At 36.2% G+C, this 144,179-nt stretch overlaps 5 protein-coding genes and 1 long non-coding RNA gene across 8 annotated transcripts in view; 2 read left to right on the top strand and 4 right to left on the bottom strand.

Moving 5' to 3' along the window:
• Nucleotides 1-2,937: 2,937 nt before the first annotated feature.
• LOC144967831 (uncharacterized) lies at nt 2,938-6,989 on the bottom strand. Its single transcript, XR_013644468.1, has 3 exons — nt 6,862-6,989; nt 5,879-5,983; nt 2,938-3,070 (listed from the first exon to the last, which is right to left on the bottom strand). It is a non-coding gene; the product is annotated as an uncharacterized LOC144967831 (long non-coding RNA).
• Nucleotides 6,990-22,243: 15,254 nt separating this feature from the next.
• Nucleotides 22,244-23,326, bottom strand: LOC144969251 (uncharacterized). The gene has a single exon (XM_078908363.1). It carries the CDS (start codon nt 23,324-23,326, stop codon nt 22,244-22,246), a length of 1,083 nt encoding a protein of 360 aa, XP_078764489.1.
• Nucleotides 23,327-42,247: 18,921 nt separating this feature from the next.
• Nucleotides 42,248-66,565, bottom strand: LOC144967825 (uncharacterized). 2 transcript variants are annotated; one of them, XM_078905499.1, is made up of 3 exons: nt 66,468-66,565; nt 52,075-52,163; nt 42,248-45,463 (listed from the first exon to the last, which is right to left on the bottom strand). In XM_078905499.1, exon 3 carries the CDS (start codon nt 45,451-45,453, stop codon nt 43,183-43,185), a length of 2,271 nt encoding a protein of 756 aa, XP_078761625.1. In that variant the 5' UTR covers nt 45,454-45,463; nt 52,075-52,163; nt 66,468-66,565; the 3' UTR covers nt 42,248-43,182. The 2 variants fall into 2 exon arrangements, with proteins under 2 accessions (XP_078761625.1, XP_078761626.1); XM_078905500.1 differs by lacking the exons at nt 52,075-52,163; nt 66,468-66,565 and adding an exon at nt 46,117-46,239 and having other exon boundaries at nt 43,060-45,463.
• Nucleotides 66,566-75,049: 8,484 nt separating this feature from the next.
• Nucleotides 75,050-119,693, top strand: LOC144967820 (tricarboxylate transport protein, mitochondrial-like). The gene is made up of 7 exons (XM_078905483.1): nt 75,050-75,287; nt 101,313-101,523; nt 102,742-102,827; nt 104,398-104,535; nt 108,323-108,543; nt 108,940-109,013; nt 113,320-119,693. The coding sequence occupies exons 1-7, from the start codon at nt 75,161-75,163 to the stop codon at nt 113,429-113,431; spliced, it is 969 nt and encodes a 322-aa protein (XP_078761609.1). The 5' UTR covers nt 75,050-75,160; the 3' UTR covers nt 113,432-119,693.
• A 10,696-nt stretch (nt 119,694-130,389) lies between these two features.
• Nucleotides 130,390-137,772, top strand: LOC144967819 (uncharacterized). Its single transcript, XM_078905482.1, has 2 exons — nt 130,390-130,844; nt 137,333-137,772. The coding sequence occupies exons 1-2, from the start codon at nt 130,405-130,407 to the stop codon at nt 137,469-137,471; spliced, it is 579 nt and encodes a 192-aa protein (XP_078761608.1). The 5' UTR covers nt 130,390-130,404; the 3' UTR covers nt 137,472-137,772.
• Nucleotides 137,773-142,185: 4,413 nt separating this feature from the next.
• The window catches only part of LOC144967818 (methylcrotonoyl-CoA carboxylase subunit alpha, mitochondrial-like), a 29,795-nt gene continuing 27,801 nt past the window's right edge, over nt 142,186-144,179 (bottom strand). For both annotated transcript variants that reach the window (XM_078905480.1, XM_078905481.1), the window contains exon 17: nt 142,186-144,179. This exon is cut by the window's right edge and continues 8 nt beyond it. In XM_078905480.1, coding sequence (XP_078761606.1) covers nt 144,080-144,179 — 100 coding nt within the window. In that variant the 3' untranslated portion in view covers nt 142,186-144,079.

The following is a 144,179-nucleotide window of genomic DNA, read 5'->3' as shown; positions in this document are numbered from 1 at the left end:
GGTATAGATTTATAGTGCGCCAAACATCCCTTCATCAGGAGGGCTCTGGGCGCAAAACATAGATTAACTTAATCATGAAGCCCTAACACAGTACACGAACAACGCTAATTATACATATAATCAAAAGAAAGCCTGTCGGAATAAGAATGTCTTCAATCGACGCTTGAATTCCTCTAGTGAAGAAGTGTTGGCTATAAACCCCTTGCAAAGCGCTTTGAACAAATTTTCATTTCATGGAAATTGCACTATATAATTGTTCTACCCTTGTTCTAATTTGACAAAGCTTGATGTAAATTTAACGGAAAGCTTAAGGATTGTAAAAAAAAATAATTTAAAAATTGAGCTTTATATTATAGCGCAATATCCACTAAATGTGCTCAAAGCGCTTTACAAGGGGTCCCTGGTCAACAGCAACATTTAACATGTAGAACGGGACATGACGCCTTTTAGGCGACACTACAATTTTTCGGACAAAGAAAACGCTGTAAACGCCCAGGTATTCATTTTACACCCAAGTACGGTGAGAGAATGTGAATAAAGAGCCTTTTCCAAGGACTCAACTATGCGTCGAGCGCGAGGCTCGAACCCATGACCTTCCGATCCAAAATCGAGTGTCATACCACTAGACCACATAGCCACACAAGGACCAGGACCAGATTGTAATAGGCAAGAAATGACGTAATATATTTCAACAATCAATTTTTTTGCCTTTACAGGAAGGCCAGCATCACTGCTTGATGAAACTGATCCTGATTGGGTTCCAACGTTAAAGCTTGGACATGGGGCAGAGAAAAAAACAGACCATTACTCATGTCTTAAAGATAGGAACAAACGCAATGACTGCAGGCAGCAACGGCTCTAGTTGAACAATCAACAATTGGAGAAACTAGCTCAATCATTGACCATGTAAATGTAAGTGTATTGATTGTATCTGTTTAAAACAATATTTATGTAGGCATGATATCTCTTCCTACATGTTAATGTTAATGTTTCCGTTGGCTTGGGACATCTTGTAGAGTGCTTTGGGTGGATATTGCATGCGCTATATAAAAATAAAAGCAGATCTCACTCTCAGGAAATTTAATAGGTCCAAATCAAGCAATTTTTTGGGGTAAAAAGTGAGATTAGCAACGTTTGTGCCGTTCATTACACTTTAAGGTCATTGCATTGCCAGTTGAAAGGAAGTTGAATAGAGAGTGAAAAGATTGTAGATCTATGCACATAACAATAGACAAAGGGCACAAAATCATATTTCATATTGCAAAGTTAAGACACAAATCTATGACTATGAGGAATGTAATAAGACAAAGGGGAATAGAGCACATATCAAGTGACTTCATTTGCTCATAAGGTATTTAAGGAATGCCTGTCTGGTGAGCCAGTAATGAAGTCAAAAGTTTGTCCAAATTGTTGGTGCAAGAACTGATATCAAGAGAAGTTTTTTTTCAAATAACCAGACTGTACAAAAGCTTACATGGTTGAGTTTTAAGACTTTTAACTTCAGAGATAATAAATAACTGAACAAAAACCATCACTTCATTTGAATCAAAAGCTTTGTCTTTATTATGTTGATTAATTTTGTTTTATTGAATGAATGGGCAATGACAATTAATAAAAGAGGAAGATCCATTAAATTTGAGGGAAATGAAATGAATACTATTGTGAGCATGTCCTTCTATGCTATGGATAGGTTGCCTTTTAGGATAGTTCATACAAAATTAGAAAATCCTGAAGGTTTTTGTCTTTGACTATAGCGTAACAAATTTTAAAAATATAGATTCTCTTTATTCACCTCTAGGGAAAATTTGTCTTTGGAGTCTATTCTAAAGGGAGACTGAAATAACCCAGCCATTGCCGCAACACAGCACCACAAACTGAGCTAGGGCTGAGGTGACTTGCTCAAGGCCACACAACGTAGTGACAAAGTGTTCTTATGATGAGATAGATAGAATTAAATGAGTTCACCCATATTGATTTATTCCTCAATTATTAAGATCTGGGAGGAAATGTTTTATTAACCTTAGCTAAATGAATATATTAATATTATAGTCTACATGTTATTTTTACAAGCCAATTGTCATTTCATTGTGGTAAAAGGCAATCTGCACAAATCAGCAGAATGACCAATCAAACGTTTTTTTACAGAAGCATGTACCTATTCCCTATGTATGTACAAAATACACACGCTGGCAACAAATTAAATAAAAAAATTAATAAATTATATGGCATAAAAGAAAAAACAAACATTCCCAGAAATGTAAAATATTATGGGCTAAGTTTGTCCATTTTTATTGGTTATAGCTAGCGGTATCTACAAGAAGTTGATGGTTAGGTGCAGCGCTTGTAGCACTCAATGGAATTTCCCGTGTAGAGAAAACATATATGTGTGTTTTTTGTATACTGGTGTAGGAAATACAGTTCTTATTTTTTTTCTTTTTTTGGCGAAGGCCAATAATTGCCCGAACATTACAGTACAGCAGATTTTCTGAGCATACATAGTTTGATTCCACAGGTGATAGAATTACATTTAGTTTTTAAAATATTTGCGTGTTACTTGTAGAGTTTGTAAATAAATAGTTTTAGAATTTTTAGGTTTGCCAGTAATTTTGTGCTCGATGATAAATATTTAACATTTGCTGTACGGAGCAATGGTGATCCACAACTCTATTTTTTTAAAAGAATAGATTTCCACATAAATATGCCAAACCATTTTGGAATTCATCATAAGGTTCAGGCACTATTGGCATTTGAAGTTGAAGTCAAAGAAAAACTTTTAAAAAAATTATTTTGACCTGTAAAATGAATGACTTGCGTATTTGAGGAAATGGGGCTTAAGTTTTCTTTGTTTTCAAACATATTAAAATATTAAAATTAAAATTCCCAGTGACACGATAGACGCCAGAGGTGGTAGGTCAATAATGTACTATTTGCTCTATATATTAACTTAATCTTGGTATTTCTTTTACAGGATTGTGAAGACAGACATTTCAGGTTCCCATCTTGATGCTGAGCAGAAAGCACTTGTCGACACACGGAGTCCACTATAACCCAATTTTTGGGAATGGCGAACCTGAAACGAAAAGAAAGCAGTCAGACTTTTTATTCATTCTTTTCCAATAATGCTTGATTTTATATACCTTTGTAATCCTTTTCATTCTTTTCATTAGACTAATACATGTGTTAAACATTTTTACTTTTGCCCGAAATGTTTGTGAAAAAATTGTACTAGTTGTAGTATTACTACTAGTAGTAGTAGTATTACTTCTGTTACCATTATTATATAGCAATGACTATGAAAAATGTTTTTTTTTATCTTTTTGAAGAAAATTTTTGTCTAAAATCCAAGCCCTATCTCCACTGAGTAAAAATGTTTTTGAATTTTGAAAATCCATTCATAAATAAACAAGTTATACAGTTTTAAAGGTGTCATTTATTTGGATGACCCGCAAAGAGGAAAAAAACGCGAAAATATGGGACGCTTTTTCGGCATTTTTTTTTTTTTCGACCTTTGGTTGTATCTTACGTAATAAGTGGATTAAAAGATTGAAACTTGAAGAGCAAATTAGGATGGTGTTTTGTAAAATTGGGAAAAGTACTCGTCATATTCATATGAAATTTTACAACCAAAAAGAAGAAAAGTTCATGTATTACCTTGTCAGCAACAAAACCTCCACGCCCGGTAGTTTTAGAAATATTTTACTCCAAAGAGTAAAAATCTATTTTTAACGGTCTTCTGGTAATCGCACGAGTTTTTCGCTTGACATAATCTAAAATGACCTTTTTTCTAACAGTGTGCCAACTTTCAGTCATATTCATAGATAAACAGCGTCGAAATTAATTTTTTAAAATAGCATATATGAAAACGGCTTCGTCCCATATTTTGACGCGAATTGGGCACTTCGTGAGCGAAAAAGAGGCCCAAAGATTTGTGTGGGATAGTCATTGCTATATTATATGTTCTGCAATAATATTCAAAACCTAATAATATTTTTGAATTGGCAAATAAATAGAAATCCATTGTATATTTAAACATGAAGTTGGAGCACAGTAAAGAAAATAAAGTACTGTAATGACTTTTTAAAAAATTTGTTTTATCCGTTGCTTTTGTAATTTGATGGTGAATGCTTGACTGAGTTCTCATTTTTCTACCCTGGGTGTGGGGTCATTGACCTTCCATTGTGGGCAAGGTCATTATTGCTTTCTTCACCCCCCTATGTCGTCTGTATTCCTTTTTCAGGTAGCTTTCTATCTTTGTTTTGGAATAAGATTACATGCTTTTTTTCCCTGTCCTTAGATGAGAGAGTGACAAATGGATGTAAATTTATTTTGTAAATTTATAATCAACATTTTATAAATAATAGACTGGGTGGGGTCTTTGACTTCCCATGGTGGCAAGAGGTCATGCTGTGTCCTCTATCCCTTATATTGTTTTCCAAGTTTCTTTATGTCCTTGTCTTGGAATGAGATTACTTGGTTTTGTCCTTTCCCATTGGCTGAGAGAGAAACAGTCAAATGAATATTGTTGGTTTTGGGGAAAAAAAAATGTTTGTCTTGTAAATCAGTTCGCGTAAAATTTTTTTATTATATTATATATATATGTGTATATATAATATGGGGGGCGAAGTGGCCGAGTGGTTAAGGCAGTGCACTGTGATCCGGATGACCCAGGTTCGAGCCCCGCTTCAGGCACTTTCGTTTTTTTTTCCTTGAGCAAGATTATTAACCCCCAATTTGCTCAGTTGGACAACATGGGTGATTCCTGTTGACATCAGACATCTTGTTTGATGAGTTATCTATATTCCTTCGTGGAATGCCTAGGCGACGATATCTTATGATATCGCTGCGCAAAAGGCATAACGTAACTTAATATAATATAATAAAAAAATAATACGTGAACGTTTGAGTGTATTCCTCTTAGGGGGACCTGTGCTTGTGTCAGGATGAGACTTTTGGGTGTTATCAGACTTAGTACACTGATAGCATTCTCTTGGAATCTACATTTGTTCCTCTTTGTCTTACTTTTCTTGTGTGCTTTTAATTGTAAATCTGGAAATTTTTACAATCCCATTTTATTCCTTTTTACTGGTGCTGAAATGTGTCGCAAGTGCAGTAAAACCCTTAAATCAAACATAAACATTTGAGTGTATTCCGTCTCTGGATGGAACTGTTAGGCGATCTCAAAACTAAGCACATTAATAACTTTGATCTACTTCTGCTCTGTATTTGATCCAAGCCCATTTTTCTTACTGCGTATTTCGCAACAGCTTTTAATTGTGCTGAAAATGACCTAATAGTGTCGCAAGCACCAAAAGTAGTCCATCAGAACCATTAGGTCTATAGAGCCAGATTTCATCCCAGTTTCTATAGTGTGAAAATAATAACTTGTTACCCTTCGAATAGGGCGCTTTTCTATTGCCAAATTACTGCTGGGTGTACAAAAATAAAAGAAAGGGGAGGGGGTGGGGTCTTAACTTCATCTAGGATATATCTCGGTCTCTTTGATTGTGAAATGGGTGCTCTACCAACTGAGTTAACGGGACTGCCATGAGTCGCAACACCATTTAAACGTTTATGTCCGAACACACTGACTGAGCAAATGTGAGTAAAGGGGCTTTTCCAAGGACTCGACTGAGTCTCCCATAGTAGAACTTGAACCTATTAAAGAGGTTTCTTATTTCTTTTTTTTTTTTAAAGTTATTCATATTCTAGTTCAAGAAAATTCATTGTAATGAATATAGCCATGTGTTAAAAACCTCTATATCGTATTATCAATCCTGCATGGAGTAATATAAATAAATGTAGAAATCAAAATAATAATATGTAATAACAGTAATAATAATCATAGAAGTGAGATGAAAACGGGGGGGGGGGGGGTTACCTTAGCAGCTAGTACCACTTTCCCACAGCTAGGAGGCTTAAACCATTTTACATCCGTCACCCATACATTGTAGGCCTGATTATAAGTAGTCAGTCCCCTGTAAGCCTGAAAAAAAAATTGTGGCAATGGTGGTAATATTATTAATTGAAACGAGAGGATAAAAACTGTTGTTATCACACTTAGTTAACAACAGTGAATTAAATTTGCTGTGAAATGTGGAGTACTCATCTGAAAGGTTATTAGAATTATTCAGAGAGACACAATTCCATAACTCAACATCAGCCGTGGGGCTAAAAATTATATAGTTGGGGGATTGAGTAAAATATCGAATAAAAAAGTAGTCATTCAATGGAGCCGAAGTTTAACCTGGTTTGAAAAGCGCGAAACGGACCATAGCAATTGCTACCCTTTAGATAGGACTCTAGTCTATGTCAAAGTACTTTCCGCTAGATCTAACAGACTCAGCTACCCAATCACTGCTGGATTGACAAGGGGAGTGGGATTAGAAAAAAAATAATCACTCGGGATCAAGCTCAGTCCCTTGGAATGGGGTGGGGCTTTTAAAACAGTCTTATGGGCATGATGTTTTGTTACTGTATTAATCAGTTTGATTTGGACTCGGGACCACATTGATTTCATAGTCATTGCCTGCCCTGGTGTTTTTAATTTAAATTATTATTTATAATCTTTGGTGAATTCGGAGGAATTCATCACCTTAAAGGCAAAATAGTTGAAATTTGATTGTAACCACAAAGACTCATTGATCCACTACTTAGACTGACTTAACTTAGACTAAACTTACTAAGACTAAGACTAAGATGATCACGACTCGTGAAGCAGGTCATATCATATTAATATTCCCGTGTCAGGTTCGACATATCTGTCTTCTGTGATTTTTTGAGAATAAATCTTACAATTAGCCGTGAATCGTGTAACATAGTATAGGTATAGCATAGGGAAACGATTAAATAATACAGACTTACCGTGAAATGTGTAGACCGTGGAGACAGAAACTTGTGGTCGTGACGAGGTAGTTCGCTACATCAAACGATGAGACTGGCTGTAGTTCCTAAAGATTATGGCACCAGTCGTGTTCACAAATGGCATAGGGGTCTACATCATTAACGGGAATTTTTAAAAAAATATATTTATGTCTAGAACCAGAAAAATATGGAAGATTATCGACAGAAACTAATATTTTACTATTCTACGCCATTGTCTTCCATTGCTTTCTGCCAGCCGGAAGTAAACTTCCACTCCGATCAGCTGTTTAACCGCATACTATCTATATCTAAATGGATAGCTCATAGTTCGTGGATAGCTCACACGGTAGAGCCACGCTCTCACCTGCCAGGCGGAGTTGTCGTACCAATAAGGTCGCAGGTTCAAACCCCACCACCGCCGCGAAAAAAAATTTTATTCTCTATCGTCTTCTGGCACTTTTCTACTCACTTCATATCTTGTTGTTACCAACATAAGTGCCTGCTCCACTCACTTTTCTGAATTAAAAATTCACCCCATACACCGGAGCATACTCCATGTCTCAATCGTTTCTATGTTATATGTTTGTGATGAGAATATTGGCTATTAAGCTTAACTGCTGGTCAAAATTATTTCGCGATGGTGGTGAACGAATCGGCGATCTCAAGAAGTGGGTGAGAGAGGGATCTAGTAATGACTTTGGGTTTGAAACGAATATTTTTGTGTTCGTGGATAGCTCACACGGTAGAGCCACGCTCTCACCTGCCAGGCGGAGTTGTTGTACCAATAAGGTCGCAGGTTCAAACCCCACCACCGCCGCGAAAAAATTTTTTATTCTCTATCGTCTTCTGGCACTTTTCTACTCACTTCATATCTTGTTGTTACCAACATAAGTGCCTGCTCCACTCACTTTTCTGAATTAAAAATTCACCCCATACACCGGAGCATACTCCATGTCTCAATCGTTTCTATGTTATATGTTTGTGATGAGAATATTGGCTATTAAGCTTAACTGCTGGTCAAAATTATTTCGCGATGGTGGTGAACGAATCGGCGATCTCAAGAAGTGGGTGAGAGAGGGATCTAGTAATGACTTTGGGTTTGAAACGAATATTTTTGTGTTCGTGGATAGCTCACACGTTAGAGCCACGCTCTCACCTGCCAGGCGGAGTTGTCGTACCAATAAGGTCGCAGGTTCAAACCCCACCACCGCCGCGAAAAAAATTTTTATTCTCCATCGTCTTCTGGCACTTTTCTACTCACTTCATATCTTGTTGTTACCAACATAAGTGCCTGCTCCACTCACTTTTCTGAATTAAAAATTCACCCCATACACCGGAGCATACTCCATGTCTCAATCGTTTCTATGTTATATGTTTGTGATGAGAATATTGGCTATTAAGCTTAACTGCTGGTCAAAATTATTTCGCGATGGTGGTGAACGAATCGGCGATCTCAAGAAGTGGGTGAGAGAGGGATCTAGTAATGACTTTGGGTTTGAAACGAATATTTTGTGTTCGTTGATAGCTCACACGGTAGAGCCACGCTCTCACCTGCCAGGCGGAGTTGTCGTACCAATAAGGTCGCAGGTTCAAACCCCACCACCGCCGCGAAAAAAATTTTTATTCTCTATCGTCTTCTGGCACTTTTCTACTCACTTCATATCTTGTTGAATGGATAAACAAAGGACCTTACATATCTCTCTCTCTCTCTCTCTCTCTCTCTCTCTCTTGGATTGTTTTTGTCCCTTTTTCCTTTTTTTTTTTTTTTTTGTTCTGTTTTGTTTTATCTTTTTTTTTTTATTTTTTTTTTGTTTTGGGTTGGTTTTTTTTTTTTTTTTTTTTGTTTTTTTTTTTGTTGTTTCGTTGGGGTTTTTTGGGGGGGTTCTTTTTGGCCTTGTTCTGTTGGGTATTCATATTTTGTTTTGTTTTTTGTTTGTTAGTTTGTTTTTGTTTTTGTTTTGTTTTGCTTTTTGTTTTTTTGTTTTTGTTTGTTTTTGTTTTTTTGGTGTTGTTGATTTGTTGGGCGGGAGAGGGGGGGGGGGGGGGGGGAAGGGGGTTGTTATTGTTTTGTAGGGTTTTTTCTTTTGTTGTTTCTTTTTGTTGTTGTTTTTTTTTTTTTTTTTTTTTTTTTTTTGTTTTGTTTTGTTTTTCTATTCTTGTTATTTTGCTGCTGTTTTCTTTATTATTTGTTTGTTTGTTTGTTTTGTTTTGTTTTGTATTTGTTTTGTTTTGGGGGGGGGGGGTGGGGGGTTCTTGTTTGTTTTGGGGGGTTTTTTTTGTCTTGTTTATGTTTTTGGTTTTTTTTTTTTTTTTTGTTTTTCTTTTTGTTTGTTTTTGTTTTGTTAGTTTTTTGTTTGTTTGTTTTTTGTTTGTTGTTGTTGCTTTTTTTTTTCTTGTTGTTGTTGTTTATTTTTGGTCTATTTTTTGTTTTGTTTTTGTTTTTCAACACATGTGTGTATCCGTAGATCATACCTATTCCTCTCGAGTAATGACAGCCACTAAATATCAAATGTAAAAGTGCCGCTCGTCGTAGTGTCGCTCCATCATGTAAAGTAAAATAAAACGGGCTTCACTTAGGTGTTTCATGTAAATATTTTTATGAGTTTTTGTCCATTTTTTTAAAAGAAGCAAATTAAAATTTTTTTAACTTTCCTGATAGAATTGGGACTGCTACTATAGACCAAGATCCTTTTGCTTTATGCTCAAATTTATAATCGGGAAGAATGTGAGCCACGAACAATGGTCTGAACAAGATTTGTTGAATGTATAATATTATGTTATAACCATCATTCACTGCGAAGTATTACAGCTTACAATAACCACGAGAAAGATGATAGTGGGACATCATCCATGTGGACATGTAACGTACCTACCATTTCCGGTTTTTGAAGGAATAAATAACATTCAATCATTCTACTGAATTAATATTTCAAAACACTAAAGACAAATGTTATCTAAGCCCTTATGATTTCGGCCGAGCTTCTGATACCATTTCTCCTCAGCGTCAGGATGGAATTCCACGAAAAACGTGTGAAACGGACAGTAACTTGCTGCTCTGTGAATAGGATGACGCATCGCATTCAATTTTGATGGTCGACATTATGTTTAGTACTGCCGTTGAGAGAGAGAGAGAGAGAGAGAGAGAGAGAGAGAGAGAGAGAGAGAGAGAGAGAGAGAGAGAGAGAGAGAACACTGTTTAAAAAATTGACCAGAAAGCATTTATTTCACACCTTGGTAGATTTAGATGACCCCAAATTGACAAAAAGTTCTAAACCCAAGACGTCTTTGAAGTTCGGGGCACGTGACCAAAAAAAATAATCGCATTTCCTGAACGTTTTCTAGTCTCTAGTGTCGAGCGGAAGTCTCGATGATACCTCAAGTCATCGGCCACCAACACTCAAAACTTCCCGAACTCGATGACCAAGGAAAAGTCGGGAATTCCCGAGAAGTAGCACTTCAACTGAGCTTTGGATGGCTTTTTTTGTATTAAAACTTAAAATACATTAAATAAATTCACTTTGTATAATAATAAAACATCCTATAACCATTTTGATCTATTTACGACGTTTGTGTTTTGTTAGCTGTTTAAAATATGATATAACGTCAATACCCAATACCAATGACTAGGTATTGAATGAAAGCACCGATGACTAGAGCGATGCTCGAGACTTTTTTGAGTCTCGAGACGCAAAAAAGTCTCGAGCTTCGCTGGAATCATCGCCAACGAGAGAGGGGTGAACAATGCAGATAGTACACATTGTTAGTAACGCGTGCGTCGCTCGCGCAGTATAGTCTCGAGACTCGGGACTCAATACGAGAAGCATCGACGACCAAGATTCTCGAGACGAGAAAAGCATCGAGAACTAAGTGGAGGTCGGGAAGTTCTCGGTACTCGATGACCTGACTTCTCAAAACCTAAAGCATCGATGACCTTTTGGTGACCCGGATGCCCTCCCCTACTAGTCTCTTGCCTAGAAGTGGGCGTTGATAGGGCGGTGACTAATAGAGCAGTAAAGTTAGGTGCCCCAAACGTAAACAAAGGTCGAGAAGCACGTGGCAAACCACATGTTCCTGTCTTGACAGCTCACGTTCCAATGTAAATAATAGAAAAAAAATAACCTTTAAATTTTGGCTGTTAGGTGGCAAAAGAAACACATATTCATAAATACTCGATCATGCATCAAATAATGTCTAGATATGGATATTTTATGGAACAAAAGGTAAAATTTTCTAAAATTTATCAAAAGTTACAGTCTATCTATTTTTAGACCAGAGCAAATTATTGCGCTGGTGTGAACAAAACGAGAATTATTCGGAGCCTAATTTTCAGAATAATTTAGCCTTATATTATTATTTCTGCAACTGTAAGATTTTATGTAAACATATTTTCAATACTGAAAGTGTATTGCCTACAACTCAAACTACAAAATTGGGAGACCTATATTGTGCGTAAATTATTCCGGTCCCTAACGGAAATCACTAGCAACTTGTTATTGTTTACGTTTGGGGCACCTCACTTTACTGCTCTATTCGGCTATTTTGTGCTGGTAACATCACGCTCTCAAGTACACGATGGCATGTAAGATACCAGCCTTCATACTTTCAACGCAAAAGATTTCCAAAGAGGAAATTAGCCACACATCCGGTATAATATTTCGGTCCGTTTCACATTTGAACTTACATTTGCCATGATGAATAAAATCACGCAATATTGACTGTAATACGCTTCAACAATCGTAACATCACTTCCCTCGTAATGACGCATGGTAACTTAGTAACTGGCTCTAAACTCTGAACGATCGGAACAATGGCGGACGCCCTAATGAAATAGTTCTCCGACGAGCATAAAAGCGTATCCAGAGGGAAAAAGAAAATTATAAATCTGATCATGATTTGACTTTTACACATGCTGATCACAAGACGTATGAAAAGTTCTAACCAGCATGAAGAATAAAAGTACCGATTTTCTTTGTTTAGAACCACGATGGCCGCCGTTGCTGGCGACGTGACATCAGACTATTGAATCCAATTATGTCCATGGTCGACTGTCAATTCTATATTTAGGCCAATAAAAGTTTCATTGAAACTCAAACAAATTGAACCAAAACGAACGAACAAACAAAACAAAGTGTGTTCTGAAGAATAACATTATTTCAGTCAGTTACAAAGCCAGCAGATTAACTTTTGTCTCCACTATACTATACTGTCTAATCGTTTGTTTTGTTGTTTTTTTTTAAATGCTAATAATAATAATAATAATAATAATAATAATAATAATAATAATAATAATAATAATAATAATAATAATAATAATAATAATAAATAATAATAATAATAACAATAATAATAATAATAATAATAATAATAATAATAATAATAAAAATAATAATATAATAATAATAATAATAATAATAATAATAATAATAATAATAATAATAATAATAATAATAATAATAATAATAATAATAATAATAATAATAATAATAATAATAATAGTTGCATAACTTCATATGCATTTCTCTTCTTCTTTTTTTTTCTTTTTTTTTTTGTTTTTTTTTTTTTATTCAGATGTCGATTGCCTCCCGTTTTAGTGGTTTTCAATGTTTTGATTTGAGACCTAAGTTGTAGTCTTTTTTTTCCTCACCTTCTTCTTCTTGCTTTTAAATGTGTATATTGTTTGCTTGTATATATATACAAGTTGCATCAGCAGAACAACAAATTTCCGCATCATTTTGACCTCATAATTTGTCATGTCTGGCATAATTTGCGGCATAATTTCACTTTCTTGGCATTTTTGTGGGGCATATTTGGGGGAGAAAATTGCATTGTCCTGGAAGGACAGCTCAATTTTTGTGCGTATTGTTCTTCTTCTTCTTCTTCTTCTTCGCCTTGTGGAAACCTCCAATATTGTCGAGGATCACTCCACAGTTTGTAGTGTTTTACATTTTAAACTTGCTAAAACTCTGCACATAATACTAAAACCACATAGATTAAAAAGTCACGTTGTGAACTCCAGCAATCGAGTGAAGGCATGTTGGCAACCGTTTTCAGCCACTTCAGCTGGGAGGCTATTCCATAGTCGGGCAGTGGAAGGAAAAAAACGAATACATGTGGGCGTCTGTTTTTGATGTTGGGATGGTTATTCTTGCTGTGTGACCCCTCGTATTTCTTGTGCCGATATCTTTGATGTCGTTTGGAAGTTTAAGGCACGAATTTTTGTAGTAGATCTTGTGGAACAATTTAAGTTTATCTATCTTTCTTCTCTTTTCCAGAGGTTCAAGGCCAATCCGTTATGATATTTCAGACGCACTTGAGAAAGGATCGAATGTGTTTGTGATGCGTCTTGCTGTTTTTCTTTGGATGTTTTCTAAGGTGTCGATGTTTTTCTTTGTATATGGGTCCCAAATTGAGCTGCCATACTCCAAAATTGGTCTAACAATAGTTTTAAAAGCAAGGGTTTGAGTTGTGATTGGGCATCTTTTTAAATTGCGGGTGATGTAAGCGCTTGTTTGATTTGCCTTTGAAGCCAGGTGACATATGTAGTCATTCCATTTGAGGTTTTTAGCAAACTCAATGCCAAGGTATTTTGCTGTCTTTACATGTTCCAGGTTTTGACCATGAAGTTGGTATTCAAATGTTATAGGTGCTTTCTTATTTGTGATGGTTAGAACATTGCACTTTGATACGTTAAATTCCATTTGATTTATTGTTTCCCATTCTTGTAATTTAGCTAGATCGTCATTTAGTGTTTTGCAGTCGTCTGTTGTTTTTATCTGATTATATAATGATGTGTCGTCAGCAAAGAGGCGCACTTTTGACCTTATACCTCGTGGAAGATCATTTATGTACACTAAAAATAGGACGGGCCCAAGGACTGAGCCCTGAGGTACGCCGCCCGATGTCACCATCCCGATAGTGGAAGTCTCGCCGTCGACAAGAACTTGTTGGGTGCGATTGTCCAGAAAAGTTGCAATCCATTGTAAGGTTTTGTTCCTGATACCAACGTCATACAATTTCTGGATTAACCGATGGTGAGGGACCTTGTCGAAGGCCTTGGCGAAGTCCAGTAGTACTAGATCAATTTGACCACCTTTATCAATAGCAGCTGACAGATCATGTGTTAATGATAGAAGTTGAGTTTGACATGAGTGGTGCTTCCTAAATCCGTGCTGTTCATCACAAAAAATACTGTTAGTTTCGAGATATTCAGTTATTGAGGATCTCACTATATGCTCCAACAGTTTGCAGCAAATGCAGGTTAATGAAATTGGACGGTAGTTTTGAGCCCTGCTTCTATCACCTTTCTTGTAGATGGGTTGGACAAGAGCGTGCTTCCAAACAATTGGTATGTCTCCCGTTTCAAGAGAGAGTTTGAACAAATGTGTGAGGGCAGGTGCAAATTCGTTACTCAATATCTTTAAGAGACGGGATGGTATTTTGTCTGGGCCACATGCTTTCTTTGGATCTAGAGTGGCGAGGAGTTTGGAAACGCCCTCTACTGTCACATTGATTTCGGCCATGGTGTTGGAATCGTTTTCTTCGCCTTGTAGTTGTTGAGTGGTAATTTTGGTATGAGCTTTTGAAGCAAAAACAGAGCAGAATTGGTTATTAAGTATGTCTGCTTTTTCCTTTGCATCAGAGTATAATACACGATCATGCTCAAGGGGCGCTATACGAACCGAATCGCACCTCCTACTTTTTATAAATTTCCAGAGCTTTTTGTTTGAGTCTTCACTAACAAGTTCCTTAACATGATTATGATAGGCCTTTCTACTCTCTTTTTGTGTTTCTTTTTCAGTCGGGCATAATTGTACCAGTCTTTCTTACTGTTGGACTTTCTCGATCTGCTCCATGCCTTTTGTTTCCGTCTAGATAATCGTTTGACGGTGGTGTTTATCCATGGTTGGTGAAATTTCCTTGAGCTTTTCTTCGTTGGTACATGTTTGGTCATCATTTTGTTTAGGTGGTCGTTGATGGCAGTCCAAACATCCTCAGTGCTTTCTAGATGTTGATTAATTATGTTTTCACTAAAAAGACGTGTTTCTGTCCGTATTTCGGCCATATTTGCCTTTTTCCAAATAGTAATAGGGTGTGATTTTTTTGTGATTTTGTTTGCTTTGATAGTGCTTTCCGTGATGAGAATGTCATGGTCACTAATGCCTGGAATGGTTGTACACTTGACAATTAAATTTGGTCGATTTGTGATAAATAAGTCGAGGATATTTGTACCCCTTGTTGGATTTTTGTTTATTTGACTCAGGCCAAAATCTTGCAATTTGTAAATAAATGCTTGGTTTATAAATGAAGGATATTGGTAACTGATTATTTTTTCTTGTTCCCAATTGATATCAGGTCTCCGCTTAACCAGAGTACATTTTTCGGGTCTAGGCTATCAATACAGCGTGTTATCTCAGTCATTTGTTCCATAGTTGAGTTTGAAGGTGTTCTATACATAGCGCCCACAGTGAGTAGGCCTTGTTCTGTTTTGATATTTACGATCACCGATTCTGATTTTGTTTGAATGTCAAGCTTTATTACTGAGAGGTTCGTTGTTGTTGCAACCAGCACCCCACCATACCTATCTTCTCGGTCGTTCCTGAACACGTTGAAATATGTCTCTGGTGGAAATATTTCACTGTCCTTTATTTCGGAATGTAGCCATGTTTCAGTACCTATGATTATGTCTGGTTTTATGTCTGATATCAATTTCCAAAATTCCGGTAGTTTTGGAATTATACTTTGAAAGTTTATGGTCATAGTTCTCAACATGTTTCTCGGTTCACCATTACGGTCACTGTTAGTTTGCCTGTTTGCTATTTTAAGCGTGTTATGATTTGAGTTGATTTGGTGATTGATTCTTTTTATTTCATTTGGCCTCATATTGACCCTTCTTCCCCCCTTTGTTGTTATTGTCTTATTTTCACAAGCCACGTTCTCATTATGTTTACTTAAGTCCTGCATCCCATCAAAATGATCAGGTGTTGTCATTATGTTTTGTTGATATGTTGATGTGTCGTTTACTATTGGCATGTTGTTGTGAGTGTCGTTGAGTGGTATGTTGATCAGAGACCTTGGGCACCGTTGTGTGTTATGTACTTTGAGTGCTCTATGAGTATGAAAGGGCGGTGGTCTGTGACCTATTTGAATATTTATTTTTCTTCGTTTCCGCACACCACCACGACTTGGATATTACTGCTATTATTGTTACCGTTATACCAAGACGATTCTGTGTCATTCCAATAAATGTTGTCGTAATAAGGATAAAAATAGATATGGCACATCGTGACTAAAAATCTTAACGTAAGTGTAAACAATAAATGGCTAGTACAATACTTCAAACAATGGGATCTACACCACTAAAATGTTAATTTATCTAAAAATCCTCTTATGAATTTCCGATAAATATATATCACAATGTAGAATAAAACTTTATTAAAACGACTGTATAAAAATATTCCAGACTTTTGTTTTAGAAATCAATAAAAATCACACAATTCGGGAGAAAAATAACAACACGGCTGCCGGTTAGGCGAACTACACACTCTCCCTGAGTTTTGTACTGACGTCGGTGCGTATTGTATTTAGGACGACGATTTTTTTTTACAGAGAGTGTCGACAGTTCATTCAGTGAAAACCGGTCAAAAAGAATGATAATCCGAAAAGAATTCGATAAGGTGTCTTTTATTTTCTCTTTGTCCTCGAAAACAAGTTCACAACCATCAATAAATGCAGTAATCCACATATCGCTGGGGGGAAAAAAGGCTCATATTTTTGACGCCATAAATAGTAGGGGGAATTAGGCTAAAACCGTGCAAATTCGGGTTGAAAGCATGAAAATTTGCATACAGTTTGCTAAGACCCATAGAAAAAACATCTGATATAGAACCACTCTGGCAATCAATCATAACGTATCGGTTTAAGGCCTTAGATTATACCTATTACAGCTATATTAAACAAGGGAAATAACTGCGTAAAAAATATATATTTTCTTCATATTCATTGTATTAGGGAAAATTAGGCTAAAACCGTGCACATTGGTGTTGAAATCCTGAAAATTGGCATATAGGTAGCTATGACCCGTATAAATAACACCTGATATAGAACCACTCTGGCAATTTCTCAGAACAGTGCGTTTTTAGCACTTTTATTTTTTCCTATATAGCATTACTTATCCGAGGAAATAACCACAATACAATGTGCGTTCTAAAACTTTAAATACACTGGTAACCATTTACGGTAGCTAACTGATGGTTATTTTGTGTTGTAACTAGTGGATAAAAGCGGGAGAGGGAGAGAGAGAGAGCGAGAGAGAGAGAGAGAGAGAGAATTTTACTCATTACTGTACTAACCTAACTAGTAGATAAAATAGGGAGAGGAGGGAGAGGAGGGAGAGAAAGTGAGCGGGAGAGACGGAGAGAGAGAGGAAGAGAAAGACAGAGAGAGAGAGAGAGAGAGAGAGAGAGAGAGAGAGAGAGAGATACTTTTACTCATTATTGTACTGACCTAACACCCCCCCCCAACTCCCCCCACCCCCACCCCATACACACACACACCCTTCACCTACACAAGTCCGTGCAAAGCAAAACGGGACCTTAAACACTTGCATCGGGTGCCGATACATTCTCTCTTACATGAACATTTGATGAGTTTTTGGGACATTTTTGACAATTCTGGAAATAAGCTCCACAGTGGTTCATGTCGATCGTCACATTTGTTGCAGGGTTCTCTTCTATAAAATATATAATGTTAGCAAACGCTCGACTTCTTTCAAGAACTGTGACATCATGATTATCATCAGCAGTGACATCTTTTAAAGCTTGATTTTTTTAAGTATCGTGCATGACAAATTTTATGGTATAGGGCGGTAGTGTGCCTCCTGAGCGACTAAATCTCCTCCGGCAATAAATGACAACATATCAGAATCTTTTATAGATAACGCTATTTCACGAATATTTTCTTCCATATCTGTTGTCATTACAGAATTGAGTACTCCCGATGCTATGTTTTTACAAAAAAGCACTTTTGTTTATTATAGCCAATCTCTAATTTGAACGTTGTCTCATTATTCTCGTGGGTTGCGAAATATATTCATTCGGTGACTCCTCCAAGTCAAATGACGAAGTTTGGAATTCGTGTATGGCAATTCTTTTAGATTTCTTTAATTCTAATCGCCTAATTTTGTTGGCATTAAATTTTACACGACAATACTTATGCCACTTAGCATCATTTTGTTTTAAGCTTTCAATAATCTCATTTCTTTCTCATGAATTAAAAACATAGATACATCCAACTTGTTTTCATCACAAACCAAAGAATTGAATTGTGTTAAATCTTCAAAAAGAGTTTCATAGCCTTGCCCTTTGTCATACCTCCTCGACTTAGAGGGACATTATAAACGGTAAATAACGTAAAGTAAATAACTTGCCACAATACAGCATCATAGTGGTTAATGATGAAGATAATGATTATAATTATAGCTATGAAAGTGGTATGCTTACTCTTTACTGTCATCAAGTTTGACCGAAATAGGTTTTAACTCACGTAAAATGATTATAGCAGTATTTTTGGAGAGAAAAGAAAACAGGAGGAGGGGAGAAGGAGCACTGTCCTTTGTCAACACCGGTTATCGGCATTTATTGAGCTGTGTTCTGCTAGTCTGTTTTGCTCATCTTCCCGTCTGCCCGTCCGTTTTAGAGCAATTGATTATACTTATTAAATCAGATGCAGAAAAAATCTCATATTATAGAATATTGCTCGCTAGACGTCCTTTAAAACAAGTGAAATTGAATAGTATTTACGATTAAATAATTTGTATGGTTCGTGAATCGAAAGTAAAGGGAAAGGAAAACATCCGCTTCGACGCTAAAAATAGTCACCAATGGGAATCCAAAGGATGACGTAAAACAACCTTTGGTCGGCTTGCCTCGAATGTTTACACAATAAAAATAAAAGAAATTATTGTCGTCCATTTCAAAATTTTCTAATCTTAAAAACGTTGTATCTCAACTAATACTGATCTTTCAGAGTGGTTCTATATCATAAATTATAGAGTTTTTGATATTTTACAACATATGTAATTTTCATGCTTTCAACCCTGTTTGCACAATTCAAGGGTTTTTTGGACCTAATTCCCCCTACTAAAACAAAAACAAGACTGATTGAAGCACTACTTTACAGTATCTACCCGCGATCATTATTATGTATTCCTTTTTTTTTTTTTTTTTTTTTTTTTTTTTTGTTGCACAGTATCTAACCTTTCTTCGAGTTTCTTCGTGACCAAGCACTGGAATATCTTCGGGAAATCATCTACTATTAGCAATCCAAGAGATCATTGCGATCATCATCCGACAACTTCAAACAAGATTGCCCACAGACACGTTTGAAAGCAGGAGAAGCAAGTCTTCTTCCGCTAAGACTCATACGTCTGGAATGAACCTCCACTTTTATCTCCGAAAATCGTCATCTTTCGAGTCCTTCAAAAAGAACTTCGTTATTAAAATTATATTTCATGAATGTCGAGATGTTTGGTTGGGTCCAACTTACTTCTTTTTCATTTTTCCTCTCTTGAATTGTGCCCAAAACCGTCTTGTTTGAGGGGATAAGTCCTTCCGCATTATAAATAAATTATAATCATTACATATTTAGTTACTCTTTTGCCTTATGGTTTATGACACAAGCCTATAATTTAAGAAATAAAAGACAAATACGGTATGGACGAGGAACATTACTTGATTTATTTTCTTATAAGTGTTATTCACTTGGTATACTTAAACCAACATAGATATGTCTAAACCGACGTGTACAAAAACCGAAATAGACGACCTTGAATTTTGGCTAAATCGGTTACATGTTGTTATGTATTATAAATGTGATAAAGGAGAGTAGGAATTTTGACAAGGGGAGTTGCTCTTTTTTAAGTTGTCATATTTGGAGTGTTTGTTTATTTCTCATGAGAAATCGGTTATAACAATGATCGGTTGCAGCATTCCCAGCGATCATGATGATTTATCCGGTCTCGACTGATCAAAACTCTGACTGGCCATAATGATGTGCAACATTTGTTCCCTTGAATGGGTGAATAAATGAATGAAAGTTAGGCCCGGCATTTTGTACGGATGAATAAATGAATTCAAGAACGATATGTGAGTAAATTTCTAAACTGCATCCCAAAAGTTTTCGCCTTATTGCCTATTAAGCCCCATGAAGCTATGACAAATCCTAAATTTTTGTGCCATGTCTCACACTCAGTCGATGTCTGTCACGATTTGAATACGTATTACCCATTCATTCCTAAGTCGGAAGAGTTATTGTTTCCCTTGCGAAACATAACATTCAGACATTGCGTTCATTGAGAAACACAATATATTTGCTAATCCAGTTAATATAAGAGGGTTGTCAAATAGGGGCATGATGTATTAATATAATTTAAAATTATAATTATATATCATAAGATAACGACAGACTCCACGCCGTGTTTTACTATTACCTCCCCTGGTTACCCATAATTCCAACTGTCTGTGACTGTGACTGTGAGACCACCACCACGAATGGAGCTACCGAGACTGCAATCAATGAGGCAGGTAGATAACTTCACTCATGGATGGACTGTAACGACCTGCACCTAGTGTATGATCCTACGAGGGTACCTTCAGGGGCACCAGCCATAAGAAGGATCTCACCCTCGTGACGAAGGGAGCGAAAGGGGAATCGCTGCAGGTTAAGAGGAGTGTCCTTGGCGACTTTCCGCATAGCCAGCACAGGCCGCTACTTGTCACAACTCGGGTGACAATCCCGAGGGTACAGTCTCTCCCACTCTGCAGATTGAACTTCAGGAAGGCTAACTGGGAGGAATTCATTTCATATATCTAGCATGATGATGATGATGGTCGTGGTGGCGGTCGTGGTGGTCACGACGATGGTGATAATATACACGGATATAAATATAGATTCTTGAAGTTAATCTTAACGATAAAATTCCTTGGGGCGGGGCGGAGACACCATGTTCATGCCGACATGATACCAGTTTGAGACGATAGTCACATATTTATACGATTTTTGTTGTTCTGGGAATCAAAAAGGGAAAGGAAAAACAACAATTTGAACTTAAAAATTGGCTCTTAAAAACAGAAAGTATAAGTGATACTAACCTGCTAGAAGCTGTGGATTGTAAACAGTAGTGAACACACACACACACACACACACACACACACACACACACACACACACGAATAAATAGATAAATAAAATGTCAGCAACAACAGCTTTGAAAAATGGGCAAAATACCAAACGCGGTTAAAACATATTATGGATGATGATGATGATGATGATGATGATGATGATGAGGATGATGATGGCCACCGTGTTTGATATTAATTTTGTTCTTTTTCCTGTTCATTTTTGTTCATCACTCTTGAAATGAGAGCAGCTGGGACACACACATTCTTTACTATACGTGAATTGTCGTATTCCGACAACAAACATGCATTCCTTATGATGAAAAGAGAGTTAAATTAACTTTGTTGTAACTTTTATTAAATGTGATGAGAGTAATCAAGAATGGGAAAAAGAAGGGATTTTTTTTTGTTAGCAAAGATTACAGACGTATGTCAAAACTTTCATTCTTGTCAAAAGTCATGGAAAGTATCGTCTTGAGAAGACTTATAAAACATAAATATTAATTATCTTATTGGACATCCCCAGTCTGCATCTTATTCTCAGATGGAAGTCGTTTCAAACTTTCATTCGCCGATGGAAAAAAAAAACGCATATGGGCTAACCCACTCATGGGTAGAGAAAGTTAATAGTGATAAACTCGCGTATCGACATCTGTCCAGAAATACACTCAGTCACTCAGGCTGGGAATTTAATACTGTTGTCTCTGTCTTTTCACTAGTTAACGTCCGTATTCTGGAAAGGCATGCACTATTTAAAGAGGTGGCAAGATAACTCGTTTTGCAAATATCCATCGATTTAAAAGACTCTCATCTTGGCATAAACTCTCAAACCCGGGACCTATAGATAGAATGAAGTTGGCGTCACTCTTTGTTATTGTTTTTGCCATCCACGTTAATGAGTAATTCTCACTAAACTGAATTAACCAGACTATAAACCTTTAAGGTTACACATAGTTTTGTGTGTTGGTCCGTCATATTTCCGGATGGCAATGTTGTGAGCTTCTTAGCCAAGCACATACTATCTATATAATGGACTTTTATATAGAACATTCAAATGGGGACACGCAGAGCAAAAGCTATACCTCCGTCGCATATAGGAAACATATGGATAAAGTATTTCAGCGCAATATAAATATCTTTTTGAACGCTACATCCCTAATGATGTATAGTTCTTCTTCATGATTATAGAGAAAGTATTTTCATAAGTTTCATAGCAACTGTTTTTCTCCTCCTGAACATATCGGAAAAACAAAATTAAACGCTTCCTTGTAGCGACTAGACACCCGAAGGTAGAAAAAGAAGTTGATAGAGGCGTTGACAAGACTGAAGCCGAATCGAATCGTATAGGACAATATCAGGAGATTCCTGTTGATTCCCGTAACCCTCATCCCTGGTAACACGAGTATTGCTGTAGCCGGAATATGGCTCATCGACAGACATACCAGAAATATAGTCGTCACTGTTGTAACCGATTTCACCAAGTCTATATCTTTTGATGACATCGACTTGCCTTTTTTTGTTGGATCGCTTTCCTTTACATCTGGGCCATCGGTGAAGGCCTTCGTGTTTTTATTTCTCCATTTCTTAAATTGGTTTAGCTTTAAAACCATGATCGTTGTGTTGATAGCAACTATGAAGAGAGCTAAAGAATTAAGAAATGTGTTTAGCAAGGCGTTGTAGTAATAAAAATATTTCGTCGAAAATGCGGATTCGACAAAATAGGGGAGAGTGTAATTTAAAATTGGGCTAAATCTCCACACGATTGAGGTAGCTGTAGAGTATCCCAAAGGAATTGAGCTGAAAAGGATGAAGATAATCGTAATTATTATGATGGTTATTTTTGGACGTAAAAACAATTTGACTTTCAAAGGGAATACGACACAAAGAGATCTTTCTAAAGATATATAAACAGTTGTCCAGTTGCTACAGTAGCTGAAAATTATAGCGACGAAGGTTGCATAATTTGCATATGTTTGGCATACACGATATTCCAATATATTGTCCGTATATGTAAACAGATGACATGAGAAAGGAGCAATCAATAGGAGACAGCTTAGAAAGTCAAATATGGACAAGGCAAGAAGACCAATGTTGGTGTTACTGTTCATGACGCCTTGCTGAATGAAAACCCGGATGTTGATAACGTTTGTGGTTACTCCCGTGAGGGCAAGTAATAAGTTAATAAGCTGAGTTATCTTCGCCAAATACAAAAACGCTTCATCGCTTACAACTTTCATCCCTGGGTTTACAATTTTGGACAGGGGATCCTCGTATTCGGTACTAAAATTCATATCTCATAAATTTAACTGGCGTCAAGCTATGAGCAGAAATAATTTTGTTGTGAAATATTTATGTTAACTTCCGACTTTTGCTTTAAATGAGTCGAAGCGCTTGCAGATTCCTGGTGTAGTAGTATGTAGATACTTCTGTCTGTATTTATATCGTTTATCAATAAATTATGAGCGTTTACTGTCAACATGTCATAGTTTATTATTTCAAAGAACACACGGTTGGCTCCTCTACTTGAAAGATTGCATCTTTTTTTAAAAATAACGGATTTAAACTTTAAAACGTTTTGTTAAATTTATTTCTTTTTAGGCATATTTTTTAATGACTTGATTATTTTCATCCAAAAGAACCTGAGTAAACAGCGATAGAACCTGGCTTCAATGAAGCCTGATATAGTCGAACCGCTATTACTGCTAACTTAAAAATGGTAAGATATGATGTCAGGTTCGAGTGAAATCATACACCGCTTGCTAGGGGTTAAAACTAAATATCGTATTAAACGATAATCAATAAGGACTAGAAGGCATTAACATATATTTAACTGTAACCGTATTACCTGAGATGAGATTATAATATGTAGTTCAATGATAGAACGTAAATTTTACAACAATCTGTATCTCTTTATTTTGAAATTATTGGGATATTCAAGAGAAATAAGCTAAGTGAAAAATTGAACATTTGAGTAAAAAGTATATCATGATACGATTGGGGTAATCGGGGGGAGGGGGGGGGGGAGGAGGGGGATAAGGAAAAGAGTACACTTCATTGAAGATGTCAGATAATGATAATAATAATTGTTTGCAGCATTGATCGGGTATCCCGATTACCTCGTCAAAGAGAATTGTGTTTGTATCTGCGTGTTTTTGCGTGTTTTTCTGTAAAGAGAGGATCCCTTGCCCTGTGTCTAATAAATTTTATTTGCATTATAATACGATATCGATCAGGTTTTCAACAGAAAATAATGGAAAAGTACTTAATTTCATTTTCCAAATTTATTGCAATTTTCTTCGTATTGATTAGAATTTGGATATTGACGATCGTTCTTCTTCTGCTTCAGCCAAGCAGAGATAAGAAGCATAATACTCATAGCTTTTTGTTCCTGCAATATAGAAATCTTAGTCATGGCATTTAGATTACTTCGGCTAAAATTGTACACATTTAAATTTAATTTAAAAAATTATCATACCATCTAGATTATTGTTCAGGTTTTGTCCAGTAGATTTGGGGTTTTACCTGGGAGAAATTGGATTCAGTAGTCTGATGTCACGCGCCCGGCAACGGCGGCCATCTTGGTTCTAAACAAAGAAAATCATTACTTTTTATTCTTCATGCTAGCTAGAACTTTTCATTCCCTTTTCATATGCCTTGTGATCAGAATGTGTAAAAGTCAAAACATGATCAAATTAATGGGGTTTTTTTTCCTCTGGATACCGTTTAAGCTCGCCGGAGAAATATTTCATACGGCGTCCGCCATTGTTCCGATAGTTTAGAGCCAGTGTTACTAAGTTACCATATGTCATTAGGAAGGAAGTGACGTTACGACTGTTGAAGACTATTGGTACCAAGCTAATTTTTTACTCTGATTAAACAGGACCACGTTCTGAGCCTCTCATGAAAAATACACCAAAATCTGTCCATGGGGAAAAAATGACATCCTTTTCCTTTTGTTGTTAAAGAAAAATAATTAAGAAAAAATCATTAATTTTCTTTAACAAATACAAAGAGGGGTAAAATTGATCTCGAAAAGCCTTTGAATTCATTTCTTTTTTAATTTTATTCATCTTTATTTTACAGAAAATGTGTAATACTGTTCAATGCTTTAGCATTTTTTGGTTGAAATTCCACTAAAAAAGTGGGGAAAAGTTCTACAATCCAAAGTAGGGGTATGAGCTGAGTCAGTGTGATATGGGGGGAAAAAAAATCTTCTGAACTCTTTTTCTACTTCTTTATCAGTTCCACGCACGCACATTGAAGTTTGAGTCCGAATAGTCACGAGAGACAATTCAGACTGGTGTCCGAATTGCCACTTCATTCTTTCTGTCTTCCCCTAAATAATTTTTCTCTTCCTTGCGACTGTTTCTTTGTTTTGTTTGTTTGTTTTTGTTTTTAAGGATTTTACGGCGCTTGCAACACATTTAGGTTATATCAGCGCCAGTAAAAAGGAAGAAAATGGGATAGTGAAAAGTTCTAGAATTACAATTAAAGCATCCAAGAAAAAGTAAGACAAAGGGGAACTGAGAACAAATAGGGATCAGATGCAGATTCCAAGAGCAACCCATCAATGTACTTAGTTTGAGATCACCTATAAGTCTCATCCGGACACAAGCACAAAATCCAACAAAGAGGAATACACTCAAATGCTAACATTATACATTAAAAATAACAAACATAATAATACATAACAGAGAGATGATTTATAAGGAAAAAAATATCATCTCCCAAAACAATAACTATGCATTTGACTGTTTCCCTCCCAGCCAGGACTCCGACCAGGGCCAGGACAAAACCAAATAATCTCATTCCAAGACAAAGACAGAAAGCATGTTGGAAAACAGATATAAGGAGATAGAAGATACAGTATGTACCCCCCTGCCCACTATGGGAGGTCAGGAACCCCACGCAGTTTCTTTGTTTTGAAATGGTGCCATTTTGGTTTCGTCTGGACCAAGTCTGGAGTTGTTTTTGGATTATTTTTTTTGTATGTGTGTGTGAGTGTGTGTTTGTTTGGTTTTTTTTTAGTTTTGTTTTGGGGGGGGGGGGGGTGGCAGAGAGGGAAATAGATGAATACTAATAAGCTTTTTGATATCAAATGAAATGTTTATTTTGTTATCTCATTGTATTCCTTTTCTGTATTCCCGGTGTCAGTGTGGAACTTTTTTGGTGGTTTCAGACTAGCTAAAAAATATATTGAACCACTCTTGGGTTTACTTTGGATTTCTGATGAACTTGTCCATTTTGTATTCCGTTTTCCTTTGGTAGTGCTTGCTTGCTTGATCTAAACCTTTTGACTATTCTATTATTTTCCTTTTAACTGGCGATCAAATGTCTTAAAAGTGTCTCAAGTCCCTTAAAACCTCTTCAAACACCGTTATAAGAAAATCAGTGATTGAATTTGAGATAACAAATATATTGAGGTTTTGATTGTTTGTTTTGTTTTGGAAAGGTTTTACGGCGCTTTAGGTCATTTCAGCTCCAGTAAAAAGGAAGGAAATCGGCTTGTCAAAGATTCTAGATTTACAATTTCAAAGCACACAAGAAAAAGTAAGACAAAGGGGATGGGTTGCAATAGGGAACAGATGTAGATTCCAAGACCACAAAATCAGTGTGCTTAGCTTGAGATCACCTAAAAGTCTCATCCAGACACAAACACAGGTCCCCACTAGGACGAATACACTCAAATGTTTACAAACCGATCCTATATATATTTATGACAAAATAATGAATGCAGTATGTACATAAGAGAGAGAGATGATTTACAATGAAAAAAATATCACCTCACAAAACTAAAACTATACATTTGACTGTTTCCCTCTCAGACAAGGACTCCGGCCAGGGCTAGGACAAAACTAAGTAATATCATTCCAGGACAAAGACAGAAAGCAACTCAGAAAACAGATACAAGGGGATATAGGACAAAGCGCGAACTCCTGCCCACCATGGGAGGTCAAAGACCCCACACAAGAGGTTTTATTGATGAAAATCTAGGTATCTAAGTACCCAGCTCGAATACCCCGAGTCACTTCTCCTTTCCTTATGTGCCTACTCCCGGGCCATAAACGAAACTTGGGGTCTAGCCGGTTTAAAATTCCAACGGTGTATTTAGTGTTTCTTGTTGATTTTAATCATTCTGTGCTTGGATTTGATAAAATTCGTTTCTTTGTGATGGAATATTGTATAAGTGTGATGTTGCAATTTTGTTGGATATGCAAGCAATCATTTAAACTTTTCATAACCACGAATCACAAAGGATCAGCTGTGAAAATTGAAAAAATGTGCTGTTTACAACCATGAAAGTTTTGTTTTGTTTGTTTTTAAGGGTTTTACGGTGCTTGCAACACATTAAGGTTATATCAGCGTCAGTAAAAAGGATGAAAATTGGATAGTAAAAAGTTCTAGAATTACAATTAAGCACCCAAGAAAAGGAATGACAACGGGGAATTGGTTCAGATAGGAAACAGATGTAGATTCCAAGACCACACTATCAAAGTACAGTACTTAGTTTGAAATCACCTAAAAGTCTTATCATCTCCCAAAACTAACTATACATTTGACTGTTTCCCTCTCAGTCAGGGTATCTGGCCAGGGCCAAGACAAAACCAAGTAATCTCATTCCAAGACAAAGACAGAAAGCAAGCTGGAAAACAGATATAGGGGGATAATATCATGATCATCAGCATAAAAACGTTCAACGAAATGTGTATGTTAAATTAAGCTTGGTACCAATTTCTTCGCAGTTAGCCTATTTTTTAAACCTTAAATATACGTATTGGATTATGAAGCAGGGATGCCACCTGGCAAATTTTAAAAAGCCTGAAAACTTGCGCGGACGAGATACAAATCAACGCCAAGGGCTTTGTAGGGATTTTAAAAATATCAAATTTGGAATATTGTTTCAGTACTTATTATTGCAATTGAGAGCAAATAACACACAAAAGAAAGGAGAGTTAACAGTTTTCAAATTGATAAAATAAGGTGCTGAAAACAAAATATAGACAAATTAATATCAATAGCTATCAGGGTCACATAAAAGGAGAAAATTTTTCATTGTGAAGATCATGACCCACCCATGCAACTATAACCTATAAATTTGAACTTCACTCAAATGCACTGAGATCCGATCCAAAATTTGTCTCGCAGCAATTTCTGACACGACTCGGAGAATTTCAAAAGTTGAAAGTGTAATTACATTTGGTGGTTGTAGTAGGGATGATGATGTGGTGGTTGTAGTAGTAGTGCTGGTAGGGATGATGTGGTAGTGATTATAGTAGTACTGGTCGTATGGGTGATTGTGTGGTGGTGGTTGTAGTAGCTGTGGTAGGAATGATGATGTAGTGGTAGTTGTAGTAGTAGTGGTCTTAGGGATGATGTGGTGTTATTTGTAGTAGTAGTGGTGCTAGGGATGATGGTGTGGTGGTGGTTGTAGTAGGAGTGGTGGAAGAGATGATGTGGTAGTGGTGGTAGGGATGATGTGGTGTTATTTGTAGTAGTAGTGTTGGTAGGGATGATGATGTGGTGGTGGTTGTATTAGTAGTGGTGGTAGAGATGATGTAGTGGTTTTGGTGAGTGTTTTTTATTCAGTGTCAATTTGTCAAAAAGGAGGAAAATGTCTCCGCCTATCGGTCAAACGCAAGCAAAGTGTAAAAATAACAGGAACATAGTTTTGTATTGGTATTATGTAATATATTACTATTACTAGTATAAATCCATTCTTATCATTAAACATAAATTTACTTTTTGTAAACATTTAATGAATTGTCCTTTTCACATGTTAAAGGCCTACAATGTTATTCAAATAAAAGGCCAGAAAGTGTTGTTTTGTTTTGATTTTTACTTTATAAAGCAGGCTACAATATCTTTTATTTTTTTACCGAAACCTAATGGTTATTCAGCTTATAAATACAACCCAAGAATCTCACAAATTTAAAGCCATAGTCAAAAGGTAAAAAGAAAGAAGAATAAACTAAGGCAATCACCATTGCTTTATTCTAGGCTAATGTATTATCTCTGTTGTATAACCAGATGATTTAATGGATGGTTGCGAAAGAAATAAAGAGAGAGAGAGAGAGAGAGAGAGAGAGAGAGAGAGAGAGAGAGAGAGAGAGAGAGAGAGAGAGAGAGAGGAGATATGTCTCTACCAGAATAATTTACGAATTGATCTTACCCTCCTTCCGCACTAGGACAAAACTGTCCCGGGACAAATTTGTCCTGTCCCACTGGAGAAAACTTCTATTCAAAAGGGGTTCCGCACTAGGACAGGACTGTCCCAGGACACACCTGCGCGAATGCATTTTTTTTTTTTTTTACAAGATTCAAAAGTTTTTTTGTAGGCAATTGCAACTCTAATAATTCACATTTTATGAATCAACATAAGATACGACATGACGATAATGATTTTTTACACTGTACAATGGGATTTGTTTCATAAGATTTATATAATCATGAAATATTCTTATAGCAAGAGTAATATTATTGCTACTGCTACTACTACCACTACCACTACCACGACTACGACTACGACTACGACTACTACTACTACTACTACTAGTAATGGATGAAATAGAGGTTGCATATTTCTGTGCTTTACCACGTGGAAAAAAATAGACAAATTGAAAGAGAAAACAATATTGGGTGCATCCTTTAATGACCCAAAGATTGCTCAAGGGTCAATTCCGTAGACTCTATGGTGATCTCCGATCTTATCTTAAAATGACTTTCTTGGAATCACCCCATTTTACCCAGGTGCAAATGAGTACCAGTTCGCTGATGAAAGTAATCTTTGACGGACTCGCATCATTCAAGAGGATACTAGAAAGTCAGCATGCTTCGTACCCGAAAGGCATCAGTTGAGTAAGTCACCTCGCCTAGCTCAATTTGCGGCGCTGTACTGCGGCTGACGCCTGGTTATACCTTGTCCTAGCTAAATTTGCGGCACTGCATTGCGGCTGACGCCTGGGTTATTCCAGTCTTACCTTGGAAAAGACCCTCGAGAAAAATTTCCCCTATGGGATGAAAAAATAAATTTTATTATTTTAAATTTTAAACTGTTATCTGTCTGCTCAACGCCACAGAAACATGGATAAGTTCCGGATTTATAAGCTTAGGAGGCAAGATGGCCTATGGTTAGCGCGTTGTACTCTGGACTCAGAGGTTCTGTGTTCGATTCCGACCGAAGCCAACTTGTACTTTCTAGACCAAGAAAATTTACTCCAATCACTCACTCCATTCAGGTGTAAAAGGGTACCTGTCAAGCTGGGATAGTAATCTGCGATAGACTACAGACTAGCGTCCCGTTCAAAGGTTTTCAAACAAATACGTTAATTGTCCGCTTCACGCTATTGAAACCGGAATAACTCCTTCACCATTGGCTACAAGGCTCTAAAGGACTTAATTTGTTTTACAATGAGTCCAAGTGGCTCAGAATTCCCGAAATAAATAACGATAAAGATAATTGATCCCACAAGTTACCGAATAGATGTGCGACCGGTTTTAGACACGTTACTGCTGTGTCACAAAGTGTGACACTTCTTAAATTATATTTATAAACATACGTTTTTAAATTGCCGAAAATATTTATGTTGCTATGGCTTCTGTACGTGGTTTCATCACATAGAATTATTTTTTGAATTGTTCTTGCTTTTTTATATTCAGAATTGAAATAAATGAATAAATCATAACTGTGAAATTGAATGTAAGCTTCAGTTTAATATACGAAAACAGATAAAATGGACGTTTCGGGTTTCCCCTTCATCAACAACACATGATGAATTAAAAACTACAGAAGAATGAGATAATGTGGTAGTGGCGTTGTTAAGATGCATAAACAAAAACATTGATGGGCAGGAAATTGTTTGCTACTTTGTGAGGAAGCGCGAATTAAAACAGAGCAATAGAAATTTATAAAAGGTGCGTACATAATTATGTCAAAAGAGGGGAGGCGGGAAGGAACTGTGTAATGCAGTATAGAAAGTGAACTAAAATAAAGTGTGGACTATTGTTGGAAAATAAATACAATGGAATTGGAAATAAATACAAAATATAAGGGATGTAGTTATTAATATATTAGTGGCATTAGCAGCAGCAGAAGCAACAGTATAGTAGTAGTAGTAGTAGTAGTAGTAGTAGTAGTAGTAGTAGTAGTAGTAGTAGTAGTAGTAGTAGTGGTAGTAGTAGTAGTAGTAGTACGGATGCAGAAAATAAAGACAGGCATTTCAATTTTGACACGGCGCCGCCAAGTCTGGGACTTTTTTGTCCTAGTGCGGAAGTCTGCTATATTTTTCTACTATCACAAACGATATGAACACGGGACTGGGACAGTCCTGTCCCGCTGATTTTGTAGCATTTTACAACGGCTTGGGACACAACGGGACTGTTTTGTCCCGTCCCAATAGGTGCGGAAGATCTCTCTAAATTCTATATGTTACAGATTTGGGACAGGACTGTCCCGGGACAGTCCTGTCCTAGTGCGGAAGAGGGTTTAGGAATTCTAAATCAAAAAAAAAAAAAAAGAAGAAAAGAGAAATGGAAAGAAAGGCAAAGGGAAAGAGAGAGAGAGAGAGAGAGAGAGAGAGAGAGAGAGAGAGAGAGAGATAGATAGATAGATAGATAGATAGAGAGAGAGAGAGAGAGAGAGAGAGAGAGAGAGAGAGAGAGAGAGAGAGAGAGAGAGAGAGAGAGAGATTTGTCCCTCCCCTTCCCCTTCAACCATCAACTAGCTAATCAAAGAACAGCACTGGTCGTCTGTGTCAATTGTGACATCTGGTGCCATTCAGTCTGGCCCGACGTCATAAAAACGGGACCGTCACTAAATTTCACGAGACTATTGCACAGGTGTCAAAATATGACATAAGACATAATGGTGATTTTGTGGTTTTGAGGGAAATGTTTGACATGGCAAATTTCTGAGAAATTCTCAATTTCACTGTTTATTTATCCAAAAAAAAAATTAATTTAAAAGGAGGAATTGTGATGGGGATGGGCGGAGATAAACTACCATTTAGGTGCCCAACTATGCGACCGGCGATGACAGCCCAAATTATTCACCCGGCGAAAAAGTTCCGGCTCAAATCTCGATAGCAATTCTTTTCTTCTTCTTTAAACCCTTTTTTTTTTTTTTTTTTTTTTTTTGAATAGTGACGACGGACAAAAACCGGAGGTTCCGGATTAAAACCGGCTGGTGGTAAAAAAAAACCCCCGGAAAAGTGGCATCCCCGATGAAGGAGAGGAAGACGCCCACCATCAGCATACTCCAGACCAGCCCAGCGTATGTAACGGCAAGAGAGGACTTTTGGCTTGGTATTACATCTCTGCAGACTAAACTGTATAGGCCCCTGGCAGACACGACGAAGACTATTTCATTTGTTTTTTGTTTTGTTGGTCTTTAAGGGGTTTACGGAGCTTGTGGCACATTTGGGTAATTTCAGAGCCAGCTAACAGGAAGAAAATGGGATATTCAACAGATTCAAGACTTACAATTAAATGTGTTGGTTTTTTTTTTTTTTTTTTTTTTTTTTTTTTTGGTTTTTTTTTGTTGTTGTTGTTTTGTATTTTAATGATTTTACGATGCTTGCGACATATTTAGGTCATTTCAGCGTCACTAAAAAGGAGGAAATGTACAGTCAAAATAAATCTGGATTCATAATTAAAAGCACACGAGAATAAGTAAGACAAAGGGGAATTGTAAAAATAGGATACAGATGTAGATTCCAAGAGTAAACCATCAATGTATTCAGTTTGAGATCACCTTTAAGTCTCATCAATTGTTTGTTTGTTTTTTAAGGGTTTTACCGCACTTGCAACACATTAAGGTCATATCAGCGCCAGTAAAAAGGAAGAAAATGGGATAGTAAAAAGTGCTAGAATTACAATTAAAGCATCCAAGGAAAAAAAAATATCATCTCCCAAAACAAAAACTAAGCATTTGTTTCACTCCCAGCCAAGCACTACGGCCAGGGCAAAACCAAGTAATCTCATTCCAAGACAAAGACAGAAAGCAAATTGGAAAACAGATTTAGGGGGATAGAAGACACAGTAAGTGCCACCCTGCCCACTATGGGAGGTCGGGAACCCCATCCAGAAGACACAGTAAGTGCCTCCCTGTCCACTATGGGAGGTCGGGAACCCCATCCAGAAGACACAGTAAGTGCCTCCCTGTCCACTATGAGAGGATAACAGACCTCACCCAGCAAGGGGCTGAAACTAACGCAATCGCAATCCCACAATAGATAATTCTTTTAAAAATCAAATTATAACCATACCCTATAAACGTTACAATTTATTTGAAGTAATGCACAACAGTATTAGTAAAATGGAAAGGTCATTAAATTCAATCACACCAATTATAAACAAAAAGATGTTTGAGTTCAAACTTACAATACATGCTTTTGTTTTTAAGGGTTTTACGGCGCTTGCAATACATTCAGGTTAATCAGCGCCAGTAAAAAGGAAGAAAATGGGACAGTAAAAAGTTCTAGAATTACAATTAAAGCACCCATGAGAAAGTAAAACAAAGGGGAACTGGGAACAAATAGGGATAAGATGCAGATTCCAAGAGCACACTACACCACCAATATACTTAGTTTGAGATCACCTATAAGTCTCATCCGGACACAAGCACAGGTCCCAACTAAGAGGAATACACTCAAATGTTTACCAATCATATAATATAATATGTAAACTCAACATAATACAATGCATAACAGAGAGATGATTTACAAGGAAAAAAATATCATCTCCCAAAACTATAACTATACATTCGACTGTTTCCCTCCCAGCCAAAGAGCTCCGGCAAGGATCAGGACAAAACTAAGTAATCTCATTCCAAGACAATGACAAGAAACAATTGGAAAACGGGTATGGGGGGATAGAAGACACAGCATGTACCTCCCCGCCCACTATGGGAGGTCAGGATCCCCACCCAGTATGTATGTATGTATGTATGTATGTATGTATGTATGTATGTATGTATGTATGTATGTATGTATGTATGTATGTATGTATGTATGTATGTATGTATGTATGTATGTATGTATGTATGTATGTATGTATGTATGTATGTATGTATGTATGTATGTATGTATGTATGTATGTAATGTATGTATGTATGTATGTATGTATGTATGTATGTATGTATGTATGTATGTATGTATGTATGTATGTATGTATGTATGTATGTATGTATGTATGTATGTATGTATGTATGTATGTATGTATGTATGTATGTATGTATGTATGTATGTATGTATGTATGTATGTATGTATGTATGTATGTATGTATGTAAGAAGCTCGGAAAACATATAAGGGGATAGAAAGCACACAGCAAGTGACCTCCTGCCCACCGTGGGAGGTTTAAAAGACCCCACCCACATATACAATTTGAAACTATGGATATTCACTGAATAAAAGTTCATAAATTTATTTATTGTAGGTAATCACTGACATGAACATAATATGTGCACAAATGCATAAATGACAGTTAAATCAAAGGACTACTATCCGTATCAGATTTCTTTATTGGATGGTGAGGTGAAGTGTCTCGTTGAACATTTTTCTGATGATTGTTTTCACAAATTCTCAATACAGTGGACTCCGGATAAGACGATGCCCAGGGGAACCGAGAAAAAAATCGACTTATCCGAAAATCAACTTAACCGGAGTGTAACCAAATGAGCAAAAACGCATTTGAACAAAGCAACCCAATCTAGAATAAGTACGTCCCTTCATATCGCGCGGTCTCTGTAGTGGTCATCAGGGGCTCCTACCCCCAACAGCCCCAAAGAGGAATCAGAATACATAAAAATCGGAATTTGAGATTAAAAAAGCGGAATCAACTTAGTGTTATTGACTATGACATGCTTTGCAACAGAAAATGTAATAGACAATCCAAAAGTACTCAAGATTAAAAATATAAAATGTGTAAAAATGTACAGATTGTGTTTTGTTTTTTGTTTTTTGGTTTTTAAGGGTTTTACGGCGCTTGCAACACATTTAGGTTATATCAGCGCCAGTAAAAAGGAAGAAAATGGGATAGTAAAAAGTTCTAGAATTACAATTAAAGCACCCAAGAGAGAGTAAGACAAAGGGAATTGGGAACAAATAGGGATCGGATGTAGATTCCAAGAGCATACCATCAATGTACTTAGCTTGAGATCACCTATAAGTCTCATCCGGACACAAGCACAAAATCCAACAAGGAGGAACACACTCAGATGCTTACATCATACATTAAAAATAAATATAATAATACATAACAGAGAGATGATTTACAAGGAAAAAAATATCATCTCTCAAAACAATAACTATGCATTCGACTGTTTCCCTCCCAGCCAGGACTCGGGCCAGGGCCAGGACAAAACCAAGTAATCTCATTCCAAGACAAAGACAGAAAGCTTGTTGGATAAGATATAGGGGGATAGAAGACACAGTATGTACCTCCCTGCCCGCTATGGGAGGTCAGGATCCCCACCCAGACAGATTGTGTAAAGACTAAGAATGGGGTCAAATAATAATAGAGAACACACAGGACCTGGCCGTCTGAGAACAAAGTATTGAATGGATGGATTTAACCTTGTCAGGACCCTCCTCTCCCCCCCCCCCCTCCCCCCACACACACACACACGCACACACCTAATCAAACAAACGCGCGTGCCGGTACACACACACACACACACACACACACACACACACGTACACAGGGCTGAAAATTAAATTGGGAAAGAAGCTGACTGTACTCAATAATATTATTACCGATTGAAGCCAACATATAATATTACCAAGGTCATTGACCTCACGAATTGGAGTCACAATAATAATAATAATTCGGTCAACCCCCCTCCCAAACATATAATATTATCCGACATCAGCAGCACACACTTTGAAGGGACTGATCATACACAAAATGTGTGTTGATTGACCATAGGAGATGCTGACGAAATAAGCCATAGCTCACTTTTTTTTCACTAGAGATTTTTTTTTTAAATTTTCCTCGATGGGAAAGGTGGAAAGCGGAATTTTTGCTTTGAATGTGGAATGTATACCAATTAAGTGAAATTATTCCGCGAAAAGCGGAAGGGTAGGAGCCTCTAGGTCAAGGTCATGCTTCTTGTAAATTGTCGAGACAGAAATAGCTGGTATACCAATTTCCTATGCGATGATTTTCTGTCGCACGCCAAACTTTCCAAATGCATCGAATCTTCCTTTACCGCGATAGGTTTGCCATTGTAGTTGTAAACTTGACTTGAATTCTTCTTGATAACATTGATACTAATTAAGAGGGCCATTACATAGGATGGCCTGGGATTAGAACCAAAAAAAATCTTGAACTTGAAGTTGCGACAATGTAAAATTTGAGATGGAAAAATTAAAGTTATTCAATACTGCTTATGTACATTGAACACGGACGTCAGGCAAAGCACCTACATCACATCGATGTGCGCCAATCGTTCGCGGATATTCTTAACCGCTTAAAATTCTTACTGGTAGCTTTTTTAACCAATGGAAATACTTGTGTTTATTTGTGATTTTATTGTAGTCATGAGTGATGAGAACATCGACGTAAGCGACATCGACTTATGTGGAGTTTTTTTTTTTTTTTTACTAATGTTATATAGGAAGAAGGGGTAAATTTTTAATTCAGAAAAGTGAGTGGAGCAGGCACTTATGTTGGTAACAACAAGATATGAAGTGAGTAGAAAAGTGCCAGAAGACAATAGAGAATAAAATTTTTTTTTTTTTTCGCGGCGGTGGTGGGGTTTGAACCTGCGACCTTATTGGTACGACAACTCCGCCTGGCAGGTGAGAGCGTGGCTCTACCGTGTGAGCTATCCACGAACACAAAAATATTCGTTTCAAACCCAGTCATTTCTAGATCCCTCTCTCACCCACTTCTTGAGATCGCCGATTCGTTCACCACCATCGCGAAGTAATTTTGACCAGCAGTTAAGCTTAAAAGCCAATATTCTCATCACAAACATATAACATAGAAACGATTGAGACATTGAGTATGCTCCGGTGTATGGGGTGAATTTTTAATTCAGAAAAGTGAGTGGAGCAGGCACTTATGTTGGTAACAACAAGATATGAAGTGAGTAGAAAAGTGCCAGAAGACAATAGAGAATAAAAAATTTTTTCGCGGCGGTGGTGGGGTTTGAACCTGCGACCTTATTGGTACGACAACTCCGCCTGGCAGGTGAGAGCGTGGCTCTACCGTGTGAGCTATCCACGAACACATAAAATATTCGTTTCAAACCCAAAGTCATTTCTAGATACCTCTCTCACCCACTTCTTGAGATCGCCGATTCGTTCACCACCATCGCGAAGTCCCAACTAAGAAGAGGGATACACTCAAATGTTTAAAAATCATATATATTATTTAAACAAAACAATACAGTGCATAACAGGGAGATGATTTACAAGGAAAAAAATATCATCTCCCAAAACTCTAACTATTCATTTGACTGTTTCCCTCCCAGCTAGGGTATCCAGCCAGGGCCAGGACAAAACCAAGTAATCTCATTCCAAGACAAAGACAGAAAGCATGTTGGAAAACAGACATAGGGGGATAGAAGACACAGTATGTACCTCCAGTGGCGGTTCTAGCCTATTTATAGTGGTCGGGCAAAGATGAGTCGGTCATATATATATATATATATATATATATATATATATATATATATATATATATATATATATATATATATATATATATATATATATATATATTTTTTTTTTTTTTTTTTTTTTTTTTTTTTTGTTTTGTCTTGTTTGTTTGTTTGTTTGTTTTGTTCGCCTTAAAAAAAAAATTATTTCAACCACAAATAATCACATTCACAATGCAATGACAATACCAGTAGATTTTAATTATTCCAAACGTAATCAAAAATGAATCACGAAAGAGAATACAACAAAAAATTAAAGCGAAGAGACATAATGCGACAACACCTTCACAATACAAGTCCATCTCGTTCACTCGAAAAATTAAAGAGATGCTTTAATCCCTCAACTGCGAGATTAATATTTCTGTTACATTACTGGTTTTCAGTAGTACGTAGTAACTGTAAAGTTTTTATCGAGAAACAACAACAGCGATATGACTCGAGTTTCATTCAGAGCTCAAATTGCATAATTTTACTGCTCTCTTGGTGGTTAGAATGATTGTGCCGGTGGTGGTAGTGGTTGGAATAGTGGTAGCGGTGGTGGTGGTGGAGGAGGAGGAGGAGGAGGAGGAAGAGGAGACGGTGAGGGAGGATGTAATTATGGTAGTGGTTTTGATGGTGCTGTTGGTTAGAATGATAGTTGTGGAGACGATGACGGAAATTATATGATGATGTTGATATTGTTTTTATTTCTATTGTAGTACTTGATGTTAATGTTGTTGTTGTTGTTGTTGTTAATGATGATGATGATTATGATGACAACGACGATGTCGTCGACAATGATGATTACAATACGATATTACAAAGTTTATTCAATCTTAGGCTTTCGCCAATAAATCATAAAATTTGATGACAACATACATGAAAGTGGAAAAAAAATGATAAATGGAACCAAACAATAAACTGATACCATTAATAACCACACACAAAAAAACAAAAAAAACAAAAAAAAAATCGTAATACCACCAATACGTACAATAATAATAATAATAATAATAATAATAATAATAATAATAATAATAATAATAATAATAATAATAATAATAATAATAATAATAACAAATGATAATAATAACAATAATAATACGAGTATTACCATCATCATTACTACCACCACCAACATAATTACGTTTCCAATCAGTTTTTCTCGTTTTTTTAAATTTGATACCTATAATAGACGAAAATTCCGGTGATTTTGTTAAAGGGTAGTTAAAATATCTACGATTTTATTAACCCTGAAAACTACGATTTTTATTTTCCTATTTCAAGTAGGCAGGTCTGCTATTAAGTATCAGTTCCATAGTCAAAAAAAAAAAAAGACAAACAAAAACAAAGTTTATTTAATCTTAGGCTTTCGCCAATAATTCATACAATACAATTAAGACAAAATATTGCTACTAATCTCTCCTCATGCATTCGTTAGACGATAACAATAACGACCGTGTTATCTTTACTCCTTACCCAACCAACCCCTAGCTTCCCGCCTCTTCATCACGAACTATCTTATGTATGTATTAGCCTTAGGACGGGCAAGTACGGAATCTGCCCACCCTTCCTTTAAACGTATCTATTTCCTCTTAGAATTCAACTATCTCTTTTCTCAGAAGAGTATTTCTCGTATACTAATTCAATTGTTGAGAAAACCAAAATGGTGGTTGTATTTTATATATTTATTTAGTCGTGACCTTTGAATAAAAGTGTTTTGTTTTATTAGAGGAAATGCAATAGAAAATTACATTGTTTTGCAAAAATATTTAGTATGGCAATAAAAATACAGCGGTAATTACTTGAAGAATTTGAAGAAAAAAAAAAGAACAAATTAATTTGTTAAAAAAAAAAAAAAAAAAAAAAATCAAATAAGAAAACAATTTAAATAAATGAGTTTTGAGAAGCACTAAAGAAAACGAGAAAAAAATAAATTTAAATGGTTAAACAAATATATAAAAACAACACAAGTTAATACTAAATTGATATATTAGTAAATTAAAAATTAAATTCAATACTGGAATCTTCCCAATATCATTACATCAATGGTACCAGCACAAGTAAGGCAATAAATTAGAAAAAGTACGTTTGCCAAAATCTGCATTTAGTTTATAAGGTGGGCTCATTTGAATTAGCCCGACCTAGTACTAGAGAGGCCAGACAGCAAACTCGGAGTTCAGCGTCAGGCGACGTGACGATGGGATGACGATGTGGGCGGAGTGGAGTGGTTGGGGAGAGGGGGGGGGGGGGGGGGGGGGTGTATAAAAAAAAAGAACAGGAGCGTATCCTGGTTTATGTATTACGGGGTGCATGGTGATTCTCAATATATCAAAAATACACACAAATTGATTTCAGTACGAAGTATCAAGTTTAAGTAGTAACTTTTGAAATTATCTAATTTAAATTAGATTATTTCGGACCTGGTAATACAGCATATAACTTGAAAAAACAGGCTGGTATTTGCCCACCCTGCCCATTATTACCAGCCGTCCCTGTGTACCTCCCTGCCCACTATGGGAGGTCAGGAACCCCACCCAGTCAGTGGCTTTGAATACACTCCACAGAGACCCCTGTTTTAATAACTCAATTTTTAAGACAATGTCATGAAATTTGATATTCGTAATTGTTCCCTAGTTTGAATTTCTTTGTTTGTTTTGTTTTTAAGGGTTTTACAGCGCCTGCAACACATTGAGGTTATATCAGCGCCAGTAAAAAGGAAGAAAATGGGATAGTAAAAAGTTCTAGAATTATAATTAAAGCACACAAGAAAAAGTAAGACATAGGGGAACTGGGAACAAATAGGGATCAGATGTAGATTCCAAGAGCATAACAATGTACTTAGTTTGAGATCCCCTACTAGTTTCATCCGGACACAAGCACAAAATCAACAAAGAGGAATACACTCAAATGCTTACATTATACATTTAAAATAACAAATATAATAATACATAACAGAGAGCTAATTTACAAGGAAAAAAATATCATCTCCCAACACAATAACTATGCATTTGACTGTTTCCCTCCCAGCTAGGACTCCGGCCAGGGCCAGGACAAAACCAATTAATCTCATTCCCAGACAAAGACGGAAAGCCTGCTGGAAAACAGTTATAAGGGGATAGAAGACACAGTCCACTATGGGAGGTACTGAGTTTGAGATTACCTACTAAAACTCTCATTGAGACATAAGCACAGGACCCCCACTTAGACTAAGTGGCATACACTCAAATGTTTACAAACCATTAATATATTCAAAACAAAAATCATAGCAATACATAACAGAGATGATCTATATACTACACATTTGACTGTTTCCCTCTCAAGCAAGGAGTCCATCATCTCTCAAAACTAATACTATAGATTTGACTGTCTCTTTTGTTTTTGTTTTTGTTTTTAAGGGTTTTACGGCGCTTGCAACACATTTAGGTTATATCAGCGCCAGTAAAAAGGAAGAAAATGGGATAGTCAAAAGTTCTAGAATTACAATTAAAGCACCGAAGAAAAAGAAAGACAAAGGGGAACTGAGAACAAATAGGGATGAGATTTAGATTCCAAGAGCATACCACCAATGTACTTAGTTTGAGATCACCTATAAGTCTCATCCAGACACAAGCACAAAATCCAACAAAGAGGAACACACTCAAATGCTTACATTATACATTCAAAATAAAAATAATAATACATAACAGAGAGATGATTTACAAGGAAAAAAATATCATCTCCCAAAACAATAACTATGCATTCGACTGTTTCCATCCCAGCCAGGACTCCGATCAGGGCCAGGAAAAAAACAAGTAATCTCATTCCAAGACAAAGGCAGAAAACATGTTGGAAAACAGATATAAGGGTATAGAAGACACAGTATGTACCTCCCTGCCCGCTATGGGAGGTCAGGATCCCCACCCAGTTTGACTGTCTCCATCTCAACTAAGGACTCTGGTCACGGCCAGGGTATGTTTTTGTTTTTAAGGGTTATACGGCACTTGCAACACATTAAGGTCATATCAGCGCCAGTAAAAAGGAAGAAATTGGGATAGTAAAAAGTTCTAGAATGACAATTAAAGAACCCAAGAAAAGGTAAGAAAAAGGGGAATTGGTTCAAATTCAAATAGGACACAGATGTAGATTCCAAAAGCACACTGTCAAAGTACTTAGTTTGAGATCACCAAAAGTCTCACCAAGACACAAGCACAGGTCCCCAATAAGAGGAATACACTCAATGTTTTACAAATCATATATAATATAAAGAAAACATAATACAGTGCCTAACAGATTTACAAGGAAAAAAATATCATCTCCCAAAACTAACTATACATTTAACTGTCTCCCTCTCAGCCAGGGCATCTGGCCAGGACCAGGACAAGACAAAACCAAGTAATCTCATTCCAAGACAAAGACAGAAAGCAATTTGGAAAACAGATATAGGGGGACAGAAGACGCAGCAAGTACCAGGAACCCCACCCAGATGGCCAGGGTAAAACCAAGTAATTTTATTCAAAGACAAGGACAGAAAGCAACGTGAAAAAGGTAAACAGATGCAGTGGGATGGAGGACACAGCAAAAATGATCTCTTTGCCCATCTTGGGAGGTCAACAGACCCCAAACAGTAATTTATTTATCATTCAATTTATCAATTTAGTCATATTATTACTATGATACTACTATTACTAACTAGTACTCCAAACTACTACTACTACACTATGTTGTTTGTTTCGTTTTAAAGGGTTTTATGGCGCTTGCAACACACTTAGGTCATTTCAGCGCCAATAAAAAGTAGGAAATGGGATAGTCGAAAAAAATTATAGATTCACATTTAATAGCACACAAGAAAAAGTAAGACAAAGGGGAATGGTTCAAATAAAGAAGAGATGTAGATTCCAAGAACATATCATCAATGTACTTATTTGAGATCACCTAAAAGTCTCATCTAGACACCAGCACAGAATCACACAAAGAGGAACACACTCAAATGTTCACAATATATATTCAAAACAACTCATATAATTTAACAATACATAGCAGAGAGATGATTTACAAGGAAAATATATCATCTCCCAAAACCTTTAACTGTACATTTGATTGTTTCCCTCCCAGCCAAAGACTGTAATCTCATTCCAAGACAAAGACAGAAAGCAATTGGAAAACAGATGTAGGGGGATAGAAGACACAGAAATACCTCTCTGCCCACTATGGGAGGTCAGGAACCCCACCCACTACACTATTACTACCACTTATAATAATTATAATATTTATCATCATCATCATTATTATTATTATCCACTATTACTACTTAACTACTATACCACCACCAATCCCACCATTACCATTACAACCATCACCACTACAACTATTACTTCTTACAACTAACAACAATTACTGCCTCTAATTCTACTCCTACTACTATTATTATGACTACTGCTGCTACCACCATCATCACCAAAATAGAATAATAACATGGAAAGTAATTCCACCCACAAAACAATTTAAAAAAATTAAATATATTCAGCTATACAAAACAATCCAGGTCTGAGTCCAAAACTATCTGAACATCTAACATTTTACGATCAAACTCCTGCTCTGTGATTGGGAAATAACACTGGCGTCCATTGTAGACACTCAAAGCTTTTTTGGTTCTCTTCTTATTTTTTGCCTCTGACACAGTTCCAAAGTTGAGGTATCTCTTCACTTTTTTCTTCAGGAAAACGTTCTTTTCATTTGAAACTTCTTTAATGGTTTCTAAAGGTTGGGGAGATTTTTCAACATACTTTTGTTTACCATAAAGAGTCTTTACAGCTTCAAGTTCTGCATGTGTACAGCTTTCTGAATCCCCAGAATGAACTATGTCCAAATCCTTTGCAACAGAACTTTCAATAATAACTGATGACTTTGATTCTTTTCTCAAGTCCCAAGACTTTCTACCACGACGAGTTTTGACACTTCTTTTACAAGGTTTATCACTTGTAAGACATTCATGAATATCCATATTTTCACCGTCTTCATTTTCTTTATCACTATTATTGCCACATTGTAACCCATCTAAGGTTTGTTGATTAGAAGAATTTTGTACTACAAATCTTTCACTTTCCTCAAGAAGCAAAGCCAATCTGTTTGACTTCCGTCTTTGTTTTTTGCAATTGTTTTTTTCATCAGAATCCACCATATTAAGACAATCAATCAATGCTGAAAGGGATGGAGGGTTAAAATTAAGTTCATCTAAAGACAAACCTTCAGTCTTTTCACCACCTTCTAAAACATCATCATTTATATTATTACTTTCCAATGAAGACTTTGAGGATAGAATGTCCATTTCATGTTCATCAACTTTGTTTTGTAAAGTGTTAGAGCACTCATCACTTAAAAACAAAGAAGATGATGGGGTAAAAAGATTTGATGTCCGCCTTTCTGGTCGTTTTGTTTTCACAAAATCAAAATCTACCAACATGAATTTTTCTATATGGAGTTCATCATCGAGTGATTGTGACTCTGCTACTTTTGGAAAAGTTTCTGATCGTCTGGCACAATTTGAAACATTTGGTTTTTCTAAAGTGTAAGTTGAGTCTAAATGATTGGAAATGGTGACAACTTCAGGAGATCCTGGAGACATTGGAGTTGCTTTATCTGAAATACAAGATGAAATATCACTATCTTCATTTGTTTCTGGTGAAATGTCAGGATCTGACGAGATGATTGGGTCATCCAATGATGATATTATATCAGAAATTGACTTGCGAAGAATGCTGTTCTCTGTCATTGGATACTCTGTACTTGAGTTGTTGACTTGTTCAAGACAGGAAGTTGCTTTAGGGGTATCAGGGCGAGTGCTCATTGGTGAGAAAGACATATTGAAAAGAGAGCTTGAGGACACATCAAAGAAAGACCTGATCGCATTGTTCATAGGATCAGTAGGAGTTGATTCAGCAGAATTTGGACAAAAATCAGTAAATTCTGGTGACAACGAGTTATTGAGAGATCTATGACTTATATTCGAGAAATCATTCTGCACATTGTTCAGATAGATGGCTTTAGCCATAGATTCACAGGAATATACATCATCCAATGGAACATCTTTATTTTGATTCCTCTCAACATCATAAGCAAAAATATTGGTGTCACTTTGTTGTAGACTTTCTTCTATAGCAGTATTATTTTCATACAAAATGGAATCTGTATGGGAAGAAACTTCAGAAACAAGGCAATGTTGCTCGAAACTACGATTCTTTTCAAAATTTAAATTATTCAGTGTTTCAATTGGATATTCAGTGGGTTTATGGTTTGACATATCTGGTTCTCTAATCTCATCCACACAAAAGTCATCCTTAGAACTTGTCTCTAAACGAAAATGAGGAGATAAAGTCGACGGACAGGATGTAGATCTCACCGGTGAATTTTGTATTACATGTGATTGCACATTCTTCAACAGCAACACATCATTTTGATTAAATGACCGTTGCACATTTTGATCGGAGGATAGCATTAAACTCCCATGGCATGATGATTTGGAAAGTAAAAGATCTTTAGGAAACCCATCACAAGCCTCATCTCCGTTACATTGCATTAAACCCTGTGGCCTAGAACAATTGCTATCACAATTCTGATTATCATCCAAATCATCACAGCAGTTCAATTCTTCTAATGAAGTAACAAGATTACAAATATTTGTCTCCTGGTTGTCCCCAATCCATGCACTGCCATAACTCACAGCCGGGGGAACAAATCTAGCTGATTTTCTAATATTCCTTATTGAACGTCGACGCTGCTTTTTAACATCTTGATCCATTTCATACAACCTGAAGATACAACAAAAAAGACAAAAAGGCTATAGCAACTAACTGGAGCAAGACTAGCGCACACACTGTCACGTAAATAGTTATTTTCAAGATATCACAATCACAAGGCAATGGCAAACCTGGAAAAGAGATAAAAATGGTGTTCTCAGTGCTGCCAATCCTACTAGCCCATTAAAATGTGAAAAATGAAGAGCCGAATTGAGTAAGAAATTTTTTTTAATGCACACAATTGTGAAAAAACACATAAATACTGCTAAATCTGATGATGGGCAATTAGACCACACTAGCACTATTAAAGTCGATATTTAAATTGAAGAATAAACATACTCTTTTTATAGACTATATAGTTTCCGACTCTGTATCAACTTCTGGATCTAGAAACGAGTTAAAGTATTTAAGTATACTAAAAGAGTGTATGAATGTTAAAAATACTTATATAAAATAGAAATTTAATAATACGTACAATCTTCAGCAAAAAAATTTTTTACAAAGGGTTAGCACCACTGTGTTATTACATTTTAAAAATCATGCACGTATTTAATTTTTTTTTTTTTTCAGAGTGACCAACTGGAAAATAAAAGGCATGGCTATAAACTTTATCCACTTCTCTGAAAAAATGAAAAAGGGTCAAATCTGCCTACTGATCATCTGACCTTACTTTGAGAAAGTCCAATGCCCAGGATTTCCAACTTCAAATTCTATGAGGTATCTAAAAGGTAAGCACATAGCTTATCGGGGTTTGTTATGCGATTCTGAATATCCAGAATAATTCTGAGGGGTGCCAAATTTGGATGACAGGGGGATCAAATCCAGTGGTCCATGAGCTAGCCAGCTTGAACCTGCAAACACTATATATACAAAGTTACAGATCCATGGCAGAGTAAATTAAAAACAAGGCAGCTTACTCCTGTGACAGGGGGTCCCAATAGCAGTTGGTAGAACACTCGCTACACACGCAGAGGGACCAAGATCAATTCTGTTTGAAGTCAAGACTTTATTCTGACTCTCCTTTCCGCATAGCAGTGATTTGGTAGCTCATTCTATTAGATCTGGAGGAAATTACTTTGTGATAGATAAGCATCTGATCCAAAGGGAAGCAAGCAATTGCTATTATCCATTTTACACTACAGAAACCAGGATACACTCTGTCCCCATAGGGCTCATGGCCCTGGAAGATTACTTTTGCAGAGACCACAATTTTCCTAGTAGCCAGTAAGTATTTTCATTTCTCTCGATGGTGGACATCCTTTTCCTTTTTACCAATATTTTCTAAAATATCAAGAGCACTAAGAGTAAGAGAGTCAAATAGAGGAATTTACGTTGGTTGGGGGTGGGGGGTGGAGGGGAAGTCGGAGGCTTTCCGTCTTATAGGTTTCCTTTATGGCAGGTTGGACACAGGCGTTTATTGCTTTCAGTTTAGTTCGCCAGGTAAATCTAGCCAGTCTAGTGATGATGAGTCATAGCTTTACACTAAGAGAGGGAGACAATTTTTTCGCCGTTTTGATCGATTTTTTCTGAATTTCAAACTAATGTAGTATTGCCGTTATTAAGTGTAGCAAAATATTTTTATACTACCAAACAGTTTATTAACAGAGTTTTCATTGATTATTTAATCATAATTATGATGGCGTTAAAAAGCAAGAGGGATAACCCATGAAATTGATACATAAATTTAAGTGAAGTAAAATTTTTAAGAGAATATTTTAGCATGTTCAACACTTAAGATTATAAAACAAAAGTAATGGAAATGATGTTGAATATCTGTATAATGTAGACATATAAATTTTATATCAGTAGATTGAGGCGTTTTTGAGATATCAGTTCACCTGTACGTAAAAGTAATAATTTTGAGTAAGGTAAAATTGAAATCCAATCACAGCATTGTCTTAATAGAAATTTTTTAATAAACCAGAAACATAGTCAAATGTGATTCACTTATATCTATCCCAGAATCAACGAATTATAAGAATTCCAGTAAAAATTGTTATATAAGGACATTCATTTAAAGACAATCAAAACCACTAATAAAGAGTTCTTATAAGTTTCATAACCTTATTTTTGAGATATCCATGCCCATTACTTTTTTTCATGTACTTGTGGTGTCCGGGGTCCCTCAACTGAGAGGGTCAAGAATAGCCCAACGTCAAGCCAGCGTGTCGTAAAAGGCGACTAATGGTGTGTGATTCCCCCATCTTTGAGTCACCTGGTCCTCCAGGTTGGGGGTTGGCAAAGGGTTAACACCCCTTTCCGTTAAACTCAAACAGTTACAGAAACACAGACAGACAAAACAAATCCTTTTTTTAGCTGGGCGACCGAAGAATTTCTGGAATTACAGAATTTATGAAGGACAACAGACAAAGCCGAAAGGACTCTGCTGACCCGATGACGTCTTCGCCAAACAAGCAGCTTCGAATTGCGTCGTGGAACGTTCGCACCATGTATGAAGCAGGAAAAAGCTCTCAAGTTGTGACTGAGATGAGAAGATACAGGCTGCATATACTTGGAGTAAGCGAAACCCACTGGATACAATCCGGACAGAAACACCTCAAGTCTGGGAGAAAATTTTATATTCAGGAGAGGGGACGGGATTCATACACAGGGAGTAGGAATAATTCTAAGCAAGTTTGCCCAGAAGTCACTGAGAGGATGGGAACAATGCGGAGAAAGGATCATCATGGCGTCCTTTACAACACGGAGTCAGAAGATCAGCATGAACATTGTACAGATCTATGCCCCAACAAATGATGCAACAGATGAGGACAAAGATACATTTTATGGTCTGCTACAACAAGTCATTGACAAGTTGCCAAGGAAAGACATCAACATATTGATGGGAGATGCTAATTCAAAAGTGGGACAGGATAACGTAGGCTATGAAGGTATCATGGGACGTCATGGCATGGGAGAAATGAATGATAATGGTGAGAGATTTGCAAATTTCTGTGCATTCAACAGTTTGGTGATTGGAGGATCAGTGTTCCCCCATAAGAGGATCCACAAAGCAACTTGGGTCTCACCAGATGGTGTGACAGAGAATCAGATTGATCATTTTTGTATCTCTCGTAGATTCAGACGTTCATTGGAAGATGTGACAGTACGGAGAGGGGCAGATGTTGGATCAGACCACCACCTGCTATTGGCAAAGCTTAAGCTCCGACTCAGAAACACGGGGCCAGATCACATACAAGAAGAAAATTCGAGGTGAATGCACTTGATGGGGAAAAGAATGAGGAATTCAAACTACGATTGAGTAATAGATTCCAACCCCTTACTGAGCTCGAGGAGGACATAGATGTAGAGTCACATTGGGCAAAGATCAAGGAAGTCTACATAACAACTTGCCACGAGGTATTGGGGGTAAAGAAATCGGAACATAAAGAATGGATAAGTCCAACCACCTTGGACCTTATTGAAAAGAGGAGAACAAGGAAGGAACAAGTGAATGCAAGCCGAACAAGGGCTTCAAGACTGGATGCACAAGAGCAGTATCGAGCCATAGCTAAGGAAGTCAAAAGATCTGTGAAGAAAGACAAGGAAGCATTCATGAACAGACTTGCAGAGAAAGCAGAAGCAGCAGCGACTGGAGGACACATGAGGATCCTTTATCAAACTACCAAGACACTTGCTGGAAAATATGGGAAACCAGAGGTACCAGTCAAAGACAAAGATGGGAAAACTATTTTTGGAAAAGAGGCTCAAGCTGAACGATGGAGGGAACATTTCAACTGCCTTCTGAACAGACCACCAGCCAGAAATTTTGCCTGCAAGGAATGAGATACCAATTAGCTGTGATCCACCATCGATAGCAGAGATTGTGGGTGCCATTAACAAGATGAAAAGGGGGAAAGCTGCTGGACCAGACCAGATTCCACCGGAGGCTCTAAAAGTTGATGCGGAAAGAAATGCTGAGGCCCTGCACCCACTATTTGAGAGAACCTGGAATGACGGGATATTCCCAAAGGATTGGAAGGAAGGACATCTTATCAAGCTTCCAAAGAAAGGGGACCTCAGTAATTGTAATAATTATCGAGGCATCACTCTTCTTTCTATCCCAGGAAAGGTTTTCAACCGTATTATTTTAGAGAGAATTAAGAATGCAACAGATGCTAAACTGCGGGACGAACAGGCAGGTTTTCGGAAAAACCGTTCAACCACCGACCAGATTGCCTCTCTGCGAGTCATAGTGGAACAGTCTATAGAATGGAACTCTCCTCTTATTGTCAACTTTCTGGATTACGAGAAGGCTTTCGACAGTATTGACAGAGCAACATTGTGGAAAATTCTGGCACATTATGGACTCCCTGAAAAGATAGTAAACCTCATTAAGGAAATGTATGAAGGATCAAGTTGCAGGGTTGTACATGAAGATCAGCTTACTGACAGCTTTGAAATTAAGACTGGTGTCAAGCAGGGATGCTTGCTCTCTCCATTCCTGTTCATCCTTGCCATTGATTGGCTAATGAAGGAAACCTCCAAAGGGAGAAGAAATGGGATACAGTGGACCCCCTGGACACAGTTGGATGATCTGGATTTTGCAGATGATCTGGCTCTTTTGTCCCACACCCAGGACCAGATGCAAGCAAAAGCCACAATTATAAACAGCCTCTCGGAATCAATTGGTCTAAGAATTCACCCTGCAAAGTCAAAGGTCTTGAGGATAGGTACGCGTCAAAGGGAGCAGATCAAAGTAAAAGATCAGGAACTCGAAGATATAGACACTTTCTGCTATCTCGGAAGTATAATTGACAAGGATGGAGGCACGGAAGCAGAGGTGAAAGCACGAATAGGAAAAGCACAGGCTGCATTCACATCTTTGAACAGAGTTTGGAGAACTAAAGATATCTCCCTTCAACTAAAGCTAAGACTTTTCAACTCAAACGTGAAGTCTGTCCTACTGTATGGATGTGAAACTTGGAACGCATCACAGGCATGTATAAGGAGGGTACAGATTTTCGTAAACAGGTGCATGCGTAAGCTACTCAGAATAAAATGGATGGATAGAATAAAAAATGAAGAAGTATGGAAAAGAACACAGCAGAAACCAGTGGGAGAGGATATAGGAAGAAGACGATGGAGGTGGATTGGACACACGCTTAGAAAGAATGACTCAACTATAACAAAGAAAGTATTGGACTGGAACCCTCAGGGCAGAAGATCAAGGGGAAGGCCACGAGGAACATGGAGAAGAATTAAAGAAGCTGATATACAGAGAAGTGGTAAGACCTGGAATGAGATAAAAAAGTTGGCTCAGGATAGAGAAGGATGGAAACTGTTTGTCTGTGGCCTATACCCTGACCCAGGGTGAAAAAGGCAATGATGATGACTTGACTTGCACCTCTTTTAATTTGTGTGCCATATAGACTGCATATAGCACATCACTGGTGAAAGATTAGGATCATATTCACCTCATAAAGTATTGTTTCTTGTTCAGAGTTTTCTCATTGAACCAAAGGTATCAATACCTGCATCGCATTTCTTTAAATTATGTATCAGTGAAACACATTTCTTGCAAATTGAAATATTTAAATATGTCAGAATTTCACATTTATATTTATAGTCAACTGTTGATAACGTCTAGAGTCTTTTAATCCTCTCAGCATGGCTCTGTACTCTTTCACAACAAATTCGACATATTTCATTTGTACTGGTGTGATGACCGTCTTCAGTGTGTCTCTCCATAACCTGAACAGAACTTAAATAAGTAAATTTAAGAAATATCTAAAATTTCCGCTTAAATTCAATGAAATCAAATTAAATAAATGTCTCTTATCATCACTATCTAGTTTTATTATTGGGTTTCTAAAATATCATGAAATATTCTCCTCTTTGTTGGTAACAAAAATAATTATTGAGATTCCTTTCCACACCCTCTATTCTTAAATCCCTGAATCTACATAATAAAGTATATATCACATGAAAGATAATTTTATCTACTTTTCTCTGATCCCTCACACTTGATGGTAAAAAGTGTTGGCTTGATATTTTGAATTTTTAAATATTTCTTAAACTTATAATTTAAATATTTATTTCATAAAAAACTCTGATTATTCAAAAGAGCAAAACACAAACTTATCATTTAATGATGTAAATAAAAATAATTGCGTCTTGTAGAGGAAAAATTGGCCTTTTTATCCATATATGTTTGAAAATTATGAAAAAGATGCTGCGTCCACAACGGGCTGAGAAAATTGAGTATTTTGATGAAATTTCTACTACTCTCTGCCTGAGAGATATTCAAAGTGATGAGATTTACCTGCAGACATAATTTATTGCCAATGCACGCGGTCTTGACAGCTGTTATCACTGTTGCTGACGGTGGGTTGTTTACATTACTCGACGGTAGCCAGTGAGGGAAGAAGTAACTAAAGTGAAAGTTTGGGCCCCATTTAAACGGCTGTGTGGACTGTATTACACTTTCACTCAGCGAGATGGTTTGCAGCGAGATATAAATAAATATACATCAATCTGACTATTTCCCTCATAGAAATGTTCCCACCATGAGCAAAACCAAGTCATGTCACTCCAGGACAAGAACAAAAAGGTACCGATTAGGGAAATTGAAGACCCACCCGTATCTCACAGAAATTGACTATAAAATATGAGAAACATACCTTATTTTATGACCTTGACAACCAGTATTTTGAAAGTAAGAGGCTGAAGCCAAATCTATAGTCTGGAAATTACAATGCCATACAAAATTCTGAAAAAAGAAAATGGTAAAAAGAGGATTAAAAATTTTTTTAAATCAATTCTCTATACTTCTCTATTCTACACCTGAAATTAATTGAGATAGATATTACAGTGGAACTCGGATACAACGGGGATAGGGGGACTAATAATAAATCCCAGTGGTAATGGAGTCCCCTTATACTTATACCAATGCACAGCAGGGTTGCCAGATTAATTTCAGGCATTCTGCCAACTGGATTTTAAAAATCTGCCAAACCGTACATTTATAGTACCCCCTTTGAAAACTCATCAGCTTTGTTAAACGAAAAATTCTCAAGGCCGATGTCATAATTTTTTTTTTTTCATTTCCCAAGTTTAAAAAAATCACTAATACATAAAAATTGCCATGGAAAACGTGTAGTAGATCTATACATTCATCCCTAGTCCTCGGAAAATAAAATCTGTCAAACTGCCAAACCGATTTTTCTCTGCCAGACGACTTCAAATTCTGCCAAAAAAAAGGACATTTGGCAGAAAATCTGCCAAATTGGCAACCCTGATGCACAGGCATGGCACCTTCAATTTTAAATTTCAGGGAAATTTTACGGATAAAACTTCAAATTTCAGGAATAATACGTTTTCGCAATAGAAATGACTTAAAAGACAGTCAAACGTCTGATATCAAGAGTATAATATGATAACAATAGCACTAGAGGTAATTACAAGTATATAAGTTCCATTACTAATCTGCTTGCAACAAAAGGGGTATCCTCACTCAATGGTTTAATAATTAAAATATTACTTGGTGGATAACTCCCCAAGATAACACCACCACTTGTGAGAATGACTGACCACAAAAAAGGACATTTTTCTCCAACCATTGTGAGAGAGAACAGCTTACCCAAAATCGCTTCAAATGACATAAACATGGACAATTAACACAACATTAGAGATCTAGTGAATGCTTTGTATTCATATAAAGACATTCCATGCCGTAAATGTATCAGAAGTAGTCGCATTTCACAAATACAGTCTCTATTCAGGAGTGGTGCTTTATGCTCCATCAATTTTGTGTTTCCCCAGAATGGCCCGATCCTATAAGAAGAAGGTAAAAGGGAGGTAGGTGGAACCTAAGTGAATGCCAGGAGATGATTGATGCCTACATCACGGAGATGAAGAAAGAGATGTCAATGAAAGCAAAAGGGGGAGGGGGGATACAATTATATTAATTGTCGGTCCAAATTATGTAATTTGATAGAATTGCAATAAACCCAAAAAGGTTTAGCAGAATTTTTAAAAGCATGAACTTTCCTTCCAATTAAAATAGGCAAACTGCCTTGTGTGAATCCTTTTTCATTTTCAATTTATTTGAACTTCATTTTGTCATTTTACTTTTATGCAATTAAATTGCAATGGGTAAAAATAATCTCATTATGCAGCATGTTTATATTTATAATCTTTTCATTTAAATTGATTCAAATCCTTATTTATTCTATGTTTTAAATCAAACAGTGGAATTATTTGCAATTGTTTCAGTGAGATATTGGGGATAAATCCAAAAGTGATAAAGCAAATTATGTTTCTTATGTCTAGTCAATTTTAATTATGTAGGTGTCTAAAATTTGCGTCATATTATGTAATGAAATAATGCGTTAGTGTTAGTGTTATTTTGAAATCTGTATCTTCCTCTTTATTAATGTAGAAGCATTGTCCTCGATAAGACAGACAATTTGGTATACAATCTGTTAATAATAGGTACTTTGGTAAACGTCTATTTGGCACTCCAGCAGTGAACTGATAAATGGCTTAGTGACTGTGACTCGATTTTTTGGACTTTTGATGGATGGGTCTCAGAAAAAGTTCCATATATTTTTTGTTTGTGGATAGATTTTAATGATTTATGTCTTATTTTCTTCAGGAGGAATTATTCTATCATTTGGTGTTGTTTATTTTTAAGTCAATGCCAATTTAGTATAGCTTTCGATTGTGGATAAAATAGAGTATAATTTAGTTTTGGATAATTAAAAAATTAGAAATTTGTAAATCAAAATTTCAGTGACGGCACATGATTTAACTTTTTAACATTGAACACCTTAACTTTTTAAGAAAATTAAATTCAGGGCAAAGCAGTATACCGCACCCATGAATTCGTTCCAGCAAAATCCTTGCTCAAATCTTAACTGCCATTTTAGGCCAGTTTTGAAATCCAAAAAGTGGTTACTACCGGAAATGCAATAGTTTCAGGTCACAAAGTCCATCAATAGATAACAAAGGCAAATAGAATCAGGTAACTTTGCAGCGACCCCCCAATAAATAATGCCTGGTAAACATTTATCCTTGCACCCCTCACGTTGGAATAGTCCATATTCAAAAGGCAAGATGTGAATGTACATATTGCTTCAATTTGAAGGATACAAATGAGAAATCTTTAAGTTTAAGAATTATAGCACATCAAAATGACATGTAGTAATCAAGATGTTGTGACATCCTTGACTTTTTTACTGTAACAGCAACCCTACACTAACGTTCCCCTAGTTTGTGCATTTGAATGTGAAAGCCCTGGTCATAGAATAAATGTGGTATTCACTTGTGGCCATCCATATCCATTTTATTTTCTTTATCAGAGTATATTATCATCAGAAAAATATTTCTAAAAATGTTAATAACTTATTTCAAAAGTATATACTTTCGGGTAGATTCGCCGCACATCACTATCACCATACAATAATTATAATTATTCCAAAGATGATTTTTTGTGTGCAATTGACGCTGTGCTTAAGCTCTGAAATCTGAGTTAAGAAAAGTAAATAATAAATATGTAAGTGGTTATAATAACCAGAAACCAGTCGACTTGGGTATGGATGAGGAGCAGGCTATGAACTTGTGGTGACTGGCATTGTAATGTGTCCCCAGGAAGGCACTTTACATACATCATCACACTCAAGTCAAATGCCAATAAATATGTGTTAATAGGCAGTATTGGATAATGGAGAGAGATTTGAGGACAATAAGGGTTTAAGAAATGGATTGCTCCTCATATTGTCTTGTAGGGAGAAAAACTAAGTACAAAAGCTTGCGGCGAAGTTACCCGCCAGTGGCGGCAAAGTTACCCAACGTGTAATAATGTACCCGACAACAGTGGCAGTTTTAAAAGGACTTTTGTGAATAAAATACAATAATATAAATCTACATTAACACTTCATGAAAATATCATTAATTGGCTGGGTAAACTTATTGTCAGTGTTTGGGTTGCTAGCAAATTAGCCTCTCACAGCAGGCCAGAAGTGAGACATTGAAAAAAAACGGCGAAATTACCCAATTTTAACCTTTATAAAATAACATAACTTTTCTTCTGTCTGCTTATCTGATTTTCACAATTTTGGTGTCATAATCATAGTAGAATCGTGTTGAAAAGCATTGTAGTATAAGTGTATGTAAGTATGATTCAGGTTTCATTGAGCTCAATCAAATTAGATTGAATTTTTTACCAAAGTGCCTATTTATTAATACGAACTCCATGTTGACTGTTTTCGCCATTTTTTATTAACAATTATTAACAATTAACAACACGGAAAATGCAAGCGGCTGAGGCATGCGATTCAGTCACACAACTTTCACTTTCATTTCATATGGTAATTTTATGAAAAATAAAAATCAGTCTGCAATTTCAGACTTTGAACTGGCGTAACTACATTTCTAATCCAGATAAAAACAAAATTCAAACTGTTTTGTAATAATCTAGCTCTTTCATATGAATATGACAATGAGACATTGGCATTGGACTTATTATTAACGAGTCGTATAATAGTATGATGATAATAATGATGATGAGAGTTGAGTATGGTATGATGATGAACGCTGTGATTATCCCCAGACACCTGTCTGGGGATAATAAAAATTTGTTATCCCCAGACACCTGTCTGGGGATAACGAATTTTCATTATCCTCAGACGCATATTTGAAACTCCGCTCTTTTAAACAATTATCCACATTCCAGAATATGGAATGTTTCCAGATGCACATAGAAATAGGGAAAGTTAACAAAATATCTATAAAAACATAAAATTAACCAACATTAAAATCAGTTGTTACTACATATACACAATATGCGTCGACTTCGAAGTGGGTGTCATGGCCGAATGGTTTAGTCGTCTGCCCTGGAAGTTTGACCATAATCGACGTTGTGGGTTCGAATCCTGGTAACGTCACTTTTTTAAAAAAAAAAAATTCCGTCTTCTTTTTACAGAACGTTGAAAGGGGTAAATGTCCCCCCACCTCTTTTTTTTTATTATTAAATATCTCTCTCTCTCTCTCTCTCTCTCTCTCTCTCTCTCTCCTCTCTCTCTCTCTCTCTCTCTCTCTCTCTCTCTCTCTCTCTCTCTCTCTCTCTCTCTCTCTCTCTCTCTCTCTCTCTCCTCTCTCTCCTCTCTCTCTCTCTCTCTCTCTCTCTCTCTCTCTCTCTCTCTCCCCTCTCCTCTCTCTCTCTCTCTCTCTCTCCTCTCCTCCTCTCTCTCTCTCTCTCTCTCTCTCTCTCTCTCTCTCTCTCTCTCTCTCTCTCTCTCTCTCTCTCTCTCCTCTCTTCCTCTCTCTCTCTCTCTCTCTCTCTCTCTCTCTCTCTCTCTCTCCTCCTTCTCTCTCTCTCTCTCTCTCTCTCTCTCTCTCTCTCTCTCTCTCTCTCTCTCTCTCTCTCTCTCTCTCTCTCTCTCTCTCTCTCTCTCTCTCTCTCTCTCTCTCTCTCTCTCTCTCTCTCTCTCTCTCTCTCTCTCTCTCTCTCTCTCTCTCTCTCTCTCTCTCTCTCCTCTCTTCTCTCTCTCTCTCTCTCTCTCTCTCTCTCCTCTCTCCTCTCTTCTCTCTCTCCCCTCTCTCTCTCTCTTCTCTCTCTCTCTCTCCTCCTCTCTCTCTCTCTCTCTTCTCTCTCTCTCTCTCCCCAGGGGTGAGAATGACTGGTCACAAAAAAAGGAGGAAATTTTTCATCGTGAAGAAAATGACCCATCCATGCGAGCATAACCTATAAATTTGAATTTCACTAAAATTCACTGAAATGCGATCCAAAATTTGTCTCGCAGCAATTTCTAACACGACTCGGTAGAATTTCAAAAGTTGAAAAGTGTAATTACAACATTTGGTGGTTGTAGTAAGGATGATGATGTAGTGGTGGTTATAGTAGTAGTTGTGGTCGTATGGATGAATGTGTGGTGGTGGTTGTAGTAGCTGTGGTAAGAATGATGATGTGGTGGTAGTTGTAGTCGTAGTGGTGGTAGGGATGATGTTGTGTTATTTGTAGCAGTAGTGGTGCTAGGGGTGGTGGGGGGGGACTTCTCTACCAGAATAATTTATGTATTGACCTTATGAATTCTATATTTTAAAATAGAAGAAAAGATAAATAAAATGAAAGGCAAAGGGAAAGAGGAGAGAGAGAGAGAGAGATATTAAAAAGGCAACAGGTGCCGACAACAGAGAAAAATAATCCAGACCCATTTGTCTCTCCCCTTCCTCATCAACTAGCTAATTAAAGAACACGACTGGTCGTCTGTGTCAACTGTGACATCTGGTGCCATTCTGTCTGGCCCGACGTCATAAAAACGGGACCGTCACCAAATTTCACGAGACTGAACACAGGTGTCAAAATATGACATAAGACATAATGGTGATTCTGTGGTTTTGAGGAACATGTTTGACACGGCATATTTCTGAAAATTTCTCAAAATCACTGTTTATTTATCCAAAACAAATTTGAAAAAGGAGGAAATGTGATGGGGATGGGCGGAGGCAAACTACCATTTAGGCGGAAATCCGCCTTTAGGCAGAAGATTCTCAGCCCTGCTCTCTTGTTTTTTTCTAGTTTCTAGCAAATATATTCGTCCCCACTCCGATTTCAAATAGTGTCTAAAAAGAATAAATAATTAAAAAGCAAACAAACAGAAATATTCAGAGAGCGACCAAATGGTCAGATAGAGGAGAAAAAAAAAACAATAATTGTTTTAAAAATAAAAACAATAATTGTTTTAAAAATAAAAACAATAATTGTTTTAAAAATAAAAACAATAATTGTTTTAAAAATAAAAACAATTTAAGAAATTCATGCTCAGATACGGAACATTTACATATAGGTTTAGCAAACAAAAAACTCTAAGGTTTAGGTCAAAATATAAAAAAAAAAGAAAAAGAGAGATTTCCCTCGGAGCAGGGAATAGTGTTAACAATAATAATAATAATAATAATAATAATAATAATAATAATAATAATAATAATAATAATAAGAATAGTAATGGTATGATAATAAGAGTATTAATAATAAAAATAATACTATTATTGATAATAATAATAATAATAATAATAATAATAATAATGCTGAAAACTTATATAGCGCTATAACTCCGAGACACCAGACTCTAAGCGCTTAAATTACAAATTACTTTGGCTGAAACATACTCATTCACACACACAAGCACACACACACACATACACACACACACAACACAACACACAACACAAACCAAACCTATCTTGCTTCTCATACCATCTACTAAAATCGAAACAAATATGTTTTAAGCGAACGTTTAAAAATAGACAAAGATTCTTTTTCACGAATGCTCTGCGGTAAGGCGTTCCAAATAGAGGGTCCGAAATGAGAAAAGGATCTCATTCCAGCATTTTTCCGAATTCGAGGGACAACTAGTTTTGTGGAATCACTGGCCGAACGTAAGGGGTGGGGTTTTGAATATCTTTCAATTAGTTCTGAAAGGTAGGAAGGGGCAGTGCCTTCAAGACAACGATACACTAAAACACAAGCTTTGAATTTAATTCTTTTCCCAACAGGCAGCCAATGCAGGTCATGAAGTAGAGGTCCGGCAGAGTCGCACCTACGCTTCATGAATACTAGTCTGGCAGCGCTGTTTTGGACAATCTGAAGACGTTTCAGATTGTATTGCGAAACGCCAAACAACAGAGCATTACAATAATCCAATTTTGATAGTACGAGGGACACAACCAGGTGCTTGGTCACATCCTCAGATATGAACCGTCAAATGGAAGCAATCTTTTTTAGTTGGAAAAAGAGAGATCTAACCAAATTATTAACCTGATGCTCCATCGACAGTCCAGAGTCTAAGAATGTGCCAAGGTTTTTCACTTTGTCAACAATTTGAATAGAGGCATCCCCCAACTTCAAATCTGTTTCACTTTTCCACTTCCTGTTCCCCACATACAGCACCTCCGTCTTATCATCATTCAGTTTCAGTCTGTTCTCATTCATCCATTTCTTAACACTTTGGATACAATTTTTACTATTGGCTGATACTTCTTGTAAATTTCTCGTATTGGAAACGCAGTACAATTGCGTATCATCAGCGTATTGATGGTAAGACAGACCAAAACTTCTGATGATTTTAGACAGAGGGCCAACGTACAAAACAAAAAGAATGGGTCCAAGTACTGAACCCTGGGGAACCCCACAATCAAGAAAGATTTCCTCCGATCTATATTCATCCACCGTAATAATCTGTTTACGATTAAACAAATATGACCTAAACCAATCAAGCGCTGCACCAGACACGCCATAAGTAATTTCAAGACGTTTGAGAAGAAGATTGTGATCAATAGTATCAAAAGCAGACGATAGGTCAAGCAAATTCAGCAAAGAACATGAACCATTGTCTATAACAGAGAGGAGATCATTAACAACCCTAACAAGTGCGGTTTCCGTCGAATGATGTTGCCTATAAGCAGACTGAAATTTTTCTTCAAGACAATTATTTTTAAGATGAGACAGTAATTGTTTCAAAACAAGCTTTTCTAAGATCTTAGAGAGAAAAGGAAGATTAGAGACAGGGCGATAGTTTTTTAAGTTCTCTTTATCGAGATCAGGTTTTTTCAAAAGGGGTTTGACATGAGCAACTTTGTAAATGTCTGGTACAGCACCTGACTGCAACGAATTATTAACAATACATGTAAATGGTGTTAAAACTACATCAATGCATTTTTTTAATGTGGCAGTATTTAAGGGGTCTAAATCACAACTTTTAGTTGGAGACGACATAATGCAATCACATAAGTCAGCTTCAGTAATCTCTGAAAAATGTGTTAATGAATCACCATGAAACGTGTCAAATGTTGTATGGATCGATTCAGACGAGAGTTCTTTCCTGATGGTATCCGTTTTTTCTTTAAAATATTGACCAAAGCGAGTTGGTAGATCTGCACGATCGATTAAAGATGGGAGAGCTGGTTGCGTCTGTTGTCCCAGCAGTTCCTTGGTCAAGGCAAAGAATTGTCTCGAACGTCCCACGTCTTTGAGGCTTTCTTCATAGAATTTCTTTTTGGCCCTGAAATTGACGGCTTTTGCATCATTTCTAGCCGCGATGTATCGCTTCTTATCGACAGCATCTCTGGACTTGAGCCATTTTCTTTCTGCCCGCCTCCTGGCTAATCCATTCAATTTTATTTCGGTATTATACCAGGGTGCTTGATGTCTCACTTGTACTGCTCTAGTTGTTAAGGGAGCATGCTTGTCCACCGTACCAACAATTGACTCGTGGAGACTATTCGCATCATGTTTATTTTTAACGTTATGGTCAAGGTCTTGTTTAAAAATGTTCATGTTTATATTCTTCAAATTACGAGATGTTATCATCTTTTTTACTTCGTGCTTCATTGGAAATAAAACGCAAAACACAATTAAATGATGGTCAGAGATTAATTTATCAATATTTGAGACAGGTGAAGAGAGAGAATGTTCAATGTCTGTAATGACATGATCTATTGTGTGGCCATGGTTGTTTGTAGGACCGCTTACAAGTTGAATATAGTTGTGTCAATAAGTTCCCGAAATACTTTCGATTCATTTTTGTTTCCGAAATAATCAATGTTAAAATCACCCATAAAAATATTATGCTTTTTGTTAATGGATTGCATAGACATAAATTCTCCGAACTCAGATAAAAAATCAATTGTTGATATTTTGTTTTGTTGGCTTGGTGGTGGGCGGTAGACACAGTGAAACGACTTTTTAAAATTATTTTCATGAATGGCAAATCCAGCGTATTCAAAACTTCTAAAATTATCATGGTGAAATGATATCTTGTCAAAGAGTGACAAGTTGTAAATAATTGCAATTCCACCTCCTTTCCTCCCAATGCGTGGAAATGATTTAATACAAAAGCCTTCGGGTGTAATTGCTTTCATAATTGGATCATCATATGAATGATTAAGCCATGTTTCCAAGATGACAAAAATAGTAATTTTATGATCTTCAATAATGTCGATTATGTCTTGAGTTTTATTACGACACGATCTAACATTTAGTAATCCAATTTTTAAACTGGTATGATCACTACGTGCAGGTTGTTGTTGTTGTTGTTGTTGTTGTTGTTGTTGTTGCTCAAGACGGTGCTGTTGCTGCGAGTTGTTGTCATGGTGGTCGTTAATTTCATACTGACTGTCACGGACAGTGTTGACATTTGACAAGGAACGGTGAGGATTACTCATTGAAGTGATTAGATTGGATGGGGGACGAGTGTTGATAAATTGAAGCGAGGATCGAGGTCGTAGGGGGAGCGGCGTGGGGTTGGCCGATGACCAATGACGGTGGTTATAGGGCGTTGTTTTCGTCTACCCCCTCTGAGTCTGTTCATAAAATTAGTATTATAAATAGATCGATGTACACGGTAGTTGTTAAAAGTTGTAAAATATAGCACAGTGAATAAAGTTTCCAATATGGCTGTAAACAAATAGCAGTTTATAACTATGTTCGACTTTGGAAAATCCATACTTAAATTTTAAAATTTTAGAAAAATCCTCTGTTAGAAATCGTTAAAATGTATATCAATAAAACCACAAGACTATCACAAATTAGATGGTATTAAAATCCAGGCGAAATGTCAGATAAAAATCACTCAAAACACATAAATGAAAGAGCCAACAAAAACAAGACTCGCCGGTCAGGCGTGTTACAATACATTGATAATAATATAATAATGATTATGATGGTAATAACAATAATAATAACAAATATTACAATTATTATTATTATTATTATTATTATTATTATTATTATTATTATTATTATTATTATTATTATTATTATTATTATTATTATTATTATTATTATTATTATTATTATTATCATTGACCAAAACAAAAAAAAAAACAATAATAGATCTAGAGCAAATTAAATAATGAAATAATATTATCGGAGAAATAAAAAATTCAACTGATTAAAAAAAAACTCTTGCTCGGAACTCGGAACAAAAGTGAAAACAATGAAAATCAATTGGGAAGAAAGAAAGAAAAGTAAAAAAAAAAAAAATGAGTGGGGGGGGGGTCGCGACTGGGTCGAATCTGTGCAGCTAAAAGGAGTAAAATGAAAGGTGGCCTTACCCACTGAGCTGCCTATCCACACCGCTATCGGAATATTTTAAATTCATATATGAGCTAAACATATTTCCACCATTTTTGCTTCCTTGTTTTGGTAGTAATTTTCATCTCTGATTCGAATAAAAATATGTTGTTGGATCTAGTTTTGTGGACGTGTGATACTAAATTGTATTGTCTTGTGCGAAGCAGACAGGAAAATAACAGGTGTGGGTTTTGGGCTTTGGGCGAACAACACCATGGCCTAGGAATTCGTCCGCGACATAAAAATTATTCCCGGTCGTCCCCAAAATTGTGGCCAGAATGAGCAAATTATAGAAACAAGAGATGATCAATAAAGTTAACAGGTAGGTTGGTAATGAAAATTTAAATGGTTGGTGGACTATGAACAGATTTGATGATTAACAACTTTCTTCCTGGTTGAAAATAAAAAGTCGAATTGCCAGTTTGACGTTTTCAGATCAAAGTAACAAAAGAAATTTCATTGATCCATTTGCTTTAAAATATTTTTTTTTTAAAGAGCTGGATTTGACATTTGATCACTATTTACTTTCATCTTGTGTTAAATATCACTTGATATATTAACTGTTTTGGGACACAACCACTAGACAGCTAGTATTTTTTCCAGAATATTTGGTATTTTTCACGCTTGGAGAGGTGGGCCTTTGGCCGACCAACCTCCGCTGCACGTCCAACTCGCCTTGAGCATGCATTCACGTAAAATATAAAGATTTTTTTTTAAAACCTACCTCTGTTTCAAAAACTAGCATCTTTCACCTTTCTAAGAAACATTTTGATTTTTCAGAACTTTAGTTCGTTAAAAAATACCGGCCAATCTGACCCGTTGAGTCGAATGAAAACGAAATTTTGTTGTTTACACGGTTCAAAGAAAATGCCGTAAATAAGCTTTCATGGACTTCCTGTGTTGTTTTTACAGTGTCACGTGACCGTTTTGAGAAATTTGTCGTCTGCTACAAATAATTAGACCGGTAGAGGGTAGATATTTTCGTTGGAGCAGAGAAAAAGTGAGTATTATTTCTTGGACTTGTAGAGAGGCCTAGGGTCCACCAGCAGTCAAGTTTATTGAATAAAAGAAAAAAAGGCCTTTTTACTGCACTAATGCACCAAATTGCATACCTATCTATGGACACTTTGTTCCGTATCTTTTTCCCAATAAACTTTTTTAAAAACCTGGGGCCAGGGTTGCTAGTTTGGCCTCCTGGTGGCCAAATTTGAGAAATTTGGCCGCCTCCTGTAACCAACTTTTTGGCTTCCTCTGACTTTCCCCGTTATATCGTTTTACTCTGGTACCGGTAAAACTTATTTTATTTGGCAATCTAAATATCTAAATGCAACACGTGCTAACGCCACAGATTGCATTTGCTAATGCTTCTATATATACGAATTTTCCTTATCCTATCTAAATTGTTTAACAAATCTAAAGAGTTTTCGCGAGGCTAAGGTGGGTTTGGTGGTATTTGGGCTCCTGCCGAGGAATCTGGCCTCTTGCTATAGCTAGTTTGGTCTCTTACTCAAAAATGATCTGGCAACCCTGCCTGGCTAGGCGGAACCTTGATAACAGAAACGGGACCCACACGATTTCGCGAGGAATGAATCATGAAAACAATTAGGATATAATTTCAACACAACTTTTGAAATTCATCAAGGATTGTCCAGTACCGAATGTTTTTTGATAGAAAACAAATGCATCTTCAAATCTAAACTGCTTTTGACGGTAAGCGGTAAGTTTTTATTTATTTTTCTGTCCAAACGAATGATTTGTCCTGGTTATAGAAGCTAAGTATTGGTAACACTGAACACCGGCTCAGCTCTCTAGTTTGGCATTTTGCATAAAATCTTTCTGCCCACTTGCTACATGCGTCTGGGGATAGTATCCTCAGACAGGTGTCTGGGGATAACAAAAATTGGTTATCCCCAGACATCTGTCTGGGGTTAACGAATTTTTATTATCCCCAGACAGGCGTCTGGGAGTTTAAGACAGGGAGTTTAATAGAAATTCTAAATGTACCTCACACACTTAAAACCAATGTCATATGAAAGAGCTGGCAACACAGATTACAAAACAGTTTGAATTTTGTTTGTATCTTGATTAGAAATGTAGTTACGGCAGTTCGAAGTCTGAAATTTCCAACCGATTTTTACCCCAAAATTACCATTGCAAAGTTGTGACAGAAATCGCGTGATGTTAATAAAAAATGGTTAAAACAGTCAATATGGGGTTCTTATAATATATTGTATACCAAAAAATTCGTCTTATCGAGGACAATGCATTTACATTAATAAAGAGGAAGATAAACATTTCAAATTAACACATTATTACATAATATGACGCAAATGTTACATAATCAAAAACTCGGCTAGATGTAAGAAACAATTTGCTCTATCACTTTTGGATTTATCCCCAATATCTCATTGAAACAATTGCAAATAATTCCCCTCTTCTAATTAATACATAGAGAATATAAAAGGGTTTGAGAGTATTTAAATGAAAAGATATAAACATGTTGTGTAATGTCATAATGAGTTTATTTTTACCTATGGCAATTTAATTGCATATAAATAAAATGGTAGATTGAAAAAGTTCAAATAAATTGAAACAGATTCCCTATTATACCTAATTAGAAGGAAAGTTCTGGCTTTTAATACTTTAAAAAATTCTGCTGAACCACTTTGGGTTTATTGCTATTACATCATTTGAACTGACAATTAATATAATTTTATCCCCCCACCCCCTCCCCCCTTCTCTCTCAATATATGGGGGTGTCAAAACTAATAGAACTTCTTACCATAATAATTATTAAGGCTAAGGCCTTTAGAATATGGATACAAATGATAAACATATCTAAACATATGGGAAAGAAACTTGATGACTTGATGGCAAAGTAAAATAAAATTAAATTAAAGCAATTGGTATTTTTAAAATATCGATATTATTAATATCGGATTTCACAAAGAGAAGAAATATACGAACTTTTAAAACAAAAACTATAAAAAGCCTATAAACAAAGTTGGAAAGTATGTATTCAAAATAAAAACATAGCAAATAATAGTACTGAAAATATTATGGACTAAATTTAACATAATACATAACTAAGTTTAAAATATCGATATGAATATCGATATCGTCCGGCAGCCATGATGAGAAGATAATGTAAACAAGGCATTTCGGCGCAGAGTTAAAAGGTGTCTGCGCATCGATATAGAGCCCTGAAATTTGGCATGAATAAAGTTTAGATGTTATTCTAAAAACAAGCGTTTAAATTTTAAAAACACACGCGGTAAATAAAAAAATAAATGCATTTGAAAATTGCCAAATTTTAACTTCATATAACTTCTGGAATTATCAATGGATTTTTCCTTAATTGGCACCATTTAAAAGGAAATTGAAAGACGAAAATAATGATATCAAAATATCTGCGATATTCCTCTTTATAACGAAGTTATGCATCTTTAATTGAACCCCCCAAAACGCGAACGGCAATTTTCGGTCACAACTTTCCTATGGGCGAGTTGGGTCAAAATTTGACTGCCACTGCTGCTGCTCACTAAACTGCCTAATGACAGCCGATGATGAATGACTAATGACTAGGGGCCTATGACTATGAGTTTCAATTAGAATTTTCGTTAATAAACTCCTTACACATTACACTACATCATGCTTATAAGACTGGATGCCTCGCGACGAAAGAATCGACTTTGTTTAATTATTGAAAACATTGAATTTTCACTCCGACTCCCAGTGAGTCAGTGTGAGCTGAAAGTTGGTTTTGTTCACTCTTCACTAAACCACCAACACTCCCAACTCCGAAATGGAAAAGGATTCGTCGTCGAGTTATGGACAGGCGCTCCCGATTCCTTTCTCAATCTCTGACAATACATTATATTTTTTTAAAAGTAAGATTAAAAATTAATATTACTTTTGTAGATTTTAAGCTTAACCTACCTTTAGAAATTTTAGACTTTACTTTAGTTTTGTTATTGCGTTGTTTTTCTTTCATCCTGTCGAAAGGCAGGCTCATCGGTTGCACCGGAAGAGATAATAAGGAGCAGGGTTGCCAGATTATTTTTCAACAAAATGCCAGGGGAAGACTCAAAAAATGCCAAAACACTCAAAAAAAATGCCAAAGTCTGTTGACTCCCACCCCCACTAAGAAAACTACTCACTTTTGATAGACAATTTACTATCATATCCTGGCGGCTTGCGTGTTTTCTTTTCTTTTTTTTTAAATTTTTTTTTTGAATTATACTAAATTTCCTTTTTGGGGTATTTTTTTACCTACTGACTACTAAGTGGAGTGCTAAACCACTACACCACGGTTGAGAAAGGGTGTCATTTGAAGTATAATATACAAGAAAAGAAAATGCCAAATGAAAATGCCAAATGCCAAATGATTTTTCTAATGCCAAACGGTTTTCAAAAATGCCAGATTTTTGGAATCTGGCATTTAAAATGCCAAACTGGCAACCCTGATAAGGAGTAGGAGGAGGAGTTTAAATTTCGTTTCCATTTCTAAAAACTTGGTTAGGATATAATTTTGGAAAAGTAGAAAACGGTAGGGGCTGCCTGATCGTGAAAATATTAACGAAAGAGTGAAAATGGAGAGGCTTCCGACATATACCAAAAAAAAAATTTAAAAAAATTGCCTCCTTTATATGATTAAAAGAATGTTCATTCCAATGAATATCATTTCCAATTATTCAATATGATTCTATTTTTTAAAAAGAATCTCTCACAAAGGAGGAATATTTTTTATTTAAGTATATGTCCATTCTTTTTTTTAAGGGGGTCAAAATTGCTCTGTAAATTGCACTCTATGATAATAGTAAGAAAAAAGGTGGCCATGTCAATAACTTGCCTGGCATACTGCCGTTTTCTTTTAAAGAACACAGTATGTGCTATTTGGTTAACATTGCATATACTTTGTACTGTGTTTTTAAAAACAACAGCAACACAACAACAAGATGTTACAGTAGCCCATACAAGAACGTGTTGGTAAATGTAAGTCTTGGAAAATAACAATGAGTTTTTTTATCCTATTTTTTTAAAGAAAGAAAAAGAAAAAAAAACATTTGTAATTTTGTCCCCAGCGATCTGTATATAAATGTGTTCACGTATTTAAAATGCACTGACCATTCATTTATTTATTATCACGTAGAATCCATCTCTCGCGTGTGATTATTTATTTATTTATTTATGTAATCTGAGTGTAAGAAGATGTGATTGTGTATTGATCAACATATAAATTCATCATGTAGCCTACGTGATCCTTTTTCTATTGGGCGCAGGTCATCAATGAAGATTGGGGGATGAATTATAATACGCTTAATAAAGTTTCCTGGTGAATCATAAAAAACTAGATCGCAATTGAGAAAAACAGCAGACAGAAACAAATTCTAAATAATAACCATAGCCGAATTTTAAAAAGTGGGTATTGAACACAACCGACCAAGCCTCCAAAAGGAAAGCTCGGTGATTGGTTGAATGGTGACCTACTTCTATGAATGAGAGAGTCCCAATCTAATTTTCGATACCTGCACGAGTAGTCGTAACAGAATGTGGTAACGACCTGGTGTTCCAAAGGATACGCCATTTATTGATTAATTTAAAGATTCTCATGAAACATTCAAAATAAAAACTGAAGTCTTCAACAATGTTGAAGAATTTAGCCAGTGCTTTTTTAAAGATAAAAATTATTATAGGAGACATCTTCGAGTACAAAAAAATCGATTAATTCTTTCATTTTGACGATATTATTGATGTTACCAAATCATAACGTTTTGAAATCATTAATTTCGTTTGAGCCATACCATGAAAGTCCAAAGCATGTATAGAACGTCTATCATCTCTTTCCGCTATTGTGCATATAACAGTTGTCATGAAAGATAAAATTATACGTGTTTAAATCATGCATATATTTCAATAACACGATTTAGAATAATCTAAAGTTTGAGACAAAAAAAAAATTAATTTAATCACCAATTAATTGATAAAGAGCTTACCAACATAATATTTGATTTTGACGAATAATGTAACATGACATTGGATATTATTGTATTTTGTATGTCAAATGAATGTAAATAGAGTTAATTATACTACAAATATTGAATATGACACTTATTTATGTACTAGATATTTAATTCTCAATATTATCAATTAATTGACACATAAATTATATCTATGCATAAAAGTTACACAGGGCATTTAGAATCTATTAGCTCTTAAACGATATGATACGAATAATTAACAAAATTAATGTGAACCGCAATAACCATGCACCCACTTTACCTCAAAATTACATTGGTGGAAGAGAAGACCCCCATGACATGTCTAACCCCCCCCCCCCCTCCTTCTCTCTCTCTCTCTCTCTCTCTCTCTCTCTCTCTCTCTCTCTCTCTCATATATATATATATATATATATATATATATATATATATATATATATATATATATATCTTCTTCTTCTTCTTCTTCTTCTTCTTCTTCTTCTTTTTTTTCTTCTTCTTCTTCTTCTTCTTCTTCTTCTTCTTCTTCTTCTTCTTCTTCTCTCTCTCTCTCTCTCTCTCTCTCTTCTTTTTCAGTCATCTCAATTGCATGTATACGATAATGATTCCAGAGCAAAACAGCTATTGATACCGTCAAGTGGGGTCACTTGACTTAAGGGGTGCGGTGGCTTTGCTTCTGTAGATTTGGACAAGTTAGATTATATTTATTAGTTTTGTGATAATTATTTCTTTTTATGAAAAATCGTCCTCTAATAAGGGAAATGACTGCAACAAGATTGAGAATGCTCCAAATGCTCCAAATGAGCTGAGCAAAGTCACCCCAGATGACGGTAGTGTGAGTAGTCGAGGTCGATACAGCATGCTATTCTATCCGATTAATAAACAAATGATTGATAATTTATGTTTTACTAGTGCATTGTTCCGCGGCCATTAGCGATCTAAAACGCTCGAAGAAGACAATGAGCTCATTGAAAGACAGCAGTTAGGGAAGAGCTTTGTTGTATGGATGCCCAATGTAATACGATCGAGGCACAGAATTTCGATTGCATTGGAACAGAGACATGATGCTGTCTGGTGGGAGTGATGCAAAAGCTCGTACGTTAACATGGGTTCTCTTGCCGGTGGGTAGTGTAGAAGCCCATGTCCCACGCAATGAAATAATGCAAATGTTTGTTTTATTTATTTAATTATGTATTTTTGGAAGTCTACTACTGACGCCCATTTACTTCCACGGAACTGGTGCAGAGCCCAGTTTGTCGAAGGAACTGTGAAAGTCAGCAAGAGACAGGTGCAGATTGCAGATAATGTCAATACGCATGACGGAATTGGTACTGAGGACTGTTTGTTGCATAGGAGTGGTGCTAAGAATCATTTGTTTATAGTGAAAAAATGTTTTTGATCATCATTCAATTTTTTAAAACGATTTTTATAAGAATCTTATAGAGATATAATTTGATTACCTCTATTAACTTCGATAATTTTTTTCTTGGACGATTTTGTTCTGCGTAAAATGGTAAAACAGTATTATTCTTAAACTTGTGTTTCATGACTAAGAAGAAAATCGTCTCTGAATTTTGTTTCCTGGGCTTGTTTTAAAATTGTTTAGCAAATATAACAACACTACAAGAATACCGTTTTGATAATAATTGAAAACGAAGGCAAATTTAAAGATTTATTTTCTTATATTTAATATCAATAAACGACATCATTAAGAATGTTTACGTTGCTTTACAGAATCATTTGCAAGCAAGAAATACTACTAATAATGGTTGCCTGTAGCACATATGCCTACTTTTGTTAAAGGATGTAAACCTGTAAAATAAATAAAAGGTTAAAACTTAAGTATTGGCAAACGTGCTTGTCGCTTGGAACTTATGCTAAAATTGTTTCTGTTTATCTATTAGGCCTATCTTTTGATAATAAAAGCCAAAAACGACTGTACTTATTGTTATTTAACAGCTTGCGATGTTAAGAACACAAAAGGACGTCATTAACAATATTTCTATTTAGCTTCCGAAGGGTGACGCACGAAAGGATTGTACCCGACGTGGAGTAAAGGGCACTATGATTGTACCAAAATCATTGGTTGTATAAATGTATGTAATAAATTGTTTGCTTGTTTGTTTGCTTTTTTGTTGGGTTTTTTTTTATTTGTTTTTTTTTTGTTAGTTTTATTTTTTCGTTTAAAAAAAATAATTAAGTGTTTATGTATTTTATTCAACACAAACTTCTATATATATATGGTGGGATGGTTTTAGGTTATCGCTATATATAGCGCTCCTTTCGAACTGCTCTTCTTAATTTGAAGTTGGCAACACCCCTCAGGTCATCCGCGAACACACAAGGGCATTGCTTGATTGGCTGGTTTCAGGGTTGCCATTTTGGCCCTTTTTGGGGCCAATTCCGAGACTTTTGGTCCTTTTCAAACACAGCTGGCCCCCCATATATCACTTGGCCCTTTGGCTCTTTTTTGGCCCCTTTTGGAGAGTGATTGCCCCAAACGAACCCAACTACATAGCCTTTAGTTCAAAATGAATTTTGTTCAATTTATCCACATCGAGAAAATTGATATGTGCATGCACACATCGATATTCGTAGTATTACTGATTCGAGTGTTTGAGACATTCATTGATCTGACACCAAAACCCTCCTCGACCTGTCTCTGCAATGAGCTTGCATGTGCTGGGTGCTGATTAATTACACGAGGCAAGGAATCTGACAACGGACGGCGATGACTTGGAGTTCGGAAATTGAGAGGGGGTTGCGTCCGGTCGGCACTTAACACCGCCCCCTCCCACTCCCCCAAACGCCTGTATGATTGAAAAACAATGGAACTGCCTTGTTCGTGGAATTTGGGTACAAGTTCACAAATGAATGTAGTAAATATGTACTGGGATTTGTAGCCAATGAACAGCAACGCCAAAGTGTGGAGGAAAGGGTGCGTCACACCAAAGAAAGATGCTTGTCCATGTTAGAGGTTGCTTGTGAGCAAGTCAAACTAAGACTTCCATCGACAAAGGACATGTTCATAGGACTCAGTCAGCTTAGTCCAACAAAAGTCCTTAACTAATATAAACGACTACAACAAATTATTGCGATCTATTATTGACCGTGAGGCACCGCCACAATGTCGGGTCGTATCGAATCGACCACACTCGCGATGGTTCAATTCCGAGATAAAGGAATTAAAGAGAAAAAAGAGACAGGCTGAAAGGAAATGGCGAAAGAGTGGCCTAACGGTATTTAAAGATATCTACAAAGCAGCTAAGTCGGCTCTTTATAACGCCATCACATGCGCAAAAAAGGCCCACTACAACGAAAAATTTCAAAGCATTACATCTTGCAAAGAACTGTTTTCCACCGCAAACGACCTTCTTGGCAGTAAGAAATCCACACCCCTTCCATCGTCTAGAAATAACACCGAACTAGCTCAAAATTTTGCCAACTATTTCCACGACAAGATAAAATCCATTAGGGAAAACTTAGACAATACATCATCATCATCGTCACCGAGCTTTGGACCATTCCATGGAACGCCACTACATGTTTTCGATCCAGCCACTGAAGATGAAGTGAAGTCAGCCATTTTAGATAGCCTATCAAAATATTGTGACTTATTAGACCCCATCCCAACTAGTATTCTTAAGACTTGTATTGAAGAACTGTTACCAACAATAACTGAACTTATAAATAATTCGTTTGTCTCAGGTAGTGTCCCCGACTCGTTTAAACGTGCCATTGTTAAACCACTATTAAAGAAGTCCGATCTAAATGTAAACGAACTGAAAAATTACAGACCTGTCTCCAACCTTCCATATCTATCCAAAGTGCTTGAACGCATTGTGTTAAAAAGACTTTTGTATCATATCCATCTAAATAATTTAAGTGAAATTTTCCAATCTGCCTATAAATCACATCATAGCACTGAAACTGCCCTTTTAAAAGTATGCACTGATATTCTTAATAGTATTGACAAAAATCATGTCTGTTTATTGACTATGTTGGACCTTTCGGCTGCATTTGACACCATTGATCACGAGATACTTATTAAACGATTAGAAATTACTTTTGGAATTAGAGACACTGCGCTTAGTTGGTTTAAATCATACCTAACATCAAGATCTCAGTCGGTTCTGATCGATGGCGCAGTATCAGAAACATTTCCTCTAAATTACGGCGTTCCGCAGGGGTCTGTCCTTGGTCCTGTTATTTTTACTCTTTATACTCAACCTCTTTCGGATATTTTTGTTAAAAATAAATTAATGTATCATTTCTATGCTGATGACACTCAGATCTATGTAAGCGATATCCCTAGTAATATCCCATCATTAATTACCCGTGTTGAAGACTGTATTAGAGATGTTAAATGCTGGATGGAAATTAACAAGTTAAAGCTGAATAATGAAAAGACAGAGGTGATGGTGTGTGGTAGAAAAAGTGTTTTGAAAGATGATTTTCTGAAGTTTACTCTAAATATAAATGGGTGCACAATTAACCTCTCAACGTGTGTGAAAAACCTCGGGGTAATGCTAGATCAACATATGACTATGCAGGCACAGTTTGATTCTCTATGTAGAAGTTTGACAATAGGCTTAAAAAGAATTGCTTCAGTTAGACCTTTCCTAACAAGAGAAGTAACATGCAAACTAATAACATCTTTCATACTATCTAAAATAGATTACTGTAATTCGTTAATCTCGAATGTAAGCAACGATAAAATATCACGCCTTCAAAGTATCCAGAATGCGGCTGCTAAATTGATTTTAAGAAAGAAGATAACATCCTACTCGTTGCCACTTTTGTATGAGCTGCATTGGTTACCAGTTAGAATGTGAGAATCGAATTCAAACTAGCAGTATTGTGGCTATAAGTGCCTTAATGATCAAGCACCATTGTATATTACTGAATTTTTAGAAACTTATAAGCCAACGAGGAGTCTACGTTCTGCACTATATTCTACAAAATTAATTGTTACAAATAAATATAAATATAAATTTTACGGCGGCAGATCGTTCAGTCACGTCGGACCTTCCATCTGGAACTCTCTTCCTAAAAGAATAAGAGAAGCGCAGTCCTTATCAATATTTAAATCAAAGTTAAAACACCATCTCTTTGTTAAAACACATCTTGATTAATGCATCTTTGTAATTTGACCCCAATATGAATGTTAATTTAGTTTATGTTATTATATCATTATTTTATATTATTTCCGTATTTGACATAGCATGTGGATGTATTATAACATATCTTGTATTAATGACTTTATGTTTAGTTATTACATTGTTGTATAATGATAATATTATGTTGATGTAGTTTGTATAATGTTTCATTTGTATAATAATGTCACTGTATTATTGTTTCGCGCATTGAGCAACACCCAGTGATGAAAATGCGCGTTATAAATGTCATGTATTATTATTATTAAGTGGACAAACCTGTATTCAGCAGCCTACCGTTCCCTCATTTGGTTAAATCAGATTTGGTAGATGATCAATACAGACGTCTCACTTTTATTTTTATTGACTGGTCAGATGTGGAAGCTTTCAAAACCACAGGACTCCCAAGTGACACCCATAAATTTTGGTTTGGAGTTATGAAAACACCTGGATTTGAAGAGCTAGGTCAATATGTGATGAATTGCCTCATTGTTCCGAGCAGTAATGCAGTCATCGAGCGTGTCTTCTCATTGGTAACAGCCACAAAAACAAAGCCCCGCAACCGAATGGGAGTACTTTGTCTTGATGCAATAATCAGGATCAAATCTCATCTTCAGCAACGATCCAAATGCTGTAAAGATTTTGTGGCCACAAGCAAGATGATTGCACTCCATAACACAAAGGTGTTGTACACCAAATCAGATGAGAAGGATGAGGAACAGCAGGAAGAGTGCATTCAGCAATTCCTGTAGATTGGATAACGAATATTTAAGTTAAATGTAAATACTTTATTTTCTTTTCCACTTTGAATGTATTTAAACGTAAATAGAACTTTATTTCAGAATTATTCGTTCGTTCATATAAGTTGTGATTAATTGGAATGACATGCGGTGAAAATATACAAAATTAGTATCATGAGCTACGGAAACCCACAATGTCGTCGAAAAGTACAGGATCACTCAGGTCTGTGATAAGGAAAATGTGTCCCAAGTTGAAACAATGGAAGAAATCACTTTAAAAGTTAGTTGGAGTTAGGTAGGGCAAAACTGTACACTTGTGGACCAAGGCCACCCACCCACCAACCATCCTTCACCAAGAGAAGTTATGGCAACCCTTTGGATATGTACAATCTGAGTCTGGCAACATGCATACGACCCCCCCCCCCACCCCCCCCCCCCCCCCCCTTTGCACGTAAGCTCACTCCTCTTTATTGTTCACACATGTTTGTATGATTATCTGTATTCGGATATACATTCTGTAACGTTTAGTGAACATTTTCCGTATTTTGGCCCCAAACCGTCTCATTTGGTCCTTTTCTTGTCAAAATCTGGCCTCACGACAAAAAATCACCTGGCAACCCTGGCTGGTTTCCGAATCACAAGCTATCATTATCACCACTGTGTGAGGGTGGGTGAAATATCATTTGATTAGAATGTGTTTACATTGAATGAAGTGTATTTCAAAGTGAAACTAGAAAATGGATCGTAATTCGAACGTGTTTAGGTCTCCTTTTTATCGACCAACAGGCCATTTGATGGCTGCAGCACCACAACAAACTGTGCAAACTAAATCTTCGTCCAATACGTTGAAAGGAATTCTCGCAGGTAGGAAAATCAGTCTTGCGTGTTCCCAATCAGCTGATTGTTGTTATTGTTTACATTCTGATTCTGCTTTGGACTCGGTGCCCGAGACCTAGAAGTTCTGATCGCTTTGTCGTTTTTGCTCTTATTCTAGCTTTGTACACGTTGCTCCTACTTTTCTACATGCACTGCGTCTTAATTTACCAAACTCTGTTAACCTGGAAGACTCATATAGAGCTGTCTCTCGAATTCTATCTTTAATTTTCTAAACACCGTTTCTAAAGTAAAGAAAAAATCAGTTATCTAGATAGTTTGACTCACAAAATCAAAATCAAAAGACAGTATCAGTACATCATAGCCACAACGCGTTCTTCTACATATTGCTGACAAAGAAAAAGCCTCCTCATCAGTAAGTTACGCTTACGTGCAAACCGTAAATAACAATTTCTATGATCTGGCCAAAATTTTTGACACAAATTCAGAAAAGTATCGGTGACCACAAAAGTGAACAACAAGTTGGAATATCTGAAATACTACACACCAAAGGATTACAAGGAAACGACAAGCTGAGCTCATAGAAGTATAATTTTGTTTTGTTTTTTAAATTTCAATTAGTATTTATTATTGATGATATGAAACTGATGAAAATGAGAATAACCATAATAGTAAAGTAACTGAATAGGAACTGTCAACAGGTAGTTTCAACCTGCTTTATTTGACAAGATAGACAAAATCATTGATCAATTGAAGTCCAGTTTGAAATTAAAAAGAAAAAAGTCAAAACTCTTCAAAGTAACAGTGAGCTAAAGGAAAAGCTTTTCTAAAAGCATACTACTTTTCATGATGTCCAAATAAAATCAGGACAGCCTAATCTGATAGTGTTAGACAAGCAACAATCCTTTTACAGACCAAATTAGGGTTATCAACAGAGTCAGTCTAAGTCTAATAACGGCAAAACAGAATTTTCTCTGAACTCTTCTTCTATCAGTTCCATCCTCTGCCCACTGACAGCCTCTCCTGATTGCGCATACAGATTGGTCCGAATTGCCACTTCATTTTTGGTTTGTTAGGTCTTGGGGTCCTGATATCTGAGTTGGAAGGGGAACTTGCTTCACACTCAAAGGGACCGAAATCGATCCCGGGTGACATCTTAGTGGTGTCCTATCCAAAGGATAGCAAGCAAATGCTATTGTCAGTTTCACACGATAGAAACTATGATAAACTCCACCTCTATGGGCCTAATGGCTCTGAAGGACTACTGTGGCAGGTCTGATAATCTTACGGTTTGTAGAGTAGACTCCTTTTTTCAGTCACAGTTTCTTGTTTGATCAACATTTTGAACATTTTAGTGAGGTTTTAGTGTTTCCTGTATGTCTCAGAAATTTACAACCTTAACGTATACAGGTCTTCTTGACTAACTATTATTGACCGAACTTGTGGCCTTCTCTGTATATTTTCTAGGACTTTAATATCTTTTGCAAGGTGAGGATTCCATACTTCGCTGGTGTACTCTAGCAAGGGTCTCACCAAGGCTGTTTAATATTATTATATGCCTGGATGTTATCTTTTTTAGGACACAGATTACAGATTAGGAATAAAGCCTGCATTTCTGTTTGCCTTGCTTATAGTATGTTGGATTTTGTTATCATAATGTTATAAAAGACTGATCATTTGCAGTCCAATGTCTATACAAATACCCGAAGTAAGTGTTTCCATTAGTAAAATCAGTTTTTTTCCATACAATTTATTATGGTACAATCCTGTGACATCGCAGCTTCTTTTTCAAAACTCCTTAGAAGTGTGTAACCGGTCTTCTGGATGACTCTACTTTTAAAGTGATTGCATCTTATAAATTATACTTATAATCTAAATAAATAAGTTCTCATCGTCAATGAAGATCATCCTGATTATTCATTAATACGCCATAAATCTTTGCAGTCTTGCTGTGTAAACTTAAATAACTTTACAATTCAATATGTACCTTATTAGTTGTCAGTATACTTTCAAGTAGTTTTGAATCATAAATAAGAAAGGTTTAATGGTAACAACTATTTAATAGTTTCCTTTTAGCACACCATTTCTATTATATTAAGAAAGCTGCTTTCTCCAAAGGCTCTGTCTTATCTCAAGCTTCATGGGTTTTTAAAAATAACTCGGGGAGTGCTAAATATTTCAGAGCTGCCAGTTGTAGTAGCATCAGTATACGTTTCTGTGGCAAGAATGATATCTGGTTTGTGAATTTCTTTGAGCTGTTCTTATTCAATAGGGGTTTAGGACAGTTATTAAGCTACAATAATCAACATGTTTATTTTTTAATTTTGAGTGCCTTGTATGCTTTGATTCCTCTCCGTTTAGAGGGATTATTTGTGATCTTATTTCCATATTTTATTACAAGTACAAGTGTCTTTCTTTTTGCTCTTGAGCTATTATATTGTGCAATGTCCACTAAATGTGCTCAAAGTGCTATGCTGTAATGAGCCCACATTCATATTAAGCACCCCAAGCTCATATTGCTTGAGATGTGGATGCTATATAAATGAACACTATTATTATTATTATTATTATTATTATTATTATTATTATTATTATTATTATTATTATTATTATTATTATTATTATTATTATTATTATTATTATTATTATTATTATATTTGGTTAGTGTTAGGATGCTCTGCCCCAAATCTGTACGGTTCACAGTAATTCAACCAAAAATGGCCATAACAGCATTTCCCTGACCTCAGTGTCACTCGCGTGTGGAATATCTCCATCTTGATATATTTTACTAAATGCAATATCAATCTTTATATCAGTTGGTGATAAATCAATGTCCGTATTTAGCTCATAACATACAGACATTGATTGCAGCTTCTGCAGACTTCCAGTACCCTCATTATTCTTGTCGTGTACATCAAATTTCCAAGACTGCTAATTGCCTAACATACATTTATTGTCCAATTCATTTCATATTCTATCTTTTTAGATTACTTGCATTTGATAGAGATATGTAAACAAGATGAATTGAATAAACTTTTTCTTCTTTTATCATTTTGTAGGGATCAACATAGGTTTTTAAATGGTCAAAAAAAAAATAGATTATTATTTTTTACTGCATAAAAACAAGTCGCCCCTTTTGATGCTGTAACGTACCAACACACAAAACAGCACGAAACCTTAAACATTTATAGTCGGATTAATTCAATACAAATCATAAAAATGGCTGGCTAAAAACAATAACAAAGAGCTGAGTGACATCAATTCCGTTCTATCTATTCTTTTTTTCTGTGGTGTGTGACATTATGAACAAATTCTTCAACGTCATTCATCAAAGTAAATAGGCTGTTTATTGTGTTATAATTTGTTTTTTTTATATGACACAAGCGAATGCAGTTCACACATTGTTTATCCGAACAAGCTACAAAATTTGGCCAAGGACAACCACAGTGATATCATATTTGTGTAAATTTGTAGGGTAATACATGTTATCATAGGCTAGTAATGGATATTGAAATGGCAAAAGGGTAATACATGTTATCTTAGGCTAGTATTAGGTGATGAAATGACAAAAGGATAATATGTTTTCATGGGCTAGTAATGGATAATGAAATGGCAAAAGGGTAATACATGTTATCATTGGATGGTAATGGATAATGAAATGGCAAAAGGGTAATACATGTTATCATTGGATGGTAATGGATAATGGGATGGCAAAAGAATAATGCATGTTAACAACCAATTGAATGTTTAGCAGTTATCATAACAAACCCTAAACTTAGACTAAAACCAAATGAAGACGGAATAGTCTTTTAAGCATTTGTTTATTACGATAATTGCGGGCCTGACAATTTTCACCAATAGAGCAATACTTTTACTGTTCTCTTGGCGAATATAGTAAGCTATATGGTATTGTGTTAGAGTGTAACAATGCGCTAGCTGTGAATGGTTAACATCAGTACCATCTGTATTGTCAGCATTTTATTCTCATTTATTTTTAGATTTGACAAGCAAGAAGCTTGTCAACATAATCCCTGTCTCCAAAACTGACAGGTTACCTACCTGGTCGTGATGCCCAGGAAGATTCACTTTTTAAAAATGATATCGCACACACTTGTGCATTTCTTCCGCTCCTCAGTTTTTGTTTTTTTTTTAATTTTTTTTTTGTTGGAAAATGGTGTTTATATCCTTTATGTGCAGCTATGTGGTCTAGTGGTATGACATTCGGTTTCAGATCGGAAGGTCTAGGTTCGAGCCTCGCTCGGCACATAGTTGAGTCCTTGGAGAAGGCTCTTAACTCACATTCTCTCACCATACTCAGGTGTAAAATGAGTACCTGACCATTAACAGCATTGTCTCTGTCCGGAAAAAAAATTGTAATATTGTCTAACAGGCGTCATGTCCCATCCTAAATGTTAAATGTTGCTGTTGACCAGGGACCCCTTTCTAAAGCGATTTGAGCACGTTTAGTAGATATTACTCTATATAAAAGCTCAATTTTATGTTATTTATGTGAATATTTACAACATAAAGTGAAAAAAACGGAGTCCATTCAATGTCAATAAAACTGTTTGATTGACCTTGAGATAACTGCTGAAACATCTTGCCAACAGCTGCTACGCATTTTTGTTTGTTCGACAGTAACAGTATCCTTATTCTTGTGTTGTAGTTTTAGTTATAGGACAGGATATTGTTTTGTCAAGAAGTCGGATGTATGGGGCAGTAACATTAACATCTCTACAGTAACAAAGGATTTTATTTTTTTTGACTTTCTCTCACCTAACTTATTACATTACTCGCTGTGGTGTTCTGGTTTTTCGTTGTCCATTTGCATAATATGTATGGGTTAGTATGTCCAGAAGTGGTTTCATGTTTCACTGATGTGTATACATTATAAAACTGACTGACGTCCCCCATCGAGTCGACAGTAAAGGTTCAATAAAAAAAAATATAAGATGTATGTGTGTGTGTGTGTGTGACAGAGAGAGAGAGAGGGGGGTGATTTTGTTTCTATCACAAAGAGAGAGAGAGAGAGAGAGAGAGAGAGAGAGAGAGAGAGAGAGAGAGAGAGAGAGAGAGAGAGAGAGAGAGAGATGTTTCCGTACAGACGGCCTTTAAAAAAGAAACGTGAGTTTAAAATAGCGCAATGACCATTTAACATGGTCAAAACGCTTTACAAAGGGTCCCTGGTCCCCAGCCTGCAACAACATTTTCATTTAATTTGTAGGACGATACATGATCTCTCTCTCTCTCTCTCTCTCTCTCTCTCTCTCTCTCTCTCTCTCTCTCTCTCTCTCTCTCTCTCTCTGTCTCTCTCTTCACCGTCCTCGCATAATTTTATGTGAGTGTTTGTAACACCCTCGTAAACCCAGTGTTTGTAACTTTACAGAAACGTTTTTGTTTTGTTTTTCAAATAACGATTTTTTTTTTATTACACACGCACATATTCTCCCATGTATCTATTCCAGAAACAGCAGTTACAGCAGTCAGCATTTCGTGTAAACCAGGGGTAATAATTTCCTTCCTCCAGCCTCGATCAATTTCTTTCATTGAGTTCGGGACCGTCCAAATCAATCACTGTGGAAAGGACGGATGGAATTGTAGGGGGGGGGGGGGGGGGGGGGGGGGGGGGGGGGGGGGGGGGGGGGCTAGATAGAAGAGAAAGGGGAAATAACGAGAAGGACGAGGATTGTTGAGATCGAATATCCGTTTTAGGGTATAAGAATTTGTGTTTTATCCAGACATACCATTTATTTATTTACGCAAGTACACCTTGTCCTAGAAAAACATCTGTAGTGTTTTCAGAGTACACAATAGAACATATTTCATTATTTGTCACGCTTTTTTTTTTCAATACATAGATTAGATGGGTATGTGATCCAGGGGGGGGTGAGTACTAGTTTTTCAGAGGCAACAAAAGGCCCGTAGAGACAGAAATTATCCCAATGTCTCTAGTGATAATTGGACAGTAGCAATTGCTTTCTGACTTATCGCGAACTGCTTTCTGCCAGATTTAACAGACCTTGCTACTCAATCAAGACGGATGTGTGTGGTGGAGGGGGGGGGGGTCAGATACATCTGGACTGTATCCTGGATCGATACCGGTTATTTTGCTTTGTGAGACATGTGCTCTATCCCATATTTTGAGAGAGAGAGAGAGAGAGAGAGAGAGAGAGAGAGAGAGAGAGAGCACTGATTTATTTATCTATCTGGCTGTAATATTTGTTATTTTCCATATTTCTATTCTCGGGATCTTCCTCAGGCCGTGGAACACTTATTTTTAGATTTGACAAGCAAAACTCGTTACTCATATTCATCTTCTAGTGTAGACGAATTGAAGAGTAAGAGTGAGCAAATCGAGAGAGAGAGAGAGAGAGAGAGAGAGAGAGAGAGAGAGAGAGAGAGAGAGAGAGAGTGTTCCATAATATTATGTCAATGTCCCCAATACTTCCTGGCAAATTCAATGTTGGAATCATTAGGACCCTTAACGAGCTTTAGGAGGGACTTTTGTGTGTGTGTGTGTGTGTGTGTGTGTGTTTTGTGTGTCCGGTGAGGGGGGGGGGGGTTGAGATAATGACGATTTGGAAAAGATGACGATTCTATAAATAATAAGGCTGATTGAGAAAAATCGATGAAGCCTCATTGTCATTGTTCATTTCTTGAGCAATGAGTGGGCTTGGTGGTTACTAATACATATTATGTAGCATGACTCGTTACACGCGTAACAGATGCAATCCTTAAAAAAACATCTTTAATAAAATTATCTTTATTATTTAATAAATCTCACTGACTAATCAATAAACTTGACGCGTTTTGGGTTGGTTTATTTTATTTTTTTTATTCAGTGAGATATCATTTTCCGATTTATGAACACACGCACACGCGCGTGCATACACACACACACACACACGCTCACACACAAAATCCCCCCCCCCCCCCTTTCCCAGTAGTTAGTTCTGTTAAAAACCAATGATAATACGTTAAAGTACAAACATAATACCAAGGGACATGGATGGGTGGGCAGATTATAATCTCTAGTACGATAGTTTGATACACAAATGAGTACCTACACCATCATCCCACAACATCTATAACGAATTGCGGGATAAGTATTTAATAAACCTATTATGTAATGGATTTCATAGCAGCTTTCTTCCTTCTATCATGTAAATTATAATATGTACCCAGTGTCCGCTCATCCTTCGTATCTTTTTTTTTTTAACTGAGCTTTATATAGCGCAATATCCACTAAATGTGTTCAAAGCGATTTACAAGGGGTACAATAAATCTATTGAGGCGCTTTTGTTTTAAATAGAGATTTCTATTCTTTTGAGTTATGAGAAATGTAACACATGGTCGCTGATACTGATAAGGTGGCTGTGTGAATGGATTTCTTATTGATTGGTCAATAATAGGGGTAGGCATGTGGATGCTTATGCTTTGGCAGAGATGGGAAGGAAATTCAGAGACTAAAAGGGGAGAAGGATGGTGGAGAGAGAGAGAGAGAGAGAGAGAGAGAGAGAGAGAGAGAGAGAGAGAGAGAGAGAGAGAGGACGTTGGGTTCAGCGATAAATAGATATAGAGAGAAGGGGGCGGGGCATTATAAGCATAAATCAAGATTTAGATTTTGTTTACAAGTTAACGTAAACAATTCTAGAGGTGTCTGAGTTAATACAATGTATAGAAAAGATGCAACACATCGTAAACATTTACAGTCACTTGAAAGTTGTTTATAATAAAAATTATTATATTATATATTATATATTATTATATTATTATTATTATTATTATATTATTATTATTATTATTATTATTATTATTATTATTATTATTATTTATTATTATTATATTTTATTATATATTATTATTATTATTATTATTATTATTATATTATTATATTATTATTATTATTATCATGTTTATTATATATGTATTAATTATTATTATTATTATTATTATTTTATTGTATGTATTTTTTATAACATATAATTAAATGATTATTTATTGAACTATTATTAATCACATAAATTATTCATTATATTTTATTACCAAGAAGTTACATTACTTATTAATATTATATATCATGTGTGTGTGTGTGTGTGTGTGTGTGTGTGTGTGTATAGGACAGAAAAAAATGTTATGTGTGAATTGAACATTGACCTAAATCAGCATAAAATTATCTCTTATATTTTGATTCACCAAGAAAGTTACATGTTGACTTATTTAATACCTCTGTGAACTCATGTGGAACTAATAAATACACGGGTAATAAATGGCATCGGGGCTTTTGCTAGAATAACCGAAACATATTTAAAAACTGTAACTAACTTATTATTGTCAATGGTTACATTATTGTAATATTATTATCAAACAATAGATTATATCATATTTAATTTAGGGTGAGATAGGTTAGTGTGTGTTTTAATACCTCGTTTTAACTATATATATATATATATATATATATATATATATATATATATATATATATATATATAATATTATATAATATCATATATATATATATATATATATATATATATATATATATATAATATATATATATATATATATATATATATATATATACAGTGATAAAGTAGATGATCATAACGTGTAGTTAGTGTGTAGTCCACGTGCAGCATATTTGTACACGTCAGTGTATCTAGCCGCATGTTTAAAGATTTAGAAATTTAAATCATTGCCCATGTTTTGCATGTCAATGTATTGTTATGGCATATTACTGGCCCCAAAGGAAAATGCGACCGATGCGGCCGCAATGTGGCCGCATAATTTGCCACTTACCGCAATGCGGCCGCATAATTCACTTTTTACCGCATAATTATGCAAAATGTGGTTTTTAGCGTGACCATTGTATGAAGAAAAATGAAACCGAAAAAGTCCGACGATGTTCCCAAATACGTGACAGTGACTTCCCTTTAACTTTAACTCTCTCCTTACCAGCTATTTTTAGAATTTCCCCCGAAATTCACACCCACGCAGCACAAGCTTTTCTTGCTCAAACAAGAAAGTGACATGTGAGCTCTACAACACAGTGATTAGCATTTATAGCTGTAACCAAAGCATTTCTTTAAATGTTGTGATGTACAAGAGAAATCATTTGAGGAAATTGTCGGTGGCATCGTAACGACCGTGACGATTTTCATATGGATAGTAAGGAGAGGGTTAAAGGGAGGCTGTTCCAATACGATTCAATAGTCTGATGTCACGCCGCCCGGCAACGGCGGCCATCTTGGTTCTAAACAAAGAAAATCATTACTTTTTATTTTTAATGCTGGCTAGAACTTTTCATATGCCTTGTGATCAGAATGTGTAAAAGTCAAAACATGATCACATTTATGTGTTTGTTTTCTTCCTCTGGATACCCTTTATGCTCGCCGGAGAAATATTTCATACGGGCGTCCGCCATTGTTCCGATAGTTTAGAGCCAGTGTTACTAAGTTACCATCGTATTCCAAGTGTACGATTTGATTTGTCTTCTTGAGATCTAACCAAAAACCAAGCGCCAAGCGATCACTGCCTTTCTCTCGCTAACCGGCTAACGTGCGAGTTACGATCTGGATTCAAGTTTGATTCCTTTTAATAAAAGTTTTATCAATAATCAATACAAGACAACTCGACCAGAATGGATGCCTTCGTACATCGCAATGGGGCAGTGCCGAGTGCCAAAGCAAAATCAGCAACAAAGACATCAGTTACCGACCGTCACAAGCAGTTTAAAAATGAAACATTTGTTAGTGCTGGTAAACTGTTTTGTAAGTCTTGCAACTTAGTGCTGGACCACACGAGAAAGTCTACAATTGACAATCACCTAAGCTCAGACTGTACCCGAGGAGGAGATCAAGAGGTACCCCCGGCAGCTTGGGCCCCTCGCGGTGAAGAACTCCATCACCTCTTCTGTTGACGTGCCACATTTTTGGCAGTCCATTTCTGATGAAGTGCCCGCTTTGGCTGCTTGTGCCAAGTGGTACATATACACCACGATCAACAGCGCTGATGCTGAGCGCAGCTTTTCTGTTTACAATCTGATATTGTCAGACAACGTATCTGCGACATCTAGCTTTTCTGTTCTACAACAAAAAATTAAGTTTTGAATTTGCGTTGTAGTTCTTTAATTTTGAATTGGTTAAATGTCAATAAAGCAATGGAAAAATTTATACAGCGATTTATTAATTTTTTCTTGTTTTGCATAATTTGTAATTTCCCATGCATAATTTGCCTTTTTCCCCCGCATAAATTGCAATTTCCCCCGCATAATTTGGGATATTTTTTTGCATATTTCCGGGGGGCCAGATATTATACTAGACCACGCACAGCACTATAAAATAGTTGTGGATTTATTCAATAACAATGCTATCATAACATGTTCCAGTTTTGAGTGTTTCTGTCGAAAAGAGGGTCATATTAATCGATCGATATTTGAAGAATGGCCAAATTTTACGATTTTTTTTTTTCTAGAGTGCGGCAGTTAACTCACTCAGCCCTAACACCGACTATATCCGTAGTTTACCCTTGTAACTTTTACGCCATGCCTATTTATTACATTTTTTTTTCTGAGACAAATTATAGGCGTAGTATCAAAGCTAATGTTTTTAGTTTTTACATGTTAATGGTAGTTGAATAAAAATATCTATGCACATGCTCATTTTTAATACATTTTTTTTTCCAATGTTGAAAAGTAGCAAATATCTCTAGGATTGAGTGAGTTAACTAACTGGTTAATGATGATTATTTAAAATGTAAGAGTCATCACGCTCATGGAGCTAGCTGGTTTACACACACACACACACACACACACACACACACACACACACACACATATATATATTATATTTATGTTGATTATTCTGGACTGTAAAATTTTAACTATCTACTTGCGGCACATTGGATAGGCTGCTGGTATTAGCCTATAATAACGCAATGCACTTTATGAATGGGAGTATTATGTGGCGATTGCTCTACGGGCGGGCAGGGCAGGGCTATCAGGCAACTAACATGTTGATTTTAATAAATTTTATATATAAATTCAGTTATTGATAGTCGACGATACTCGTTCGGAAAGGGTGAAGAGGTCATGTTATCAATTTGTTACATCTCGATTTTTATTGCTAAATGTAACTTCTATGGCGTTTTACACACTATTAAGGGAGAGGGGTGGGACTGGGACCTTGTTTTTTAAAATTAATTAGTTAATTTATTTATTTCTTTTTACTTATTTATATTTCCTCGGTATTTTTTCTTTATGATCTTTTTTTGCTTTGTTTATATAATGATGATGATAATAATATTAATTTATAATGGTGATAATAATAATAATAATAATAATAATAATAATAATAATAATAATAATAATAATAATAATAATAATAATAATAATAATAATAATAATAATAACAACAACAACAGCCTATCAACAACCTATCAACAACAACCGTAGCATACAGTAACAGCAACAGTATATCAATAACACCAACAGCCCATCAACAACAGCCTGTTAACAGCAACAACAATAACAGCCTATCCTTAATGTGCTAGCCAAGTACACATTTCTTACCACAAACCGATCGTAGGTTTTAAGATAATGTGTTTATCCAGCAATAAATGACAATAGCATTGTAAATCTTAATCTCCTCTTTTCACGCCAGATTTTGTTTATAAATGTTATTAATAAGAGCAGGATTAATGATTTACACACTGAAATAAAGTTGCATGTCTCTTTTATATATATATATATATATATATATATATATATATATATATATATATATATATATATATATATATCAAAATGCGGTTGTTGTGAACTAATCATTCAGAGCGTGAAGACAATTTATGGAGACTGATTAACCACAGAGACAACGCTGTTAATGGTCAAGTACTCGTTTTACACCTGAGTAGGATGAGAGTATGTGAGTAAAGAGCCTTTTTCCAATGACTCAACTTGGTGCTGCTCAGAGCGGGATATACCCGTCCGAAGGCGAGTGTCTCACAAGACCACACAAGCCGCACTTACCGTAAGGTGTCCGGATGTGGGTTCGAAATCTGGATGCTCGTCTCACTTCTGATAGCCAAATTGAGAAGTTGCAACTACACTACATCCACCGCTCTCTAGACTTGGAAACTCAATTTTCCCTCCAACTTTCCTCTTTACCATCCTTCATTTCCTTTGGATATTTATACGAACGACTTCTTCCCCGCACTTACCGTAAGGCCTTCGGACGTGGGATCGAACTCCGGACACTCGTCTCACTCACTGATAGCCAACACTACATCCAACGCTCTCCAGACTTGAAACTCAATTTCCCCCCAACTTTCCTCTTTATCATCCTTCATTTCCTTTGAATATTTACACGCACGTTTCCTTCCCCGCTCAAAGGGTCTGACCGTTCACTCATTGTTGTTTTCTAAGCAAGCAAATAATCCTCCAGGGCAACTCACCCGCTCGTCTCCTTCCACTCAATTGCTCTCTTTGAAGTTCTTCAATCGATAATAATATAATAATGACACACGACTTGTTATATTATAAGAATAATCATCAACGTGTTGGAAAGTAGGGCGTGTTATTCCATAATGATGCCACAAGATTAAAGCGATGTGTTCTTGTTCTCTACAAATTATAATAATTAGGCACATTAGGTGCAATCAAATTTAAATGCTTTTTTTCATCGGAATTTGCGAATCATGTAAAGTAGAGGTCTACAGTTGTGACTAAATAAAATAAAATATTCATCTCTTTGTTTGTTTGTTTTTTGTTTTTGTTTTTTGTTGTTTTTTTTTCATATAATGATGTAATCGATATCTGATTTAATTAAAAACCTGTCCGGTTTTTTTCTTCTTATAATGATATAATCGATATCTGAATTCATTAAAAGGCTGTCCGGTTATGTTTTTTTGTTTTCATTTAATGATATAATCGATATCTGAATTCATTAAAAACCTGTCCGGTGTTAAGTCCTTAAATATATTATTATTATTATTATTATTATTATTATTATTATTATTATTATTATTATTATTATTATTATTATTATTATTATTATTATTATTATTATTATTATATTATTATTATTATTATTATTATATAGTATTAGTATTAGTATTATTATTAGTAGTAGTATTAGTAATAGTATTATTATTATTATTATTATTATTATTATTATTATTATTATTATTATTATTATTATTATTATTATTATTATTTCATCATCATCACCATCAGCATCAAAATCATCATCATCATCATCACATTGGAACACAAAACTAAAACAATGTCAACAAACTTCTTTACCCATGTCTTCGACCTTTGCTGAGGTCACAAAACAATCCAACTCAAATTAACCGATTTCCACTCCCACGTTCACCAGGGCATACACACTAATACGCACTAATACTAGCCAATAATTAAATGATACTACGGGCCATAGTCATCATTACTCTTCTACCGGAAAACCCCCCAACTTTTTAACCCTCACTTTGGACAGAAAAATGTTAACTTTAAATAACAATTGGTTGATATGATGATCCTCAACGGTCCCAAAAGTCTCAGACCCGGAGCCCTTGAAATAGTCCCAGGTGTAATAGTTAATTACAACTTGAGAAGCATTTTAGCCAGTTAACTGCCGTACTCTTGAAAAACACGTATTTTTAAAAAATGGCTAGAAACCTTGTCCTTCAAATATCGACCGATTTAAAGATGAGAGTCATTAATAAATTGATAGATATTTGAAGTACGAGTTTTCTGGCCAAATTTTTAAATAAGGGTTTTTTTTTCCAGAGTACGACAGTTAATTGGTTAATTGATCGATATTTGAAGGACGATTTCTCTGGTCAGAATTTTAAATACGTGTTGTTGTTTTTTCCAGAATACGACAGTTAAATGGTTAATCGATGGATATTTGAAGTAAAGATTTTCTGAGGACGGCTATGTAATGTGACACTCGCCTTCGGACCGGAAGATCCAAGGTTCGAGTCCCGTTCTGAGCGGCGCATAGTTGAGTCCTTGGAAAAGGTTCTTTACTCACACTCTTTCACCGTTCTCAGGGGTAAAATGAGTACCTGTCCGTTAATATTAATAGTGTTGCCTCCGTCGAAGAAAAAAAAGGCGGCATGTCTCGTCTTATATATGTTGTAGTGTTGCTGTCGGCTAGGGATCCCTTGTAAAGCACTTTTAGCGCGTTAATTGGATGTTGTGCTATGTAAATCCTCAAGGTTTTGTTTGCTTTATTCGTTTTGTTTTCTTTTTCTTTTATATATACCACAACGTTGGAGTCAGTCTACACCGATGTTTCAGATATATATATATATATATATATATATATATATATTAATATACTTGTTTTTGTATGGTAGTTAAGTCCAGTCATTTTTTCATCTGCTGTACTGTGACTGTCCAGTCCTTTCAGCTTTGCTTACATTTAATCTTCAATCGTCATACCTGCCAGTCACTTGTGATATTGTAGAGAACGGTAGCTGGGTGAGATGACTGAGGGGATCAGGCATTGCACTTGCACCTACAGTCTGCCCGTACTCTGGAAAACCCCATATTTTAAAATTTGGCCATAAAACTCGTCCCTCAAATATCGATCGATTTAAATGACCCTCAACATGGCGAAGTTCCAGGTTTGAGAGTTGCAAGTAACTACTGTTTTATTTTATTATAATGATGAGGATGCTTGTTGTTATTTTTATTATCATCATCATGATCATCATCACCATTATTATTATTATTATTATTATTATTATTATTATTATTATTATTATTATTATTATTATTATTATTATTATTATTATTATTTGTTGTTGTTGTTGTTTTGTTGGGGGGGGGGGGTTGTGTTTTGTTTTTTTTTTGTTTTGTTTATTTGACAAGACAACTGTTATTTCTTAAATTAATGTCGATGGACGTAAAATAAAACCCAACTTGAGAGTCTTGGGTTTGAGTCTTTTTGACATGTTTTGGGTCTTATTAATCGATTGTTACTTCGAGTATACATTTTATGTCCAGAATGTAAAAGAGAAAACGGAGTGTAGCAGAACAGACTGTCTTTATTACTGTCAGTACTTTCTCCGTCACATTATTGTAACAATTTTCATCCTGTTTCGTGTCTTAATGGGAGGATTATTTTCCAGCTTACCGTTTGGTGACCGTTGTAATGTTTGTGTTGTCTACAAACTATTATAATAATATTATTATACCTAGGTACCCGTGACAAGGAAGTTTAAACCGCTCCTATTCTTACAAAGAGATTTTCTTTTTCTCAGAATCGTGGCCATTTTGGCAGAATCTCTGTCTTGTAGACTTACCGTTGAAACGGATAGCATTAGTTCTACGAAAAAAAAAATCGACACTAGTGACATTTGTAAAGGTTCACTTGTTCTAGATCGACCGTATAATTTCCATACTCTCTATATTGATACTTGCGTTTCAAAAGACTCATAACATCAACCAGACTGATATAACGTACCAACTCACAAAATTATGTGTAACATTTAACGTTTATATCTAGTGTGATTGATAGAATTCAGTGAATCTTTTATTATTTCGTGTGCAATTTTTCATAATCTGAACGGTCATTGCCCTCGAGATCGTGATTAAAGTACAGGCCCATGGCAGAGCTGGGGAAGACAACGGCGTTCCTTCACCAACTAGATTGTCAGTCAAACATTATGACATAATAATAATAATAATAATAATAATAATAATAATAATAATAATAATAATAATAATATATAATAATAATAATTAATAATAATAATGATAATAATAATCAAAATAATAATAATAATAATAATAATAATAATAATAATAATAATAATAATAATACTTTATTGCATCCCAAAAAGGACATTTTTGTACAGACGTGTTATAATTTACACAAAAAGATAAAAATACAATGGAAATAGGATGTATATATTATATATAAAAGGAGCAGCTCCATATGAATGGAAACGAAGAAGAAGAGTTAGCATTTATTTATATTTTCCTATTACAGGATGGTTTTTAATTGTGGCACTTAAAACCTCAGGGGAATACATGTCATAAATTTTCGTACTTAAGGTATTTTAAAGCAGTTTTGATTGTTGACTGAACATTCGACTGAAACCTTTACGCGACGCACGGACAAGTGTGTTCTATTTGAAAACGCTGTGGCAGTCTGGAAGTAATAATATTATTATGAGAGGCTGAAAGGTTTTGGTACACAATTTGAATGTAGGCCAATGTCTCCATGATAACGAAGACATGTCAATGATATTTATTTTTACGGGTTGTTTGCGGTCTTGACCTAAATTTGAAACCGTCCAAAAAAAATAAAAATAATAAATAGCAATTGGTGTTGTCTTTATTATTATTATTATTATTATTATTATTATTATTATTATTATTATTATTATTATTATTATTATTATTGCTCCGACATAAGCAACAGTAGTAGCAGAAGCAGTATTAGTAGTAGCAGCAGCAGCAGCAGCAGCAGTAGCAGCAGTAGTAGTAGTAGTAGTAGTAGTAGTAGTAGTAGTAGTAGTAGCAGTAGTTGTAGTTGTTGTTGTAGTAGCAGTAGTAGTAGTAGTTGTTGTTGTTGTTGTTGTTGTAGTAGTAGTAGTAGTAGTAATAGTAGTAGTAGTAGTAGTAGTAGTAGTGGTAGTAGTAGTAGTAATAGGAGGAGGGGGAGGAGTAAGTAGGAGCAGTCGTTTTTGTTGTAAGCTTTGTTCATGTTGCAGATGGGCTGGGTGGAGTTGACCTAATTCTTGTGGTTTAGAAATAAAAATAATAATACCTACGCGCTTTCATTTGTGCGGCCTTTAACCTCTAAGTCCCGTGTTCGTGTGTAAGATCGACGCAAAGTTGAGTCCTTGTAAAAGAATCTTTACTGTCATTCACTCACCGTAGCCAGATGTAAAATGAAGACCTGGTCGAAAAAACCGCTGACTGACGTGCACTTATTTAAAGCTCCGATAACCCTATCTGTTATGGGCTCAATTATGTCATGGAAATACTCTCGAACCAATGGCAAATATTCCTAGTTGCAGCAATGTAACAGCAAGCCCATAATTGCGTTCGGCCATCAGACCTGCGAAAGTGTGCGCGGAGCTAGGACCCTTTGTGAAGCTGTTTGAGCACCTTTAATGGCTTAATAAAAAAAACTTGTTTTTTGTTTGATTTTTTGTTTGTTTTTATCTTCTTTTTTTTTAGTTTTTGTTTGTTTGGGTTGTGTGTGTGTGTGTGTGTGTGTGTGTGTGTTTGGGAGGGGGGGGGGGGGGGGGGTCGTATGGCTGTCATACTATTTGTATGGTTTCTTTATAATCTGGGCCCGGATGTTGTATCTTAATAACCCTTATTATTGATCGATAACATTAACGCGATCGAATGCCAAATTGATCGTCGATTACAATGATAATTTAGCCTTGGTCACGCTACTGAAGTTAGACACCATAACTACGCTTATACGAAATATGCAGTATAATTCTTCCTATTTTGGTATTTTTCTACACATTCAAAATGACATTTAGAACACTTTGCCTGTGGCTTGTTTGTATTTATATCTATTTATTTATATTTGTTTTGGGTTTGTTTTGGGGGGTTTTCTGTGTCTCGTTACTGATTTTTTTTTTTTAATTTTATTTTGTTTTCGTTCCTTTTTTTTTTTAGTTTGGTTATGTTCTTGTTTTATTTTGTTTTGTGATTTTTTGTTTTTTGTTTTATTTTTTTGCTTGTTTTATGTTGTTTGTTTTTTTGTTTTTGTTTTTGTTTTTTTGTTTTTTTGTTTTTTGTTTTTTTTTTTTTGTGGGGGGGGGGGGGGGTTATCTTTGCTATGTTTGGTATATTAAATTGAAGCTTACATTCAATTTCACATTGTTATTTACTTTTTTGTACAGAGAGTTTTCAGTAATATGAGAATTTTAATCATGGATCTATCGGGTAACCACTCTGTGGTGTTGTGGTAGCAATGACCTGTAATCATGAGGTCATTGGTCCGAATCCAGTCGAGGCTCGATATTTTTTAGACACGTTTTTATTACTGTATTTGTCTGTCTGCTTTGTTGAGCATTGTTTCACACACACACACACACACACACACACACACACACACACACACACACCTTGGCACTCTTTCATCTTGCACCAGTCTGCTTCCATTTGTTTTGTTTTGTTTTTTTTGTTTTTTTTAATTTTTTATTTGTTTTTTTTTTTTTTTTTGGTTTTTTTTGCTTTTAAACTATGACTGAAAAGTGTCTTCTCGCAAAGATTCAGAGGACGGTCAGGATTATGTGGTCTTTCGGATCAGAAGGTCCTGGGTTCGAGCCTCCCTTGCCTCATTCTTGAGTCCTTGGAAAATGCTCTTTACTCACATTCTCTCACCGTACTCATGTGTAAAATGTCTGGAAAAAATTGTAATATCGCTTAACAGGTGTCATGTCTCGTTCTACACGTAACGTGTTGCTGTTGGTCAGGGATTCTTTGTACAGCGCTTTGAGCACGTTTAGTGGACATTGCGTTATATAAAAGCTCAATTTTTTTATGCCGTTATTTTCACCCACCCGGTCATTGGCCACGTTCAACATCGCTCCACTTAGACTTGGACAAGAGACCAGCCACTTTTCGGCTCGACCATCGATCAAAGCCACAATATCATGTATTCATTTGGTTTTTTTAATATTTACAATGTGCATCTATGAGTGTTGTGGAAGTGTTAGATGACAGGCTTTCATTCATCTTGTCGTCAATGTTTACTATTTTAAATCAACATAATCTACACTTATTTGTCAACGATAGTTATGCGTTATCGATCGTCCGCGTATGTACTGTGTTACGAAATGAGGGAATACTACATATTTTGATTCAATGAAAAGAACTAGCCAAGTTTGACAAACTTGTTCTGTAATTATTGCTGTCCATGATACTATGAACGTCGAACTGATTGTGAGTGATTTAAAAAAAAAATTTTTTAAATAAAAAAATTATATATATATATATATATATATATATATATATATATATATATATATATATATATATATATTATATATATTATTTTAATATTTACCACAATGTTTGAGACAGTCTACATTAATGTTTCAGGCCTAATTAGCCATCGTCAGGACTGAGTTGGTTTGTTGACTGTTGTATATACACATGCACATAGCTGTTGCTGTTACACAGATTTACCATGACCAATGCGCTTCACAATGCGTCATGTATTATTCCCCCAACAAATTATTTCAAATCCATACAGTACCAGCAAGCAATTCGTGCTTCAGTTTGACCGAATCATTCAGTTCTCACGAGGAAGCTGCGGAGAAAGCTTCAATTTTGTACTAGCATTATTCATAATTGCATGTCGTCAGGTACCCATTTACACCTGAATTAAATTGTGCATTGCTTGTGAAGTTCCAAACCCAATAACACAATTCCAGGGTCAGTAAATGATCAAGTACTGATTGACAGAAAATAAAGACATGAATTCGATTTCAGCTTCTCTAATATAAAGTTTAGCCCTTAAGTCACCCCAAAAAAAAAAAATTCTACCTTTTTTGGTGTTAATCATCAAATTAGACTCCTACCACCTAAAAATAACTCGGGAATAGCAATATTAGCATTACAATCAAAAATGGATTTTTGACTACAGGTCCCCCCTTAGTAAATTCTAAAATTTCAATGCTGATTTATACGATTAGAGAAGGTATAGTTTGGCTTCGTAATGTTTTACAATGTTATATACGACCCTTGCTATTATCCAATTGAACGGATAGCGTCACTCTTACTGTTGCCTCCTATTTATTTGTGTTACCGCTAACAATGCTGATCGATGGAATAATTATATGTTGGAGTGTTTAACCCCAATTTTATATTGCTTCGGTCGAAAGATGTTGGGTTGCCAATTATGCATCGGTCTTTTGTGATGCAAAGATGTTGAAGAGAAGGGTAAAAAATCGATAACATAATTTGTTGATCAAGTAGATCTATCAATAGGAGCAAAGATGATGATGATGATGATGATGATGATGATGATGATGATGATGATGATGATGATGATGATGATGATGATGATGATGATGATTTGATAATGCTATTGTCTTGTCCCCAGCCGTTTAACTCACAACTCTGCCACATGCTTAAAATCTTAAAGGGAGATTTCGAGTGTTCAATCGTACATTCAGACTATCAGTCAGTGACCATCTAGTCTTCGTATAAGTCCATGTCCTCAGTGCGTCCTATTAAGATCGAAATGACCCACACAGACCTAATCCCAAGTGACCTTTGCTTATCTCACCTGAAGATTCAAATTTGAAGTGGGTTAGGGGAACAGAACACATTCATGGTTGTATAACATTGACACTGCGGCGAAAAGTGGAGCACTGGTGGTGCAGCGTTATCTAACCTGGAAACCGTGCTCTGACAAAACAGTATCGGCCCAGTAGTAATAGTAATACCTATTCAAAGGGTAGCAAGCATCAACTCCTTATATTTTAGGACTGATCAGCGACCAAATTTACTGCATTTATCGGGGCCATCATCGATGGTAGCAAGTAATTGTTACTGTCCGTTTAATGCTCAGGATAAACTCGAACCCCATTGGCCCTATGGCTCTAAAGGACTAGTTTTCTACTACAACTCTGCAGTCACGCTAGTGACTCAAGTGCGATTTTAATTCAAGTGTACAATGTAATGATATTTAGCTAATTGTATTGGTAAAGATAATAAGATAATTATGATAATGAACTCAAGACATATTTCAGATTTCCACAAAGGCTGTACAGATATGCGATTCAGTTTTATTGTTCCTTTGTCCCAGTCTGGAGAAAAGAAAAAAACAAACAAACAAACAAACAAAAGAACTACGGAGGTTCACATTGAAACGTTGAGAAGGGGCGTTAAACTAGAACTTTGAAATGATAACAATAATTTGCCACGACCATAAAAGTTGAAAGTTCGTTTAATGCAGGTATCTACGTAAAGTATCTACGTAACGACATCCCGTCAAAGCAGCTTTGAGTCCTTGAAGCGAATGATATGGATGCATTGTTATGACTGAAAATACCCCCCCCCCCCCCTTCTCTCTCTCTCTCTCTCTCTCTCTCTCTCCCCTTCTATATATATATATATATATATATATATATATATATATATATATATATATATATATATATATATCCTTTCCCCAATAAAGATAGAAAATATGATTTCTCATATATCCACGTTGTTATAAAATTAAAACGCTTTATTTCATTTTGGCCAGGAAACGTTTTCTTTTCAGATTGATAGATTTAGTGGACTCCCAAATGGTCAAAACGTATCCAAACTTAGATTTCAGTCACTTAGTGGACGGTGGATTGGTCTCTTTTGTTAAAAAATCATTTCAACACATAACACACACACGCACACACACACACACACACACACACACACACACACCCTCATACACACATACGTTTGTTTTCTATTTCATTCCAAACTTATTTTCCCCAATTCTTCATTATTTAGCTTATACCATTCACCAAGGACAACTCTGCCACATTGAAATTCTTACAGGTTTTGTTTGTTTTGTTTTTTTTCATTGAGGCGGGGGAGGGGGGAGGATAAAGATGTTTTCTTTTAAAGGGGGGGGGGGGGCTGTTGTTTCCAGCAGAATGGAGAATTCAAGTGATTAAGATTTTGGGTGTTTAAGATTGGAGAGTATAGTCGTCCTTGTCACCGAATGATCTGTTATCAGTCATAGTAGTATCAGCGAGGAGCTGATGTACCGTTAAAGTTGAAGTAGAACCTAGACATTGATGGATTAATACCGTTTTGGAGTGTTTGGTCACACAAACTCGTCAATGAATTGTTGGGATAAGTGATGATAGGCTCGGGGCACAGTTCAAAATCTGCTGATGTGGCTGGCGGTGGCGTGTAAAGTTGACCGTTGTTGACTTTGGACTTTGTTCTAAGTTTTATAGTGCCGTGATGAAATAAATAAATCGACAGATGGTAAATTGGGAACTGAATAATAACCTGGCTCAAATGTCTATCTGGCTGTATATGGATAGAATGAAGTTGACGTCACTTGGGTCTTTGTTTATTGAGTAATTATCACTTAACTGTATTATCCAGACTATAAACGTTCAAGGCTACACCGAGTTTTGTGTGTTGGTCCGTTAAATTTCCGGATGGCAGTGTCCTGGGCGTCTTAACTAAAGGCACAGCATCTATAGATTGTGTGTCTGCGTTTGTGTCAAGTGTGTTTTTTTTTGTTTTGTTTTTTTTTTTTTTTTTTCTAAATATTTGTTTAATAATAAAGTTTACATTGTTTTGTTTCTCCATTCGCCCTATCGTCATCATTATCATCATCATTATCATCGTCGTCGTCATAGAATCCATATCGATTTCATCCTTCCCCATGTGTGGCCGTTGGTCCCTTTTAGCGGATGGGCTTTTTACTCTCTCACGCAGATATCCCTCCTACTTCATTTAAAATCAAATTGCATAAATGGAATATTTTTTTTTAAAGTTGGTATTGTATTATCGCATGAACATAGTGCATATTTGAGGTCCCCCAACAAGCGTTTTGCATCCGAATAGACATCATCTTTTTATGCCGTGACTCGCCACTTCACGTCCGAGTGACTTTCAATGTATGAGTTGCACGAGTGCTCAGATTTAGTTTTTGATGAAGCCATAATATTACGTGTTGTGTGTACTGTGTGCCAGGTCGTGTGTTGTACAGAATAGACACCTAGATAACCACGCCTCTCGGACAGTCGTCATAATGGCAGTGATGGTAAGGCTGTGATTGGTAAACATAGCAAACTACACATGTTTTACTATCGATGGAATGCGCCTAATTAAAATACCCACTGTTTTTACCTCTTGACCAATAGAACCAACACAGAAAACTATGTGTAAACTTAAAAGTTTATAATAATAAGATCAAGAAAATCGTGTGATAACTAATCACCCAACTGGCGGTATAAAAACATTAGCGAGAGAGGTCGATTTCATTCACATTATTGTTTATAAACAACCAACCATATTTGTCCGAACACGTGTGAAGGTGTGACACAAATTCCATGTTTTGATTGGTCAAAACTCTACTGGTTAATTAGTAGAATAGCAAATAAACAGTTATGTCTGTTGAAAATTTAAAAAATAATTGTTCCATTTAAACGCATTTAAATCCCACCTCCTTCCACTTTTTCTTCCCTTCCTTTCTCGTCTCACTCCCCTCTCTCTTCTTCTTCTTCTTCTTCTTCTTCTTCTTCTTCTTCTTCTTCTTCTTTTCTTCTTTCTCTTTCTTCTTTCTTCTTCTTCTTCTTTTCTCTTCTCTTCTTTTTCTTCTTCTCTTCTCCTCTCTTCTTCTCCTTCTCTCTTCTCCTCTCCTCCTCTCTCCTCCTCCTCCCTCCTCCTCCCTCCTCCTCCTCCTCCTCCTCTCCTCCTCCTCCTCCTCCTCCTCCTCCTCCTCCTCCCTCCTCTCTCCTCCTCCTCCTCCTCCTCCTCCTCCTCCTCCTCCTCCTCCTCCTCCTCCTCCTCCTCCTCCACCTCCTCCGCCTCCTCCTCCCTTTCTTCTTAGTATTTCATTTTTATTATGCCTCATCTGTTTGTTTTTTTAAAATCGTTACATACTCTAGTCGCCATCGTCATGCTCGTATTCCTCGTTGTCGTCTTCGGTATATATTGTTGTTTATTTTTGTTGTTGTTGTTGATGATGATGATGATGATGATGATGATGATGATGGTGGTGGTGGTGGTGGTAGTCGTCGTCGTCTTGGTGATGATGATGATGATGATGATGATGATGATGTCGCTGCTGTATATTTAAGCATGGCATCAGAGAATTAAGATCCACATGTCTTCTTTCCTCCATTCCTCCAACTGGGAAACAAGACACCAAAAAATCACAGCAACCTTTACGTGCGTGGGTTGGAAATCGATGCAAACCCCTTAATTTGATTCCCCTGAGAAATGGTTCCCTCCTCCACACCCCCCCCCCCTCCCCCCGGATGTAATTGGTATTCTTTTTCTTTCGTCCATTACTTGTTTGAAGGCATAGATCCTCCTCCTCCTCCTCCTCCTCCTCCTCCTCCTCCTCCTCCTCCTCCTCCTCCTTCTTCTTCTTCTTCTTCTTCTTCTTCTTCTACTACTACTACTACTACTACTACTACCTCTACTACTACTACTACTACTACTATACTACTACTACTACTACTACTACTACTACTACTACTACTACTACTACTACTACTACTGCTACTGCTACTACTACTACTACTACTACTACTACTACTACTACTACTACTACTACTATTACTACTAATATTCTTTCACTTTCTGTTCCAATTATCATCATCATCATCATCATCATCGTCATCATCCTCCTCATCAAAGCGAACACGCCTCATTTGCTTAAAATTTCAACCAGAGAATACACGTGTAAGCTTGGGATGTTTTTCTCTAAACATTTATTTGTTAATTCTTCGTGTGTGTGTGTGTGTGTGTGTGTGTGTGTGTGTGTGTGTGTGTTGTGTGTTGTGTGTTGTGTGTGCGTGTGTGTGTGTGTGTTAATTGATTATGATTCCAACACGTTTTGGTCATATTACTGCTGTTTTATATTATGTACAGCATGTTTTGATAACATATTATTATCCCTTCGCCAGATAGAAAACAAAAACAAAAAACGTCGCTCGACACTGCTGACATTGTAATGTGCCCTCACGTGTCTCAGAGGTCAGGAGGTCACTAGCCTATCGATGACTATCGCACGACGCACATCTCCAAATGCAATCTGTAATGGAATTATAAATTAACCACTAAGAGCGTGGTATTGTTGTAGATTACGGTAATAAATATTACTAGTGGCTATCTAGATAAAGCTATTACGCATACTACACACAACAAACACGCGACAAATAATAATACTACAACACGCCTTGAAGGTGAATCGGTCATGCATTGGATTTTAACGCCTGGTTGAATTTCGCCGAATAAGCTTTTGGTCGTGGGATTGTCGTCTTGTTTTTGTCTTATTTTTTCTTCTGATTTTTATTTTCTACGTCAGGGTTGCGCTTTTAATGACAATAATATTGTGTGCTGTTGCTGACAAGGCACTAGATTAATTATTGGGGCAACATGCCTACCAGCCTAACCTTCTGTTTGTAAGCATTTTTCACAATTTTACGACGTATTGATGTGTCAAGTACAACTATAATATATATATATATATATATATATATATATATATATATATATATATATATATATATATATATATATATTGATGCAATACGTTTAGGTAAAGTGTTCACAAAATCCGCCAGTGAATATAACGTACAAACACACAAAACTGTGTGAAACGTTTCTAGTCTGATTGATAGAATTTAGTGGTGAAAACTAATAATCAAAATGGCTGTCTAAAAACAATAACAAAGAGCTGGATGACAGCAATTTCGTTCCGTCTATATATATATATATATATAGTGTGTGTGTGTGTGTGTGTGTGTGTGTGTGTGTGTGTGTGACTGTGTGTTTTGGCGTGACTATTACATTATTTGAAACACTACGTCACTATAAATAACAAATTCTTGTTTTGTCAAAATGTTAACACAAGTTAAGACCATATAGTGCTTGGGAATAGCACCATATTGTATCATGAGAGTTAAAATGGGACCGTCCCATTCAACACACCAAGGCAAATGAATTCTATGCTAAATACCCTGGTAATGTCCATAAAAGCTTTAAACTCGTCATCCATTGTGTAACCTCCGTATTCTGTAGCTGCAATATGGCTTGGATTATACAACAAAAACAAAAAAAATAATAATAATAATTTACTACGAATAAGAAGAAAAAGAAGATATGGAACCAGTTTTGTATTTGTTACTCAATGTTGGCGAAGAAAATCACGTGCCTTGAAAATAATGCTATGATGACTTTAAACTTCGGCTTGATCCAGGCTTTTCTGATACAAAACGCGAGGTATAAAAATACAAACTACGTGTAATTTGGCCTCAAAGTCTTTCATTTTCAAGTGTTTTATCAATGTTTGTTTCATTTTGTTTTTAAATCATCAGGTGCCATCACTGGAGGTTTGGAGATTTGCATCACATTCCCCACAGAGTATGTGAAGACCCAGTTACAGCTAGACGAAAAGTCTGGGCAGCAGAAGCGTTACAAGGGTCCCATTGACTGTGTCAAGGTCACAGTGAGAGAACATGGTGTCCGTGGTTTGTATAGAGGCCTCAGCGTCTTGCTGTACGGTTCTATACCAAAGTCTGCTGTCAGGTACGTCAATGAATTTCATTCTTAAATCTATTAAACTAATGCAGAGGCCAGCTCATTGTGTGGGAGATCGTGATGAAGTACGTTTGAAAATTGTGACCCAACGTCTCAAAACGGTATTATGTCGGAACGAACCATAAGCTTAAAAGGTGAATTTAATGTTAAAACTGGTTAAAAATATAAATTGTTGGCATCAGCACCCTAAAATATGGTATCCATTCTTCTCAACAAAACATACAACCTCAACACAAGTCTGATATTTCTGGCTATAAATTCAATTTTCAATATCTTAGCCATCCGGACTTAATACCATTTTGAGGCTAAGGGTCACAGTTGTAGTGAATTCTTTGCACGGCAGTAATTGGGAACAGCATTTTGATTTATAGATAACCATTTCTTACATACCCAAAAACAGCGCAGAGATCCGCTTGTTAAATGGGAGTAGAGCAAAAGCCCTTTCGATGGACATGGGTAGTTTAATTGTTCACCAGTGAGTGGTGCAAGAACCCTGTAGTTGCCAAGGGACCATAAAGAGACTCGTTTTTCAACATGGGGGTCATTATGATGTCCGTTTCTTGCCCTGAACTGGTGCAAATGCCTGTTCTTTTGAAACACCATTGCAGACGTCCATTTACTTCTCTTGGACTGGTGCAGGGCCTTGTTTGTTTAAAGAACAGGAAGTAGCCCATTTCTTACTCTGGACTGATTGAATTGATTTTGATTTACCAGGGGCACCATGGCTCAGCGGTATGGTCTTCGCTTCGTACCCGAAAAGTACCGAGTTCGATCACCCACCGCTGCGCTGTGTGGCCTTGAGCAAGTCACCATCTCGCCCTAGCTTAATTTGCGGCGCCGCACTGTGGCTAACGCCAAGGTTATTCCAGTCTTCTCTTGGAATAGACCCTCGAGACAAATTTCCCCTATGGGATGAATAAAGGGAATTTTTTTTTTTTTATTTATTTATTTTATCAAAACTTGCAAGTTGTAAGTCACAAAATGGCTCCTTTAGGAAGCATAGTACTAAAAATGATTGGACATTTTTTAGTAGAGAATCATAAAGTTAATGGTTAATTAATCGACCATAAAATTGATGTCTTTTTTATTTATTCCTTTTTTTAATTAAAAAAAATAATAAACTCGGAATGAGAGAGCTTGTATAGGATATTCATGTAATTTCTAATCATAATGATCACATTTTGTACCATTTGGTATGCTTCACAGATTTGGTGCATTTGAAGAATTCAAAAAGCGCATGGTTGGAGTAGATGGGACTCTCAATATTCATCAAAGATTGTTATGTGGTCTTGGTAAGGATTTAAATAAATATACTGATGTGTGACTCCCTGTTTCCGTCCTGTATTATATCAGAGGGTATAATTGACGTTGAAAAGTAGATTTTAAACCAAGTGTTTAGAATCACAAAATTTGATCTTTTTTTAACTGTTTTTTTTTAAAAGGTAAATGGCAATTATTTTCCTCAGTAAAAGAGTATAAAAATACCTAAAATATTATGTTTTACAGATTGAATATAATTTTTAGCACCTTGGTTCCCCCAGACATGTATACAGTATCAAGATGGTTTACAGGGTCACATTTTTGTATATATCCATTCGTATTGACAAAGATTTGCCATTTCCACAGCTTCAGTTGGATGCTTGAGAAGCATTTGATATTCGTATATTTGTTTGACCTGTTCCCACTAAATATTACCACCTTAAGCAAAATATCGAGCTTCATATTCTTGTTTCGAGAAAATTGCAAGATTTGCAGGTAAATCTGATTTGAAAGAATCATTCCCCCATTGAAGGGTTAAATTCAATTGGCCATACATTTTTCCTGTTTGCTGAATATGGTACTGTATTAGTACTTTTCCCCAAAAAGCTTTTATCTGTACATACCTCCACACCTGTAGAACTCTCTTAGTTTTAGAACAAAAACTGCTCCTAGTGTTCTAACATTCAAGAAGCATCTTAAGACTGCATTCAGGGCATGTTATGATTAATATATTTTTAATTTGATAGTCTTTCATTTTAAAAATATGTGTGGGCGTGTTTTGTGTGTCTGCATGTGAGTGCGTATGAGTTATTTGTAAAGTGCTGCAGAGCACTTTTAAGTGAATCCTCATGCACTGTAGAATATATTGTTGTTATTGTTATTACTATTATTACAAATGGATGTTACAGAAAAATTAAGACTTTGGCTACCCTTTTCAGTGTTTCATGACAAAACTATTATTTTCAATTTTGCCCGATTTGCCATTTTTCATGGCCCGAATTACTTAATTTATTACCCCAATCATTGCTCATTGTCAAACCAGGTATGAATCCAATACAAGGTATGGGTGATTCCTTAAAGTTTAATGTGAAATATGTACTTTTATTTATCCACAAAAATATTCCCCTACAACTACATTACTATTTTATGAGGCAAGGCGGATTCTCTGAGTTGCAAGCAGAATATGAGATTCCAACCTTGGCAAAACCTTAAATAGAGAAATATGAACTACACCACTATAATGATGAAATTGTAGAATCAAAAGGCTTCTTATCTGATGCAAAAGTTGTCTCTTAGAGCCCATGGAGCTGGAGTTTATCATCGTTACTGTTGCATTAAATTGGCAGTAACACTTGCTTGTTATTCTTTGGATAGAATGCTAGCTTATTTCAAAGTACTCTCCATCAGATCTAATATATCTAGCTACCCAATCACTGCTTGATGAACAAAGAAAACTGTGTGCAAAATACAATTCTTATGGCAATACTTATGTTTTGTCACTGGGTCAAACTAATAGGCCTAGACGACAGCAAAACATTTATCATATTCACCAACTTCACCCCATGGATACTGAGTAATTGTAAATTTAATTTTCCATAACAGGTGCTGGTGTTTGCGAAGCCATCCTTGCCGTGACCCCTATGGAGACAGTCAAGGTCAAATTCATCAATGACCAGACATCAGCCAAACCAAGATTCAAGGGTTTCTTCCATGGTGTCAGATGCATTGTCGCTGAACAAGGTTTGAAATTGAAAGCTTTTTACAAAGAAAGGAATATTTTTTCATTTCAGATTGAAATAAAAATGTTCATTGGGAAATTAATTTTAAAATGCCATTTTTGCTTATTTATGGATATTACTTATTTACTTACACCTTTTAACTCCATCTGGAGTATAGGGCATCCACCACAGATCTCCATCTGGGACAGTCTCTGGCTACCACCGTTACCTCCCTCCACGGCATTTTGACATTTTTTTGTTCCAAATTTAGCATTCTTTGCCACGTTGTTGATGGGCATCCTCTTCAGTGCTGGCCTTGGTGGTTCCAGTCAAGTGCTGTCCTTGTGATGGATGGGTCTCTTCTCAGGGTGTGTCCACTCCATTTCCACTTTCTTTGCCATATTGTTGTTGTAATTGGTGTCTGTTGGCAATTTTCCCAAAGCATTTTGTTGGTGACCTTGTCTGCCTATCGGATGTTTAAGATTTGACGCAGACACATGTTAATAAAAACCTCTAGCTTGTTCTCTATGGCTTTAGTCTACTTCCAGGTTTCTGCACCATAAAGAAGAACCGACTTGACATTGCTATTGAACAGTTTTAAATTGGTGTTGGTATGGATGTTCTTATTTCTACATATTAGTTTTAAAATGAAAACTGCTTGTCTCGCTTTTGATATTCTTGACCGTATGCCAGCATCTGCTCGTCCTTGTTCATCTACAATGCTCTCTATATATGTAAATTTTTTTGTTTCTGGGGTCTTGTCTTCGTCTTGTTTTGTTTCTGTTAGGTCTTTCTTAGTTCTTCTATGGCATTTATTGTTTTGTGACTGAACCAAATTTGATATTGTCTTCTTTTGGGCTGTTGGGTGTCTTCGCATGTTTTTATAAATGTTTGCTTAACAACTTCCCAGTTCTTTCCATGAATTTTTCTGCTAAGTCTGCCAGTATCTCAAATCTATTTGACAGAGAAAGTGAAAATTGATTCCTGATTTCCTCTGCTTTTAGTTTTACTACATCAAAGCGTTTCTGATTCCTTGGGCTAGTATTATTATTGCAGCTATCTTGATTCTTAGTTTTGTTCATTAAGAGTGGTCTGATCCAACATCTGCTCCTTTATACGTTTGTGTATCTATCATTGTCCTTCGCCATCAGCGGGAAATGGCAATGTGGTCAGTCTGGTTTTCTGTGAAAGCGTCTTGTGAGCTCCTAGTTACTTAATGAATATTTCGATGTGGAAAGATGGTACCTCCTATACTCAAATCATTCAATTAGCAAAAATCTCCAAAGAGTTCTCCATTTTCATTCATAGTGCCTATACTGTCTTTGCGCATTGTTGTTTCTCTGCCTGTGTTGTTATCTCCGACCTTAGAATTTGAATCCCCAATTAGTATTACGATGTCTCTGTTGTGTGCCTGATTGAAGTTGGTCATGGAACTGAGCTTTATCCTCTTGGTCTGCTTGGTTGGTTGGGGCATAGCACTGGATAATGGTCACATTCTGAAATTTTGAGTAGAATCATTCTGTCAATATTCTATTGTTTGTTGGTTCCCACCTAAGTATACTCTTGCTTGCATTTGTGGTTAACATCAGGCCCACTCCGCTTTATGGATGTAGCCAGAGTAAATAAGTTGGTGACCTGTGGCTAGTGTAGTTTGTCCTGATGATAGCCATCTAACCTCACTCAAGCCAAGTATTTCAATAATATTCCTGACCATTTTTCATGCTACCTGTGTAGCTTTACCGGTTTCATAGAGTGTTCTCACATTCCAGTTGGCAATCCGTAAGACATATCTTGGCGAGAGGAGGTTTGTCATCAAAGCAGCTTCCAAAGTATGGCTTTCACTGGTCTGCATCATATGCTCTCGCCTGGTCCGATTCTGTTGGTCCTTATGATGACCTGTGGTTTCCATTTCTCTTGCGGTAGTAGGTTTCTACCCTATGGGGTTTCTAGCCTCATGTGGACCCCCTCTCCTTCATTCATGGGACACCAGGCTTAGGACCGGTATCTAGCGGAGTTATTTATGGATATAAATTGTGCAAATATATGCAAGTTGTTCTGAATGTTAAAGCTTATATGTGTACCAACACCTCAGTCTGATAGAAGCTTGGAATGAAATGCTTAAAAAGTAATTTTAAGTTAAAATGAATAGAAATACAATGCTAACTGAAACTTAAATGTTTTGCAATACAAATTAAAATGTTATAGCTATACCATTTTAAACGGGAAGTGTTGAAGTGTGTTCGCAGGCTATTTTTTCATGATGGGTCTACTATTAGGAGGAAAACAGAACAGGGATTTTCCAAACACGAGTCATTTATCTTACATAAAAACAGAGGCAATGTAATTTCTACTGACGAGACCTAAATGTAGACCCATTTTCATACGTTGGAACTTTTGTATCAATCTCTACGTCGTCCACTGTGCAAGCACCTCACGCAAAGGCTCAAGTTGTGAAGTTGGGCCACTGCCACTGTAAAAGTTTGGTAACAAGATCCTTACACATTATAGGGTTGTTTTTTTTTCCTATCAATAAGAAATGAGTGAGTAAGGAACAATGGAGTTATTTTAGTAAACCAGTGGCCTTAAACGCTATGCATAAGCAATTTTAATGCAGATTTTAAACTTGAAAGTCCTGTAAAAATTGTGCTTAATACCAAACTAAAAGCCTTCAAAACAACAAATAGAAAAACTCAAGGACTACATAAAACAAAAAGGTTTAAAGCAATTCGAAAGCTTTAACATTGATTTTCTAAGACTCTACGAGTCATGAATTCAAGACCAATTTATTTCAACACTTAGGACAAAGGCATTACAAGCTATCTCCATAGAAGCGGCACCATCTTGAGATTTCAAAATTATATCATGTTTAGTCCCAAATCAACAGTACTCGCTTGATTCTAGAACTAGCACACTCACAGAAGAAGCTAAAAAGCATGCTAAAATCCGATGCTCATGGGAGGTGAAACATCAAATAGATGAAATTTAGTCACCCAGCTTCAGCTTGCTATATTTTAGAGCATTTTGGAATTCAGTGTATTTGGATCCAAATAGCACCGTATTACATCAACAAATCCAAAGCAAAATCTTTTTAAAATAACAATTAGTTTTGGAGTAAAAAATAGACATTAGTGATTCTCATGTTTTTTGTCACTAACTCCATGCTCCTCTTTACAATTAAAAATCATGAGAAGAAAAACAACTCGAGATTTTGCCTGAGATTGATATCTCTTTAAATGTAAAGCATTATGTCTGCTGTTGTCCATATCCAAAAATAATTTTTGTATGACTTTTTGTAACTGTTAAAACATATAAAGGAGAGCCAATATTACTAGAACCTAAAAATGAGATGTTAATGTGAGAACTTAAACCACTAAAAATGAGTTTGGGTCGGAAATGATTTTACCAAAATGTACATATTAAACCAATTACTAATGATTGTTTGACTTCAAAGTTATACCAAGTAAAGTATTGTTTGTAGCAGGTCTATCATATCGCTAAATATATTAACTTTTTAAAATATGGATGAGCGAGTTTTAAGAAACAGCTGATTGAAAACAACATTGCACCATATTTAGAAAAATCCTTACAGTAATAAAACAAAAGCTATCATCTCACTTTAAAGATTTGTTAAATGCAAAGCGTAGGTGAAGAGAAAAAGGGGCTGCAATGCTGTACAGAAAGACAGATGCAGGGATTGTGATTAATGAAAGTTGGCAATTACCACCACTCTTGACGATACCAACAGGTAATAAGGTATTAATATTTTTTTTAACTTTTGAAACTATGATCTTTGTTTTTGTTTTTACCAGGCCTTAGAGGAGTTTATCAGGGCTTGACAGCCACCATGATAAAGCAAGGCAGTAACCAGGCCATCCGATTCTTTGTGATGGAGACCCTGAAGGATTGGTACAGAGGGGATGACAAGCAAAAGAAGGTGCCCACTTTAGTGACTGGTTGCTTTGGGGCTATTGCTGGTACTGCCTCTGTGTATGGAAACACACCCGTTGATGTCGTCAAGACTAGAATGCAGGTACGGGTAGATAACTATTGGGATGAATGTGCCCAAAATGAGTTGAAGATTTAGATGATCTCTTTACTTTTTTTTCTCTTTTATTTTAAATACTTGGAGTCATCGATCACCCTGCGAAATCTGTTAAAAATCAAAAACATTCTCACTACTTTATTAACTTCCATTAATGAATTTAATTTTGATGATTAAATGCAGTGTATTATATCTAATAAAGACATGGACAAACGATAAGATCTGTGCCCATGATGGAAGTAAGGTATAATTTATAATATTATAAACTTCAATATAAATAGTATATGTTTTGCAGGTGGGTAGTTTCATGGACCTCAATATAAGATGCCATATATATGGTCAACAGCTTTGTAATAATTCCTTATTTGATTATTTGTCTTGCAGGGCCTTGATGCTCACAAGTACAAGAATACATGGGACTGTGCTGTCAAGATTTTCAAACATGAAGGGCCCAGGGCGTAAGTAAACTCTTTTGCCTTTTTGTGTTTGGTTTCTTGGATTGAGGACTACCAATTTTCCTATGCCACTTGGACACAAATTTCATCAATATTATTGAACCCAGATCTTCAATTAATTGACATTATGGGCATATATAACAATAACAAAATAAAACGTTTACAGTGGTATTCTTAATGTATTTGATATGAAGCAGTAATTTTGTGTACGATGCCTGTTACTGTTATTCTTTAATTTTCAATAGCAACAGTAAAACAGTAGGAGATAAAGGATTACTCCTAATTAATATTCATTAATGAATAGGAAATGAGATATGCTTACAACATTAATGAAAATATTAGTTAGGTCAAGATAGTCTTATCTTCAGGAAAATAGGGACAGCCATATAAAAGACAAGATGGTATTACAATTACAATTTATTGGGTGGTCTAACGTTTCTTTATGAATGTTGTGGCTGGTGAAATGCATTTCCACTTTTAAGTTTAATGGAGGGTGTGGGCAATAAGCCACCTCGTGTTTTATCATTGTCGGCATTGGGACTGCTCATATCCCATCCCATTTTTCTGCCTGCCGCTGTTTCAGGGGATAAATCTCACTTTTGTTATTCAATGAAATTTTTCATTACTCTATTTGCACTGTCATTAGGCTGAGGGTCAGATCTTGTATTATCACAACGGTAACTCTAATAATAATAATAATGGTGATTATAATAATCATTTCCACTGCTCTTATTCCATATACAAACGGCTTCAGGTACCTTTTCAAAACAGTCGCAGTGCCAAGTATTCGTAGCTGTAACATTCTTCACAATTTTTACTTCAGTTCATTTTGAATATGTATCAACAATTATAAGAAACATTTTACCTTTGACTGGACCAGTAAAATCAATGAGTAATCTCTCCCAAGGTTCATTGGGCCAATTCCAAGGATGTTGGGGTGCTTTGATGGGCTGCTTAGCATGAAGCTTACATTGATAACAGGTTCAAACTGCATTCTCAATTTCTGAATCCATTTGATTCCACCAAACCCAAAGCTGTGCTTACGCTTTCATGCGACTTCCACAATGTGTGTTTCATGGAATAATCACTAGACTTGACTGTGAAGAGTTTGTGATAAAATGACTCTTCCCGTAATATACATTCGTTTTCAACCCTGCTTTTACTCTTTCTAGTTTTGTATGGTCTAAAATCTTCAGTTATATTCTTGCCAGCCATTTAATGACACTGTGTTGCAAAGTTTCTTTTCATGTCTACTCTGGATAGGCAACCTACATAATGTGACAATGTTGTTTTGAAACCCAGGCATGTGTACTCTATCCTGCCAGTATTATCACCCAATGCTGCATAGGTGGCAGCAGCTTCTAATGGTGTCACACTACTATGTTATGATGATCTATCCAGGCCGCAAATTCATTGCCACACTCATGTATGGTCACGGACCCGCCTGGAAGCTTTGTCACAACGCTCTTCAATGTTGGGCTCTTGTCCACAACATGTACATGTGGGACGGGTGGCATGTCCTCACTGATGAATCGATGTTACCATGAGACAGGTTTTTGACCAAAGTTGATCCACGCTACCCAAAGCGTGATCCGGAATAGCTTTGTAGCCTCTGAACAAACCAAATAATGAGTCCATCACAGGCTGACGACTCATTGAAACAAAGGCATCAGAATTCAAAGAAAGCTACGTGTATGTTTATAGCCTGGAATGATGGGTGTTGACAAGTCAGAGAAACAAATGTATCAGACAATCCTGCATTTTCCAGCCAATATATTTCTTGCTCGATAGTGTCATGAGTTGTAAATGGTAGCTGTTTCGCTTTGCAATATTTTGAGACAGCTGTTGGTTTCATGTGAACTGAAACTTTGTGATCTTTCAATTGACTGTTGTCCTCCAAAACAATGTTGAACTGTAGCAATAGTTGATCAAGTTTAGCGATGCATAGGAAACAGCTTTTATTAATTTGATTTTAAGAGTGATAACCAATTCCTTACAAGAAGTGGTGGACCCTCCCCCTCAACAAAATAATAGGCAAGTGATGTTTTGAGGAGCTGCGTTCTACTTTGACAGTAGCCTCACCAAGCATGGTGACAGGCTGTCCAGTGCAGGTTTATAAACAATGAGATAAACTGTTTATATTTTAACTATTGAGTCTATCAAAATGGCCAACTGCCACAACAGATAGAGTAGCTCCTGTATCCAATTGAAAGATGATTGGACAACTGTTGATTGGCTGCATAAATTTGTGTGCGACTTTGAAGAGGTTGTTTTTGATCTGATGGCATTAATTATCAATTGTGTTGGTTTTGTCATGTCTACGATTTTGTTGATTTGTTTGTTGAGTTGCTTTTGCTTTTGACTGACAGACCTTTGACCGTAGATATATGTGGCCAATTCGTTGACAGTGGAGACAATTTGCCTCTCAACATTTACAACGCTCATTATTGTGCTGTCCTCTACACAAGTAGCATGCCCTCTTTTGTAATCAATTTGTTGACTGTGGTTTATTGTTGTTTGTTGGGTCATGTCTTCCATCGTTGATTATGATAATGTGATGCACTGTTGTACACCATTTTGTTGACTTTATGATTTATAAGCTCTCTTGCTCCATTCCTGTTTGCGATGAGATATAGTCACACAAATAACACATTTGATTAAAACCCTTGGATGTCTAAACCACTGAGGACTCAACACCACACTGGAATATCACTAAACTATCGCCTCCATGGTATTTCTTACATCTTTAGTTTCTAGGTTTTGTGTTAGTTCATTCATCATTGGAGTAGACATTGTTAAGATTAGCTCACATTCATGATCAATCCATTTCTAAAGTATCACTGTCCATTCGTCATACTTCTGGATTATCACTTTCACTGCTTCATTGAATTTATTTCAACGGATACATTTCACACCTTTTTCTCTTCTACCCGTGTTCCTCCATTTTTTTATTCACCAAATTTTATGCGGTTTTGTATTCCGCTCAATTTGGCACGCTTAGTTACCTAGCGAACGCCTCTTTTGTTTACATTCCAAGATTTTTATTCAACAGAGAGGGCGTACAAATTATTTAGTTGTTAATCTGTTTTTTTTAGTAATGTATTTATGTATTTATTGTTTTTTGTTGTTGGCTGAAGAAGGATTTTGAGTCTGAAACATTCTGTGTTTGGTATTTTGTTCTTTTTTAAACCTGTTATTCAGTTTTATTTATTATTTTTTATATAGCATGATATAAAAGGGGCATAATTCAAACATTAATTTCCACAACAAGGGTAAAACATGGATTGTCTCTCTTGCATTCAGCCCAATATTGTTGTGCTGCAAAACTATAGCTCCGATGTGATATATGTGATTGATAAGGTTGAACATGACTTCAGATGACCAATGGTATTTCAAAATCCCAATTAGTACATAAGTATAAATACTGAAATATAGTGAAATACATTTTTTTTTTAAAAATCAGTAGGTAAAGTACGTCATCCTTATAATTTTGTTAGAAAGTACCTCATCCTTAGAATTTTGTTAGTATATTTTGGTGAAATTATGGCACCCCAAAAATATATATATAGATTAAAATGAACGACTAGGGAAAATATTGCCAACTCTGGGGTCCAACAGCACATCGAAATAAAAATGTGAAATCTCAAAACTTTGGTAATACACTCTGAGTAACAGACAATAGTGCAATGTTTTTTCATTGCAAATCATCTCTCTGTTTTTATTTTTAAAAATTTTTTGTACCTATTATCATACTTTTTATTGGCACTGAAATGACCTAAAATTGTTGCAAGCGCTGTAATACCCGTAAAAAAAAAATTTAAAAATAAAACTCATTACCAACTATTCATCACAGGCTTTTTTACCAAATTTTCATCATAGGCTTTCCCAATTTAGCATTATACCAATACGCTTCAATATTCGTAACATCACTTCCCTCATATTGACGCATGGTAACTTAGTAACTGGCTCTAAACTATCGGAACAATGGCGGACGCCCTTATGAAATATTTCTCAGACCAGGAGCATAAATGCGTATCCAGAGGGAAAAAAAACCATTATAAATCTGATCATGTTTTGACTTTTACACATTCTGATCACAAGCCATATGAAAAGTTCTAGCCAGCATGAAGAATAGATAGTACCGATTTTCTTTGTTTAGAACCACGATGGCCGCCATTGCTGGGCGACATGACATCAGACTATTGAATCCAATTACCGTTTGTTTACTGTTGTTTTTTTTTTAATTTTATTGTAAGTACTTATTTTGTTATCAATAATATTTTATCATTCTTTTTCCTATCCATGCCAGATTCTATAAAGGAACTGTACCCAGACTGAGTCGAGTAACACTGGATGTAGCCATCACTTTCATGATTTATGACAATTTCATGCATTTCTTCAACAAGATCTGGAAAACGTAGTGTCTAGCAGCTGATTAGAGCTTAGGATTTTAAATTGAAATCACAATTTAATTATTTGAAATGCTAGCTGTGTATTTGTTATAAGAAGTGTGCAAATGTTTTAATTATCAATTTGATTTAAAGCTAGAGTATTATGTAAACAAACAAAAATGATAATATTAATCACGATAATATTGATAATGTTCTCTTGTTAATAAAGAGATTAATGTTTTATGATATATAGATTCTTTATATATAATTCTTTGTAAAAATTTAAGAAATATGTCTACAACTGAAATATAAATTACATTACAGTGATCACATATATATTAAAAGATCATCTTTTTTATTAAAAATGATATACTTCATAATAATTCTTACATCATCAGGAAGTCGCTCCAATGCATAATTCCAATTCATATGTCATAAACTGAATCGATTCCATGATGCGTAATATCACTGTTCAGTTCTTTTGGATTTCTTTCATGTTGTCAAATGGTTTGGATTGCTTTACTCTAGGACTGACAAACAACGACAACCATATTTTTGTAACTAGATATACGTAGTTCAGATTAAATAGGCCTGTGAATCTCGCTATTAATCGAGCTGAGGAAATGAAATGAACATAACTAAATGATTAGATAGGTTATTATGATATTATAATATGATAAATGTATTGTAATGATTCATGAGATGCTAATGGTTGAATTATAATGAAGAGGCAAGTTTTGATTTTAAATGATTTATTTTATATGATCATGTCAGCTTTATGACCTAATGGATTAGTGTTGGTTGTTTTAAAACTGTGTTTAAAATTGTGAAAGGGGTTAGTTTTGTTGTTTTTTTCATCAGATTTATCTCTCATTTTTCTCATGAGAGTTGGTTTTTAATTACTATTTTTTTTTTTTGTTTTATCTTTTTTTGTGTGTGGGATCGTAAAACAATAGTGTTGTTAATCTGTGATTCTATGATAATCGACCATTGAGCAGTATACTTTATTATTATTGTTGTTATTATTATTGTTATTATTATTATTATTATTGTTGTTGTTGTTGTTGTTGTTGTTGTTGTTGTTATTATTATTTTTTTATTATTATTATTATTATTATTATTATTATTATTATTATTATTATTATTATTATTATTATTATTATTAATCTTATTATTAAAGCTATCATCATTTTCGTCATTATCACTTTTATCGCTATTTATATCTTTACATCTACCTGTTTGGATCATTGTGCCATGAATATCTATTTATCTTGTTGTCATTTTGATGCCAATGTATTTCATTTGTGTTCATTAAATCATGACATTATTAGACATCTCCTCATTGTGATTTTATCCATAGAGAATTGTTAGAATACAATTGTAGTGAGGAGTATGTGTGAGGGAAAATAAGGATAATGCGTCAAATGTAGGACGAATTGATGTGAATTGATATGGTAGATTCATATGGTTTTGGAGGGTTTGTGCTCGATTTGTTTTTGTGGATGATGTTTTTGTTTTTCTGATTTTATTTTTTTAATGTAGACAATTATTATGATTATTGTTTGCCATGTTATCTTTCATCAATGTCTCCATTTTACCTTATAAAGAGATAACTTAAAATTGGTTTGTTAAATTCTTAAGAGTGACGAAATTTATATTGTATGCGTAGTTTGTATATTTCCCCAATCCATACTTTTCAATGTATGCACATTGTTAAAATGTGATGTTGATGTGACCTGGTTGAGCTATTGAATACTTGCCAATTTTTTTAAAAAAGCTTTTAAATGATGTCTTAATAAATGCAATATTAATTAAAGACTTGTATGGTCGTTACTTGTGTCATATGTCATTTGGAAAATGAAACGGGTAGTGTAAGATAAGAAGATAATAATCTTACTATTGCTAAAATAAAACAAAAAACATAAAACAACATTTCTGGGGGTCCAAAGTTTGTCAAATTTATGATATTTGGACTTTATTTTTGACTCATCAGTTTCCAAATTGAATAATCCTATAGAAATTATTTTTTAAATAGCTTGAAATCTTTCATCTTAGGTTGATGAATAGGTTGATGAATAATTTGTTCTTCTTGAATGTTTTTTGCCCAGAAGAAAAATCTGCAGATTGTATGTATGTTGCCAGTTCGGGTATGTTAAAGCTTTCAATCAATGTTTGAGCTTCAGGTCATTTTGGATGCAATTGAAATACCTATCTTAAGCAGTTATAAACGCTCATAATATTTTGAATACCAGTTTCCAAATATAATGTTGAGCAATAGGGTATAATAGTTCAGAATTTAGTTTCTATTAAAGATAAGAGTAAGCTAGGTTTTACTGCAGACTGCTTCCGTCCGTTGCATCCAAAGGATAAAATGAGTCACTAGGAAACCCAAATTCATGACCAACAAAAACCAACTCCACGAAAACATTCATAATATAATAGCACGTAATTTTTCCCTTTATTTTACACTGTCTAAACCGGCACTAAGCTCTTTACATTGACATGTAGGTATCAAGTTAAAAAACTTAAGCAGATCATTAATTGTTCATGTTTTGTTGTTTTGTTGTTGTTTTTTGTCTTTGTTTTGTTTTGTTTTTTGTTTTCTTTTTGAATTTGTTTTTGTTATTTTTTATTTTTTTTGTTTTTTGTTTTTTTTTAAAGGGGAGGAGGGTGACAATAACACCTCTGTCCTTCTCCACCTAACAGTGTTCGTCATCCTCAAAGTTCATAGATTGTTACTTATGTCATTATTTATCATGCATTCCTTTTTTAAAACAACTCATTTAGATTTTACATCACACAGATCTCTCCTGTTCGTGAAGTAGTATTTTTCTTTTTTAAAGTTTGCCTTTATTTTATTTTTTTTTTTTTGAGTTTGTATTTTTAGAAAAAAGACAAAAAAATCACTGATTTTGATTATTCGTATTCTTCCTATTTCATTTTAAAATCTATGCTTTTCACAACCTTTTTTATTAAATAGTTTATCCTCTTGATGTAAATTTGTGAATATGAAGCAGTTTTTCTTTCCTCGCTGTAGTTAAAATGTTCTCTATTAATTTCTGGTCTTACTGTAAGATAAATGATGTATCAGCTAAAAGTATAGTCATTACTTGCTGTTTGACGAAGTAGTGTATAAAGCTGAAAAGGCTATTTCAATTATGAGGTGCTAATTGTGTATGCTTTTATGATTTGAATAAAGAATTAGATAAATCTCTTTAAAATTAAGGAGAAAAATCACAGGTTTTTAAAAATGTTTTGCATAATGTGTAAAATTGATCATAGTTTTGTTCCATATGTTTGAGAAACACATGCAATAATTAGTAGTCATGATGTTAAAAGTAAAATTAGTTCTGTTAGAGCTTTACAAAATTCATCAACAATCTTACAGAAATGAAATATCTTAAAATTCAGAAACCTGAGAATGCTTTTTTGTACTGTTATCAGATTTTGTTGATTGATGATCAAGACTTGCAATGTAATTTGGGGTGTTTAAGGCTGTGGCGGATTTTTTTTTTGTTTTTTTCATTTTTTTTTTCTTAGACACAATAAATGAAATGAAAAGCAAATTTTATCACTTTCGATTTTATACAAAATGTGTTCGCATTTCTTTTGATTAATCAACGGGAATCATACTGGTGGGGGTTTTATGACCTCCATAATGGGCAGAGAGCGCACTTGCTTTGTCTTCTATACCCTTATATCTGTTTTCCAACTTGCTTTCTGTCTTAGTTTTGGAATAAGATTACTTAGTTTTTGTCCTGGTCCTGACTAGAGTCCTTGGATGGGAGGGAAGCAGTCAAATGTGTAGTCATAGTTTTTGGGAGATGATATATTATTTTCTTGTAAATCATCTCTATATTATATTTTCTGTTTTGAATATGATTTGTAAGTATTTGATTGAGTGCATTCCTCTTTGTGGGATCCTGTGCTTGTGTCTGGATAAGGCATTTAAGTGAGTGCAAAGTTATTAATACACTGATAGGGCGCTTTTGGAATCTACATCTGTTCCCTATTTGAACCATTCCTCTTTGTGCTCCTTTTTTCTCGTCTGTTTTTAATCGTAAATTTAGAATTTTTTTACTGTCCCATTTTTTTCCTTTTTCCTGGTGCTGAAATTATCTAAATGTGTTGCAAGCTCCGTAAAACTCTTAGCAACAACCAAAACCTAGAATCGTAAATCAAATTCCACACCTCTGTTGTAATCATTTCAAACTACCGTTTCATATAAACTGCAGAGTTCATACCCTCCCATTTTCTTCCTTTTTCCTGGTGCTGAAATTATCTAAATGTATTGCAAGCGCCGTAAAACTCTTAGCAACAAACAAAACCTAGAATCGTAAATCAAATTCCACACCTCTGTTGTAATCATTTCAAACTACCGTTTCATATAAACTGCAGAGTTCATACCCTCGGGCAACATTATACCTCCTGTAAGTGTTCGATAAAATACTTCTGCTTTGATAATTAACTTTGTTTTGATTTTATTTTTTTTATTTCTTCTCTGTCGAAATTGAAACAAGATGACTGTGGTCATCTCTTGTGTTGGGACTAAATTATCAGGCTCAATCACTGTCTAGATGGATGGGGTTTTTTTCTCACAAAAAAGGTGGTAGAAATTCTGGGATTGGGGATCACAGCATGTCATTGGAGTACCTATGGCCAATCTTGTCGTGCATTTTTATGAGGTTTTTTTTCTTTCTTGTAAATCATCTCTCTGTCACATGCCTTATGTGTTGATTTATGTCATGTAGAAATCAGTAATTTTATGTGTAAATTTATTTTGTGTAATAAGTTAGTTTTCAAACATATTTTAAATTTCGGCAACTGGATGGGGTCTTTGACCTCTCATGGTGGGCGGGAGATCACTTGCTGTGTCTTTTATCCCCCATATCTGTTTTCTGAGTCATTTTCTGTCTTTGTCTTGGAATGGGTTTACTTCGTTTTGTCCTGGTCCTTGCCAGAGTTCTTAGCTGAGAAGGAAGTAGTCATATGTATAGTGTTAGTTTTAGAAGGTGATTTTTTTTTTCATTGTATATCATTTGTTCTGTACTGATAGGTGTATTTTTGTTTTTAACATATCTTGTAAACATTTGAGTGAGTTCCTCTTAGTGGGATCCGGGGCTTGTGTTTGGATGAGACTTTTACTAAACTTTGAGGTGATCGTTTAGTACATTGATGGTATGCTCTTGGAATCTACATCTGTTCCCTATTTGAACTAATTCCCCTTTGTCTTGCGTTTTCTTTTTTAATATCCATGTTCTTCCTTTTTATTAGCACTGATATGACCCAACATGTTGCAAGCGCTGCAAAACCCTTTAAAAAAACCAAAAAAACAAGACAATCATTTTCGGCAAAGATCCAGGGGAGACAATGATTTTTGTCTAGATTAAATATAGAGGTACAATTCTTCAATCATCTCAATTTCTTTTTTATCTAAGCCTAATGTACTTTGGCGCTTAATCACACTAGTCTTTTGAGAGCCCCGTAAAACTGTCTTAAAAACAAATGCAAAACAAAAACCCAATAAAAATTAATTTGCCTGGTTAATTAACAAATTAAAATGATATAATTTTCCAAATAAACATGGTCTAGTTTTGAAATGGCAATGCCTCGACGCTGATAGAAATTCTAGGCTTTAACAGTTTATAAACTCTTGATTCCTTTTTTGTTCTCTGAACTAGTCCTCTACTTTGATCTCACTTTCCCTTTCGCCTTGTCAGCGAAAATAGCATTTTTATCTGAAATCTTTTGTCATTCCATTATATTTATATTCCTGTTTCTTGGCAATGTTAAAGTGCTGAGAACAAACTTAGATGATACAAAAGTGAATACCAATTCCAGACAACCTCTATGGAGAGGTTTGAAATAAAGAAAATGGCAGAACTTCAAAGTGAAGTGATGATCATTAAGAGCAAGGTAGACATATTTGACAAAATTCTTTTTCTTTTTTTTTTCTGTTTGACCGCACAACATTATTAATTACTATACACTCGTTGCATTATTTGTATGTGAGTTGTTAGAATACTTTCATGTATTATTTTATTGAAAATGTTCTGTTTCTATTTATTGAAATTATTTTGTTTTTCTTATAATTTGAGATTGAAAACAAGCAATAGATCTACAAAATTGTAAAAATGAAATAAAAATAATCTTATGTGTCAATAAATGATTGTTAAATGGCATGTTAGAGGGTCAGATTGTTGGGCTACGAGTTTTATTTAGATGCTCTGTTGTGCAAGTGTTCCCAAAGAAATCGAATTAGAAATAAATAAATGAATATTTTTACTCTTCACATTTTGTCAAGACTTTGTTTGTTTTGAATTGAAATGAAAGTATTTATTTAATGTCTCTAGTTAGAAAGTAACGAGGATGTTTCGACCTTCAAAGCCTTCTTTAGCAACTATTAAAAGTATGAATAAGCTTAAACCTTTAGCCGAGAGTCCTATGGATTTGACTTCTTTTTGAGATGTTAATTCCTTATCTATAGTGGATCTTGACCTCACTGTGTGGGGTTTTCTGACCTCCCATAGTGGGCTGGGAGGCACTTACTGTGTCTTCTATCCCCCTTTATCTGTTTTCCAACACGCTTTCTGTTTTTGTCTTGGAATGAGATTACTTGGTTTTGTCCTGGCCCTGGCTGGGAGGGAAACAGACAAATTAGATTTTGGGAGATGATATTGGCAAATGGCAAATTGTGGCCACAAATTTTATCCCTGACCGCAATTAAACGCAAATTCAATTTTAGCCGTAAAAAGCAGCAATTTTGTCCGTATTAGACTATTTTCAAAAAAATAAATGTATTACTTTTTTTTCTTTTCTTGGTAATTCTATATTAGATTTCAGTACATACTTAATTGCCCCTTCCCCATCCCACTGTTGAGTGTACTATGTAATAAGCCACAAGTCACGGGCACTATCGACACGAGAGCAGAATGTTTATAGAACAACCATTCCAACTCACATTACATTACAATCCATTGGATACGGCCACTGAGGAGATGGAGGGATTGTGACCATCTTGTTACAAAATTGACTGTTCCGGAATTCATGGGAGGGGGGGGGGGTTGGAGGGGTCTTCTGGCCTCCCATGGTGGGTAGAGAGTTCACGTGCTATGTCTTCTATCCCCTATATCTGTTTTCCCTAACCATATTGCTCTCTGTCTTTGTTCTGGATTAAGATTGCTCGTTTTCCCCCAGGTTTTGGCAGGGGTCTTTTGTTGGGGGTGGACAGTCATGGATACGGGGAATCGTGGTGAAATCCCAGCATGTATGGTTAAATAACTGGGTGACAATGACAAGCAGGGTGACGGATGGTCACCGGAAAATCCGGATGGTCCAATATTTTCCTGAGCGATTGGCGATCGGGGGGTAAAAAGAGGACAATTTTTTTTCCACTGAATTTTCGCTGTTTTTACTTCAGATTCTTGGTCAGTGTCTTTTTCTTCAACTTCAAGTGCCAAGTCTGTGCCAGACATCGGTGATCATGGTATGCCATTCATCTCTCTGATCAGATAACCTCAGAAAACTAATATTACTCTTCTCTTTCTTTGTCACCCAGCTGTTCAAACTATTCAAATATGTTTTCCTTGGTCTACCTTTACTCAGTGTCTACTCCAAAAAAAAGTGTTGAAATTTGAAATATGTTTAAATTAATGTAGGCCATGTGTCACTTTTTTACGCAACCACGCACAAACACGCCAAACCACGCCCAACCGCATAAGCCAAAAATAGCGCAACCACGTATGGCAATCAATATACAAATATGTATGCGTTAGTTTTTTGTTGTAAAGTAGCATGACTTTTTCTTATGCTCTGCTCATTGTGGCAATACCCCCCCCCCCCCCCCCCCCACACACACACACACACACTCTTAATAGTTTTAGGAAGGCAATTATTTCAAAGTTACGAGTGAAACAGTTGCCCTGAAAATTTTGCACAGTAATGTTTGTATCGAAAATATCTCCATAATCGCCATAGACTGCTTCCCACTGCTGTACTGCAATGGATTGCTCATTTTCTGATCGATGCCCTCGGGACTATTGAAGATGGACACCAATGAGGAGTGAGCACGGGACCATGGGATATAGATACCACTGGAGAGTGAATCAGTGACTATGGGAGGTAGACACCAGTGGTCAGTGAATCAGTGACTATTGGAGGTTGGCACCAGTGGGGAATGAACCTGACTATGGGAGGTCGGCACCGGTGAGGGATGAACCGGGGCTGTGGGTGTTAGATACAGTTGGGAGTGAACCCAAAACTATGGGAATGAACCGAGGACTGGGACTGTGAGATGTCAATAATAACAGGGAATGAACCCAAGGCTGAAGAGAAAATACCCAGTAAAGAGTTAACCGCAGACCGTCTGGGGTGGACACTAGTCCGGAATGACCTGGGACTAAGGGAGGTGGAGACTGATGGGGACTAAACCGGGACTAGGCGTGTTGACACAAGTAGGGAGTAAACCCAGGACTATGGGAGGTGGATACCAACGCCAGTGAGGAGTAAACCTAGGGCTATGAAAGGTGAACATCACTGGGGTTTGAACCTGGGTCGGTGGAAGGTGGACACCAGCGGAGAGTAAACCAAGGACTTTTAGAGGTGGACACCAGCAGGGGTGAGAATGACTGGTCACAAAAAAGGAGGAAATTTTTCATCGTGAAGATCATGACCCATCCATGCGACCATAATCTATAAATTTGAATTTCACTCAAATTTACTGAGATGCGATCCAAAATTTGTCTTGCAGCAATTTCTGACACAATTCGGTGGAATTTCAAAAGTTAAAAGTGTAATTACAACATTTGGTGGTTGTAGTAGGGATGATGATGTGGTGGTGGTTGTAGTAATAGCAGTGGTAGTAGTGTGGATGATTGTGTGGTGGTGGTGGTTGTAGTAGCTTAGGTAGGAATGATGACGTGGTGGTAGTTGTAGTACAGTAGAACTCGGAAATAGCGAGTTCGACGGGTCCACTCCTGATTACTCGCTATTTCCGAGTTCTCGCTATTCCCGAGTTGCCAGGAAAGGTCACTCGGCCGTACAAAAAGATGGAAAGACAAAGTGTGTGTGTGTGTGTGTGTGTGTGTGTGTGTGTGTGTGTGTGTGTGTGTGTGTGCCGCGCGTGCGTGTAATGACTGTGTGTGGATAAAGTGGGGTGAGGGCGGGGTTGAACACGGCCTAGTTAACTACGTAATGATGGCCACAGGTTGAAGTTGATTCACCCCTTCCATTTCCATAAAGATTTCGTGTGTGTGTATGTGTGTGTGTGTGTGTGTGTGTGTGTGTGCGCGTGTTTGTATGCACTAGGCATGTTTGATGAGGTAAGCAAGCGCATCACTCAATCACTGACCCACTGAAATGATGGTTCCACGCTCCCCTCTCTCGCTGATCGTGTCGTTCCTTAAAATGAATGCGACTCGCTGACCGATGCTGCGAAGTGAGGCATGTTGACATGTTGGCTGCCAGCGCTTACCTCGCGCGTCGCGTGGCACCACATTGGGTGAATAATTGACCCCCACACGCACACAAACACACATACCCAACCCCCACCCAAATTTGTTTCGCCTACTATGTACTCTAGACTAGGCTACTATGTAATATTACTCGTAACGAAAAATAAGAAAAGAAAAGAAGCTAGGCAAAAAATATTTAAATCGCCCTTGTCTGGTGTTTTGCTTTACTTCGTTCGAAGTCCTAGGCTGGGGCAGGAAATGCTCGTTATTTCCGAGTTGACCTCTTTTTCATACTCGCTACTTGCATGCTAATTTTATTGACTCAAATAAGAGAAAAAACGGGGATTTAGATTTTACTCGCTATTTCCGAGTACGTTACTTTCATGTTCTACTGTAGTAGTGGTGATAGGGATGTTGTGGTGGTTGTAGTAGTGGTGGTGGTAGGGATGATGGTTTGGTGGTGGTTGTAGTAGTAATGGTGGTAGGGATGACGGTTGTAGTAGTAGTGGTAGTAGGGTTGATGATGTGGTGGTGGTTGTAGTAGTGGTAGTAGGGTTGATGATGTGGTGGTGGTTCTAGTAGTAGAGGTGGTAGGGATGATGGTGTGGTGGTGGTTGTAGTAGTAGTGATGGTAGGGATGATGGTGTGATGGTGGTGGTAATAGTAGTGGTGGTAGGGATGATGATGTGGTGGTGGTTGTAGTAGTGGTAGTAGGGTTGATGATGTGGTGGTGGTTCTAGTAGTAGAGGTGGTAGGGATGATGGAGTGGTGGTGGTTGTAGTAGTAGTGATGGTAGGGATGATGGTGGTAATAGTAGTGGTGGTAGGGATGATGATGTAGTGGTGGTTGAAGTAGTGGTAGTAGGGTTGATGATGTGGTGGTGGTTGTAGTAGTAGCTGTGGTAGGAATGATGATGTGGTGGTAGTTGTGGTAGTGGTGCTAGGGATGATGGTGTGGTGGTGGTGGTGGTGGTAGGGGTGATGTGGTAGGGATGATGATGTGGTGGTGATTGTAGTAGTAGTAGTGGTGGGGATGATGATATGATGGTGGTTGTAGTAGTGGTTGTAGGGTTGATGATGTGGTGGTAGTTGTAGTAGTAGTGGTGGTAGGGATGATGTGGTGCTATTTGTAGTAGTAGTGGTGGTAGGGATGATGATGTGGTGGTGATTGTAATAGTAGTGGTGGTAGAGATGTTGATGTAGTGATTTTGGTGAGTGTTTTTCTATTCAGTGATGATAATAGCAATTTGTCAAAAAGGAGGAAAATTTATCGGGCTATCGATCAAACACAAGCAAAGAAACCTAGTAGTAGTTAATTAGCTTATAAATACAACCCAAGAATCTCTCAAATTTAAAGCCATAGAATAGTCCAAAGGTAAAAAGAAAAAAGATTAAACTAAGCTAATCACCATTGCTTTGTTCTAATATATCATCTCTATATACCAGATAATTTAATGTGGTTGCGAGAGAGAGAGAGAGAGAGAGAGAGAGAGAGAGAGAGAGAGAGAGGGGGGGGGGGGGGGGAAAGACTTCTTTACCAGAATAACTTATGAATGGACCTTTTGAATTCTATATCCAAAAAAAAAAAAATAAGAAGAAGAAAAGAGAAATAGAAAGAAAATCAAAGGGAAAAAAAACAGAGAGAGAGAGAGAGAGAGAGAGAGAGAGAGAGAGAGAGAGAGAGAGAGAGAGAGAGAGAGAGAGAGAGAGGAGAGAGATTAAAAAGGCAATAGGTACCTACAACAGGGGGAAAAAACCCCCAGACCCATTTGTCCCTCCCCTTCCACCATCAACTAGCTAATCAAAGAACACCACTGGTCGTCTGTGTCAATTGTGACATCTGGTGCCATACTGTCTGGCCCAACGTCATAAAAACGGGACCGTCACCAAATTTCACGAGGCTGAGCACAGGTGTCAAAATATAACACAAGACATAATGGTGATTTTGTGGGTTTGAGGAAAATGTTTGACACGGCAAATTTGAAAAAGGAGGAAATGTGATGGGATGGGCGGAGATAAACTACCATTTAGGCGGAAATCCGCCTTTAGGCGGAAGATTCTCAGCCCTGCACCAGGGAGGAGTGAACCCGGGACAAGGGGATATGGACACCACCAGTGACTATGGGAGGTAGACAGCAGTGGAGAGTGAACCTGGGACTATAGAACATGGATGACAGAGGGAAGTGAACCCCCACTAGTGTCCACCCCACATAGTTCTGGGTTCACTCCTTACTGATGTCGACCTCCCATGTTCCCCATTTTCACTCCCAACTGGTGTCCACCTCCAATAGTCCTGGGTTCACTCCCCACTGGTGTCCACATCCTAAAGTACCGGGTTCACTTCCCACTGGTGTCCATATTCCCTGCACCATGTTCACCCCCCTCCCAATCCCAAAGCACTCCCCAGTGTTGTCCATATCCCGTGGTCCCGCTTTTACTCCTCAGTAGAGTTCACACCTCAAGCCCCGGGTTCACTCCCCACTGGTGTCCACATTCTAAAGTACCGGGTTCACTTCCCACTGGTGTCCATATTCTCTGCACCATGTTCACCCCCCTCTAATTACTAATATTGACCTCCCATTATCTTGGGTATAATTTCCATAGGTGATCATCTCAAATAGTCCCTGGTTCAATCCACACTGGTGCTCACTAATCAGAATCCCAGGTCAACCCGCACAGTCACTTTGATTTGTTGTAGTGAAATCGCAGGGTAATTGTTTCACTTGTTACAGTGAAATAATTGCCTTCCTAAAACTATAAAGAGTTAAGGGATATTGCCACCATGGTCAGAGCATTAGAAAGAAAGTCAGGCCATTTTACAACAAGAAACAAACGCATAAGTACGAGTATTTGTATAGTGGTTGCGCTCTTTGGCTCATGTGGTTGCGCGTGGTTTGGCGTGGTTGCGTAAAAAAGTGAAATCCTTTATTTCCTGCTGCCATGAGCATGAAAATGTCAATTTTAATTTACTTAGAATTTAAACTAGACATATTTTCTGAAATATGATTCATTTGTAATTTGATTTGTTCTCTAGTAGTAGTAAGTATTTTTCTCCCCATAATGCTGATTGATCGTTCTGATTGGTCAAATCCAAAGTTTTGCTTGCCAGACGACTGTGTATTGATGTTATGCGCTCATGTAAAATGCTCGCAACATCCGCCAGCCGAAAATAACGTAACAACCCACAAATTATTTAACCTTAAACGTTTGATTGTCTGGTGGTCTGATTAATACTATTTAGTGAAAACTTCTCATAAAACTGGCTGGCTAAAAACAAAAACGCCAATTTCGTTCCTTCTATAAACAGAAAAAAAAAAAAATTGGCCGTAAAAATATCAAAGTCGCGAGCCCGATTTGGATCCTTGTGGGGGGGGGGGGGGGGGGGGGGGGGGGGGGGGGGTCACAGACTACCGTCATGTGTTATCTATGGGGGAGGGAGGGGTACTTGAACTCCTCGCGTCACTTGAAAAGAGAAGTGCAGGAAATGACGTCGAAATGAGTAATCTTTGAAGAATTAATTGATGATTATAATAATCCCAAACCCACAGCAATACTTTAGTTCAATAAAAATAGAGCAGAAAATAACCCAAAACCCCATGCTAAGTTTTGCTGTTTACAAAATGCTGATAGATTATGGTTTTCCATGTTTTGCATATTATTACTATTACCCTTCGAGTCCCTAAAATGTCGGCACAGAAATAAGCGGAAACCGGAAAAGATGCTGCCAATATAGCAAGTTTGAATGTAAATTTTTCTTCCACGTTGCCATTGTTTTGGTCCATCCCGTCTTCTAATTGATTCCGAAGCATAATTTAATTTCATCTGAAGTTGCTCACCAAACAAATTTTCTATTGGTTAATGTATTTTTAGTGAGAAAAATCATCCTTTTTAAATGTGCAGAGTTGGCAAATTAAAGAAAGAAGTGAAAGAGGAAGCCGCTGCACAATCGAGGCGTGTCGAAATCGAAAGGATACTGTAACTACGAAAAGTGAGGGATGAGCTGTAGTTGATATATGCAAGTATCGGACTCGAGCTAAACTAGTATCGATCAATATTTTGGACGAGCTGGAAAAAAATATACAAGTATGATGTCGACTACGGTGAGGTTGAATTTCGTCTAAAATGGTTTAAAGATGAAAATGCTATGATTACTAATGAGTAAATCGTGTGGAGCATCACCAGGCAAAGAGAAGAAGCTCAGACTTACCTCCACCATTATTTAAAACATGAAGTTGAAATAGAACTGGCAATTTGGCTCCATGTCGCAGTCTTTTCTTATGGCAAGGACAAGCGAAATTGAGTATGGGTGCTAACTTGTCGGTTGACAGTTGATGCAAAACTCTGGTCCAACATTGTGTCATTGGGTAGCGGATTTTACTCACATTCTCCCAGTCCTCAATTGACTTGACATAAATGAAAAGCCTACCTGACTTTCGGCAGTTACGGTGATAATATAAAAATGGCGCCTAAAAGATTACTTCCAATAATGGATTACACGTTTTGTTCTGTTCCATATGGCCTGCTGTTAACGTCGTGTAAGCATTATCAAACACATTTAGCTCTTTTATAAATACTGATCTCTATGAAAGAACCAGGGCCCAACGCCTGAGTACAATAATAAAAGAACAGCGACGGAGGCTATTTAGGTCACATCTTACATCGAGAAGATAACATCCCAGCCCAAACTGCAATGACAGAATATTTCCTTCATGGCAACAAATATGTAGGGAGACCACCAACATCAATAGTGACTATCCTGAACCATAATCTCTCTACATATCACAAATTTTGGATTAAGATGAGGCCGAATTAATCCCTGAAAAACTAAGAAATATTGCAGTGCCCTCCGTACTAAAGTCACAACAAGATCTTGACAGCCTCAAAACTCTGGCCCAGGACCGTGACCAATGGAAACAATTAACAACATGGATGGAGAGAGCAGCAATACTCCTCGACTATGACTGAATCACACAATTCTCAGCAAAAGTCATTCGGACTGCGAGGCTTCCTAGTACTTTAGCTCTTTTAAGCTTTTGAAACTCACATTACAAATGTATTTTAATTTTGATATCTCATAAATATTATTGATATCTTAAGAGTGTAAATCACATCTCTCCCCCCCCCCCCCCATCTCCCCATTGTAAGGGTTGTTTAAGGTGAGAATTAACTTTTTTTAAAAATTTTAAGCATTTTTATTAATGCTCCAGACCACTCAGCCAGCTTCTACGCCCGTAGAATCGTCCTTTTAATTTAAGTTAATATAAAAGAGGTCTGCAAAGAGCCGATGATCTCCCTGATACCATAGCTTGTCTGATACACAATGAAAAGCATTATAATTAAACAGCAATATTTTTATGGCTCTTACAACTGTCGTTTTGTGATTGTTATATCTGGTTTTTAATGGTGTATGTATGTATGTATGTATGTATGTATGTATGTATGTATGTATGTATGTATGTATGTATGTATGTATGTATGTATGTATGTATGTATGTATGTATGTATGTATGTGTGTGTACTATTTACACAGGTATTTTATTTCCTCATTGGACACTAAAGTTTGGCCACAATATTGGTTTGTCTGCACTGAGGCTTAACTTTAAATGGTTCCGAGTTCTCGTAGATTGAGTCTGTCCTTTGGAACTTTACTGACTTTCTCTTTGTGTGGAGGATGAGATAAAGGGTGAGAGGGCAGACAGTTATTAGATACATTATAAATAGAGGTGCATACTGTTTAATATCAATGCAGTCTTAAGTCTGCTTCAAAACGAGTCTAATGATCGACCCATCGTACAAGTAAAAATGGAACACATGGCTAAAAAGCCTAATAACATTATAGCATAAATAATATACTACACGAGCTTTGTAAGTATAGACTCATAAATATTATAGGTAAAATAAACAAGGCTGGCGAACATATCGAAACATCTTAAATAGAATGAGGTAAATAAATGACAGTCGCGCCTGCATAAGGTAAGGTTAATGGCGCAATAAACATAAAATGAACTATTCAAGAATTCATCTAGGTAATAATGATAATGCAATCATTGGCAACATGCGAATTATAAGTATGCAATATTAACTGTTTTTCTTTCAGGTATAGGAATTATAGGAAGCAAAAAGAATGTTGTTGTGATACATTGTGGGATAAGAGAGCAGAAAGAAATAAAATAGACTAACCCAGTGTACATAATCTCGCCCCTTTGTATGAAATAAAAAAACCCACTATAAATGAGCCTTGAACTTGTTGGTTATTACATATGATTTTGAGTGAATTAGTTAACTTGTAAACAAGTATATATGTCGTGCTATAGGTGAACACTGTACACCTACGTTATTCAAGGGTGACGTTTTTGCGCACCTTTACGATAATTGTTTGTGGTCTCGATGGATAGCGAGCGTCCCTTGGTGTCGCTTCGTTGATCAAGTGCGAATTAGTGTGACGCGAAGTTCTGCTTTCGTCGTAGAGGTGCGACTTAGGTATCTGCTGCCACATACACATGTGTGAATTTTTTAATTGACCATACTGTAAACATATTTGTTTCCGCGTTGAGATGTGAAAGATCCCATAAACGGAATTTTGCTGACCACCCTCCCACCAACTCCTTTGAATATAGGTATAACTGAAATTACCATAACTGATCTTCCAAATTATGTAAGTGAATCTGAAAGTGTCGGGAATCAAATTAGGCTGGTTGGCACAAAGTACTTTCACGTGACTTATTACATTTTAAAATTTAGAACGTTTTTCGTGATAGTTCACGTCACATAGTGATAGTGCTTGTCATTCATCAATCTAGTAATACATTGGCGAACAGTGATAAATCAAATGAAACAATGTATATATATATATATATATATATATTATATATATATATATATATATATATATATATATATATATATATAATATATTAATTTTTTTATTTATTTATCTTTTTTTTTTTAAAGAATCATATTGGCCGATGTTAATAAATATGAAATTTGAATTTTGAACTGAACACTTTCTAAAAATCTAAAACATCCATTACAATTCCAAAGCATGTGGTAGTTATGGTTTTATATGTATGGAGTAAACTTTTGATTATTTTAATTTCCTACCTTCATCCTGTCTCAACTAGTGTAAATGCCCGTCGAACGAGTCACTGCAGAATGCTCGTATCTACTGTTAGACATTTCAATATAATCCAGATTCAGAAATTGGAGTTAAAGAAAACTGGCTTTGATCTCACGTTTCTTAGTCAAATTTTAAAACAGTATAGATAGACAAGAAAATTGAATGCTTTAAAAGACTGCTGTTTCCTTCGTATTCTAATCCTATTGTAGTCGATATGCACGTAGGTTTATTTCTTTGTGTCGCAATACCCAGAAAATGTATATAAAATACTCTTAGGCTAGATAACTAAAAGAATAAATCCAATGACAAATGAATAGGCTCAGATAACTGAATTGATAGTACATGAATAACCCGCCTTTAAAAAAATGTTCTGCATCGATCGCGACGGCTCTAGAGATGTTGTATGTACTTAATTAGACACTGGGTATATTAGACATGAAGTCTTATACTCGATACGCACCCATCCCCAACGAAAAGGAAGGAATTACTTGGGAATATATTTCATGTGACGGACAACCGGGCCTGAAGAACAAGGAGGAAGCACTTAGTAATTTCAGTCTTTCTCTCAATCAAGAAGTTCAAATCAACATGGCAGGTCCACTTTCCGGCATCCGTCTTAGCAAAGAGGCAGAGAAGTTTTTTCAAGAGAACATGAAATTGAACAGAGTCAGCCAAGCCCAGAAATACAGATACATGCTGATGACTATTTCCGATGAGCTTGGAGAAGTTGTAATGACTGATAAGGTCGAGAAGGGTGCTGACCAGCAGGAAGATTTTAAGAAGATGGTGGAACAAGTTCCGATGGACAAAGCTTGCTACATTATTTTGGACATGGCCTCATCCTCTGGCAAAGATCAATTATATTTCATTACATGGTGAGTAGTCAGTTTGATTTTTAACCCTGCCACTGAATCAACTTCCTACTTGGAAACTGCCCTGTTTTACTTTTTGACGTGCCATTTCTTATCCTGAACACGCCCACTTTTTCACTTTGCCGGTAGAAGTAGATGCAAACATGATTTTTCCTTTCATGCACATACTCATACATGACTTCTTTTTATCAGGAACATGTTGTACTCTTGTTAGTTAGTCGACCATGACTTTGTACTACTTACTGTTACTATTAGGCACTTAAACGATGGGCTAAATCTGTGTCACAGTTCTCCCATTCACCTGTGTGACCGCTAGTTATCGTTTGTGAGCAGCAGGCTAAAACCATGACTTGGTTAAATTGAGATATCTCTGGTGTTTATTTACAGAATTTGAAGACGAAGAGTTTCAGTTTCAGTCAATTTTTATAGAGCTCATTTACAGGTCTAAACTTATTGGGAGGGGAATTAGAGTACGAGATCACTATGTTTGGGTAGTAATCATCAGCATCAACTGCCGATTACTGTTAAAACGATGTCGCTAAACAGGGGTTTTACTAAAATGTATGTCGTTATTTGGGTTTTTTCTTTATTACTAACAACATATAGCTAAAAATTCAGGACCAGAGGTCAATGTTGCTATCCAGGGGTTGTCGTTATCCAGAGGTTGCACTGTATTTGACTTTTAAACAAGTCGGTTATTGTGGTCTCTGAAGGCCTTGAATCATTTTGCATATTCTGCCCTCAGCACTGCCGATGTCATCAAATAAAGAAGCGCTCTCAGAATTAGTCGAGCAGTGATGCCAAAACTCCCAATTTCACTGGGGAAAAAATCCAGTCTGGACCAAAAAATTCTGGGTTACAGGCAACTTCTGTCAAATTCCAGTGAGGTCATATTGCTCCAAGGGTACCCTCTACCACCACATCATCACTATCACAACCACCACCACCACATCATCATCACTACCACAATAACTACTACAACTACAACCATCACAGCCACATCATCATTACTAACACGACTACAACAACCACCACCACCATAGCATCATCACTACCATTTGATATAACAACCGTCACTACCAATACATCCGACGTCCCCCATCATTTCTGCCACTACTACTACAACAACCACCACCACATCACTACCACTACTACTACAACTACAACCACCACATCATCACTACAACTACAACCACCACCACATACATCATCACTACTACTACAACAATCACCACATCATCACTACCATTGCTACTACAACAACCACAAACACCATCACTACCACTACTACTATAACTATAACCACCACCACCACATCATCATTACCACTAAAACAGTAAGTATCACTACCACCGCTACTACAACCACATCATCATCATTACCACTGCTACACAATTACTACTATAACCACCACCTCCACATCATCACTACCACTAACAATCACCACATCATCATCACTACTTCAACCATTACCCATATATCATTGCCATCAGCATTAGGATTTTGGAGCTTTACTTCATTAGAAATAAAGGGACTTTGGATGGGATTGTATTTGGCATTGTGTTTACTTATCGTATCATTCTAATCAGTTATCAATTTAGAACTATAGGTGATATAATGATATTGTCAAATATCATCCAAATTTTCTTCTTTGTGGAAATTTGTCTTTCGACATTGATATTCTTCCGAGTGGTGTTTGAAATTCCTGTGAGCAATTTTAAGTTGGCGTCTCTGGTTGATTTTAAGTTGGCGTCTCTGGTTGAGGACAGATATATATCAACATCGTTGGAACTCAGGTAAAATGTTGATCTAAGCATCAAGTCGATATATCAGTCATTTTTTAAAATGAGAGGAAATGAGAAAATGTGTGGAGGAAGTCGATCTTGATGATTTGTGGCCTTTAGGATGGCCGATTTTGTATGACAATTCACTTTATTTGACAAGAGGTATGATTGTAATGGTTATTGACTCGTATTTGAACCCCTTGTTTTTAGAATCCCATTTTGTGGATATGCTCTGTATAAATGCTGGCATTTTGAAATCATTTGGATACTTGGATTAACAGTTTGGATTTTTGACCTTGATACAATGTTGTTGGAAATGAAGTTGGTTTACACCCTCTGTATTTGGCTCCTTATTTGAAGTAATCATCCATTGAAGTTTGTACTGGAATTTTGTCATTTCGTCGGAGCATGTGTCCGAACAGTTTCCATCTGTTTCTTTATACGTGTACTGACTGGTAGTACTCTGCATCTGTCATATACATCCTCATTACTGATTTTGTCTGGCCAATGTACCCCAATAACTCATCTCAATTGTTTGCAATGAAGGGAGTCCAGGTGTCCAAATTCTTTTTTGTAAGACTCTACGTTCCACAGCTGTAACAAGGATTGGCCGCACTAGCGATTCGTAAAGACATATTCTTTTATTTTCATTTCTTAATACTACCGCCACCACATCATCATCCCTGCCACCGTCACTATTGCAACCACAACCACATCATTGCTACAACTACTACCACATCTTATCCCTACCTTCACCACCATTACTGCAACCACCACCACATGATCATCCCCATGACCACCACAACTACTACCACATCCACACCCTTCTACCATCACTACAACTACTACCACATCATCATACCTACCACCACGGCTACAACTATTACTAATATCACATCATCATCCCTACCACCACAAATACTAGAACCACCACCATTGCTACAACTACTACTACATCATCATCCCTACCACCACCACTACTACGACCACCACCACATCATCATCCCTACCACCACCACCTCATCACCATCTCTACAACCACCACAACCACATCACCATCTCTTCCACTTCCACTATTATTACAACCACATCATTATCATCCCTACCACCACTACAACTGCAACAATACCACATCACCTCTACCACTTCTACTACAGTCACATCCCTACCACCACTGCAATCACCACTACAACAACCACTACCACAGCATCCTACCTATCACAAGTACTACAACGACCACTTCACCGTCATCACTACCACTACTAAATCATACCAACCAACAAATCTCATGAGTATAAAATAACGTAGTGTTTTTATGCACCTCCGTTGACGGATCGTTTTTATACACCTCTGTCACGCATGCGCATCCCACCCAATTTCATCAGCGATATTGTGTTTCTGTATTTGGACATGGCGAAAGTTATATTGTGACATCTGTAGGATGTTTTTGTTAATAAATTTATATAAAAATAATAATGATTTAAAAAATAGAAATATAAAACCAGAAAATAGATGTTGCATTGAAGGTAAAATCTTTTATAAAGACCTTATTATGGATGAACAGTCAGGTCGCTCCGTAGCGCAGTGGACAAGGTGTCAGACTCTAACCTTGAAAGTACTGGGTTTGATTCCCATTGTAGACATTTTTTTTTTTTAAAGTTTACTTTATTGAGAAAGACATCATTTTTTTTATTTTTTTTTTATTTCTTTTTTTGTTTTGTTTTGCTTTTCAAAAACTTTTTACCATGTTTTTAAAAAAAACTTCGATTTTAATATTCTAAAATTATTTATTTGAGACCAGTATTTGTGTGCCATGTTTCTTTTTACTTTTGATTTTTTAAATTATTGTTATTATTCTTTAATTTATTATCATTGTATAAACGTACTACATCAGTAATCTCTAAGCAGCGTGCTAAACTACAATCTAAAACTATTTAAACCCATTGGACGTATGCATCATTTTCATTAATTTACCATCACCGCCAACGGAGGTGCATAAAAACGGTGCATTTTTGTACACCTCCAATGGAGGTGCATAAAAATGGTGCGTTTTTGTACACCTCCAACGGAGGTGTATAAAAACGCCACCATAAAATAAAAGTGAAAATGGTGGTGGGTGGTGACTTTTGACATCGTATGATTACATGGTAATAATATTCTCCAAGTAGGTACGGTATCCTAAACTAAAATTTCGTTATACAGATGGTAGGTATCCCAAACTAAAATTTCGATATACTTTTACAGATAGAAAAATTAAATTTAGGTATCCCAAACTAAAATTTCGATATACTTTTACAGATAGAAAAATTAAATTTCAGAGCCACATGCGACTTCCCAAACTTTATCAAAATCGGAAAATAAATTTTAAAAAGTTATGGGTTTTTCAAGTTTCATTTTTTGATGATTTGTGAAGAAAAATAAATCTTGGTTAGGGAAAGAAAAAAAAATAGGCTTTGTTTAGGTAGATGATGCTTTGTACTGAAAAAAACTAGGCCGGTCCACTTTTTGCTATTGTAATCTTCAAAGGCTGCTGATTTTAATGGTATAAATTTTCCACCATTAACTTCAGTTCAAGACAGAGAAAGACTGTTCAAATAGGCCTCATTTTATTTTTGATGATTTGTGAAAAAATAAATCTTGTATCTCATCTCATGTAGTTCCATATCTGAAGCAGACGTCGGAGGTCATCTTCCGCCAAGCTGATCTATCTCTTGCCAATTCTATTAAAGCAGCGCCATCTTTCTCAGCTTCATCTGTCCAAGTTCTTATCCCTTTCAAATACGTTATTCTTTGTCTTCCTCTTATTCTTTTTCCATTCATCTTTCCAGTCAAGGCGAGTATTTCCAAACCAGGGTGGCGGATAATGTGTCCTAAAAATTCCATTTGGCGTTTGATGATTTTTGTTATCAGTGATCTTTTTCTGTTTGCCATTTCTAAAATTTCTTCATTTCTTTTCCTTTCCATCCATGACACCCTCATCATTCTTCTGTAAAACCACATTTCCACTGCCTCCAGTCTTTTAACCATGGTCTTGTTTATGGTCCAGCTCTCACAACCATATAGCAGCACAGACAGTACATAGCAATCCAGGACTTTGATTTTTGTTTTCATGCTAATATTCCTGTTTTTCATAATTGTATGCAGCTGGTTGAATGCATTCTTCACCATACCTATTCTTTTCTTTATTTCACAATCTGATTTTCCATTGGATGTTACATTGAAGCCTAAATATTTGAAACATTCAACTTGTTGTATTGTTTGTCCTCTGCTTGTTATTACACAGGCTGGTGGGTTATTATTTTTAGATACCGTCATACATTCTGTTTTAGATATATTCAGTTCCAGTCCCATATTTTCACTACTCCTGACTACAACATCCAGTAATTCTTGTAGTTCATGTTCAGATTCTGCCAGTAGAACCGTATCATCTGCATACCTCAGATTTGTTACATTCTTTCCTCCAATACACACCCCCTTCTTATGTTCGATATCTCTTAATATCATTTCACTATAGAGGTTGAATAAATCTGGAGACAAAACACACCCCTGCCTAACTCCTCTTCTAATAGGTGTAAAACTGCTTAGTTCGTTGTCAACACGCATTGCTGCTTCTTGTTCCCAGTACAAATTCCGTAATATTCTTAAATCTTTACCATCAATGTCCAAGGATGATAGAATTTTGAATAGTTTTTCGTGTTGTACTTTATCAAAGGCTTTTGAATAGTCGATGAAACACATATACAGATCTTTATTTACTTCAATACATCTTTCCATCAGCATTGATAATGTGAATATTCCATTTCTGGTACCCTTGTCCTCAACAAAACCAAATTGCATCTCCCCAATTTCAGGTCGTATTTTATTTCTTATTCTTAGTAAAATTATCTTCAAAAGAATTTTTGTGAGGTGGCTCATTAGGCTAATAGTTCTGTGTTGTTCACAATCAACTGCCCCTGGCTTTTTTGGTAGTGCTATAAAAATGGATCGTTTCATATCAGTTGGCATTTTTCCTGTGTCATACACTTGATTTAGAAGGTTTGTGATGAATTCAATCCCCCATTCACCCATTGTATAGGGGAAGAAAAAAGCAAGCTTTGTTTACCTCATTTTTTATGATTTGTGAAGAAACATTCACCTGTTAATGGCTGTAGTTTCGGATACCTTCTCTTAAGTAGATACGATTTTATATGTTGCTGTTAGTCTTTAAACTTTTGAAATTCCTCTGAGTGGTGTCAAGAAATTTTGCGAGACAAGTTTTGGGTTGCATCTCAGTAATTTTTTATGAAATGTAAATTGGGTCATCATCTATGCTCTGAGAAATTTCCTCCTTTTTTGTGACCAGTCATTTTCACCTCTGCTCTATGTGTTTAGGTAAAACCTAAGTAGGAATGTCTTTTTTAATAAGCGTATAGAGCACTGTGGGGATGGCAAGAATTTAATAAAATGCCTGGTAGGAAATTACTAAAAGAAAAACCTCACTAATTATGTATTGGTTGATCTAAACAGATACATTTTACCCAATAATTAAAAAGGGAAGATTTTCATTTCGATATTCTTGTTTCAGGTTTGCAATAACCTCGTTCACTCCTTTGGCCCCTGCATTGCTACTGCTGCTTTATTAATTGTCATTGGAGATGTTTGCTCTAATATTAGTTGAAATATGTTGTGCGTTTCTAAGTTACTTTTTTTTTCTTTTTTTTTTCCCAGGTGCCCTGACACTCTACCAACGAAACAGAAGATGTGCAGTGCCTCAACCAAGACTTCAATTCAAAACGTTTTTAAGGGGACGAAAATGAAACAAGTTAATGACCTCGGTGATTTCACCTACGAGTCTATTCTAGAATGATTAAATTTGATATATTTTTATATCTATCTGTATTTTGTTCACTGTATCATAATGAATTGATTTCCTTCAATATGTCATTATTTTAACTAATTTTGTTGGGGACTCCATGTTATTATTCGTCCAAGTTTTGAGGGGGTCTAAATAAGAAAGATGCAGGCATTTTTGTATTTTCTGTTAGTTTGAATCAATTATCTTTCCATCATCTATGCTAGCATTTATGATTTGTATCATTAATTTGAGTCAGGTGAACTACTGTTATTGAGCTGGAATTAGGAATAAAACCCAATTTACTATAACTATATGATTTGGTTTTTGTGTCTTAAATTGAAATATAACTATGGATGGATTAAAGGTGACACCTGGGTGGGGTTCCTGACTTCCCTTAGTGGGAAAGGAGGTACTTAGTGTGTCTTCTATCCCCCTTTATCTGTTTTCTAACTAGCTTTCTGTCTTTGTCTTGGAATGAGATTACTTGGTTTTGTCCTGGCCCGTACCGGATACCCTTGGTGAGAGGAAAACAGTCTAATGTATAGTTAGTTTTGGGAGATGATTTTTTTTCCCTTGTAAATCATCTCTCTGTTATGTAATCTATTTATTTTGTTTTGTTTACATATATATGATTTGTAAATATTTGAGTGTATTCCTCTCAGGGGGACCTGTGCTTGTGACTGGATAAGACTTTTGGTGATCTCAAACTAAGTACTTCGATAGTGTGCTCTTGGAAATCTATTTCCAATTTCATCCAAAATTCTCCTTTGTCTTAGTTTTTCTTGGGTGCTTTAATTGTAATCCTAGAACTTATTACTATCCCATTTTCTTCCTTTTTACCGGCGCTGATATGACCTTAATGTGTTGCAAGCGCCGTAAAACCCTTAAAAACAAAAAGGTGATACCAGTCTTGATTGAGTACCAAGTATTGAAAGGTTGGGGCGATTTGAAGGAAAAGATGAGAGTATTTTTATCTCCATGGTGGGCGGGGGAGGTCACTCTTATTACCTGTTCTATCTCAGTTTATCTGTTAACTTCTTCTACATTGCTTTCTTTACTCCTGGAATGAGATCACTTTGTCTGCTGGGCGGGGATCCTGACCTCCCATTGCGGACAGGGAGGTACATACTGTGTCTTCTATCCCCTTATATCTGTTTTCCATCTTGCTTTCTGTCTTTGTCTTGGAATGAGATTACTTGATTTTTTCCTGGCTGGGAGGGAAACAGTCAAATGCATAGTTATTGTTTTGGGAGATGATATTTTTTTCCTTGTAAATCATCTCTCTGTTATGTATTATTATATTTGTTATTTTTAATGAATAATGTAAGCATTTGAGTGTATTCCTCTTTGTTGGATTTTGTGCATGTGTCCAGATGAGACTTGTAGTTAGGTGATCTCAAACTAAGTACATTGGTGGTATGCTCTTGGATTCTACATCTGATCCATATTTGTTCCCAGTTCCCCTTTGTCTTTCTCTTGGCTGCTTTAATTGTAATTATTGAACTTTTTACTATCCCATTTTCTTCCTTTTTACTGGCGCTGATATGACCTTAATGTGTTGCAAGTGCCGTAAAACCCTTAAAAACAAACAAAACAGATCACTTTGTATTGCCCTACCGGATTGAATTGTTAGCCAAAAGGGAAACTGCCCCTGTTGTGTTCCATTTTTTTGGGAGAGGGTACCACTTTCCTCGTAAATTCTCTTAAAAAAATTTATAGTATTTAGTTTTTGATAGCATTGGAAGTGTACGTGCGGCTATGTGGTCTTGTGGTATGACACTCGCTTTCGGATTGGAAGGTCCTGGGTTCGAGCCCCGCTCAGCGCATAGTTGAGTCCTTGGAAAAGGCTCTTTACTCACATTCTCTCACTGTACTCGGGTCCTACATGTTACGTGTTGCTGTTGATCAGGGACCCCCTGTAAAGCGCTTTGAGCACGTTTAGTGGATATTGCGCTATATAAAAGCTCATTTTAAAAAAATCCCTTTTCATCTAATGGCCGCTGTAAACTTCTGTCAGAACCATCAGTTAAACCTGGAAAACAAAACATTCACTTGTCATTATGGCGCAACACCTGGGTGGCAATGATCTGTACCTTATTGAGAATTTACTAAATAAAAATGGGCATAATTATAGAGCAAACAACATGGCAATGGAATGAAGTTTCCTCGAATGTTTTTGCATGTCCCGAGGCGTTCAAGGAAACCTGGAGTGTACACTGATAGTGATAGTGTGCTCTTTGAATCTACATCTGTTCCGTTTGAACCATTTCCCTTTGTCTTACTTTTTCCTCAAGTTCTTTTAATTGTATATCTAGAATGTTTTCTACTATCCAATTTTCTTCCTTTTTACTGGCGCTGATATGATCCAAATACTAAATGTGTTGCAAGCGCCGTTAAAACACTTAAAAACAACAAACATGTTGCTCTTTATTCTTGATTGAGATTGCTTGGGCTGGGTGGGGTCTTTTGACCTCTCATGGCGGTCATTTGCTTTGTCTCCTATCCCCCCTCTTCCTGTTTTCTAAGTTGCTCTCTGGTTTTTGTCTTGTGAGGGAATTACTTGGGTTTTATCCTGATCCTGCCGGAGTCCTTGGCATAGAGGGGAGGGAAACAGTCAAATGTAATATATTATTTTTCATTGTAGATCATCTTTCTGTTGTGTTCTGCTAACCAAATATATTGATGGTATGCTCTTGGGATCTGCATCAATTCCACCTTTGTCTTACCTTTTCTTGAGTGCTGTAATTGTAATTCTAGAATTTCTTGATTATCCCATTCTCTTTTTACTGACGCTGATATGACCTAAATAGGTTGAAGGCAAACCTACAGATTGCTTGGTATTTTTTTCCTGGCCCTGACAGGAATCCTAAGTTAGAGGGAGGCAGTCAACTGTGTTATTCCTTCTTTTTTATTTTAGGAGAGATGATATTCGTTCCTTGTAAATTATCTCTGTTATAAACTACTTCGTTTTATATTATTACTTTTAGTTTTTAATATCATGATTTATAAGCTTGTGCGAGATCCTTTGCATGTGCTCGGATGGGGCTTTTACTTTTAGGTGATGTCCAAGTAGGCCCAGGCATTAATATACTGTTTATTGAGTACATTTCTGTTCCCATTTTTGCACCAGTCTTACCTTTTCTTTGGTGCCTTTTACTTTTACTTCAGATTCACAACTTTTTTCCTATCATCTCCTTCTTTACTAGCGCTGAAACGGACTGGCATATGTGCCATCATAATCATTTTAAAAACAAAATTCTGAAAGAATATGCTCCCCGGTGAAGTAAATCGGGTGATTTTTCATGAAGTTCTGATCAGATGTATGGGGTAAGGTATCCCCAGTCCAGCAACTTCTACTAAAACATTCAGTTGAACTTCAGAAAACCAAGTCTGCTGTCCGCGTCAACTGACAAGAAATGGAGGATAGATGGAGACTACCTCAGGTCTCACCCTACCATGTGTCAGGGGTGAGGCAGGGTCAGTGGCATTCAATATTAGACCCACAAACGACCAAGGTTTCGGGCGTAGGGGAGACCATGATACGAGGTCGAAAGAGAAAAAGCCGCCGGCACTTGTTTTTTAAAAAGGGTTTTATGGGGTTTGCGACACATTTATGTCATAAAACCGCCAGTAAAAGTAAAATGGGATTGTAAATTGTAAAAAGTTCTAGAATTACAATGAAAGTACCCAAGAAAGGGGAATTAGTTTCAAATAGGGAACAGATGTAGGTAAGTAGATTACAAGAGCACACTATCAGTCTGGCATGCGGCATGGCAGGTTTTTGCATCGCTTGTAGCCGCAAAAATTCGCAAAATATCATTGATTTGCATTGCGGCCGCAAAATCTGCAATTTTTTTTTGCAAATTTTTTGAGATGTTGCAAAGAAAAAAAACAATAATTTTTTAAAAGAGCAAAAAAAAAAATAATTTTTTTTTAAAGGCAAAAAAAAACGCACACACAAACAAAAAAAACCAGACAAATTAAACATTTTTAAAAATTTGATAGCTCGTGAAGAACAAAAGAATGTGAAAAATAATTAATCAAGAGTAGTTTCTTTTTTACTATCCTATTTTCTTCCTTTTCACCGGCGCTGATATGACCTTACATTTTTACAAGCGCTGTGAAACCCTTAAAAACAAACAAATACCTTTCCCTTTCATGAAATAAATATGGGTTTTTAGGAAAATTAATCGCAAATTTTTGCAAATTTTGCTGTTTTTAGATTGCAAAATTTGGAAAAAATTTTTTTTTTTTTAAACCGCCATGTCAGATCAGTGTATGAACTTAGTTTGAGATCACCTAAATGTTTCATCCTGATACAAGCACAGATCACCACTAAGAGGAACACATTCAAATGTTACAAATCATACATACCTATGTATAACAAAAATAATACTGCATAACAGAGAGATTATACAAGACCTAAAATATCATCTCCCAAAACTAACTACACATTTGACTGTTTCCCTCCCAGCCAGGGTATCCGGTAGGCCAGGATAAAACCAAGTAATCTCATTCCAAGACAAAGACAGAATCAGAAAGCATGTTGGAAAATAGATATAGAGGGATAGCAGTAGAAGACACAGTAAGTGCCTCCCTGGCCACTGTGGGAGGTCAGGAAACCCACCTAGCTGTATTGTGTCTGATCCTGCTAAGCCAGTTGAGCAATGAAGTAATATGATACCGTCCTTTGGCAAACTGAAACCTAACAATAAGCCATCTGTTGTCAAATTTCATGAACGTTCATAATTTATTTGGAGCTTGTTTGGCTGATTAAAAACAATATAAATATGAATCCTGTGTTTATCAAAATCTGAGCATTATCAAAATATTTAAACCTGAATTGTTCATGAAAGTAATTCTACATCAAATGTCAAAATATAATAATAATAATAACAACAATATCAAAACAATAACACATGACTTAAAATGTTGATATTAATTAAAGAACAAGAAATAAAGGATAAAATAAATGTTAGAATTAGAACCAAGTGATACAGAAATACTATATTAAATCTTTAAAATATACATTTCAAAAGCCTAGGTCCCAAACCGTTCAAATCAGAAAAACCCAACATGGCAAAAGGTAAGAAAAAAACATTGACACTGACAATATAACAGTCAAATGATCATGAACATGTTCGTCACATCCAATGGACATGAACAGGTTCATCACATTTGAAATTAATAATTTTCTCTAGATAGTTTTACTTTCTTTAGATAGTTTTACCCAATATTTGGAGACGGATGTGTCATTACATAGAATTAGAAAACCACACATTCTTTTGAGTCAAACGATTTGCGACCCGGGCCATAAATCAAACAGATCTAAACAAAATCACACTTTGAAATGTTAACGAATAGTCAATAAAACAGAATAATTTCAGTCTTTTAAAAAAAATGTAGATAAGGTATAAATTTAAGTTACAAAATTCCAACCATGTTCAAATAAATAACATCTTTATTAACATAGTTTACATTCTACATAGAAACTCTAATGATTTCATATTGCCAATTCAATACTCACGCTCTGCACACTGATACTGATAAAGATACACTTAAATACCCACATATACAAACCTACATGATCACATAGCATGTGCATACATACACACACACACACACAGACATGTAGACACATGCACAGTTAGGATGAATGAATGGTAGAACAGCGAGTCATTTGTCATTGCATCAACATTTTAATTTTATAGAACTATTTTGCCAATCATGTGGGACAAACTGCTACTGCTACAAACTTTTTGAATTTCTTCTCGTAATCTGTTCCACCTGGAGTTTTTTCAAAAGACTATCCCATAAATAATATGCGCTTGGCTAAGAAGCTCACAACATTGCCATCCAGAAGAATAATGGACCAACACACAAAACTGTGTGTAACCATGAGCTTTTATAGTCTGGATAACAGAGTTAAGGGAGAATTACTCATAAACGTGGATGGCAAAAAAACAATAACAAGGACCCAAGTGACGTCAACTTCATTCTCTCTTGGCCCTCCTTTCCACCCAGCAGTGATTCAGTAGCTGGTCTGGCAGAAAGTACTTTGCTATAGACTAGCATCCTCTCCAACAGCTAGCAAGTGAATGCTATTGTCCGTTTCATGTTATAGAAGCTGGGATAAACTCCGGTTCCACTGGTCTGAAGGACTACTATCCTTTTATAGTCATGCTGGAATTTTACTTTTAAACAAAGATAGATGCATCTGCAGTCAGACTCCTTTTTTACTTTACCTGATATTATATCTAAAATCCTGGTATTGGCTTAATAGACTTATAACTTATATGGAACTGACTGAAGAGAACTCGACAGAATGGTCCGGGAAAGAGATGGATGGAGACAAGTTGTGGATGGCCTGTACTAAGGTCCATGAAAAGCCAAAAGGCTTAAGTACATTCAGCAAGACATCATGGCGTATCATTTTCACTGAGTAATGATAATGATTAAGACCTGGGTTGTAACCAGAAAAAAAAAAATTTGAAAAATTAAAAATGACACACACACACACACATATAAAGATACATACATACCTACTACACCCCCACACAATGCACGCACACTACACTCACTCACATACAGAGCATCAACACATATCAACAGCATTCCCATCATTCCTCATCCTTCAGATGCACTAACACAGTTCCCTTGGCCACGGTTTCTCCTGGCTGAAAGAGAATCTTGTCCACAATCCCATTCTTGGCAGCGCGA

Source organism: Berghia stephanieae, chromosome 3 (assembly GCF_034508935.2).
Source record: "Berghia stephanieae isolate SIO BIC M18660-M18661 chromosome 3, UCSD_Bste_1.3, whole genome shotgun sequence".
Lineage (NCBI taxonomy): Eukaryota > Metazoa > Mollusca > Gastropoda > Nudibranchia > Aeolidiidae > Berghia > Berghia stephanieae.
The sequence above is the reverse complement of the archived record's forward strand: the minus strand, read 5'-3'. Positions and strand labels throughout refer to the sequence as shown.

Bases quoted from the DNA above. Each gene is read 5' to 3' on its own strand.
- LOC144967825 (XM_078905499.1), bottom strand. From the start codon at position 45,453: ATGGATCAAGATGTTAAAAAGCAGCGTCGACGTTCAATAAGGAATATT.
- LOC144967819 (XM_078905482.1), top strand. From the start codon at position 130,405: ATGAAGTCTTATACTCGATACGCACCCATCCCCAACGAAAAGGAAGGA. The intron at 130,845-137,332 runs GTGAGTAGTCAG...TTTTTTTCCCAG, and splicing joins CAATTATATTTCATTACATG to GTGCCCTGACACTCTACCAA.
- LOC144969251 (XM_078908363.1), bottom strand. From the start codon at position 23,326: ATGAATTTTAGTACCGAATACGAGGATCCCCTGTCCAAAATTGTAAAC.
- LOC144967820 (XM_078905483.1), top strand. From the start codon at position 75,161: ATGGATCGTAATTCGAACGTGTTTAGGTCTCCTTTTTATCGACCAACA. The intron at 102,828-104,397 runs GTAAGGATTTAA...TTTCCATAACAG, and splicing joins AAGATTGTTATGTGGTCTTG to GTGCTGGTGTTTGCGAAGCC. The intron at 104,536-108,322 runs GTTTGAAATTGA...TGTTTTTACCAG, and splicing joins ATGCATTGTCGCTGAACAAG to GCCTTAGAGGAGTTTATCAG.